At 44.3% G+C, this 139,331-nt stretch overlaps 9 protein-coding genes and 1 pseudogene across 10 annotated transcripts; 4 read left to right on the top strand and 6 right to left on the bottom strand.

Annotated features, from left to right (window-relative positions):
- Positions 1-7,609: 7,609 nt before the first annotated feature.
- Positions 7,610-8,554, bottom strand: LOC121169988 (olfactory receptor 1E5-like). Its single transcript, XM_041000839.1, has one exon. The coding sequence runs from the start codon at positions 8,552-8,554 to the stop codon at positions 7,610-7,612; it is 945 nt and encodes a 314-aa protein (XP_040856773.1).
- A 10,052-nt stretch (positions 8,555-18,606) lies between these two features.
- LOC121169987 (olfactory receptor 1468-like) lies at positions 18,607-19,560 on the top strand. The gene has a single exon (XM_041000838.1). The coding sequence runs from the start codon at positions 18,607-18,609 to the stop codon at positions 19,558-19,560; it is 954 nt and encodes a 317-aa protein (XP_040856772.1).
- A 6,940-nt stretch (positions 19,561-26,500) lies between these two features.
- LOC121169986 (olfactory receptor 1-like) lies at positions 26,501-27,448 on the top strand. Its single transcript, XM_041000837.1, has one exon. It carries the CDS (start codon positions 26,501-26,503, stop codon positions 27,446-27,448), a length of 948 nt encoding a protein of 315 aa, XP_040856771.1.
- Positions 27,449-34,767: 7,319 nt separating this feature from the next.
- On the bottom strand, positions 34,768-35,727 carry LOC121169983 (olfactory receptor 1E2-like). The gene has a single exon (XM_041000835.1). The coding sequence runs from the start codon at positions 35,725-35,727 to the stop codon at positions 34,768-34,770; it is 960 nt and encodes a 319-aa protein (XP_040856769.1).
- A 12,625-nt stretch (positions 35,728-48,352) lies between these two features.
- On the top strand, positions 48,353-55,830 carry LOC121169982 (olfactory receptor 1-like). Its single transcript, XM_041000834.1, has 2 exons — positions 48,353-49,268; positions 55,760-55,830. The coding sequence occupies exons 1-2, from the start codon at positions 48,353-48,355 to the stop codon at positions 55,828-55,830; spliced, it is 987 nt and encodes a 328-aa protein (XP_040856768.1).
- A 1,502-nt stretch (positions 55,831-57,332) lies between these two features.
- LOC121169819 (olfactory receptor 1468-like) lies at positions 57,333-58,274 on the bottom strand. Its single transcript, XM_041000572.1, has one exon. It carries the CDS (start codon positions 58,272-58,274, stop codon positions 57,333-57,335), a length of 942 nt encoding a protein of 313 aa, XP_040856506.1.
- A 4,517-nt stretch (positions 58,275-62,791) lies between these two features.
- SPATA22 (spermatogenesis associated 22) lies at positions 62,792-77,494 on the bottom strand. The gene is made up of 8 exons (XM_041001300.1): positions 77,452-77,494; positions 74,763-74,891; positions 73,410-73,470; positions 73,197-73,292; positions 68,515-68,857; positions 66,841-66,967; positions 65,716-65,813; positions 62,792-62,983 (listed from the first exon to the last, which is right to left on the bottom strand). The coding sequence occupies exons 1-8, from the start codon at positions 77,492-77,494 to the stop codon at positions 62,792-62,794; spliced, it is 1,089 nt and encodes a 362-aa protein (XP_040857234.1).
- Positions 65,335-65,489, bottom strand: LOC121170621 (annotated as a pseudogene).
- Positions 77,495-82,396: 4,902 nt separating the features above from the next.
- Positions 82,397-97,821, top strand: ASPA (aspartoacylase). Its single transcript, XM_041000655.1, has 6 exons — positions 82,397-82,832; positions 88,462-88,657; positions 90,081-90,174; positions 93,544-93,651; positions 94,085-94,194; positions 96,944-97,821. The coding sequence occupies exons 1-6, from the start codon at positions 82,597-82,599 to the stop codon at positions 97,139-97,141; spliced, it is 942 nt and encodes a 313-aa protein (XP_040856589.1). The 5' UTR covers positions 82,397-82,596; the 3' UTR covers positions 97,142-97,821.
- Positions 97,822-105,642: 7,821 nt separating this feature from the next.
- On the bottom strand, positions 105,643-128,710 carry TRPV3 (transient receptor potential cation channel subfamily V member 3). 2 transcript variants are annotated; one of them, XM_041000612.1, is made up of 17 exons: positions 128,585-128,710; positions 123,464-123,568; positions 123,260-123,346; positions 121,827-121,981; positions 121,029-121,205; positions 120,335-120,475; positions 118,655-118,935; positions 117,353-117,529; positions 116,365-116,523; positions 115,532-115,633; positions 114,586-114,659; positions 110,785-110,950; positions 110,591-110,657; positions 109,058-109,332; positions 107,399-107,511; positions 106,000-106,079; positions 105,643-105,744 (listed from the first exon to the last, which is right to left on the bottom strand). In XM_041000612.1, exons 1-17 carry the CDS (start codon positions 128,701-128,703, stop codon positions 105,647-105,649), a joined length of 2,376 nt encoding a protein of 791 aa, XP_040856546.1. In that variant the 5' UTR covers positions 128,704-128,710; the 3' UTR covers positions 105,643-105,646. The 2 variants fall into 2 exon arrangements, with proteins under 2 accessions (XP_040856546.1, XP_040856547.1); XM_041000613.1 differs by having other exon boundaries at positions 105,643-105,741.
- Between the last annotated feature and the right edge of the window lie 10,621 nt (positions 128,711-139,331).

Below are 139,331 nucleotides of genomic sequence, written 5' to 3'. Positions count from 1 at the left end.
CAATATCCACCAGCTCATACAAAGGCTGAGATGGATGGGGCAGGCTGTGCCAGGCGGGACCCTAGTACCCACTGGCATGCATGAGATCTGGGTCTGGGAGTGAACCAAGTGAGGGAACCTGGGAAACTCCCCCACTAGGTCATAGCTCCTGCTGGTAATGGTCCAGGCTTGGGTGTTGGGTAGTCTGGGAAAGGTAGGTCTATCTGTTGGCAACTGTGTAGGTTAGTTTTGGGAGGGGGTGGACTGGCAGGGCTGAGCAGACCTTAACTCACTGGCAAATGCAGAAACCAGGATGGAGTGCAGGTTATTACTAGCTAGGTTATAATACCTGCCTGTGCATGAGCCAGGAATGGGAACAGACAGTAACTCCAGGTTGTAGCACCCGCCAGTGGGACTGGGAACCAACCAGCCCAGACCAGGCTGCAGCATCCAAAGGCAAAGGACAAACAGGTGAGGGGCTATGCCAAGTTTGGTCAGAGAAACCACTGCCACATGTGAGATCTGTGGCTGGGAACAGGCCTGGTTGGAGAACTAACAGGATGCCCTGGCTGGGTTGTGGGTCCCACTGGTGAGCGCGAAGGCCGGAGTGGGAACTGCAGTCTAGTCTGGGCACAGCTGGCATATCCCTCGGCACAGGTGTGGACTAGGTCTGGGAAGTGTTAGACTGGGCTAGACTCCAGCACCAGCTGGTGCTCATGAGAAACAGGGTGGATATAGAATGGGCTGGACTAGGTCTTTGCCCCTGCTAAGCTATGCATGAGTTCTGTCTGGGGTGGACCAGGTTTGACTGGGCTGCAGCTCCCAACAGTAAGAACCGGTATGGGTGAGGGCTGGTCAGGAAAGGCAACTGTTCCTGTTAGAACAAGAGGTGGACTAAGCAGGGCTGGCCCATAGACCTACCCAAGTGTGCTAGATAGGGCATTGGGAGAGGTTCTAATGGAGGAGCTTGGTAATTCCTCTGCTGGAATTCCTCTACAGTCCCTGCAGGTGAGTGTAAGAACCAAGACAGGGAGCAGCCTGGACCAGGACAGGTAATGGTACCCACCAGTATACATTCGGCTCAGGTCTAGGGCGATCCAGGCTAAGATATTTCATATCACCTGCGGGCAAAATAGAGAACCAGAATGGTGTGTGGGTACAAGTCAGACCAGGGAGTAGGGAGTGAACACAGTAGGGGGCCTGGGAGGTGTTCCTGCTGGACCACTACTCCTACTGTTGAGTGTGAGAACTGGGATTTAGGGCAGACCAGGTTGGGCAGGTCTACAACACCTGTTGGCCTGAATGTGAGCTGGATCAGGGACAAGCCAGGCTGGGCTGATTGTTCCTACTGGTGCATGCATAAGCCAGAGTGAGTGTGGGTTGGTTGGGCTCTGCGGCAGCATCAGCTAGCAGATTCTGGCACTGGAACTAATTCTGTTAAGCTAAACTGCAGTACCACCTGGAGAGTGCAAGATGTGGGAGTGGACCCCATGGGGAAACAGTGGGCACTTCCCTCTTGGGTTGCCACTACAACTGATGAGCACAATAACCAGGATTGGGGGCAGGCATGGCTAGTCAGAGAATGGCACCTGCCAGCAACTGTGTGGATTGGATAGTGAGGCTGGTTGGATTGAATTAGGTTTCAATGCCCATTGACATGCATGAGAGCTGAATGGAAAGTGGGACAGACTGGACCAGTCTGCTGTATGTATTGACAAGTATGGAAACCAGGGCAGGAGCACGTCCGGTGGGCATTATTGTTGGTCACTCCAACTAGGCTACACTTCCCATTGGTGTACATGAAGGCCCAGTGTGTGGTGGGCAGGATTGGGCTGGGCTACAACACCCATTGGTTTGCATAGAAGACAGGGCTGGAAACAGTACTGACCCAGCAATTGCGGCCACCAGCATGTGCGTAGGCTGAGTTGAGTGACAGACTGTGCCAGACCCTGTATTGACAAGCACACGCAAGAATCAGGTCTGGAACCACCTCAGATGAGGTTTCTTTAGGAATCCCCCCACTGGACTCAAAACTCCAACCATGAAGAGACCGCAGGTTCCATGGTCTGACCATGGAGTGCATGTGTCAAAATTGGGCCTCCTCAGTGGCTTAGACAGAGTCGTGGACAGCATATGCAGTTGCACATGGAGGATACGACAATACATTAGAACCTGCAGAGGATGTTTGGGAGGCTGGGTGTGGTTTCTCTCTTTATCTCCCCTCCCAGAAACAGGAAGGAAAAAAGAGAATGTGGAAGCAATGGTCTTACTACTTTCCTCTAGTCCTTGACTCTTCATCCTAATCAACTATGTAAAAATCACCAAAAATAATATTTTTAAATAAAATAAAAGACAATGAAAAATTTCAATACTGAAAAAGTCTGACATTTTTGAAACTTATCTGGGAAAAATAACATAAAAGAATTTGAAAGAGACATAATAGAGTGTAGTCTAATATGCACAAGATTAATGTTAAGAACATACTAAAAAGCCCCTACCAATTCGTAATTAAAGTTCTAGATCTACAATGCAGTGGTATGAACTATAATTCATAATAATTTGCCCTGTAATATATAAAAAACTGAAGAAGAGGAGCTGGGAGACTCCAAACACAAGAGGTAAGGGAAAGAAAAGTCCAGTTTTCTGGTCCCATCACTTACGGACAGTATATGCACTGAAAGATTGCACTGTATCTCATAAAAAGGTACTCAATCTGCATGTTAATCAAAATGGTTTAAGGAGAAAATAAATAAAACAAACAAAACAAGCAGTAGAAAAAGAATATTAGCAGAGAATTCATAAAGAATAAATTATGTGGGGGCCCGGCGTGGTGGCATAGCGGTTAAGGTCCTCACCTTGAACACGCTGGGATCCCATATGGGTGCCGGTTCTAATCCCGGCAGCTCCACTTCCCATCCAGCTGCCTGCTTGTGGCCTGGGAAAGCAGTTAAGGTGGCCCAAAGCCTTGAGACCCTGCACCCGTGTGGAAGACCTGGAGGAAGAGCTCCTGGCTCCTGGCTTCGGATTGTGCAGTACCAGCCGTTGTGCTCACTTGGGGAGTGAATCATCGGATGGAAGATCTTTCTCTCTGTCTCTCCTTCTCTCTGTATTTTCTGACTTTGCAACAAAAATAAATGAATCTTTAAAAAAAAAAGAATTAACGTGAAACAGTGATTAACTTCGTGATCAATCAGGAGCAGCAAACTGAAAAACTGGAAGTGAGGCTGGTGGCATACCATATGAGTGCCGGTTCTAGTGCCAGCTGCTCCACTCTGATCCAGTTCCCTGATTATGACCTGAGAAAAAGATGAAGCTTTTCATCAAAAGATGTTGGCTCAAGCCTTTGGGCCCAGTGCCCAGATGGGAGATCTAGAAGAAGCTCTTGGCTCCTGGCTTAGGATCAGCTCAGCTTTGGCTGTTAAGGCCATCTGGGGATTGACCCAGTGAATGGAATCAATCTCTTCTCTCTTTCTCTCTTCCTCTCTCTAGCCCTGCCTTTCACATAAAAATAAATCTTTGAAGAAGCAAAAAAAAAAAAAAAGCGTAAGTGATAAGTGAAAAAATCATTTAATTGACAAATTGTTGACCTTCTCTGGTAATAGCAAGGATTAGAGTCCACACAAACTCTGACACACTCATTTTATAAGTTTCTTGAAACATATTTTACATAATAATAAATGCAGCCATTTTAAAGGTCAGCTCACGAATGTGAAAATAAAATCATCCCTGTGACTTCCGTGCAATCAAAATCTCTAATAATTCTATCACTTCACAATTCAGTATGAAAACTTGTACACAAAAATCCAACTCCTACCACTAATCTGATTTCTATCTGTGCTGCACGTTTGTGGGCTGGAACGGATACATAATGACATGTAGTCATGACTACAGCATAAAAAAGAACAGTTTTACTCCCCCAAAATCCTCCATGGCTCTTAATATAACTTTCTGTAGGGATAAAATGCACACCCCTCTATGCTCCAACTCTGCAGGAATTGAGATCCCATCTGTTTAAAATTTAACTTGCTAATGATGTCCTTTTAAGTGGTCCAACATCCAGGTCTTACAATTTTAAATATGATTAACTCATTTATACTCATTTTACTAATATCCCGGTTAGAAATGCAAAATAAATAAATAAATAAATAAATAACCCACAGCAAACATTTGTGAGCTTAAGAGTTCAAACAGGCAGCAAGCTAACATTCAGTCTTTAACATGGTGATAAAATTGCCTTACCCTCATGAAATTGTCACAATAACGAAGTAACACAAAATGTTGTAAAGCTTATTGATACACTGCAAAGAGTCAGAGCAGTAATTGGTATACAATTATAGATACACCTTCACTGAACCGGGCCATAGTAATGAAAATGCATCACTCTTTCCCACCTGTGAAGATCACTATCTTCAATCCTTATTCCTATCATATTAATGTATTTGTTTTTAACAAAAAATGAAACTAATGACTCTGGCTCCCTCCCCAGGCTTGTGGAAGCAGCATTAAGTGCACCAGGTATGACTTATTTCTCAAGTAAACACAAGCCAAACTTTGTTTTTTTAAATTATTTTTATTATTATCATATTTACAGCAGCACAATCTACAATAGCAAAGACATGGAAACAAACCAGATGTGCGTCCAAGGAAGAGTGGTTAAAGAAACTGTGGTACATCTACTCCACTATTCAGCTATTAAGAAGAATGAAATTGTTCTATTGACAACCAGGTTGTCCCAAATAGAAACCATTATGCTGAGTGAAATGAGTCAATCACAAAAGAACAAATACCATATATTCTCTCTCATATAAGGAAGCCAATATGGAAAGTGTAACTCCAACAGTCCAATCTATCCGTTTTTGTTTGATTGTCTGTTTGTTTTTTGGCTGTATCCCATGTGTTTTGATGTTTTTATTTCAGTTTGGTTGCTTCCAAATAATCTCTATTCTCTAATAGAATTCCTCATGTGCTCATGAAGTATATGATGGCATCATTTTTCCCAAGAGACTTCTGTGTTTCCTTTTTGTCATGCATGTGTTGGTTATTCAGTGGCGCGTTATATTTTTCAGGGTGATACAATTTGCTGTTGATGTTGTTGTTGTTGATGTGGCTGTTATGAAATGATGTCAATCCGAAACAGTAATATTATTTCAACCCCAAACAGCCTGTATCTCATGCAATAAGATATTGTGAAGTAACCAATGAACCAACAATCGATATGAATCAATCAGACTGCTTCTGATCTACATCAAAGAATTGTAAAACCTAATATACTTGTAAGACCCTATGCTACTCGGAAATGGGGAAGAAGAGCAGAGAAATCTTACATCACCCCAGAAGGTGTAAGGAAGATGGGAAGTATAACCTATCAGGATCATAACTAGTAACTCATAGACAACAGACTCAAATCAGCATTAGACAATAGCAAAACTACAAAGGCATACGGGGGGAATCAGGAACAATCCCAACAACATCTTACCAGGAGGTCATATGCACAGAGCTGGGGGGACCCCAGAGTGGAGCAGGCAGACAGGAGGAGGCTTGTATCCCAACCATGAAGACTCCTAGATCCTCACCAAGGACTATCAGTATAAGCTCTGAGGACTACATCCCAACTGCCAAGGAAACCATGGGGAATGGGAGTACCTTCAGAGGCCGAGAACTCTGAGGTCACCCACCTCCATTTGGATCTCCCACATGGGATGGAAGAAGCCCAAATCCTGCCTTGCAGGATCCAAGGTCATCGGAACGACAGCCAGGAGCACTGAGTGGTCTGCAGAAACAGAACAGTAAACTTCCTTCAGGACTAGGGAGAGGAGCTTTCTCTGGTCCTTGCCTGGTTCCAACTTTGGGTTCCCACCCTCTCTCATAATGACCATCAGGATCACTCCAGAAACTCCTCAAAACAAACTAACAAACAAACAAATAAACCAAAAAAAAAAAAAACTAGAATAGATAGACAGAGAACAGCAAGGAAAGCTTAGAAAAAGACAGGAAACGGGCAGTGGGGATGCACTTATAACTCACCTGGTAGGACACAAAGATTAGTTACTCCTCACTGGGGTATTGAAGATTTACCTGCACACCCCTCCTAAAACTGTTTCACCTAAACTGTTGACATATGTCTTGTTAGAGTTATAGCATTAGACTACCCGAAAAATAGCCAGGTTCTGCAAAATCATGCTTCAACGCTATAAACTGCTAAATGCTAAAATTAAAATAGACATGAGACAGCTGAATAGCAATCTATAGTCATTTTAAGGTGTATAGAACCCAGTTGTATATAAACTAATAATTGAAATGTCAATGTAGAAGTCATAGGATGTGGTTCAGAACTTGCACTCTTTTTTTTCTCTCTTTTAACATGTTGGTTACTCAATACCATGTCAAATAATTCCATTACGTTATAAATTGTTACTGATGTAATGTCAGGGCTTTTAATTGATTGGGATGATACTCTGTCAGCTCTGCCTTCAGACCAGAGATGGTCTCCCCAAGAAACCATTGACTTATCTGGACAATAAGATGCTGGATTCTATGCTTTGTAGATGCTTGCAATGAAACAATCTCAACTGAATTTGAACTGTGGTAATGCAACAAGGTGGAGGAATCCATCACGGGGTAGGGGGGATCGGTTTTGTGGAGGGGAGGGGGGAATCCCAATGCCTATAAAACTGTTTCACACAATGCAATGTAATCAATAAAAAAAGGAAAAAAATAAAATGATTCTGTGTCCAGAAAAAAAAAAGATTTAATTGTTTTTATTGGAAAGGCAGATGTACAGAGAGGAAGATCTTACAAACATCCGATGATTCACTCCCCAAGTGAGCACAACAGCGGGTGCTGCACCGATCCGAAACCAGGAGCCAGGAACTTTTTCCGGGTCTCCCACGCGAGTGCAGGGTCCCAATGCTCTGGGCCGTGCTCGACTGCTTTCCCAGGCCACAGGCAGGGAGCTGGATGGGAAGTGGAGCTGCTGGGATTAGAACCAGTGCCTATATGGGATCCCAGCGCATTCAAGGATAGGACCTTAACTGCTACGCTATCGCGCTGGGCCCAAGCCAAATAATTATAATGACACACAACACAAAGATAACTCTAAATTCAGATCCATTAAAGGTGATAATGAGAGAGAGAGAGAGAGAGAGAGAGAGAGAGAGAGAGAGAGAGAGAAAAGAAGTATAAAAGGTGAATGACAGACTAATGTGAATACTCTACAGAGAGACAAGCAAAGATAATAACTGAGCAACAACAAATCCAGCCTAGAAGCAGCAGGAGACTGGACTGATGGCTCTCAGTCCATTTGTCATGGGAGGAGAGAGTCTCATTTAAACTGCAGTTTTACTTTAAAAAGAATACATAGTAAGTTAGTGGATTTCATAACAAGTGGCAGAAATTCAGTTAACAGATTGTAAGGTATGGCTTCTCAATGGGACCTGAAATTCACAGAGAGAAAAGCTTTCCTAGCTTGTCATGGAACACCCCGTCCCAGTCCAAGGACACAGTCACTTCGCCTTCCTCCCCTTTATTAACAGACTACAACACAGTGCCCAACTGCAACAGAAAATCCCATGGCAGTGAAGCATAAGCCAGTAACAATATTTAAGTATGTTTATCGATGGAATCCACCAGGCTACCAACATAGACAGAAGATTTTCTTTTTACAAACTCTTCCCAGGGCTCCCTTGATGTCTCGGTTCCTCAGGCTGTAGATGAAGGGGTTCAGCATGGGAGTCACCACAGTGTACATCATGGCTGTGACAGTCTCATTTGCAGGAGAATTGTCAGTTGATGGGACTAGGTAGAGACCAATAATTGTGCCATAGAACAGAGATACCACAGACAGGTGTGAGCCACAAGTGGAGAAGGCCTTACGGATGCCCTGTGCAGAAGGGACCTTGAGGATGGAGGACACAATCCCTGCATAGGACAAGGTGATGAGCAGGAATGGGATAACAAGAAAGATATATCCTATGAAAACTACCCAAAATTCATTAACACTAGTATCAGAGCAAGATAGTTTCAGCAGAGCAGATATATCACAGAAAAAGTGGTGGATCACGTTGTCTGCACAAAAAGAAAGTCTGGCCATGAGCAGGGTGTGCAACAGGGGAGGGAACATGCTCAGCACCCAACACAGCACCACGAGGGTGAGACAGAGCATGGGGCTCATGATGCTGGTGTAGTGCAGGGGGAAACAGATGGCCACATAGCGGTCATAGGCCATGGCCACAAGGAGGAAATTTTCCAGACTTCCGAATAACAGGAAGAAGTACATCTGGGTGAGGCATGCTGCATAGGAGATGGATGGGACTTCACAGTTCATGATCTGTAGCAACTTGGGCATTGTGATAGAGGAGAAGCAGAGGTCAGAGAAGGACAAGTTGCTGAGAAACAAATACATGGGAGTGTGGAGATGGGAGTCCAGTATAATGAGGACGATGATGATGAGGTTTCCCAAGACAGTGATCAAGTACATGGCCAGGAAGAGGACATAGCACAGGTTTTGGTACTCTGGCTGGATGGGGAGGCCCAGGAGGAGGAACTCTGAAATGACACTTTGGTTACTTCCTGACATGATGTGTGGACAATGCCTTTGGGAAGAAATAATAGTGTTCTTTAAAACTTGAATTTGAAAAGCAATCAATTTAGGGTACAAACTCAGCTACTCTGCTAAAAGATGTTCTTCTTTCATCCACATTGCAATCATAATAATCTCTCTACTCCTCTTGCACACAATTATAATCCCTAACCTACATCTTTTCTTCACTTCTTTTTCACATGCTACATTGTTCCGTTCTTTCAAAACCAATCCAATCTATTCAGTCTGAGGTATCACATCTATTTGTATTCCTCCTAACCAGTCATACTCAAAGATACGGTTAGCTCCACCTCTGTCAGTCTCTTACATGTTAATCTCCCTCAGGGTTTATTTTCATAAACACTATTCTCTTATCACCATGCACATCCACAAATAACCCTATCTCCTCCACTGTTCAGATGACCATTTAAATATCCACATGGACATCTTTCTTCCCACAGAACTCTGGATCCCACTGTTCAACGATCATCTTGCTAGGTATGGGATCACAGGCATCGTGAGCTCAGCAAGTCCCAAATGAAACTCAAGGTCTCACCTGTTCCTTCTCCCAGGCTCCTCCTCCTTTGCTCTCATATTTCAGGAGAAGCTATCCAGAATCAAATCAAAAGCTACTGATTTTAATTTCATTTGTTCCTTCTCTCACCACCACCTCCAATCCAGCACATCCTACAGATGTGACCCTGAATTCTTATTGTGGTTCGTACACTGTATGCAACTACCACAATCCCAGACCAAGCTGACAACTTACCAGGACACTTTAACAGCTTCTCAATTCATATCTTTGTTTTAGGACAATCCTCTTCCAAAAAACCATGTTTTCAAACTGTGTAGTTCCTGGTGCAGCAGTCCCATTATCTCTGTCCTCTTAATTAAATAGCAGAGAGTTTTAAATGCACTTGTTAAAGGCAATTTTAAAAATTAGTACATTTTTATTGCAAAATCAGTTATACAAAGAGGAGGATAGACAGAGAGGAAGATCTTCTGTCTGATGATTCACTTCCCCAGGGACTGCAATGGTCAAAGTTGCGCCAATCTGAACACAGGAACCAGGAGCTCTTCCAGGTCTCCCACGCAGGCGCAGGATGCCAAGGCTTTGGGCCATCCTCCACTGCTTTCCCAGGCCACAAGCAGGGAGCTGGATGGGAAGTGGAGCCACTGGGATTAGAACTGGCACCCATATGGAATCAGAGCTTGTTCAAGGCAATGACTTAAGGCGTTAGGCCATTATGCAGTGCCCCCAAAAATTGAGAGTTTTTTTTTTTTTTGGAATGACAGAGTCGCATAGTGAGACAGAATGAGAGACAGAGTTCTTCCATCTGCTGATTGAATCCCCAAAAGGCTATAGTAGCCAACCTGAGGTGATCCGAAGCCCGGAGCCAGGAGCTTTTCCAGGTTTCCCAAGTGAATGAAGGGTCCCAAGGACTTGGGTCAATCTTTGTTGCTGCTTTCAAGGTCATAAGTAGGGAACTGGATCAGAAGTGGTACAGCCAGGGCTCAAACTGGTGCGCAGACAAGATGCTGGCACTGCAGCGGTTTAGCTTACAGATCCATAAGATGACGATTCCATAATAAAAGCCCCTCTCATTCCTGTTTCAACAAAATTCTCTTTCCAGGGTAGGAACTGTAACTAACTACATTACCCTTGCATGGTAACTATACAACATGTTGGGCATGCAGAAAGAAGTATAATTTCTGACCTGCTAAATTCTACCTTGAATGTCTACATTCCACATAATGGTTACTTCTGTGGATCATATGCATATTCCCTGTTACAATATTTTAGTCAAATAAAGTCTAGTTGTTCATTTTACCTTTTCTTTAAAAAAAAACAATAAAATTTATAAGATCAAATTTGAACTTAGTAAAGTACATTACCATAGATAATATGAGGAGCCTTGCAGAACAGTTGAAAGCCTTAAGACACTGAGGGCCTTTGAAGAAGTGACTCCAGTCCTGGGCTGCCTGTGCACTCACAATTGAAGCCATAACCTAACTTCTCCCTCAGTTTCTCCCTACTGGCCTAGACTGCACGTTTTGGACTTCCCAGGACCCACAACTGCAGAAGCCTAAAATCCTTAGTGTCAACCTCACCTACTCCCTCATGTTCTAGCTCTCATCAATTGCCAACATCTGTTCTCTATCATCTATTTGTCTATGATCTATCATCTTTCTTCATCTATTATATCTGATGTGGTCCTGCCTTTCAGACAACCCTGACTCAAGTACATTCCATGTTGTCTGAAAGCTGACTGAGGAAGCAGAGGAAGGACACTAAGAGGTGTCAGAAGCTCCTTCCTGAAAACACCTCAGTGGGGTCAAGTGCCAGCATGTCCACTCGGCCCATGGTGGTCTTTAATTGAGGTCACTGACACTTTACACTTGGACATTAGGTTCTGGCATTACACTGTAGGAAATATCTGGAGGAACCATTCAGTGGTTCCTTCAGAAGTAAACAGGTCCTTTACTCCAAGGAGTGGGACCCACACTGGTGCCAAGAGGCTAGCTGGCAATCACAAAGCAGAGACATCCCTGGCAGCCACTGCCACTGATGATGCCATTAGTTTCATCATCTTCCTCACTCATTGGCTTAGTAGATCTCAAGCCAGACTGGGCAAAAGAATCACCTAGGATAGAGCTTACAAAGTGTGATGGCCATCCATTCACCAGGCAATCTGTTACAACACTGAATCTATTCTATTCTCTAGTTCAGATTGTGCATTTTAAGATGACACCTGATGATGACAATGCTGTGGTTCGCAGACAAGGCTTGGGTAACACGGACACACGCTGTCATTAAGCAACATACTGGTTTCCTCAGAATGACTTTATTACCATTTCTGTTTAGCTTTTTTAAAAACAGGACATTTCTGTTAAACAAACATGGAATATTAAACTGCTGTTTTAAAGCCTACCTCACATACTAGTTACTATACTGCTTTAGTACAATACTGAGAAGCAAGTATTGCATAGGAAAACGTACTTAATCATTAAAAACAGTACAACTGGCAGATTTCATTCAAACCACTAGTATAATTTCTCAAAAAGTCTTGGTGTCAGAGCAATGCAGAAGAGCACAGTTAATCATAGCCCAAGAACTACCCAGCAGAACACCAATGACTCATTAAAGGAAAACCCACTGGTTGGATATGCACAGGGGCAACCGTTCATTCCCTCTCCTGCCTAACTTACCCAGGCTGCTCAGTAGGGCCCTGACTCATGGTCCTGTGCCTTTAGTTATTGCAGTTATGTGAGATGACAGCCTATGTAAACACCACCTATGTCTGTGCCACTCCTCTCACATCGCTCATTTCACCCATCCCTGGGCCTACTGGGACCTGCAACCTGGGGGAATCCAGATCCAGGAGGAATTCATTACAGACAAAATAATTGTCCAGGACTCTCAGGGATGGAGTCTCTGAGTCCTGCTGGAGAGAGTGCTCACACTCACGGATCACACCTGACTACTGGGAAGAGCAGGGTGACGAGAGCAATGATGGTCATTTCATCATCTCTTCACACTTGTAGAGTAATCCTGTGAGGAGGGTGCTTATACTGCCATGATGAAGCATAATGGCTGGAGAACCCATAAATTAATCAGGCAACAGCATGGTTATCTTCTGAGAATTATATCTGAAATACTTAATTTTTTTTTTGCATTTTTATGAGTAAAACAAACTTTAAAGGCCCACAAGAAGCCCTCATGGGCTTTAAGCCAAACTGAAAGGTACATTTTGAAAGATTCCCAAGAGACAGTGTCTTGCAAAAGAAACAAAATTCTCTATAAATGTAATCTAAGAGAGCTAAATCTGCCTCTGGCAATGCTCAAACTTCTGTGACACCACCATATACAGAAACAGAGAAAGCACAGATGACAGAGAAAAAGTGAACTCTCTAAGATCATGTCCAATTCTACATTGAGTCAAAATAGGAAAAAAACTCAGATTCTTATCCCATTGAGTATTACCTCTTTTTCTCTCAGCGACAACTTTAGTAGCAGCCATCAGCACCACCTCAACCACTCTCCACATGTCAGATTACCTCCTGGGGTCACGTTGCCTGTTGCAACAACTAATCACAGGGCTCTAGTGGGCACTTGTAATTCCTTCCTCCACCTTCCAGTGTATGTGGCCCTTTCCTTAGGAACCTCAGCTGCATGAGGTTGTGTGTGCAGTGATATCATCCAGTCTTCATTCCCAGGGTGCTGCATCCTCACTGTTTTGGCCTTTAAGTGCTGTTATGTGTTGATGAACAGTTATTTGGGGTATGGAAGAATAAACTGTGTCAAAATGGTTCTCTGGAATTACAGATACAGTTGTGGGTATTTCCTGTCCCTCTGGTGATCAGTTTCAGCCACCCCATGTGTGAAGCAGCATGTGGTCTCATGTTGTTCTAACTAAGGACCACAAAATGACTGATTGGTAAGCTCAACTTCCAATTTATTTTGTGAACACATGGTTACCCCTTGTCAGAAGAACACTTCACTGGAAGCACACCTCTCGTGCACCATTGTAGCTTTCTCAGTCTCATCCTTTGTTTTAGCCATGGCTTCATGAGTCCTATCCAGTTCTGCCTCACTTGCTGTAATAAGATGTAAATTGACAGTATGTCCTTTATCCTTTCCCATCTGCTTCTTGTTCTCACCCTGGGGCTTCTCTGCCTCCACCAATAAGGATGTCATGGAGAATCTTCTTAGCTCCCTTTAACTATGAGGATCTGTGATTTAATTGTAGCGTCAGAGGTATGAACTGATGTGGAGTTTTGCATAAATAAATCTAGTTTGCCAAGTCCCACTAGTTTTCAACTACTTGTCTTTAAGTTTAAGACTCTTTTCTATGAATTTCCTTTGCACTTTTCTTAAAAATCAATGGATGAGGAGTGACTGGATCTATTTCTGGACTTTGTGTTCCATACTCTCAATTAGGTCTGTATTGCCATTCTTCCTCTAATACCACATTTTCCTGACCACTTTAACTTCATAATGAGTCTGAAAACGAGACAGTACGATCCTAACTGCATTCTGTTCATAAGTTATTTCTTATTTCTAGTTACTTTTCTTTCATTTCTAAATTTTATAGTCAGGTTAGCCCTCTATACACAACCTATTCAATTAGACTTTTTATTGTAATTCCATTGAACCTTTAGATCAGTTTTTGAGTATTACATATCCTACAAAATACTGAGTCTTCCAACCCAAAATAATTCCTGAAATCTTCCTAAGTTTTATTATCTCAATTTTCTTTAATATGTTTATTAGTTTTCAAGATAATGATCATACATATAAGGAGCCACCCCTTCCCCATCCAATGTTTCCCTTTCTGCAATTCCAGTCACTCCTTGTGTCGTCCTAATATTAAAATTTGAAATCATATGGTTTGGATTATGCCTCATTCTGAGGAGCATAATGAGATCTACTGCTGTCTTACTGTCCCCTACGTAGAAGTGAAACCTGTTTACCTAGTTACATTATTATATGATATGTATTATATGTAATATGAATTATATATTATATTATTCAATATTACTTTATATTTTCTATTTAAGTACTAATTCATTCTATATATTTTCATACAAATATGTATTTATTTACATGTAATTTTAAAAGATTAAAGTTGTATCCTATGACTTTTCTAAACTCATTTATTGGTTCTACCATACTTTTAGATCCATGGGATCTTACATAGTTATCGTGTTGCCTATGAGTCGAAATGAATTAATTTCATTCAGGAAAATTGCTTACATTTTAGTTCCTCTTGCCACCTCTTACTATCTGGATTTTCAATTCAAATTTGCAAACAACAGTTGAACAAATACGTTTACGTTTTGTCCTGATTTCAAGGATGAAGCATTCTATCTTACACCATTAAATATGATATTAACATCTAGATTTTTAGAAGATATTTGACAAGTTGTGGAAGTTTCTCCTAGTTCCAGTGGTCTGACAATTAGATGTAAGTTGGATAAATTGACGTAGCAGTTTTTGTCCAAGGTTTTTTCTGTCCCTGTTGAGCTGATCTTTTCTTTTTCAGAAAATGTTTACTCTGTGGTACTATGACAGCACACACACACACACACACTCACACACACACAATTACACTTTGGAATACTGCTTTCATTAATGGTCTCTGAAATTTCACACATTTTGACTATGACTATGATTTCATTTTTAGCTTACTGATACATGTAATCATTAACTTCTGTGGTTTTTTGTCAAAAATCTTTATTTGTCAGCTCCCAGGCCATGAAAGTTGGATTGTAGAGATCCAGATATCTAGGAACCCTAACAACACCTGTATCCAAGGGTCACTAAGGCCTCTTGCTGCCCATGCAGCAAAATCTGCATTGTTATAGGGCCAGAATGTCCTAAATCATTCACAGCCTGGTCCTTCCTAACTCTATAGCTTCTCCAAAACTTCATTGGCATCTCATAAAACATATGCTCCAGCTCTATAGGACTACTCTGCACTTTCTAACAGGAAACAGTAAAGTGTCCACTCATGATCTTCTCTTTACACCCCACTTTCCCCAGAGCAGAATCAGGCGACTGTAATCAGTCATCACTGCCAGACTCTAAGAGCATTTGTCCCAGAGAGGCCATGGGCAATTACTTTAACAAGTTACTCCAGGCTCTGGACTCCTCTGGGTACAGCATCCCTCAGACCAAAGCTAAGGGTTGAATGAGAGATGTCAGAGAGCTGATGTAAATGTAAGTGTCCAGAGAGACACTGGTCTATAGAAGCTGTCTCTTTCCATGCCTGGAATGAATATAGGGGAGCAGGATCTTGGGTCAGCACCCTGGAGTCCTCCTCAGAAATGCTGGGTGAGTTGGGCAGAGGGTGGATGCGCTGAGGCCTTTGGGTTTTTCCAATTGAGGATCTTAGTTTCCCAGGCTCTTGCATGTTCTCTGGGGGATAGTTCTTCACTTTCCTTCTCTACATCTCTACCTCCCAAGACTGTGCTACTATATGATATGTGTTTATTAACATTTACCAGTTGCAATCTTTATATTTGGGAAAAGTATTCAGTAATAATTACTGAGCTGCTGTAATAATGTATATTATTCCATATTCACTAGAGTTCTCTAGAAATATAAAACTAATAAATAACGTGTCTGGGCATGTGTATGGAAAAAAGAAAAAGAGAGAGACAGTGAGATAGAGACATAGATTGAGTTTTGTGAAAGGAAATAGCCCACATACCGTTTACCAACAGGTTGAATACACTGTGAGGAGGCAGTGATACACTCCTACAATCTTGAATCCAAAGGCAAGCAAGAAGCTGAATATTCTTCTTCAGGGATCCTCAAATTCTCATTCGAGGTCTGCCACTGATTCAATGACACACAGCACAGTAAGGACTATCTTGACTTTCAATTAAGATCCTTGTTTGCCTGACACAGCGCCCCTCTCTTTGAACATGTGTCACTCACACAGTGAGTAGCATTCTAAGATGAATGCCTGGTCATCTCTTTTCTAGCTTATATTGGACAAAGATTTCACCTCTGTGAAAGGTAAGGCTGCTTTAAAGGCAAAGAGAGATTATGCCTTGTTACACCCCCTGTGCCTCCCTCCACACGCTCAGCTGGTCCCACATTGACTCTTGCCTCCAGCGCTAGAGCAATATGCTGACTTAAAAATCATCATTTCTTACTCCCAAGCCTTTGAGCTTACTTGTCCTTCTACCTACACTTTCTTTCCTCTGCTCCTGTTTAACCTAGCATAGCACTCTTTGTTCTTTGTCTATATTACAAGTCACTTGCTCAGTGAAAACTTTCCTGTATCACAGACCTACTAATACAAACATTAATAACATCACAAAATGGGATCACATAATTTAGAATTGAAATTTGACCAAATTTCATACCACAGTCTATCCAAGTAAGCATATAAGATTAATCACCACATAGGCCGTGAATATCTGAGGATGAATACCAATGAATACTCAAGAAGGAAATTTTTTGTGTTTCTCTCCTCATTTATAAAATTTCAATATTTCTTTTTCCATATCAATATGAATCCCATAATAGTAATTTCAACCTCTTAATATGTAGTTTGAGTCTGTATTGTTGAAAAGAGTACAATTGTTGGGAAACTCTTGTAATTATTAGGGGTACAAAATTAGATCTGTTAACTCAGTAACAACGACAAAATTTGGCACTGAATAGTGAAGGCTGCTGAGGTCTCACTCCAGGGAGATTTTGTGGCAGTGATGATTCTAGATCCATAGAGCTGCTTTTCTGTCTAAGCTGGAAAATGCATCTCAGCTTGCAGGCAGACAGCAAACAGTAATGACACCTGAGCCCCCGGTTAGGCACCTCCCTGGTCTGGTGCACACTCTGCTACATTCACGAGGATCCTCACCTGTGTGTGGTTCACTAGATCATGAGGACATTGGATGCAAACTAATTATTCATGGTATTTGATGTTGTGACATGAGTAAAGGTTGGGGTGAAAGTATAACATCAGGTCTCCCCATGTCTGGAAACACAAGAGGGTTTAACTGAGCAAGTGGCAGGTGATATACAGGAAGAATTATTAGGATGCATTTCTCAGGGCTTTGGGCCATCCACTACTCCTCCACTGGCCAAAAGTAAGGAGTTGGGTGTGAAAAATAGAGCAGCTTGGACATGAGTTGGCAACCATATGGGATTCTGGCACATTTAAGGCAAAGATTTAGTCGTTGAACCATCCTGCCAAGCCCAAAATAATTTTTGAACGTCTGTACTGCTCCAGAAGTAGAGGAAAGAGTTAATGTGGAAACTGATAAGGGCATGAAGGGAAGCACAGGTATCATAACAAAGCATAAATTGGGCACTTGAAAGGAACCTCAACTTTAAGAGAAGTGAGAATTCCCTGAAGTACTGACCCGAAAAGCGACTGATTATCACCTCTCCCTCTTAGAATGTCACCCACTGTGTTAAGGAAGCATTCAAGCAGAAGGGTGTTCAGGCAAGAAGACAATGATATAAATTGAGAGACTTTTCCAGACATCCAGGGACAAAGAGATAACTTTCTTGTCTAGAAGTATGTGTGATATAAGAAGTGGATGAATTAGAATGAGAATGAAGAGTAGATCGAGGGCATATTAAGTTGGAGTTGACTGTGAGACAAGAACAAAGCGAAATGAACACATGTTAGTTTAGAATCTGCATTTCTTTCTCTGGAATTTGACACTGTGGAATAGGAATGATTTGAAGAGTGAAGAGGAAAGATCATGAGTTTCACTGGGAATTGATTAAGTTTCACATACCTGTGATGCACCCACAAGGCAATAATTTTGAGCAATAAGAAACAAAATTCTCTGCATTAGAGATATTTGAGTCTGATAGTCAAATGATAACCTAAGACATGGGCTAGATAAACTTGTCTTTCGGTACAAAATTACTTGGGCTATATAATTCGTATAACATTAGAGGAGGAGGATGCTTTGAAAGAGCTCACAGGAAAACCAACATAGAAGAAACAGACGGTAAGGCCAGAACAGTTACGTAACTGATAAAAACAATTCCTGCAAACAGAGTGTCCAGCATGGGGTATGGGTTTGTGTTCCTGCTTCTCCACTTCTAAGCCAGGTCCCAATTAATGGCATGGGAAGAGCAACAGAAATTGACCTGAGGGTTTTGGAACCCTACTAACCACATAAGAGAGTGGGATGAAGCTCCTGGCCCTGGGCTTTGGCCTGGGAAAACTGTATCCATTACAGCCATTGGGAATTGAATCGATACAATGAATGCCCTCTCTCTATCACTTGTTTAATGTAACTCTGATGTCCAAACAAAAATCTCCTATGAAAAAGGTACTGGCAGACCAGGTGTGCATTACATTTACTGAGGATGACCACGAAGTAGGTAAAGAGAAAAGGCATATTTTTGCATCACAAAAAAAAAAAACTTCTTGTTTTAAAAATGGTGGGATAGTGAGATGTTAAAGATATGTGAAGGAATAAGTCATCCATAATTAGCCATAGTCTAAATATAGAAATTATCAAGTTTTGATGGCATCTTTGCTCTTTCAAGGTACTAACAATAGAGCATGACAGGAAAGAACCAAACCACTGTCTCAGAGTTCCTCCTCCTGGGCCTGCCCATTCATCCACAGCAGAAATACCTATTCTACATCTTGTTCCTGGCCATGTACCTGACAACCGTCCTGGGGAACCTCATCATCATCATCCTCATCCGAATGGACTCCCATCTCCACACGCCCATGTATTTGTTTCTCAGCAACTTGTCCTTCTCTGACCTCTGCTTCTCCTCTGTCACAGTGCCCAAGTTGCTACAGATCATGAACAGCCAAGTAACATCCATCCCCTATGCAGGATGCCTTGCTCAAATTTACTTCTTCTTCCTTTTTGGAGATCTGGAAAACTTCCTCCTTGTGGCCATGGCCTATGACCGCTATGTGGCCATCTGTTTCCCCCTACACTATACCAGCATCATGAGCCCCAAGCTCTACCTCTCCCTGGTGGCACTGTCCTGGGTGCTGACCACATTCCATGCCCTGCTGCATACCCTGCTGGTGGCCAGACTGTCCTTCTGTGCAGATAATGTGATCCCCCACTTTTTCTGTGACATGTCTACTCTGCTGAAACTGTCTTGCTCTGACACTCATGTTAATGAGTTGGTGATATTTGTCATGGGTGGGCTTGTTATTGTCGTTCCATTCCTGCTCATCACCTTGTCCTATGCAGGGATTGTGTCCTCCATCCTCAAGGTCCCTTCTGCACGAGGCATCCGTAAGGCCTTCTCCACTTGTGGCTCACACCTGTCTGTGGTGTCTCTGTTCTATGGCACAATTATTGGTCTCTACCTAGTTCCATCAACTGACAATGCTCCTGCAAATGAGACTGTCACAGCCATGATGTACACTGTGGTGACTCCCATGCTGAACCCCTTCATCTACAGCCTGAGGAACCGAGACATCAAGGACTCCATGAGAATTAATTGTAAAAAAAAAATTACATTTGCCTATGGTGGTAGCTCTTAAATTTTTTAATGATTTTATCTCATACATATATTGATACAATATCGGAATATTTTTCCAGACTCTTTACTTCATCATGCAGTTATGTTAAAATGGCATACCATGTAATCATTTATTATATGAAATAAATAAATTTGGGTGGGCAATTTAACTAAGCAATTGGATCTTAGTGACATGGCAATGCCTTCTTTGTTTGCTCCCACTCCAGCCCTCCAGGAAAAGCAGAATGTAAGAATGTAAGAACTGTTTGAAATCATCTGCATGTATTGCACTCTGAAATCATTATAGGACTTCCATTATTCTATCCAGAACACTTTCTACGGCATCATTCCTGAAGGGTTCTCTGGAATCTTTGCTCAATATTAAATTATGTCAAGTGTGCCAATCTCCAAGCCAAATACTGACTGTGTCCTGTAAATATTCCACAAGTATGAATATGATCCACCCATGTTTCTTCCATTGATTTGCAGCTACCAAATGACACAATGGATTCTGGAAAGATTGAATTACCATATAAAAAACCATAACTTTGCTACATATATCATACTCTACAACTAATCCAAAGATGCCCTAGGTCCTAACATCTGGATGAGTGATGAGAAGGTATCTCAACACATCCTGTCTTTAGAGTCAGAGAAAACCTAGAGCAGAAAGCAAGGAGCATGTGGAGAAGCATGGAAGTGAGGTGCTGCCAAGCTACATCCACTAGAGCCAGTGGGACTTGGCACACAGTTGGTTCCAAAATGTGTGGCTGAAACACAAGATGAATCTGGAAGGATCTAAAACACTGCCTCACAAATATGTGGTCTGCAGTTTTTCCACCAGGGATTATAATGGCCACCTCACACAACTGGAACTTTAAGTACATCATCAATTTTCATTGATATGTAAAAGTGTGTATACACTTGGAGGAGGGGTTGTCATTCTGACTGGGGTAAAGTATATTGACTATCAAGGGAAAGCTGGGCTCCTCCACACAAGGGCAGCAGGGACAACTGTGTCTGAAATTCTTTAAATACCACACAGTATTTTCATTTCTATCAATAAGCCAAGTGAAACCTAAAAAAATCAATACGGGTGAAGATGCAGCATCTGTGGGAATTAAAACTAGCCATGTGTTATTATGGAAAGATCATCAATGGCCAGGCATGGCCAATGGGAAGATGAACAGCAACTGGGTCTTGGGATTAGAAATGCCACATGTGACTTCATGGAGAACGTGGATTTAGCAAGCAACAGGACATTCAGGGAGAGCAGTAGGAAGAATAGTGGTGGTGGGGAGTGGAGCAAGATAAATGGAATAAGAATCACGGCTTCTCTTGTAATCATTCCTGAGGTAGAATGTACATGATAGGGGAGAGCTCATCATCTCTCTTAGTCCTGTCCTGCTTGTATTTCCACATGTGATTGGATCACAGAAGGCTGGTCTTTGTTCATTACTGCTTTCCTCTCTCCTGGGACCTGTCTATAGAGATATGGATGCAGTGACAGATCCTGACACTTGGACATCTTTCCAAGCATCAATGTGTCCTTCAAGGTCATGCTGTATGCAAGACAAAGCCTAAATTCTTGCATGCCCGTGATATTTTAAAACAGTCACAGTCCAGTCCCTCTTCATGCTATACTTCCTCCAATCATTCTTCTTCACCACACAAGATGACATCCTCTGACAGGCTGCTTAAACATCCATCATGAACTTCTCCTCAACCCACCTTCCCCTAAAGCACAGCTTGCGGTGACCAGTGACTACAATGAGTTCCTGCCCCAGAGGACTAGAGAGCCCTGTCGCAGTGCAGCCATGGGCAATTGCTTGGTTTCTAATGAGTTATTCCAGGCTCTGGACTCCTTTGGGATGCAGGGTCCCATAGGTCCAGGGATGAGGAGAGCAAGACATGTAAGAATGAACAACACAGATACAGACCTGTGACTACAGAGGCTGTTGCTTCCGAAGTCTGCAGTGAATAGAGAAGGAAGTAGCAACTTGAGTCCAGGCTCCAACTCACCATCAGTAACCCTGGGTAAGTGGGGTAGCATGGTGAATGAGCTGGTAATAACTTGGAAGTCTCCCAGCCTGAGGGTTGTGGCTTGCAGGTGGTGTGGAGATCTGCTGGATAGATCTTCAGAAGCAATAACTCTTTCCATCTCCCTGCCTCCCACAACTGTGCCACACTGCAGAAATACTTTAAGTAATGTCCACTATTACTACTTTTGTTAAATGATAGTAAGCAGTATTCTCATTTACTGTAAAATGTATTGTCATATGAGTATACATTTCAACATAACAGTAGAAGTGTAAAGCTGTATTTTTAGAAAAACATTAATTAGTTCATTTGTTTTTTTATTTGAAAGGCATAGTAACAGAGGTAGAAGGAGTGACAGAGACACAGAGAGATTTTCCATCCACTGCTTCACTTCCCAATTGGCTGCGATGGCCAGGGCTGAGCCACCAAAGCCAGGAGCCAGGAGTTTCATCTGAGTCTCCCATGTATGTGGCAGGCACCCTACTACTTGGGCCATCTCTCACTATCCAGGCACATTAGCAGGGAGCCAGCTGGATTGGAAGTGCCATAGCCAGGCCTTGAGCTGATATCCATATGGAATGTTAGCATTGCAAGCAAAGGCTTAACTGGAAAAACTATGATGCTGGCCCCATAAGCCAGTCTTTAATGCAGCAGCACTTAGCCTCATCTTAGTTTAGAATCACCTCTGTGGTGATTCTAAAAGCATTTAAAAACTCTACATTCCTCAAATGTGGTGATGTTCTTGTTACATTTATCTGAAGGCATCCAATAACCTGCATTTCAAAATCAACATACATCCTCAACGCTAACGTGATGAAGGTGGTGGTGCCCTCACATCCACAGCATTCACACCATCAGGGTGTACATTTAACATGCATTAGAAGATCTACTGAGTCAGTGCTCTTAACTGAATACCAAGTGGATTTTTCAGAAACTTGACATTTTGTTAGCAGTGCCTTTGCTAAGTCCTCTTGCAGTCCAAGTTGAAAACTACTGATGTGATAGCTACAGAAACTCATTGCACAATGGTGGAGGTATCTAGAAGCAATGTGTCTGGCTTTGATCCCTGATCATACTCCTCATACCAGAGATGGGTCCCACTCATTCACTAGGGAAGCTGAGCCATAGGAGCCTTCATGTCATGTTCCTTAGCTGTTTCTCACAGTGTAGTCCTAGCACATGATATCCACATGTACCACCTATTAAGGTGGCTGTTATTAAAGACCAACCACAGGGTACAGATATCAGCATTTGGACCCAGTTATGTCTCATTTAGGAAAGGCTCTTAGCATAACAGTTTAATCCAATGCCTATCATATCAGCATCTCAAAAAGGGAATCTGTTCAATCCTGGCTGCTAACTTCAGATCCAGATCCATGCTAATGAGCCTTAGAAAGCAGTGGGGAAAGCTCAGATGCTTAGGCCTCTGTGTGCACATGGAAGACAGGGTTGACTCCTGCAGCCCCTGACTCCTGGCTTCAGTCTGTCACAGCCCCAACCTTTGCTTGCATTTGGATAGAAAATGGATGGAAAATCTCTGGCTTCTTGATATTTCCATCTCTTTCTGTAATTCTTTCAAATAAATACATAAAAGTATGTTCTGTGGGAAAGTACATGTTATTCAAAACACTTTACACCAAAGTAAATTTATCCTTTCAATTCCAAATCCCCATGAACTTTTTAAAGTCTCTCTCTCTCTCTCACCCCCCCGCCACACACAATTCATTTGCAAGACCTACTTCATAAGATTACAGGGACTAATTAAACTGAAATCACCACAGAATGTCTGCAGGTGAAGACCCTGGAAGTACCCTGATGTTAAACCCTGATTGAAAAGGAATATGGAAACACAAACTGTCTTCTTATAGGACATCAGGGACTTCAGAACTTCTGCTAAGATCTATGGAATCTATGGCACTCAGCACATTGTGGAGGACAAACTACCCAAACTCTAATTATTTAAATGTTAAACACTATAGAAAATACCTTCAAAATAACATCTATAAAAAATATTTTAGCAAAACTTGCCACTGAATCTTATCCACACTGATATACAAAAACATTACAAATCAGGTGCCAAACTCTGAAGATCTCCAGGAAGCAGTTCAGGATAGAAACCATGTTTCCTTTTATTTGTTCTGTAATTTGTTAAATTATCATATTTTTTCCTACATGAAAACCCATGCTGTTGTGTTCATTTCAGCATAAAGGTATTTAGACTGAGTCAACTCTCTTGCTGGAAATAGTAATATAACTGAAGAACCCTAATGGTTTATAAGTACAAAATTATATTTTTAGCTTGAATATGTTGTCAGAAATTGGCAACCAGTAGCTAAGGCTAGAGACTGTGTTTATAGATAATTTAATAGATGCATATTTTAAGATTTTCTTATTTTTATTGGAATGTCAGATGTGATTTACAGTGAGAAGGAGAGACAGAAAGACATTCCATCTCCTTGCTTCCTCACCAAATAGATGCCACGGCTAGAGCTGAATTGATCCAAGGCCAGGATCCAGGAGCTTCTTCTGGGTCACCCCATAGGTGCATTGTGCCAAGGATATGTGTCATCCTCTACCGCATTCCCAGGCCAGAACTGGATGGGAAGTGGAGCAGCTGAGACAGGAACCACCACCCTCATGGCATCCCATGGCTTGCAAGGTAAGGATACAGGCATTGAACAATAAAACCCTGCACAACAGAAGTATATATATTTTTTAACAAGTGGGATTTTTTCCCCCTTAAACTTCAAGGAATTCATAAGAAAAGTGAATGAATGTTTATGAGTCACCAGCAGCATCCGGGTTCCAAGTTCTGGCCTTGCTGCAGTTGAGACGAAGCTAGACATCAAGGGCATTTGATGTTAGGGAATGAGATCAGGATGAAGTGGAAGCACATTAACAGACCTCACTACCTGTGGAGACACACAGAAGGGTTAGCTGAACAGGTGACGGGTAGAACGCTGGAAGGATAAGTAGGGTCAAGGCAGCTGAAGGAGGCAAGAGAGGGAATGAAGGCAGGAGGGACATGGCAATCAAAGTCTGGAAAGAGAAATGAACGTCAACTAAACCATTCATTAGAAAGGAGATGCTGGTGGGGCTGACTGTGTGGTGCAGTGAGTTAGCTCCCCCGCCACACTGGCATGCCATATCTGAATGTTCAAGTCTCTGTTGTTGCACTTGCAGTCCTGTTTCCTGCTGCTGGAGAGACCCAGCTGGAGTTCCTGACTCAATTTCAGCCACTGAGCCATGTGGGGAGTAAACCAGCAGATGAAAGAACTCTCTCCCACCTCTCTTACTGTCATTGCCTCCCAAATAAAACTCATCTAAATAAGAGATAAGTGTTAAACCTCATGTTAAGGGAAGCTTTTGGACACTAGCTCCTTCACTGTTTTCCAGAAACTTTTTGGGAAAAGCTATTAAACCACCCTGAAAACTGCTCTTTTCATCTTTAGCAACTTGATAAGATTAGCAATGGAAATGAAGAAATTACTTTTTCAGTTGAAAGAGCTACAGAAGAGAGGGACAGATCTTCCAGCTGAGCTGGCCCAAAGCTGGGAGCCAGGAGCTTCTTTCAGGTCTCCCACATGGGTGCAGCAAGCCCTTGGGCCACCCTCTGCTGCTTTTCCACACCAGTGGCAGGAACCCGGCTGGAAGTAAAACAGCTGGAACTAGAACCAGTGCCCACAAGGATGCTGGCACCATAGGGGGGGAAATTAGCTTGTTCTACCGCAGTGCCAACCTCAAGATATCAGACTTTTTAATCACTATTCAAATACTGCACACTTATCCTTACATGCAGGAAGCAAAATTTTTTTAATAAATAAATAAATACATAATGAGGGTTGGCATGATAGCTCAATGACTAAATCCTCACCTAGCAAGCAAAGCAATTCATATAGCACCAATTCATATCCTGGCTGCAATACTTTCCATCCAGCTCTCTGCTTATGTCCTAGGAAATCAGTGGGTGTGGCTCAAAGCCTTAGGACCCTGCATTCGTGAGGGAGACCCAGAACAAGATCCTGGCTCCTGGCTTTGGATCGGTGCAACTCTGGCCCTTGCAGTCATTTGGGGAGTGGAGCAGCAGATGAAGAATCATTCTTTCTGACTTTGCTTTTCTCCATAAATATGATCTACCTTTCCAATAAAAGTAAATATTTTTTTAAAAAATTTAAAAATAGGAAGAAGTGCCTGTGTTGCCAATATTACTTAGAAAGGAATTGAGGCAGAAAGACAGATTAGTAAAAGAATGTTTATATAGACCAGATACAATAAGATGTCAACTTAGTCTTAGATTGTGATGGTGGGATGAGGTGTAGATGAATCAGAGATGAAAAGAGAAATCAATAAGAAAGCTAGATGGGCACTAAGGGTGAGAGAACAAATGAATTAAATGAAACTAAGATTTCTGCTATGATCCTAGATTCTTCTCAATTAAATATGAGAAAATGATAGAGGCACAAGCTGTTAGGAGTGGGAGCAGATAAGACTATGAATTTCCTTTGGGATCTCTTGAAAACTTACAACGTCCATGGACCATCCATCTAACGGTAACTCCTGAGCAATGAGATGTAGGGTTCTCAGTGCAGGAAAGAAGAAAGAACAGAATGTTACAGCATGTGAAAGTGAAGAAAGTCATTTATGATTAGACAGCTTCTTATTAATATGAAGAGAGAGTAATGTTAATTTAGCAGAGATGTAATAGACAATCTGCTGTTCGTTATGAGCTATAACAACAAGGACTTAATTTCTACTCCACAACAAACAAGCCATGCAGTCATTGATTGATGAAAAGCATTGTATCAGTGCTGCCAATGGATGTGAACAAAAGCAGAGTGGATACTTAGTCAATGCATTAAAAGAAACATAATCAACCACTGATAGACATTACTGTTTCCTTCTAAGGCAACTAGCAACAGAACATGACAGGAAAGAACCATACCACTGTCTCAGAGTTCCTCCTCCTGGGCCTGCCCATTCATCCACAGCACAAACACCTGTTCTATGTCCTCTTCCTGGCCATGTACCTGACCACTGTCCTGGGAAACCTCATCATCATCGTCCTCATCATACTGGACTCCCATCTCCACACGCCCATGTATTTGTTTCTCAGCAACTTGTCCTTCTCTGACCTCTGCTTCTCCTCTGTCACAGTGCCCAAGTTGCTACAGATCATGAACAGCCAAGTCCCATCCATCCCCTATGCAGGATGCCTTGCTCAAATATATTTCTTCCTGTTTTTTGGGGATCTGGAAAACTTCCTGCTTGTGGCCATGGCCTATGACCGCTATGTGGCCATCTGTTTCCCCCTGCACTATACCAGCATCATGAGCCCCAAGCTCTGCCTCACCCTGGTAGCGCTGTGCTGGGTGTTGACTACATTCTATGCCCTGCTGCACACCCTGCTCATGGCCAGACTGTCTTTCTGTGCAGACAACGTGATCCACCACTTTTTCTGTGATATATCTGCTCTGCTGAAACTGTCTTGCTCTGACACTAGTGTTAATGAGTTGATGATATTTGTCTCAGGAAGCATCTTTCTTGTCATCCCATTCCTATTAATAATCATGTCCTATGCAGGGATTGTGTCTTCCATTCTCAAGGTCCCTTCTGCACGAGGCATCCGTAAGGCCTTCTCCACCTGTGGCTCACACCTGTCCGTGGTGTCTCTGTTCTATGGGACAGTTATTGGTCTCTACCTGATCCCATCAGCTGATAATTCTCCAGTGAAGGAGACTGTCATGTCCATGATGTACACTGTGGTGACTCCCATGCTGAACCCCTTCATCTACAGCCTGAGGAACCGAGACATCAAGGGAGCCCTGAGAAGAGTTGATTGTAAAAGGATTTCCTTCCCTCTAAAAGGGTAACATTTAGGATTTATATATAATTACGACCTGCACCTATTTCGAATAAATTCTCAAGTACTAATCCAAATTCTCATCTTACCCAAGAAACCTCTCTTGAATTAATGCACTGTGTGTCTGTCCAACATGCAATAGAAATGGAATGTATTTGAGTGGTTTTAAAGAGAAGCAATCTGGAGGACTGCACTTCCTCTGTCTTTCCAAGAAGACCTGGAGACATAGCCTAAGAAATGCTACTTTGAATAATCCCTAAGTTGTGATTACTCTTCTATTATACAGATTGAGGATTTTCTTTACAACTTCCACAGAGGTTTCAAATCAGTAAGAAGGAAAAAGTTTGATGTGATACATAGCACAGAGATTGACTACAGTTCACAATAACCTTTTTATGCTTTCTAAGCAAATACTAGATAAGAGTTCCAAGGCTCTAATCACAAAGTGATCCATTATTTTCTTGATTCAACTACTACACATTGATACACATATTTAAATATCACATTATACCCTATACATGTGTCTGATTGTTGTTTATCAAATTTTTTAAATGTATTTAAAGTATGACTAAACATAAAATACCAGGAAAATAGTCTTTTGTTATTTTATCTGGAATTATGTTTTGAATATTGTACCATTTGAATTAGTTTTCTGTAATGGTAGAGTGCTTATATTCAATACTAACAAAACTCAAACATCTCAACCTTCAGTGTATTCTATGTACATCCTCCTGCAAAAGTGCTCGCATCCTTTTTTCTCCTCATTTCCAATTTGATTTACTTTTACAGTTACAAGGTCTTGTATGACCCAGCCCAAACCTTAGGGATGTAATCCTTTCACTATGAAGTAACCTGTTTCCACCTAGCAATAACTGGTGCTCACAGTCCCTGGAATTTTTTTTTCTAGCCTTGGCCTTTTTCTGCCATGTGGGGAGAAATATTTTTTTGTATGCCTATTTCTGTATGTAACTCTTTCCAAAACACACATTAAAGTACATAATATGGAAAAGTGCATGTGTTCAAAAAAATTTATACCAAAGTAAATTTATCCTTTTACTTCCAAATCTCCATGAATTTTTTAAAGTACGATATATGTCAGTCTCTCAACACACACACACACAATTCATTATAAGGACCTGCTTCTTAAAATTATATGAATTAATTAAACTGAAATCACCAGGGCATGTCAGCATGTGAAGATCCTGAGAGGTACCCTGATGTTAAAACCCTCATTGAAAAGGAATCTGGAGACAGAAATTATCTTCATATGGGACATCTGGGACCTCATGACTTCTGCTAAGATCTATGGAATCCATAGCATTCAGCACATTGTGGAGGACAAACCACCCAAAATCTAATTGTTTAAATGTTAAACACTTTAGAAAATACCTTCACAACAACAATAGCTATAAAAGACAGTGTAACAAAATTTGCCACTAAATCTTATCCACTCTGATAAATAAAAGCATTACAAATTATGTACATAACCCTAAAGAAGATCTCCAGGGAGCACTTCAAGGTAGAAACCACAGGCCTGGTGCATAGCCTAGAGGCTAAAGTCCTCGCCTTGAACGCGTCCCAATAGTATATGGGTACCAGTTCTAATTCTGGCAGCCTCGCTTCCCCTCCAGCTCCCTGCTTGTGGCCTGGGAAAGCAATGGAGTATGGCCCAAAGCCTTGGGACCCTGCATCCACGTGGGAGACCCAAAAAAGCTCCTAGCTCCTGACTTCAGAATGGCACAGCTCTAGCTGTTGTGGCCTCTTGGGGAGTGAATCAACAGACAGAAGAAATTCCTCTCCATCTTCTCCTCCTCTCTGTATATCTTTTGTTCTAACAAAAATAAACCTTTAAAAAAAGATAGAAACCACGTTTCTTTCTTACTCATTCCATAATTCATTAAATTATCATCCTATTTATTTTTCCATGAAAAATCATGACCTCGTGCTCATTTCAACATCAAGGCATTTGGACTGAGTAAACTGTATAGCTGAAAAAAGTAATATAACTGAGGAACCCTAATGATTTAGGGGCACAAAATTATACCTTAAATTTGATTATATTGTCAAAAATTGTTTCAAATATCTAAGGCTAAAAACTGAATCTGTAGATATTTTAGTAGATGTATTTTTTAAATTATTAATTATTTTTATTTTTGATGATTTTTACATAGTTGATTAGGATGTGAAGGGCCAAGGGCTAGAGGAAAGTGGGTGAGACCACCATTTTCACATTCTCTTTTTTCACTTCCTGTATCTCTGAGTAGGGGGGAGACAAGGAGAGAAGACACACCCCACCTCCCAAATGCCTCTGCACCCTGGGATGGAAGGCAGCCATCTGACATGACCCCAAGGTACCCGATGTGAAACATTCTCTGAGGGTTCTGCCCATGAGGTTTAGATAGTTCAACAGATCTGAATTACTGTTAGTCTTGCCACTCCAAGCATGGTAAATCTCTCCAGAATCCACTGGTTGACATAGTCCACCTTAAAGTCTACGTTCGTCCAGGTACTCACTGCCAACATTTTCTGGGGTAGTTGATCGATTTGTTCCGTCCTCCATCCTCTGTTGTGGCACCAGATGTCCTCTACAGACTACAATGCACTGCCATACCCTCCACGTGTACCTTGATATGCTGTCCACTGCTCTAAGCCACTGAGGAGGCTCAGCTCTGACACATGCACTCCACGGTCAGACCATTGAACCTGCAATTCTCTCCATGGTTGTGGCTCTGAATCCAGCGGTTCAGTTGAGGGAGGTTCCCCATAAAAACTCATCTGAGGTGATCCCAGACCTGATTTTCGTGTGTGTTTGCCAATACAGGGTCTGGCACAGTCCGTCACCCCAATCAGCTTATGCACATGCTGGTGGCTGCAATTACTGGGTCAGTTCTGTTTCCAGCCCTGTCTTCTATGCAAACCAATGGGTGTTGCAGCCCAGCCCAATCCTGCCCACCACACACTGGGCCTTCATGTACACTAGTGGGAGCTGCAGCCTAGTCAGAGGGACCCACAATAACCTCCACCAGGCCTGCCTCTGCCCTGGTTCCCATGCTTGCCAATACCTACAGCAGACTGGTCCAGTCTGTCCCACTTTCCATTCAGCTCTCATGCATGTCAATGGGCATTGAAACCTAATTCAATCCAACCAGCCCCACTATCCAGTCCACACAGTTGCTGGCAGGTGCCATTCTCTGACTAGCCATGCCTGCCCCAATCCTGGTTATTGTACTCATCAGCTGGAGTGGCAACCCAAGAGGGAAGTGCCCACTGTTTCCCCTTGGGGCCCACTCCAACCCCCCACATCTTGCACTCTCCAGGTGGTTCTGCAGTTTGACTTGACAGAATCAGCACACAGTGCCTGCATCTGCCAGCTGATGCTGAGGCAGAACCCAACCAACCCACACTCACTCTGACTTGTACATGCACCAGTAGTAACAGTCAACCCAGGTTGACTTTTCCCTGATCCAGCTCAAATACAGGCCTACAAGTATTGTAACCCTTTCCGGCTGGGTTTGCCCCCATCCAAACTCACACTCTCCAGTGGGAGTGGTGGTCCAGCAGGAGCGCTTCACATCCCCTACTATAGGCTTTGCCCCTCCCCTCAGGGTCTGGTTGGGTGCTGCACCACAGTCTGGCATGGCCTGCCTTTCCTCGACATTTGTCAGTGGGTGTAGTAGCCCTGGCTGGACCAAGCCCACCCTCGATTCCAACTCATGCTTGTGGGGGCTATAACCTTGTCTAGCCCCCTAGTCTTAGCCCTCCTGTGAATTGGCTTGTATTGTGACCCAACCCTGCCCAACCCACACTCCATTCTCGTATTCAGATTCACCAGCGGGTGATATGAACTGGCCCAGCCTGGTTCACCCCAGACCCAGGCCAAATGTATGCCAGTGGGTACTGTTCCTTTGCCTGATCCAGGCTGCTCCCTATCATAGCTGTTGCACTTACCTGCAGGGACACTGTGTCTTGAAAGAGGAGTTACCAAGCTCCTCCATTAGAACCTCTCCCAATGCCAGATCTCGTGCACACTGGTCAATAAATGGCCAGCACTACTTAGTCCACCTCCTATCCTAGCAGGAACAATGGCCTTCAACCCCATTCTGGTTTTAACTGTTGGATTATACAGCCCAGCCAAGCCTGGTCCACCCCCCGCACAACTCACGCATGGCTCAACAGGGGCAGAGACCTTGCCTAGCCCATCCTATACCAACCTACATCCACCCTGGTTCTCATGAGCACCAGTTGGTGCTTGAGTCTAGCCCAGTCTGGCGCAACCCAAACCCAGCCCACACCTTGCTGAGGGACACTACAGCCATGCCCAGACTAGACAGCAGCCCCCACTCTGGACTTCACACTCACCAGTGGGAATCACAACCCAGCCAGGGCATCCCCTTAGTTCCCCAACCATGCCTGTTCCCAGCCACAGATCTTGTGCATGCCATTAGTTGTTCGGACCCAGTTTGGCATAGCCCCTCTCCTGTCTTGGCCTTTGCCTTAGCCCTAATATCCCTTCCTCCCTTCCCCTGCCCTCATCAGGTTTTTCAAAGACATCATCTCAATCCACTCTATAGTTTCACTTTTGATTTGTACTAGTCATATTCAACAAGTAGAAAGCAAGATCACAGTTCTACTGGAGGATAAATGTGGGCTAAAAAACAACAATCACATCCAAAAGTGACCACCATTCCTACACAGTGTTAGTATTCTGCATTAGCTGCCAAACATGACAAAAAACATTTATTTGTGTTTTTGAGACTGACTTAATTCACTAATAATAATGTTATCCATTTTACTGCAAACTATATTATTTAATTGTTTATTACTAAGTAGCATTTCATAGTGTGTGTATCCATCAGTTGATGGACATTTGGACTAATTACTTATCTTAGTTATTGTGAAATGGCCCCAGAAAGAAGTCTCCTTTTAAACAGATTTTCAAAGATTGCCTCTGCTATAATAAAATCAATCATTTTAAATTTGTAATTTGATGAGAGTTGAAGCTATAGTATTTCAGCAATAACTTACCTCAAATATATGCAATAAAAAAACTCAACTTTAACATAGAATTATTTTTGTACAAACTGACAAGTTCATTCTTAATTTAAAAGAAAAGTGTAGAAAGTTTTCAAGAATCATTTGAAAAATAAAAGTAAAGCTCATTTGTGGTCAACAAAATAACCACATAATTTTTAAAAAGATTTATTTATTTATTGGAAAGTCAGATAGAGAGAAGGAGAGACAGAGAGGAAGATCTTCCGTTCGATGATTCACTCCCTAAGTGAGTGCAATGGCCGATGCTATGCCGATCCGAAGCCAGGATCCAGGAACCTCTCCCTGGTATCCCACATGGGTGCAGGGTCCCAAAGCTTTGGGCTGTTCTCCACTGCTTTCCCAGGCCACAAGCAGGGAGCTGGACGGGAAGCGGAGCTGCTGGGATTAGAACCAGCACCCATATGGGATCCCAGCGCGTTGAAGGCGAGGACTTTAGCCGCCAGGACATGCCGCTGGGCCCAATAACCACATAATTTTTAAAATTTATTTTAGCATATATTCATTCAGGAATTGACAAAAAGATAAATCAAGTGAGATAATGTAAATAGTCCTATGTTAGGCTTTCTTTTCTGATGAATATGGTATTTCAAACAATGGAGGGAAAAATATACTACTCAAAATGATACCACAACAAAATGGATATGGAACAATAGTAAATTAATTACTTATACTACATGTGAACATACTTTTCAAAGGCTTCAAACACTAAACAAAGCTACAATTGTAAACATATTTCTACAATAAAAATGTATGAGGAAGCTTCAACAGTTTCAGGAAAAATAAAATAAAAGGACAATGAAAATTTCAGTATGTTGAAAAAACCTAACATTTTTGAAACTTCTTGGGAAAAAAAAATCACAAATGAAGAATTTGAAAGAGACGTGACAGAGTATAGTTTAATATACACAAGATTAATATTCAAAACGTATTAAAAAGCCCATACCAAAGCACATTTGGAGTAAGTTCTAAAGTTCTACAATACAGTGGTATGACTCTAACTCATTATAATGCACCCTGAAGAATTGGAGAGGAGGAGCTGGTAGACACCAAACACAAGAGTTGAAGGAAAGAAAAGTCTAGTTGTCTAGTACCATTAGATACAGTTGGTATATGCGTTGAAAGATATACACTATGCATGTTAATCAAAACTGTTTAAGAAGAGAATAAATAAAAAGATGAAAACAAACTGAAAGAGTGTAGAAAAAGATGCTAAAATATAGCTCTTTAATTACACCTCCTTAAATTGTACGGTAACCAGGTCTTACAGACTTAAATATAATTAACTCACCTATACTCATTTAATTACAATCCAAGTTGAAAAAAAAAAAAGGTGTTTGTGAGCTAGAGTTTCATTTAGCAGTAAGCTAATGTTCAGTCTTTAAAATGGTGATAAAATTTCCATTCCCTCATGGCAATATCACAATAACAGAGTCACACAAAACAATGGAATGCTTATTGACAACTTGCAAAATAGTCAAAAGAATGAGATCATATGGTATCCACTTATAGATATTGCTTTACTACAACAGGATATGGTAATGACAATACACCACTCTTCCCCATGTTACAATCATTGTCATGAATCCTTCACCCAGTGGTACTAAAGTCTCTATCTTTAACAAAGAATGAAATAATGACTCTGGCTCCTTCCCCAGGCTTAAGCAAGCAGCATTTAGAGCACCAGGTATGACTTACTTCTCAAGTAAATACAAACCAAACTAGTGTAATGACACAAGACCTGAAGTTCATACTAAAATCAGGCCATTAAAAATGACAACACACAGAAGAAAATGAAAGAGAAGTATAAAAAGTGAATGACAGAGTATAGTGAATACTCTACAGAGAGACAAGCAAAGATAATAACTGAGAAACAACAAATCCAGCCTAGAAGCAGCAGGAGACTGGGCTGATGGCTCTCGGTCCATTTATCATGGGAAGAGAGAGTCTCATTTAAACTGCAGTTGTACTTTAAAAAGAATACATGACAAGTTAGTGGATTTTATAACAAGAGACAGAAACTTTAATGAACACACTGGAAATCAAGCCTCCTCAAGAGGACCTGAAATTCAGAGACAAAAACCTACCTAGCTGGTAGATGAGCAACGCCTTCACAATCCAAGGACAAAGTCGCTTCCCATTTACTACCAGACTATCATGCGGTTCCTCACTGCAACAAAAAGTTCTATAGTGGTTAAACACAAGTCTATGACAATGTGTGTGTGTGTGTGTGTGTGTGTGTGTGTGTGTGTGTGTGTGTCTATGTGTGTGTATGTGTCTTTAAATCCCATGGGCTGCCATTAGGCTGAAGAATGTCTTTTTACAAACAACTCTTCTCAGGGCTCCCTTGATGTCTCGGTTCCTCAGGCTGTAGATGAAGGGGTTCAGCATGGGAGTCACCACAGTGTACATCATGGACATGACAGTCTCCTTCACTGGAGAATTATCAGCTGATGGGATCAGGTAGAGACCAATAATTGTGCCATAGAACAGAGACACCACAGACAGGTGTGAGCCACAGGTGGAGAAGGCCTTATGGATGCCTCGTGCAGAAGGGACCTTGAGGATGGAGGACACAATCCCTGCATAGGACATGATGATGAGCAGGAATGGGATGACAACAAAGATACTTCCTACAACAAATACCAACAACTCATTAACACTAGTATCAGAGCAAGACAGTTTCAGCAGAGTAGATATATCACAGAAAAAGTGGTGGATCACGTTGTCTGCACAGAAGGAGAGTTTGGCCATGAGCAGGGTGTGCAACAGGGAAGGGAACGTGGTCAGTGCCAAGCACAGTGCTACCAGGGAGAGGCAGAGCATGGGGCTCATGATGCTGGTATAGTGCAGGGGGAAACAGATGGCCACATAGCGGTCATAGGCCAAGGCCACAAGCAAGAAGCTTCCTAGGTCTCCAAAAAACAGGAAGAAGTACATCTGGGTGAGGCATCCTGCATAGGAGATGGATGGGACTTGGCTGTTCATGATCTGTAGCAACTTGGGCATTGTGACAGAGGAGAGGCAAAGGTCAGAGAAGGACAAATTGCTGAGAAACAAATACATGGGCATGTGGAGATGGGAGTCCATTCGGATGAGGACAACGATGAGGAGGTTCCCCAGGACAGTGGTCAAGTACATGGCCAGGAAGAGGACATAGCACAGGTTTTGGTACTCTGGCTGGATGGGGAGGCCCAGGAGGAGGAACTCTGAAATGACACTTTGGTTACTTCCTGACATGATGTGTGGACAATGCCTTTGGGAAGAAATAATAGTGTTCTTTAAAACCTGAATTTGAAAAGCAATCAATTTAGGGTACAATCTCAGCTACTCTGCTAAAAGATGTTCTTCTTTCATCCACATTGCAATCATAATAATCTCTCTACTCCTCTTGCACACAATTATAATCCCTAACCTACATCTTTTCTTCACTTCTTTTTCACATGCTACATTGTTCTGTTCTTTCAAAACCAATCCAATCTATTCAGTCTGAGGCATCACATCTATTTGTATTCCTCCTAACCAGTCATACTCAAAGATACGGTTAGCTCCACCTCTGTCAGTCTCTTACATGTTAATCTCCCTCAGGGTTTATTTTCATAAACACTATTCTCTTATCACCATGCACATCCACAAGAAACCCTATCTCCTCCACTGTTCAGATGACCATTTAAATATCCACATGGACATCTTTCTTCCCACAGAACTCTGGATCCCACTGTTCAATGATTGTCTTGCTAGGTATGGGATCACAGGCATCGTGTGCTCAGCAAGTCCCAAATGAAACTCAAGGTCTCACCTCTTCCCTCTCCCAGTCTCCTCCTGTTTCATTCTTATATTTTGGGGAAAGGAATCCAGAATCAAATCAAAAGTTACTGAATTTTATTTCATTCATCCCTTCTCTCACCATGAACTCCAATCCAGTACATCCTACAGATGTGATCCCGAATTCTCACTGTATTTCGTACTTGTATGCAACTACCACAATCCCAGAACAAGTTGACAACTTACCAGGACACTTTAACAGCTTCTCAATCCATGTCTCTGCTTTAGGACAACCTCCCTCCAATAAAGCTGTTCTCAAACTGTGGAGTTCCTAGAGTGGAAATCCCACTGTCACTGTTCTCCTAATATCAGAGAGTTTTTACAGTTATTTAAAAAACAATCATTTTCTTGGAAAAACACAGTTACAGAGAAAGAGAATGAGCACTATCAATTCACTGGGCTATCATTTACAACCCTATTCAATTCCCTAGTTTAGACTACATATTTATGATAACACCTGATGATAGCAATGCTGTGGTTCACAGACAGGGCTTGGGTAGCAAGGACACACATTGTCATTAAGCAACATACTGGTTTCCTTAAATAGACTTAAAAAATACTGTTTCTATTCTGTTTTTAATAGTACATATTATTTTTAAAATAAACAAGGAATGGGCTCAGTAGCCTAGTGGCTAAAGTCCTCACCTTGCATGTGCTGGGATCGCATATGGGTGCCGATTCTAATCTTGGCGGCCCTACTTCCCATTCAGTATCCTGCTAGTGGCCTGAGAAGGTAGTCGAAGATGGCCCAAAGCTTTGGGATCCTGCACCCATGTGGGATACCCCAAAAAGGCTATAGACTCCTGGCTTTGGACTGGCTCAACTCCATCAGTTGTGGCAACTTGGGGAGTGAATGACCAGACCAAAGATCTTCCTCTGTCTATCCTCCTCTCTGCATATCTCACTACACAATAAAAAAAATTTTTTTAAAGAAATAATAAACTGCTACTTTAAAGCCTGCCTCACATACTAGTCACTATGCTGATATGAGATCATGTCTTGCATAAGAAATTGTACTTAATCATTAAAAACAGTACAACTGGCAGCTTTCATTTAAAACACTTATAGATTCTCAGAAAATCTTGGCATCAGAGCAATGCAGAAGAGCACAGTTAATCATAGCCCAAGAACTACCCAGCAGAACACCAATGACTCATTAAAGGAAAACCCACAGGTTGGATATGCACAGGGGCACCAGTTCATTCCCTCTCCTGCCTAACTTACCCAGGCTGCTCGGTAGGGCCCTGACTCATGGTCCTGCGCCCTTTAGTTATTGCAGGTATGTGAGATGACAGCCTATGTAAACACTACCTATATCTGTGCCACTCCTCTCACATCGCTCATTTCACCCATCCCTGGGCCTACTGGGACCTGCAACCTGGGGGAATCCAGATCCAGGAGGAATTCATTACAGACAAAGTAATTGTCCAGGACTCTCAGGGATGGAGTCTCTGAGTCCTGCTGGAGAGTGCTCACACTCACGGATCACACCTGACTACTGGGAAGAACGGGGTGACAAGAAGCAGTGATGGTGCTTGATCATCTCCTGTTTACACTTGGAGAGCAGTCCTGTGAGAAGGGTGCTGACACTGGCAGGATAAAGCACAATGGCTGGAGAAGCCATAAAAATAATCAGATTGTAAACGTTCTCAAACTCCTTAAGAGCATGGTTATCTTCTGAGGATTGCATCTATGAAACACTTGAAATTTGTAGCTGTTTTATAAGTAAAACAAAACTTCAAGTTACACAAGAAGCCCTCATGGGCTTCAAGCCAAACAAACTGAAAGATACACACCTTGAAAGATTCCCAAGAGACCTTGTCTTGTGAAAGAAACACAATTCTCTAAAAATGTAACCTAAGAGAGCTAAATCTGCCTCTGGCAATGCTCAAAATTCTGTGACACCACCATATACAGAAACAGAGAAAGCACAGATGACAGAGAAAAGGTGAACTCTCCAAGATCATGTCCAATTCTACATTGAGTCAAAATAGGAAAAAAACTCAGATTCTTATCCCATTGAGTATTACCTCTTTCTCTCTCAGCGACAACTTTAGTAGCAGCCATCAGCACCACCTCAACCACTCTCCACATGTCAGATTACCTCCTGGGGTCACATTGCCTGTTGCAACAACTAATCACAGGGCTCTAGTGGGCACTTGTAATTCCTTCCTCCACCTTCCAATGTATGTGGCCCTTCCCTTAGGAACCTCAGCTGCATGAGGTTGTGTGTGCAGTGATATCATCCAGTCTTCATTCCCAGGGTGCTGCATCCTCACTGGTTTAGCCTTTAAGTGCTGCTATGTGTTGATGAACAGCTATTTGGGATATGGAACATCTATTTGGGGTATGGAAACTGTGTCAAAATTGTTCTCTGGAATTTCAGACACAGTCGTTGGTATTCCCTGTCCTCCAGGTGATCAGTTTCAGCCCCGTGTGTGAGGCAGCATGTGGTCTCATGTTGTTCTACGTAAGGACCACAAAATGACTGATTGGTAGGCTCAACTTCCAATTTGGTGAAACCCTGGTTACCCCTTGTCAGAAGAACACTTCACTGAGAAAGATATTCTAATGTCTTAGCCACGGCTTCATGAGTCCTATCCAGTTCTGCATCACTTGCTGTATAGATGTGAATTTACAGCATGTCCTTTATTCTGTCCCATTTGCTCCTTGTTGCTACCCTGGGGCTTCTCTGCCTCCACTAATAAGAATGTCATGGAGAACCTTCTCAGCTCCCTTTAACTATAAGGATCTGTGGTTTAATTGTAGAGTCAGAGGTATGAACTGACATGGGGTTTTGCATATGTAAACCTAATTTACCCAGGCCACTAATTTTATACTGCTTATCTTTTCCAGACTCTTTTGAATGAATTTCCTTTGCATCTTTATTAAAAAATCAATGGATGATGTATGACTAAATCTATTTCTGGACTTTCTTATCCATATTCTCAATTCTGTTCTGTATTGCAATCTAAGAAATACTAAGTCTTCCAACCCAAAATAATTCCTAATTTCTTCTTCAATTTCTTCATCTCTATTTTCTTTAATATATTTCGCAGTTTTCAGGATAATGATCATACACATACAGCAGTCCCTCCCTGTCTCCATCCATGGTTTTCCTTCCTGCAATACCAGTTACTCATTGTTTTGTTCTAATATTTAAATACTTAATTCATAAGGTTTGGATTATGCTTCATTCTGAGTACCACAATGAGATCTCCTGCTGTCCTGCTGCACCCCAGGTAAGAGTGAATCCTCTTTGTCCATCACATCCACTCTGTATACACTACCGAGCCCTTAGTTACCCGGCAGCCATCTCAGTTATCAAACTCTCATGGCATCGTAGTGATGTGTTCAAGTAACCCTTCAGTGATCTCCTAAGTCTCGGTCACAATGTCTATGTCATGTGTCTTACTTCACCTCATCATATAGACTTCCCATCACCTCACATCACACCAGAAAGGTGAGCACAATACACTGTTGTATTTTTCATGAGAGTCAGAGTATATGTGCATAAATTATGCACAATGCATTACTCTAATTGTTCTCTTCTTAATAGCTATTTAAATCGTTTACTGTTCCTAATTCATACATTAAATTTTATCATATATAGTCTATATATTCCAAGGAAAACAACACCTAAATAGGGTTTGCATCTATTATGGTTTCAAACATCCACAAGAGTCTTCATATGTACCTCCATGGACAAAAGAGGATACCATATTTTAGGATTCATTAAAGGTTAACTGACATAGGAGTATTTTAGAGGCTACTTTACTTTTTCAGTTTTACATGTCATTTCCATATATTGCTAATAAGTGAACATATAATTATATCTATTATATTACATATAGTATATAATACAATATTAAGCTTTACATAGTACTATATATTATATAGTAATGTTTTATATATTAATAATATATTATGTATCAAAACTTATGCTATTATGTTTGTATCATATATTATTAAATAACATACATACTGTTTTATATTAATATAGTAAATGTTACAGTATAAATTATATATTTATCTTATACAGTATAGTATTTATTACATATTATAAGCCAATATATTAAATATCTTTATGTGCAGTTATACTATTATATATTATAGATGGTACATATTATACCATATGCATAGAATATATATTATATAATTATTATGTTTTCTATTATGAGTATTATATATTATAGACTACATGTACAAAATATTATCTATATAATACAGTTTATGTACTCTATAAATATATATTCCATGAGTATATACTATATAACATATAACATGATATATCATGTTGTATTCTATATAACTATAAAGTGCTAATATATAGCATATAATACCTTATATATAATATATACTTCATAAGATTTATTGCTTAATGTTATCTATAATGTAATAGATAATAAAATATTAATGTTATATTAATACACCATTAGTATATCACATATATAATTACAGAATTATATTATTATTATATGATATGTATTATATGTTATATGAATTATATTATATGTTAGTAAATACTACATTACTTTACATTTTTATTTAGGTACTAATTCATGCCATATTATTGTAGTTTCAAATAAACATATACTTATTTACAAATAATTTTAATAGGTTGAAGTTGTACCCTGTGTCCTTTCTAAACTCATTTATTGGTTCCAGAATACTTTTTAAAAATTGTTTTTCGATACAGCTATTTGAAACTGGGGTCTCCCTTTACCCTCCCCAAGTTCCCTCTCCTCCCTTTTGTTCTCTCCTTCAGTTTCACAATGTGTGGTCTTTCGTGAATTTTCCCAAGTTGACATGCTGCTGCTGTAGTGTCGCTCAACCACATAGGAGACTGTCATTTAATTGTGGATTCATCTTGTATCCCAGGGCTCTAATGTAGGTACAATGAGGATTAGATCTTCATTATTTATGGGCAATACCAATAACAGTGATAAAAGATACATTGACCACCAGGGATGATTATAAACTATCAGCCTCTTATGCATGGTTGATTAATGAATTGCATCACAAGATCTTGTTACAGAAAGTACGGATAAGTTTCTACAGCCATATCACCCTGAATGAGCCCGATCTCGTCTGATCTTGGAAGCTAAGCAGGGTCGGGCATGGTTAGTACTTGGATGGGAGACAGTACGGATAAGTAACATAGAGTAAGATTCATATGTAATATCCCTAGATTTGACATCATGTTATTCTCTATTAAAGCAAGCATGGTATCTGGCTCATTTCCCTTAGTATAGTGGTCTCTAGTTTGGCCCATTTGGCCAGAAAGCATTGTATTTCACTTATTTTAATAGCAAAGCAGTATTGCCTAGTATAGATGAACTACAGTTTTTTTATCCAATCATATATTAATGGGCATTTAGGTTATTTCCATGTTATTATGATTGTTGATTGTGCTACAATGAACACTGGAGTGCATTTTGCTTGCTTGGGTAACAGATCTTTCGGGTATTTTTCTAGGAGTGGTATTGCTGGGTCATGTGGTAGGCAGATTTTTAGTTGCCTACATATTCTCCACACTGAATTTCATAGTAATTGCACCAGCCTGCATTCCCACAGCAGTAGAGTAGGGTTCCCATTTCTCTGTGACCTCACCAGCAGGTGTTGTTTATAGTTTTATGTATATGGCTCCGGAAAAATTTTAGATCCAAGGGATCCTACATAGCTGTCATGTGTTAAGATTAATTAATTTCCTACAGGAAAACTGTTTACAATTTTAGTACGTCTTGCTACCTCGAACTGTCTAGACTATAAATGAAAAGTTCAAAACAACACTGTGAGCATATATTTACATTTTTCCAGATCTCAGAAATCAAGCATTCTATCTTCCACCGTTAAACATGATGTTAACGTCAAGGTTTTTGGAAGATTTTTTACAATAACTGTGGAAATTTTGTGTTACTCTAACTTTACTGGCAATTATAGTCCCAAGTTAGATAAATTGACGTAGCAGCTTTTGTCAAAGGCTTTTTCTGTGCCTGTTGAGCTGATCTGTTCCTGTTCAGGAAATGGTCACTCTATGGCACTGTGACAGCACACACACACACACACACACAGACACACACACAGCTACAACTTGGAATACAGCTTTCATTAGTTGGTCTCTGAAATCTCACATGTTTTGACTCCTATGATTTTACTTTTAGCTTATTGATACAAATGATCATTAACTTCTGTTTTTTATTTGGTCAAACAATTTATCTGGCAGCTTGCAGCTCATGGTGCCTCCTGTCCTTTGACATATTGCATTTATTGGGTCACAGGTGGGAGTTGGGTTGTAGAGATCCAGATAGCTAAGAATCCTCCCAACACAGGCATCCAATGGACACTAAGGCTTCTTGCTACCCATGCAGCAAAGTTCACATGCTCTAAACATTCACAGCCTGTTCCTTCTTAACTCTATACCTTCTACAATAATTCACTGGCACCTCCAAGAACATATGCTCCAGCTACATAGGACTACTCTCCATTCTTAACAGGAAACGGTAAAGCATACACTCATGAGCTTCTCATTACACCCCACTTTCCCCCAGAGCAGAATCAGGCTACTAAAATTCAGTCATCACTGCAGGACTTTGAAAACATTTGTCCTAAAGAGGCCCTGGGCAATTACTTTAACAAGTTACTCCAGGTCCTGAGCTCCTCTGGGTACAGCATCCCTCAGACCAAAGGGATGTGTAGAATGAGATGTCAGAAGGTGTCTACAGAGACTATAGAGACTATAGAGGCTGTCTCTTTCCAAGCCTGGAATGAATATAGAGGAGCAGGATCTTGGGTCAGCACCCTGGAGTCCTCCTCAGAAATGCTGGGTGAGTTGGGCAGAGGGTGGATGCGCTGAGGCCTTTGGATTCTTCCAAATTGAGGATCTTAGTTTCCTAGCCTGTTGCCTCTTCTCTAGGGGATAGTTCTTCACTTTCCTTCTCTACATCTCTACCTCCCAAGACTGTGCTACTATATGATATGTGTTTATTAATGTTTACCAGTTGCAATCTTTTTATTGGGAAAAGTGTTCAGTAATAATTACCGTGCAGCTATAATAATGTACATTATTTTACATTTACTAAGTGTTATCCAGAAATATAAAACTAAGCAAATGTGTGTGTGTGTGTGTGTGTGTGTGTGTATAGGTGTGTGTGAGAAAGAAGAGAGACAGATTGAGATTTGTGTATGGAAATAGTCCACATGCTGTGGGGGATAAGTCCACATCTGCCAACAGCTGAAAACCCTGTGAGGAGGCAGTGATACATTCTTACAATCTTGAGTCCAAAGGCAATCAAGAGGCTGAATGTTGTTTCCTTGGGAAACCTCAGTCTTCTCTTCTGAGGTCTGCCACTGATTCAATGACACACAGCACAGTAAGGATTATCTTGACTTTCAATTATGATCCTTGTTTTCCTGACACAACACCCCTCTCTTTGAACATGTGTCACTCACACAGTGAGTGGCATTCAAAGATGAATGGTCATCTGTTTTCTGGTGAAGACTGGAGGAGGTTCTCACCTCTCTGAAAGGCAAGGCTGTTTTCAAGGACACGACTGGCATCATTACACCCCCTGTGCCTCTCTCCACACCCTCAACAGGTCCCACGATGGCTCTTGCCTCCAGTACTAGAGCAATATGCTGACTTAAAAATCATCATTCCTTATTCCCAAACCTTTGAGCTTACTTGTCCTTCTACCTTGCACTTTCTTTCCTCTGCTCCTGTTTAACCTGGCATAGCACTCCTTGTTCTTTGCCTATATTACAAGTCACTTGCTCAGTGAAAACTTTCCTGTATCAAAGGTCTACTAATACAAACACTAATAGCATCACAAAATGGGATCACATCATCATTTAGAATTGAAATTTGACCAAAACCTCATACCAATCTAATCAAGCAGACATATAAAATTAACCACCACACAGGCCGTGGATATCCCAGAAAGAATTCCAGTGAATCCTCAGGGAGCAAATTATTCTTTTTGTTTCTCTACTCACTGATAAAATGTCCATATTTCTTTGTACTATGTCAGTACGAATCCCATAATGGTGATTTCACCCTAAGCAGTTTTAGTTTGAGTCTGTATTGTTGAAAAGAGTACAACTGTTGGGAAACTCTTGTAATTATTAGGGGTACAAAATTAGATTTGTTAACTCAGTAACAACGACAAAATTTGGCACTGAATAGTGAAGGCTACTGAGGTCTCATTCCACGGAGATTTTTATGGCAGTGATGATTCTAGATTCATAGAGCTGCTTTTCTGTCTAAACTAGAAAATGCATCTCAGCTTGCAGGCAGACAGCAAACAGTAATGACACCTGAGCCCCCGGTTAGGCACCTCCCAGGTCTGGTGCAGATTCTGCTACATTCACGAGGATCCTCACCTGTGTGTGGTTCACTAGATCATGAGGACATTGGATGCAAACTAATTATTCATGGTATTTGATGTTGTGACATGAGTAAAGGTTGGGGTGAAAGTATAGCATCAGGTCTCGGTAGAGCTGGAAATACAGAAAGGTTTAACTGAGCAAGGTTTAACAAGCGATATACATGAAAAATTATTAAGGGTAAGCCAGTTTAGAAGGCTCAAAGGAAAAAAGTAATATGTGGAAGGAAAGGTAAATTTATAAGTTTGCAAGTAATAAGTTGTGTTTAAAAACAGATTTTTTAATTGAAAGGGCAGATTTACAGAGAGATTATGAGACAAAAAGACCGTCTGTCCATTGGTACACTCCGCAAATGGCTGCAATGTCCTGAGCTGAACTGATCCAAAGCCAGAAGTCAGCAGCCAGGAGTTTCCTTTGGGTTTCCCAAGCGGGTCAGCATCTCAAGGCTGTGTGCAGTCCTCTACTGTTTTCCCATGCCACAAGCAGAGAACTGGGTAGGAAGTGGAGCAGTTGCAACAAGAACTGACATCCCTATGGGATCTTGGTGCATGCTTGGCAAGGATTTAGCCACTGAGTCTTGGTGCTGGGTCCTGTAATTATTATTTTTTTTTTAAGTAAGCACTAATCTAGAGTTGGAGGCAGGAGACATTGTGGGAGCTGATCAGGCTATGGACGGAGGCATAGGTATCATAGCAAAGTATAATTCAGGCCCTTGAAAGGAACTTCAACTTTAACAGAAGTAAGAATACCCTGCTGGTTGCGACAAAAGCAATGCACAACTTGGAATGCCAAGGTGAGGTAGCCTGAGCCGGATGCAGCCACAGCGCCCAACCAGCACATGCGAGAATCAGGAAGGCAGTAGGCAGAGCTTGCAGGGGAAAAAGAGGTGGTTCCCTAGCTGAACAGCTACTTCCACTGGGGAGTGTGAGCTGGGTAGGAGGTAGACCAGACCAGGCAGGGCCACAGCACCTGTGCACCTCATGTGGACCAGATCGGGTGAAAACCAGGCTGGGCTGACTATTCCCACTGGTGCAATCTACAATCAGAGTGGGTGAGGGTTGTTGGGACTTGGTCATAGCATCAGCTGGCGGAGGCTGGTACAGGGGGCTAGTCATGTCGAGTTGAACCACAGGGCCACCTGGAGAGGGCACAACCTGGGAGTGGGAGCGACCTGGGAGGGAAATAGTGGGTTCTTCCCTCTTGGGTCATCATCTTCCATGGGAGGGCACGGGAACTAGGACAGGGGCTGGGGTGGCTAGACAGACACCCAACAACACCCGTGAGGGCTGGTTGGATGAGATGGTTGGATGGAATTAGGTCGCAATACCCGTTGACAAGTATGTGAGCAGAAGGGAATGTGGGACAGACCGGACTAGTCTGCCATACATACTGGCCAGCCAGGGTAGGGGGTGGGCCCGGTTGGGGTTACTGTGGGCCGCCCTGACTGGGCTGCAGCTCCTGCTGGTTTGTGTGAGGGGCGAGTGTGTCCTGGGCAGAACCAGGCCAGACTAACACCCATTGGTTCCAGTGGAGGACATGGATGGAGACAAAACCGACCCAGCAACTGCAACCACCAGCTGATCAGGGCGATGGACTGTGCCGGGTCCTATGCTTGCTAGAACATGCAGGAATCTAGACTGGGAATACTTCAAAATTTCTTTGAGGATCTCCCCAGTTTTGATACCTGACTCAGAGTCCTAACCTAGAAAAGACAGAACAAGTCAATCAACAACCTCAGCTATCTGTTGGCAGCAAAATACTGGGCAAATGGAGACTCTAGAAGGGACTGTGTTAATCAGTGGATTCTTCAACGACCACACTGTGCTTGGAGTGGCAAGACTGGTAGCGATCCATGAATGGTGAACTATTGAAACTACTTGATCGAGTATCTCAGAGCATGCCCCACAACCGGGACTTAGGGTGGGTGGGAAACTGGGTGGGGCTTCTTCCTCTATATCCCCCTTTACCTCAGATACATGAAGGAAGTGGTATATGATGGTCTTATCCACTTCCCTGTAGCCCTTGAACATTTTTTACCCTAATTAACTATGTAAAGATTGTCAAAATATAATAAAAACATATATATATTTAAAAAAAGAAAAAAAGAATACCCTGAAGCATTAATCAGAAAAGCAATGATCAGATTTTCATCTTAGAATGTCACCCACTGTGTGAAGAAAACATTCAAGGAGAAAAAAGTTGGGACAGGAAGACAAGGACATAAATTCAGAGGCTGTTTCAGCATTCTGGAGATGAAAAGATACCTTCCTGGTCTAGGAGTATGTGTGCTGTAAGAGTGGACAAATTAGAGTGAGAATGTAGTGTGAGACAGAAGGCACACTAAATTGGAGTACTGGGCCAGATTTTAATCTGGATTTTTGGTTTTCCTCTGGACTATGACACAATGCAAAAGGAACTGTTTTAAAGAGTGGAGAGGTGAGATCATGAGTTTCATTGGGGATCCATTAAGTTTCAATGCCTGTGATGCACCCACGGGAAGATAATTATGTAGAAAGAGGATTCAAAAATCTCTGGATTGGAGATATGTAAGTCTTATAGTTAAATGACAACCTAAGACATGGAGTAGATGAACTTGTCTTGTGCTATATAACTATAACATTATAAGAGAATGATGATTAGAAAACAACCTGCAGGAAAACCAACATAAAAGACACTGGCCGCAGAACTGTTGTATAATTGATAAAATTCCTACAACATCAGCATCCTGTATGGGCACTGACTTGTGTTCCTGAAGCTCCACTTTATTTATTTATTTATTTTTAAAGGTTTATTTATTTATTTTTATTACAAAGTCAGCTATACAGAGAGGAGAAGAGACAGTGAAGATCTTTCGTCCGATGTTTCACTCCCCAAGTGACCGCAACGGCAGGTGCTGCGCCAAACCGAAGAAAGGGAACCAGGAACCTCCTCCAGGTCTCCCATGTGGGTGTAGGGTCCCAAAGCTTTGGGCCGTCCTCCACTGCTTTCCCAGACCACAAGCAGGGAGCTGGATGGGAAGTGGGGCTGCCAAGGATAGAACCAGCGCCCATATGAGATCCCGGCACACTCAAGGCGAGGACTTTAGCCACTAGGCAATGCCACTGGGCCCTGCTCCACTTTCAATTTAGCTCCTTAATAACAGCATGCAAAAGCAACAGAAGATGCCCTTATTGCTTGGCAACCTGCAACCCACATAAGAGGATTGGCTAAAGCTCCTGGCCTTGGATTTACTCTGGATCAGCTCCATCCATTGCAATTATCAAGCAGTGAATTAGTGCATGGAAGATCTCTCTTTATTTCTTTCTCAGGTTGTAACACTTTCAAACAAACAAATCTTTTATGAAAAAGTTACTGAGCAGGAAAGCATTACATTTATTGAGGAGGTAAGAGATTTGCATGGTTTTTTTTTTTTTTTTGCATCCCAGAAGGAAATTGTGGTTTTAGAAATGATGTGATACCTTACATTTTAAGAAATGCAAATAAAGCAATTCATTCATGATAACCCAGATTTTAATTACAGAAATTTGAAATTTAGAAATTACCGTCATTGTAATGTAATTAGATTGAGACAAAAAAAATTTATCATTGTAGTTTAAAGCATATAATCTCAGGTTTTGATACACCTTTTCTCTTCAAAAGCAACTAGCAACAGAACATGACAGGAAAGAACCATACCACTGTCTCAGAGTTCCTCCTCCTGGGCCTGCCCATTCATCCACAGCACAAACACCTGTTCTATGACCTCTTCTTGGCCATGTACCTGACAACTGTCCTGGGGAACCTCATCATCATCATCCTCATTATATTGGACTCCCATCTCCACACGCCCATGTATTTGTTTCTCAGCAACTTGTCCTTCTCTGACCTCTGCTTCTCCTCTGTCACAGTGCCCAAGTTGCTACAGATCATGAACAGCCATGTCCCATCCATCCCCTATGCAGGATGTCTTGCTCAAATTTACTTCTTCTTCCTTTTTGGAGACCTGGAAAACTTCCTGCTTGTGGCCATGGCCTATGACCGCTATGTGGCCATCTGTTTCCCCCTGCACTATACCAGCATCATGAGCCCCAAGCTCTGCCTCACCCTGGTAGCGCTGTGCTGGGTGCTGACCACGTTCCATGCCTTGTTGCACACCCTGCTCATGACCAGACTGTCCTTCTATGCAGACAATGTGATCCCCCACTTTTTCTGTGATATATCTACTCTGCTGAAACTGTCTTGCTCTGACACTCATGTTAATGAGGTGGTGATATTTGTCACGGCAAGTGTTTTTCTTGTCATCCCATTCCTATTAATAATCATGTCCTACACAGGGATTGTGTCTTCCATCCTCAAGGTCCCTTCTGCACGAGGCATCCGTAAGGCCTTCTCCACTTGTGGCTCACACCTGTCTGTGGTGTCTCTGTTCTATGGGACAGTTATTGGTCTCTACCTGATCCCATCAGCTGATAATTCTCCAGTGAAGGAGACTGTCATGTCCATGATGTACACTGTGGTGACTCCCATGCTGAACCCCTTCATTTACAGCCTGAGGAACCGAGACATCAAGGGAGCCCTGAGAAGAGTTGTTTGTAAAAAGAAAACTTTCTCTTGCCTAGGATTGTAGTACTTCAAAATTTTTATTTTAATTTATACACATACTGATACAATATTAGAATATTTTTCCAGAGTCATTACACTTTATGTAAATTTATATTAAAATTGCATGCCATGTAATCACTTAATATGTAAACTAAATAAAGTGTGGCTTAGCAATTTTACTAAGGAGAAATATTTTAATGATGTGGCAATGCCTTCTTTGTTTTCCGCATCCTGGAAATACAGAGTGGAAGAACTATTTGAAATCACACACATATATTACATTCTGAAATTGTAATAGGACATTAATTATTCTATGCAGAACACTACCTATGGTATAATTCCTGAAGAGTTCTCTGTAATTTTTGCTAATACTAAATTACATCAACTGTATCGGTCTCCTAATCAATCACGGTCTCCTGTAAATACGCGCCAAAACATTTTTTCATTTTTCACATCATTACATCACTCAAGTACCCCCTATTCCTCCAGATTTCTTTTCACATTCTTAAAGTCTTTTTGGACCTGTCCCATTACAAAGGCTCCCTGATGCAACCATACATTGAACAGATTTTTCTGACTCTTTGCTAGTATTAGAATTTGGCTTAATCAAGAATTAACTAACATCGCACAGAGATTTTAAATTTTTAGAAAAAAATATTGAGTTCCTAAGAGCAAGTTCACTTTAAATATATATATATATATACACACACATTAATAGAAATGGAATTAATTGTATACATGCCATAGTCTCAGTTCTGGGAACACAATGATTCCTCCCTCCCTCCCCTACATTTCCTAATATCCCTTCCTCCCTTCAACTGCCCTCATCAGGTTTTTCAAAGAAATCATTTCAATGCACTCTATAGTCACACTTGATATTCCACTAATCAAACACAACAAATAAAAGCTGTAAAACCAGTTCCACTATTGGGTAAATGTGGGCTACAACAGCAGTCATATGCAAAACTGGCTATTTCATTTCTCCACATTTTTAACTGCCAGTCGTCACAGAAAACATTTGTTTTTTAGACTAACTTATTTCATTAATACTAATGATCATCAGTTGCTTTTGTTTGGTTGCAAAAAAGTGGATTTCATTTTTTATGACTGAGAAGTATTCCATACTAGAGAGAGAGAGAGAGAGAGAGAGAGAGAGAGAGAGAGAGAGAGATCACATTTTCTTTATTCAGTCATTAGTTGATGGACATTTAGGCTGATATTTTAGCTATTGGAGTTTCAATAAACACAGAGAAACAGAAACCTCCTGAGAATTTACCAACTTGAAACCAGCATGCAAGTTTACTTTTTATGGATGTCTTTCTTCCATTTGGTAGTTTGGCCAGCACAAAATAACCTTATTCCACCTTCATGACAATTTCAAGGAAGTCATGAGGATGCTTACATTGTAAACTATACAAACTATGGAGGAATTCAATGACTTCTCAACCAGAAAGTGTGTCAATGGCTGAGCCTACGTAAGGTCAGACTCTCTGACTCCAGTTTCTTTTCATTCTTTCCCAGTTGAGAAAAACAGGCACAACCACTCTTTTTCCAAACCTTCAGCACCACACAAGGCAAGGATTCCAGCCTCGCTGGATCGTTCCCTTTGTCCCCACTGAGTGATGGCCTCCAGAGCCATCACCTGCATCACCTTGTGCATCCTTATGTTCTCCTGACCTCCTCGTCTCAGTCTGAAGCCCACATCTTGCTCCTGAACTCCCAACTGGCATCTCATCTGCTCAGGGGACAGCTCCATGTGTGGTGCCATTGAGCACCTCCCTCTCACACCCTCCACATGGAACTCTAACTTTAATCCTCGTGTCCTGTATTCCACATCTTGACTTTTGATATCACCTTTGTATAATTCCTGAACCAATCACTTCTATACATTTGATTTCATGTTTCTTGAAATAATTTATCATATTTTATGTATCTGTTAAGGCAGCATAAGTCCTTACAATGAATAAACTCTTAAATCTCAGTAGCATAAATACAAAGAATTATCAGCGAGAGGACAAAATATTAATTATCTGTTTTCTATATCAGATAATTAAATTTTAAAATCTGTTAAAATTATTTCATTTTCAATGCCAGCTAAATTAGGTTCATAAACCATAGGAAGGGAATACTCAAGAACATCACAATGAGAGGAGATATACAAGGTCCCAGGAAAGATGACTCCTTTGACACACATTTTCAAAGATAGGTTTTGCTATAATAAAATTGATCAGTTTAAAATTCTAACTTGATGACATTTGAAGCTGCAACAGTTCAGCATTAATTCACCTCAAATTATTCAATAAAATCCAACTCAAATTTTTCATAAAATTGTTTTTACAAACTGACAAGCTCATTCTTAATTAAAAAGAAAAATGTGTAAAATTTTCAAGATTTGAAAAACAGATACAATGTTCACTTGTGATCAATTAAATAACAATATATATTTTAAAAATATATCTCAAGAATCAGTACATATTCTAAACTAGTATATATTTATATTTGAATTGACAAAAAGATTAATAAAATGAACCACTGTAAATAGTCCTGTTTCTGAAGATTTATTTTATGGTTAATATGGTACTTCAAACAATGGAGCAAAGAATATATTACTCAAAAATGATACCACAGGACCTGGCGCAATAGTGTAGTGGTTAAAGTCCTTGCCTTGCACACTCCAGGATCCTATATGAGTGCCAGTTCTAATCCCAGCAGCCCTGCTGTGGCCTGGGAAGGAAGTCAAAGACGGCCCAAAGCCTTGGGACCCTGCACCCATGTGAGAGACCCAGAAGTAGCTCCTGGCTTCGGATTGGCTCAGCTCCGGCCATTGCAGCCGCTTGGGCAGTGAATCAGCAGACGGAAGATCTTCCTCTCTGTCTCTCCTCCTCTCTGTATATCTGACTTTCCAATAAAAACAAATAAATCTTTTAAAAAATGATACCACAACAAGTCTGACATGGAAAACAGTGCATTCATTTCTTATACCATACACAATTTTCAATGGCTTCAAATGCTAATCAAAAGCTATAATTACTAAAAAGGAATTAACTATAGGAAATACATGAGGGAGTCTCAAAAATATTAAGACAATACAAATCTTCAAAGAGCTTTTTGAAACCTCCTCATATTCACACTACACTCAGAAGCTATGTTGATAAAGTCTGACATATTTGAAAGTTACCTGGGGGAAAACATAACAGAAGTGAATTTGAAAGAGAAATGACACAGTGTAGTCTAAGACACACAAGATTAATGGTCAGAGTGTACTAAAGAGCCCCTACCAAAACACAGAATAATTTCTAGAGTTCTATAATGCAATACTATGACTGTAATGTCAAGATATATAAAGAATTGAAGAGGAGCTGGTAAACTCCAAAAACAAGAGTTAAGGGAAAGAAAAGTTCAGTTGTTTTTTCCCATCACTTAGCTTCAAGGTCAACCAGGAAAAGCAATTTGGTAAAACAGCAAGTGAATCTGGTGGCATCCCATTTTAAGTGTCAGTTCTAGTCCCAGCTGCTCCAGTTCTGACCCAGCTCCCTGGTTATGGCCTGAGAAAGTGATGGAGGATGGTTCAAGCTCTTAGACCCTGCACCCGCATGGGAGATCCAGCAGAATATCCTGGCTCCTGGTTTAGGATAAGCTCAGCTCTGGCCATTAAGGTCATCTGGGGATTGAACTAATGGATAGAAATCTCTCTCTCTTTCTCTCTCTCACTCCCTCTTTTTCACACATTCTGCCTTTCCAATAAAAATAAATATTTAAAAAAGAAAAGTGTAAGCAATAGTAATGATAATATCTGAATATCTATTTATTTTTATTAGAAAGCCAGGTTTACAGAGACAAGGAGAGACAGAGAGAAAGATCTTACATTCACTGGTTCACTCCCAAGTGGCCACGAAGGCCAAAGCTGAGCTGATCTGAAGCCAGGAGCCAGAACTTCCTCTGGGTCTTCCAAACAGGTACAAGGTCCCAAGGCTTTCGGAACATCCTCCACTGCTTTCTGAGGCAATAAGCAGGAAGCTGGATGAAGAGTGGAGCAGTTGGGACATGAATCAGAACCCAAATTGTATCCTGGCATTTGCAAGGGGAGGATTAGCCAACTAAGCCATCGTGCCAGACCCTTGAACAATCATTTGACAACTTCACAAACTGTAAACCTTCTCTGGTAATAGCAAGGATTAGAGTCCACAGATTCTCACATACACACTTTATAATTTTCTTGAAATATAATTTACATACAATTAAATGCACCCATATTAAAGGTCAGCTCATCAATGTGAAAATAAAATCATCCTTGTAACTTCTAATCTGCTCAAAATCTCTAACCATTCTATCACTTCAAACTTCAGTATGAAAACTTATAATCAAGATTCCACCTCCTACACTACCCACAGACATAGGTGGGTCGTCTGCAAGTAGGCCGGACTGGGACAGGTCATAGTTCTCATTGGCAGATATGTGAACCAGAATTGGGCACAGGACAGAAGTTGAGCCACAACACAAGCCAGTTCACATTAGGACCAGGAATGGGGACAGTCCAGGTCAAGCCAGTCTGCAGCACCTGCTAGCTAATACCAAGATGAAACTGACCATACCACCTACCAGCACGTGAAAGACCTTGGGAAGGGTCAGCCTGGTAGTGGACTGTTGAAGCTCCCCTGATGGACAACTGCTCCTGCTGGTGAGCCTAAGAGCTGTGACTGGAGACAGACCAACCTAGGCATAGCCTGCATATGAGCTGGGTTAGGGAAGAGCCTGCATGTGAACTAGGGTAGGGGGAAAGCCAGATTGGGCTAACCAACCATATCCATATCTGCATAGGCTGGTTGGGCTTTGCCAAGATCAGCTGACAAATGCCAGAACTGTAGGCAGGTCCTGTCAGGCTGGACCACAATACCAACTGGAAAGTGCAAGACCTCGGCATGGAAGTATGCCTAATAGGGAAACTGTGGTTAACCCTCTGATGAACTGTAGCTCCCGCTGGTGAGCATGAGAACCAAAGCTGGAGGCAGGCCTGGCCCAACAGATGGCAGTACCCACCAGCATGCTTGATACTGCAGTTGGTCAGGCTGAACTAGGTTGCATCACCAAATGCCTTGTATCAGAGCTGAATGTGATGTGCAACACCCTGGATCAGTCTCCTGCACATACCAGCATGTGCAGGAACCAGAGAACCAGGGAACCAGGGCTGGGGACAGGCCATGTGGGAGTTATTAGGAGTCTCTCCAACTAGACAGCAATTGTCACTAATGTGCATGAAGCCCAAGTATGTAGTGGGCAGGGTTAGGCTGGGTCACAACACCCTTTGTTCTATACATGAAATGGAGTTGAAGAGAGAACTGATCAGGCAACTGCAACCACCAGCATGAGTGTAGGCTGATGTGGGTGATGAACTGAGTTGGACACAGTTGTGGGGAAATACATAAGATCTGTGGTCTGACCATGGAGTGCACCTGTCAGAACTGGGCCTCCTCTTCAGTTTAAGCTGCTGAAGCCTGTACATTGGGTGGCATGCCCAGGTACACAGCGGACATGAAAGCTCATAGAGGCCTGCAAAAGACATCTGGTACCATAGCAGAGGACAGAGGGCAGAACAAATTGAACAACTCTCCCAGCCAAGCTTTGAGAGCAAGTATCTGGGCCAGTGACGACTCTAAGGTAAATTCTTTCAATCAGTGAACCCTGAAAAGACTTCCTCAATTGTGCAGCAATGAAATCAACAGCATCTCAGAACTATCAAAACCACTTAAGCAGTGCCCGTGGAACATGCACAACACTTGGGACCCTAGAATGAAATTGAGTGGCTGTGCCCCAAACCTGGGTACTCTTGCATTTGGGCTGTTGGAAGTGGCCGTCTCCCGTTCTCTGCACCTTTCCCCAGGTACAGAAAGAAAAAGAAATTGAAAGCAATTATCTCATCCACTTTCCCCATTGGTTTACCCTTCCTACCCTAATCAGTGATCCACATGGGCATGCATTCATCTTAATTACTTAAACATCAAAAAATAAAATATTTTACTTTTTAAAAAAGTAAAAATAAAAAGAAACAGTAGATAGAACATGCAAACAAAAGGATTCCACCTCATACCACTAATTTCTAATTATCTGGATTCTATCACTACAGACTAGACATGTCTACATTTCTTATATGTTTAAAATCTTTTTACTTCTGAGTAGTTCTTAGGTTTACAAAGGTTTACCAACAAAATGGACAGTCACACACCATTCCCTTCCATTAGTCCTTGAAATTAACACCTTGCTTGAGGGTGGCATATACATACAACTCACGACCCAATGTGGACACATTATTATTAATTAATATCTATAGCTTCCAGTAAAGATATCTGTTTGTGGTATAGCTTTTCTGGGTTTAGACAGATGTATAATGACATGTAGTCACCATTACAACATAAGAAAAAAAAAACAGATTTTCTCCCTAAAGTCATCCATGGCTTCTAAACAGCTTAGTATGATTCTGCTAAAGGGATAAAACGCACTCATTCCCCACATGCTGCAATTCTCCAGGAATTCAGATCACATCTATTTAAAATATAACTTGTTAGTGACATCCTTTTAAATTGTATAATATCCAGGTTTTATAGTTTTAAATATAATTAACTCATCTACACTCATTTACTTATAATCCAACTTGATGTGTATAGAATTCGGTTGTATATAAACTAAAATTGAAATGTCAATGAAGTAATCACAGGATGTGGTTAAGAACTTGCATTTTTTTAACATATTGGTTATTCAATGCCATGTCAAATAATTCCATAATGTTGTAAATTGTTTTTGATGTTATGTTATGGCTTTTAATTGATCGGGATGATACTCTGCCAGCTCTGCCTTCAGACCAGAGATGTCTCCTCAAGAAACCATTTAAGTTATCTAGACAATAAGATGCTGAACTCTATGCTTGGTATATGCTTGCAATGAAAGAATCTTGACTGAATTTGAACTGTAATATTGCAACAAGGTGGAGGAATCTATCATGGGGAGAAGGTACAGGGAGGGGTGGGAGGAATCCCAGAGCCTATTGAAACTGTGTCACATAATGCAATGTAATTAATGTTTTAAAAAATAAATAAATCTAAAAAAAGAAAATGCAAAAACAAAAATCACAGCAGGCGCTTATGAGCTTACGAGTTTTATTAGGCAACAGGATAATGTTGATGTTTTAAAATGATGATAATATTTCCTTCCCTTCATGAAACTGACACAATAACAAAGTAAAATAAAACATTGCAAAGATTAGTGATGTTAAAAATAGTCAAAAGAGTGAGATATCATTTAGTATAAACTTATATATACGCCTTCACTGAACCATGCCATGTTAGTGAGAATACACCACTCTTGCCCCAATGTTATGATCATTGTCATGAATCCTTCACCCTGTGGTATTAACATCTCTGTCTTTAACAAAAATGAAAATAATGACTCTGGCTACTTCCCCAGACTTGGGAGGCCGCACTTAGAGCACCAGGTATGACTGACTTCTCAAGTAAATACAAACTGAATTATTATAATGACACAATATGTGAAGACCATACTAAATTCAGACCATTAAAAATGTGACAATGCAGAGAGGAAAATAAAAGAAAAATGTAAAAGGTAAATAACAGAATAGTGTGAACTCTTGATAGAGAGACAAGTAAAGATAATAACTGAGCAACAACAAATCCAGCCTAGAAGCAGCAGGAGACTGGACTGATGGCTCTCAGTCCATTGTCATGGGAGAAGAGAGTATCATTTAAACTGCAGTTGTAGTTTTAAAACAATACAGGATAAGTTAGTGGGTTTCATAACAAGTGGCAGAAATTCAGTTAACAAATTGTAAGGTGTGGCTTCTCAATGGGACCTGAAATTCACAGAGAGAAAAGCTTTCCTAGCTTGTCATGGAGCACCCCGTCCCAGTCCAAGGACACAGCCACTTCCCCTTTACTAGCAGACTACAATGCAGTGCCCAACTGCAACAGAAAATACCATGGTAGTGAAGCATAAGCCAGTAACAATATTTAACTATAAATTTATCTATTGAATCCCATGGGCTACCATCAAAGGCAGAAGATTTTCTTTTTACAAATGACTCTTCCCAGGGCTCCCTTGATGTCTCGGTTCCTCAGGCTGTAGATGAAGGGGTTCAGCATGGGAGTCACCACAGTGTACATCATGGACATGACAGTCTCCTTCACTGGAGAATTATCAGCTGATGGGATCAGGTAGAGACCAATAACTGTCCCATAGAACAGAGACACCACAGACAGGTGTGAGCCACAGGTGGAGAAGGCCTTACGGATGCCTCGTGCAGAAGGGACCTTGAGGATGGAAGACACAATCCCTGCATAGGACATGGTGATGAGCAGGAATGGGATGACAAGAATGATGCCTCCCATGACAAATATCACCACCTCATTAACATGAGTGTCAGAGCAAGACAGTTTCAGCAGAGTAGATATGTCACAGAAAAAGTGGTGGATCACATTGTCTGCACAGAAAGACAGTCTGGCCATGAGCAGGGTGTGCAACAAGGCATGGAACGTGGTCAGTACCCAGGACAGTGCCACCAGGGTAAGGCAGAGCTTGGGGCTCATGATGCTGGTATAGTGCAGGGGGAAACAGATGGCCACATAGCGGTCATAGGCCATGACCACAAGCAGGAAACTCTCCAGGTCTCCAAAAAACAGGTAAAAGTACATTTGACTCAGACATCCTGCATAGGAGATGGATGGGACTTGACTGTTCATGATCTGTAGCAACTTGGGCATTGTGACAGAGGAGAAGCAGAGGTCAGAGAAGGACAAGTTGCTGAGAAACAAATACATGGGTGTGTGGAGATGGGAGTCCAGTAGGATGAGGACGACGATGATGAGGTTCCCCAGGACAGTGGTCAGGTACATGGCCAGGAAAAGAACGTAGAACAGGTGTTTGTGCTCTGGCTGAATGGGTAGACCCAAAAGGAGAAACTCAGCAATCACCGTTTGGTTCCCTCTTGTCATGTTCTGTCTCCAATTTCTTTAAGATGAAATACTAAAGATCCCTTTAAAACATGAGTAAGAACAAAAATGCAGCTATGATATATGATCTGTTAGACATCATTCAATGGTTGGTTTCATCTTCAATAATCATATCTATATAATCATAAATATTATATATAGCTACATTAAAGATGCTTTTAAAGTTTATTTCTTTACTTCTCAATAGGTCCAACAATATTAACTCCTTCTTTATAAAATATGATCATATTTTAGTTTCTGTGTGATCACACTGCAACACACTTTCTTTTAATATTTCCCTGCACATTCATCCTCAATGACTGTAATTGGTTTCTTCTCTGATCATTATGTTTACATTTCTTTTTCTTAGGGTATTTTTCCTAAACACTGTTCTCTGATACTTCTACAGAAAGAGACCTTAAAGACCTTGCCTATTCCTATAACCTCATTTACCATCTAAAGCTCATGAGAATGCCATTCTATCCCCTTCAGTACCATTATCAACAACTGCTTACTGATTGTCCCCCCATGGATCACCAGGACCCTCTTTAGCTCAACAGCTTTCAAATAAAACTCACGGCTCACTGTCCTCCCTCTCCCAATCTGCTCTCCAGTCTCTTACATCTTTGTAAAATTAAGCCAGGGTCAAGCTTCAAACATGAGAGTTTTCTTTCATTCATTCATTCCTTTCACTTTAAATACCTAGTCTAGAAAGTCCTATAAATGGTGCCATTTCAGTCTAACTTAATAGTTTATCCCAACTGTCACTCTCTCGACCAAGTTTACATGTCTTTTCTGGATTCTGGAGTCGATTACTTCATCTCTTGTTCCATGCTTTCACTCCTTTCACAGGATGGCATTCTAAGATTTTTAAAAAATGGTCATCATCCCTCTGTTTACAGTTTCATGGATTCCTGTTGTTTGTAAGATAAAGGCAAAGGTCCTGTTAAGAACCACCCGAAGGTGTTTCATGACCTGACCCTGCAGTTTCACACACTCATCTATTTCAAGAATAATCACTGCTGTGTCTCACACCTCAGCATTTTGGCTTTCTAAGTCATAGTTTTCATTGTCCAGAAGTTCACACTTGCTGTCCTCCTGCCCCGCACCTTCTTCCCTCTGCACTGTGTTCACATAGTATATTAATGGTCACTCGCTCAGAAAAGCATTCCCTGCTTCCCTAGCCCTTGTGTAACCTGCTCTGTGTTTTCATGGCATCCTGTACTCTTCCCATAGCACTCAATGCCCTAATCATTACATTCTAGCTGACTTTGGTATCAAATGCTCAACTCCAGACAACAAACACCATGTGTAGCTTCACGACTGCTACAGAGCCAGGACCTGGCATGGTGCCTAGTTGTAGCAAATAATTCATTCATATTTGATGATTTTTCCTTCAGGAAAAGGCATACTGTTATATTCATCAAACTTTAAAGGCATCAAATTCCCCATTTGAATTAGAATAAGCACTCCTACTAAATCCTTCCAGAATAAAGACACATGAATTTTAACCATCTAGCACTAGCTTTTGACACCCATTACACAATTACTAGCTTTAACTTTGGAAATGCTTAGAAAATGCTTGATTACCCAACCACACTGTTCCTTAGACTTAGCAGACAACCGACACGCATGACCACGTCACACTTTGTTCCCTGTGTTCATATACATGTGATTCAATATTAAATATCTCTGAGAAGCTTAGCAATTTGAAGAAAATAATTTCTACCTTTAAAGCTTTAGTTTTGATACCTGTATCTCAAAGTGCCTCAGAGGTGACTAAAGAAGCTGGAGAGGGACATGAAACACATGGAAAGTTCCTCCACTGATGTTATATAGCTAAGACCAGTTGCTGGGATCTTCATCCTGCTATTTACTATGGCAAAAAAATAATAACAGTTATTTACACTTGGCTATAATGTGCCTGTGTTTCAGTTTAAAAGAACCAAGCGAAATTTCTCAGAATGCTGCTTTCCTGGAAGATGACATCATATCTAGCATTAGAAGTCTTGTTTAGGAATCACAGACCAGCTCAATATAATTTGGAAATACAGCCACCAGTAAGTCACATGAGTTTCAGCTGCTCCCCTCACAGTGCCCTCTCATCTTTACCTGGTAAATCCAGAGTTTTCAGACTGCACTGCACACAGAATCACATGAAAGTGCTTCTAAAATTATGCTTTACATACCAACCACTTGTTGACCCTGTTAAATACTGATTTTTGTTCAGTACACCCAATGTGGGGCCAAAATTCTACATTTCAAAAGTTCTGATTTACAGTTGGTAATGCCTTTATCTACGGATCATATTTTAAATTGCAAGATCATACACTTTTTAAAATAGAATGTCTCCATCAATAAATGTAATTGGAATCTCTAGGAGGTAGCCTGAGTAATTTAAATATATAGTCAAAGTTAAAAGGCCTCTGCATTAAATGTCTACCTCACTAAGATGTTACTATGTGATAGTCTCTTGTGAGACTGCATGCACACTCAATGATCATCATGAATACTATAATTTTTAAAGACTGTAACTAGTGAATATTAATATGAATCTACAGTGTGGCACATTATTGGGATAGCAGGGAAACAGAGAAGAGAAATGTTACTATACCTGAAGAACTGCCCAACAGAGCATTACACAGTTTGGGAAACCAGGTTGTCCTAGTTTGAAAGACACAAGGGCACCAGCTTTTCACCCTCCCATTCAGCGGTCCAGGATGTCTGAGAGTGACACCAGGGTCTTGAACCAACATCCCACTGCCCTTTATTCAGCCCCCGTAGTCCTCACTTGTGTCTGACACCCACCTCTTCTAAATGTCTCATTCTACCAACCCCTGGGCCTAGGGGGCCTGCACCCCAAAGGAGCCAGATCCAGAAGGAATTCATTAAAGAAAAAGTAATTTCCCATGACTTTTTCAGGACCAATTTTCTGAGAGTCCTAAATTAGTGACTGATTACAGTCTCTGATCACACCTGACTGTGTGTGGAAACATTGATAGAAAGCAGTTCACCATCAATGTTTAGTCATTGTCCATCTAGGGAATGAAGAATAGATCTGTGTGGCTGGACCACATATTGGGAGGTGCAGAATGGTTAGAGAAGACATAAAATAAATATTAAAGAAGAGTTTCAATCTCTACATAGAAATACAAAAATGTAGGCATTATCCTATGGCCCACAAAAATTTTTCAGAGGTCTTTAATTTCCTAGAGTACCACTAGGAAAGATATTTTGGATACATTGTAAGGGAGATAATATCTCACTATAAACCAAGTCCCCACAAACATACACCAGGAGAGAGATAAATCTGTCACTAACAAAGATGAAATTTTTATGACCCAGCTACAAGCAGATACATGTTGTTAAATAGAATAAAAGATGAACTATCCCAGACCACATTTAATTTCTCCTGATATCAAAACAGAAATAAAAAATAGCTTCTCATGGCTCTTGAAAAAAACTTAATAATAGCCTAAACCTACCAACATCCTGCCATTTTCCATTTATTCCTGATTGCCTTTTGGTGCCACTCTTTTCTCACCCTGAAGCTGATCATGAGACTAACATTAACATTTATATATTCTACAAGCAGAGAGAGAGAAAAAAAAAAGAGAGAGAGAGAGGCAGATATAGACAGACAGACACACAGAGTGTACATCCATCAGTTCACTTCTCAAATGCCCTCAATGGCCAGGCCTGAACTAGGCTAAAGGCAAGAACCAGAAACTCAATCCAGGTTTCTCACATGGAGGAGGGCAGAGACCCAACTACCTGCACTGTGTCTACTGCTTCCTAGAAGACATATTAACAGAAACCTGTAATCAACAGCATATCTGGGCCCCAACCCAGGCACTCTGAAATGAAATCCTGGCATCACCCTGGGGTCTTAACTACTAGGTCAAATTAATATTGAATATTAGCAAATATGCCATTTTAATATAAGCAATAAGTTATTTTTCAGAAATGCTTTTCACATATATAAAGCTTTAAATATTTTATTTTATTTTATTTTATCTTTAATAAACACAGAGCAATAGCTCTGGCCCATAGTGTACAATGCTACATTCCAATACCTGTGTGAACATACAATGAGTATAAATCAGGGCTATCTAAAGCTTCACCTCCCATCATCACTCCTCCCATGTTCACAGCATTTGAGCTCCTCATTATAGTCACAAAATTATAGTCATTATAGTCACTGTGAACCACAGACCCTTAGTTGTACCATACAGCACCAGAATATATTCCTTCCATATCATTGTATTTTAGTATCCATTATCCAACCTGCCCATATCCTCACTACTTCTACTAAACACCTTGTATATACCCAAGTTTGATCTCAGAAGCCATGTAGGGTCAGGCCCACTTAATATTTGCATGAGGAGATTTAAATATTTTAATTCAACAAGTAATACGTATAAATGTAGTAATGATAAAACCATGGAGATAATAAATTAAATAATAACAGAAAATGCTTCAGTTTAGTATTCAGTATTTTAAAGTCCCCTTATCCCTATCTAAACTTCATTCATTACTTTAGTATAATATCTCATCTCAGCATCAGCAATTTTAACAAATGTTTGGAAAGTTTTTTGTTCAGAAACAGATGCTGGTCTGACAGAAACACATTTGAAAATGTTCTTCTTCTGGTCATAGTTTCCAACACACCTATGAACTCGGCCTCTAATCAGTCTTGGAAGTTCACGATCCTGTATGTATGATATAAAAAAATTTCATCAGTATTTCAAATGTCTGAGCTAGGCCCCCATTGCTGACAAAACTATGATAGGCAGATGCATATATGGGTATCTATGGGTGCCCTATCAAGAGGACAAACCCTCAGTTGGAAGGGGCATGGCTTCCAAGACAAAATGGCACACTCTTTTACCAAACTGCCAGAGTTCTACTTTCAGTAACTGCCAAAAGAGGTGAGTTTATCCAGGTGAAAACAAGAAGCTGGATTAAATATGCTGCTAAAAATCTCCTTGTATCAGTTTCGTATGTGTGCTGCCAAAATAAGCACCCTTGTATGCATCAAAGCCATAACAAGACAGTGAGGAAACACAGACCACATCTGAAAGAGTATGAAAATAAAGAAACCATGAATAAAATTAAAACATTCTAAAACGACTTTCACTCAATGGCTACAGAAAGCACTAAATATAAGAAATAATATTGATAAAATTACATTAAAATAAAAAATTAAGCAAAAGCTACTATTAAGAATGAAAATCACAGTATAATTTTTAAAATTTACAATACACAAAATGGACAAAAAAAATCTGTGCCTAGAATAACTTTATTAAAGCTCTGATCAATAAGAAAAAGGCAAATAACACCACAACTAAATGGTATCTAAATGGTCAGTAAGCATGAAGCAGTCAGTGTTGCGGTGAAGTAGGAAAAGCCGCTGCTTACAACAGCTCATGCACCTCACAAGGATACTGGTTGAAGTCAGGGCTGCTCCACTTCTGATTCACCTCCCTGCTAAGGGCCTAGGGGAAAGTACTGGATGATGGCCTAAGTGTTTGAGTCCCTACTATCCATGTGGGAGACCGGATGAAGCTCCTGGCTTTGGTCCCACCCTCATGGTCATTTCAGAAATAAATAAGTGTATGAAAAAGCTCCCTCTCCCTCTCTGTAATTCTGACTTTCAAATCAGCGAAATCTTGAAAAATCAAACATGAAATGATGATAATTTCCTTAGTAACAGGAAATCATGAAAAACTGAAAGAACACTAAACTGAGAGAACCACCAGATGGCTAAAATACTGACACTGCCACTTGTTGGCAAGAGCACACAGAAAATATACACTGCTTGAAAGTACCTAAATTGACACAATCTCTTAGAAAAAATCTGTGGCAGTAACTACTATATCAGAACATACACATGATCTATGATCCAGCTAACTCACCTTCTAGGTACATCCCAAACACAAATGCATGCCTATAGCGTTATGAATAACCAAAAGTCTGAAAACAACCCAAATGCTCGCCAAAAATAAATTGAAACATGAAATTGTGATACATTTATATAACAGAAAAAAATACATATCAATAGAAATGCATGAACTACAGCTACATACATAAATACAGACAGATCTTACAAATATGCTGAGTGAAAGAAATCAGACATTTTAAAATGCCCTGGGATACTATCTATATAAATTTCAAAAGCAGGAAGAGGATTTCTGACATTAAGTCACAACAATGGTTACTTCTAGGCAGAAGACAGCAGACAGTGGATGGAGGAGGCAAAACAGTTTCAGAGATGATGGTAAGGCTCTGTTTCTTAATCTGGTCAGCATTAATTTTGTGAGACTTCATAGAGCTATGCAGCAATGTGTGTTTTTCTAAACACATTATACTTCAATAACAGAGTTTTTTTAATTAAAGAAAAATAATAAACATTCAAGATGTAGAAATAAATATAATATTTATGTGTTGCTTCTGATTTGTATGTGTTGGATCCTGAACATTTATGTTTTATCATGTAATTTCTTTTATTATTTCTCAAAGTAGGTTAATCCCTCTTCTACATATTTTTTTTAAAAATTTGAAGCTCAGATAGTTTAAGCAGCATAGATCATACAGTTAAGCAAATACTAGAATCCAAGTATGATTTCAGAATTGAGACAAATTTCAGAATTAATGTAATACCATTTACAAAGTATACAAAGGTCACAAAAGGCCCCAGTCCTTTGTCATTTACAGTCTTGTCTGTCACCAAGCCTCTTACTGATATCCAAGCCTACTCCTTTCACCAATTCTCAGAAACAGTACCCTACTCCTACAAATTCCACACTTTGGCAATCATAAAGTAACTTTTGGTTCCCCGAGCATGTCAGGCTTCCTCTTAATTTCGTGCCTCTGCATCTGCTGCTCCTTTGCTTTAGAATTCATTGCAATCCACTTCACTTTATCCAATACTTTAACTAGAAATACTAAAGTTAACCCTAAAAAGTCCTTACTTAAAGACCTAAGTTGCTATCATCTTTGAAAATCCTTCTGATTCACTTCAAGAGTACTCCGAATAAACAGCACTATCATGAATATATACCACAGTGTAACATTTACACATCTTTCTACTTGAAATTATAAACTCTGAAAGAGCCATTTATCACTCTCATTCCATTTTAGGGAAAGGTTTTCAATTAGCAATAATCAGCCCGCGCATAAACCTCATTGGCTATGATACTGCCACTGCACAAAGCTACTCTCACATTCCATTTATTCCCCTTGCATCCAGCAGTGTCTGACACACAGCAGAAACTTCATATTAGTTAACCAAATACATAGCTTTAATATCAGAACTAAAACCAAAAGAAAACTTAAAGCACAACTAAAATGTTAATGGAACTTCTATTGCAATGGAATTATAGCCTGTATTTTTATATTTTGCTGGTATAGATTCTATAAATAATACTTTAAAAGTACTCACAATCTCGTAAAATACACATTGCACAGTATGCTTCCCATCTCTCAAAAGAAAAGTCTTTGAATAATGTGGACCAGGTGTAACAGCTGAATCTAGAACAGCTTAAGCAACATTGAAATAAGGAAAAAATCAATATGGGTAAAATGCAAACAAAATGTAACACATATTTAAATCATTGTTCCCCCACATTCATTTGAAAAGTGTTTTGCCAAGGAATGCTACTGACCAACTGCTATTGAAAAAACTTCTTTTGCAAACATATAGGCAGAAAAAACATAAGGTACTTAAGCACCCAAAAGCTAAAATAAGATTAAGACACTCTTACTACTCTACTCCTATGATGAAAAGACTAGAAGAAAACACAAAATTACAAAACTCAAGAAAGCTGGACTAATGATCAAGATAGCTCTATCACAGAGCAATAAGAATGTTTTAAGAAGCAGATTTTCCTGACACAATTTTATACTAAAAAAAAAATTCCTGACCCTCTCAAACTTAGAAACAAACTATTAGAGGGACTTCACTTAAGAATTTAGAAAAATTAAATTAAAAGTATGAGTTTAATTACTGGCCATAAATTTTGTAATTCATTTATAGTTTTTTATAGTATGCATTGTCTACATTTTAAGATAACAAATTAACTATAGGGTGTTTATTCTTAGCAGTAAAAAAAAGTTCCCTAAATATTCTTTCAGATTAATTAAAATATGACTTAATATTCAGCACATAAAATTCTAGATTAGTGGAATATAGAAGAAATAACACTAGATTGTGATAAGAAGGCCTCATTATTAGGTCTATTTTTGCTGTTATCTTACTTTGTGATTTCAGTCAGGTCTTCTCATACTTTATTTGTTTCATTTTTTCCAATTCCTCACCTAACTTCATGGACTAATATAGACTGCTTGAAGCAGTCTTTCCAACTGTAACATTATGAATCAGAAGTCTACTACACAAATAACCACTTAATTCATATAAATCAATGACTAACCAAAAAAAAAAGTGACAACAAATTACAATCTCCTCTTACATGACTTCATTTTCCAAGATCCCCTTGACATTGCTACTGATATTAAAAACTGTTTTCCAAACAGCGTTACTGAAATATTTTTGAAGTACAATACATACCTAATACTTCAAAAAGAAGTACAGTTTTCTGTACATGTTCACGCCAATACTTCATGCTCTCAATAACCGCAGAAACAATTCTTAAAGTATTAGTTTTTTCTTTAAAATGTAACTGAAATGAGGCTTCCTTTTGAAAAAAAAAACATTAGAAAATTATTTTGTATTTCATCTTTCACCTCCTTATAATAGACAAATGAATAAAGTGTGCACAAAGAACTTTGCAGAATGTCAATACAATCACTTCCTTAAGTTAAAGCAATCATTGCCATATTGTAAGAGAAGAAACTAAGATGCATTTGAAAACACTAGAGAATTATTTATTACAGGAATCCATTCATTTTTCATTTGTTGAATATTTCTGAAGCACCAAGAGGCAGATCCTGTACAAACTCATACTAGCAAAACAATTACTTTCCTTAATGTACTCATTCTCTAACAGGGAAACAGACACAGTCATTCATTTGAAAAATGCTTTGCTATGAAAAGCTATTCACCAAAAGTTCATTGCAAAGACTTTTTTTTTTTTTTTTGCAAACATACAGGCAGAACAAACATAAGATACTTAAGCACCCAAGGACTAAAAACAGTAAGATACTCCCATGATGAAAAGACTAGAAGAAAAAATAAAATTTCAAAACTCAATAAAACTGGACTAATGAATGGGTTATGCCATGCAGGAACACAACCACAGTTAGCCATACATTTTAAAATAAGGAAAAAAAGGGAGAAATCTAACCAACCCTTCCCACCCTTTGATGTCCTCCTAGTGACTCCTCCTGGCTGTTAAGTAATGGATCCCAGGATTATGCCTTTGCAGGATGTTTCATTTTGCCAGAACCCAGAAAACAACGGGTACAGAATCTGTTAGGTCAAGCAGTGGAAGGCGATTATTCACCTATTCCTCCCTAACTATGTTATATAGAAAATGTTTACAAAGAATAACCAAAGTGTGTGTACAGTGAGGAAGTAAAGCTAGAGACAAGACACAAACCAAAGCAGAGATGTTATCAAACTACATGCCATGTTTACAGAACCATGAAGAGTATGAAATGGATAAAACATTAAAGAATTAGTAAAATACGAAATAGAAAGCAAGGAACTTAGGACAAGACTCTAATGCAGAGGTTAAAAAACAATGCAGTCCCCTCCAAATCTAACCCACCCACTTTTGGGGATCTTTGTAAACTTCACTGGAACACAGCACATCCACTTACGTATGTCTGTGGCTGCTTCAAGCTACAGGCCAAGAGTTGCGTGATAGAGCTGAGCAGGCACAACAAAAAGGTTACAGCCCAAAAAGTCAAAGATATTTACTGTCTGTCTTTTTGCAGAAAACATTTTCTACTCTATTGTTTAAAAAAAAAACTTAGAATTATATTTTAAAAGTCATCTGCAAAAAAATAAGCAATTTTCCATCATATGCATAAATAAAAGGTTAATATCAAATATGATAGGAAAAGTCTAAAGGAATTATGCAAAGGAGCAGTCACCACCCCTCAAAGAAAATATTTTGCAAGCTAAAATCTAACTGACTCCAACGGAACTGGGTATTTGTGCTATTCGAGTCATGTATGTCATGGGATCAATTTCAAATCTTACTTCCTTTGCAGCTTTCCAAAAACTTATTTACCTCATATTCTCAAAAAATTAATAAGCAAGCCATTAAATTTTTACCTTTGGAGTGCTCTTTTCTGGAATATCATCCAGCATTTTGTTCTTAAATTGATTTTGCTGTAAATTTGGCTTAAATGCCTGTGATGCACTATTTTCACCTAGGCCTTTTACTGTGGAACCAGATAACTTTGGTGAATGTGTCTGTCTGAGTTCCTGAGTTTCTCCGTGATGAGATAAGTTAAGACGTTCAGACATTTTGAATTGTTTCTGGCGCTGAGCTCCCAAATTCACTGGACAAAAGTTATTTCCATCATTTGCCATTGGGTTTGTTCTTTTACACTGAGATGTAGTATCATTTTTATCCCAAATCTGTAAACTGGCAGTTTTGTTGCCACCTCTGTAACTGTAATAGCAAAAACAAAAGTTAGTTATTTCTCTATGCTTTTTTAATTAAAAAGCAATTTATGCAAACATTTCATTTTCATGGCAATGTTTATAAAGTGATTTTTAATTAACTAGTTAGAAATCCCAAACACATCATCATCCTACAATTACTATTTCTCTTCGGATAAGGATACTGACCCCTTGTAGATATAACATACCCAAAGTAATACAGCAAGTTACTTACCAGTCCAGAATCTGGAGAACGTTGGGGCTATAAAAGATTTTTAAACTATACTAGCCTTTGTACTGAGGTGGGTATCTTAAAGCAGTAAGACTTTAAGCACATGTTTGTTAACACTTTTTCTTAAAATTATCCACAAAGTGGGGCCCGGTGCAACAGCCTAGAGTAAGTCCTCACCTTACATGCACCTGGGTCCCACATGAGCACCAGTTCAAGTCCTGGCTGCTCCACTTTCTGTCCAGCTCCATGCCTGATGTCTGGGAAAGCAGTAAAGGATGACCTAAAGCCTTGGAACTCTGAATCCATGTGGGAGACCCAGAAGAAGCTTCCGGTTCCTGGCTTCAGATTGGCTCAGCTCCAGCCATTGCACTATTTGGGGAGCAAACTACCAGATGGAAGATCTTTCTCTATGTCTCTCCTCTCTGTAGTTCTGCCTTTCCATAAAAAATAAATAAATCTTTAAAAAATCTTTAAAGCGAAACTATAGTTTGTCAATGATTTTAAATCAAAAGAAAACAAAGACAATGTAAACATTTCTTTTATCAGATATTTTGTACTTTTACTGTGTAGTTTAAAAGCCCTACTCATGAACCTGTGGTAGAATGTATAAACTACACTAATCTGAGTAGTTGTCAGCTGATTAGAACATTTAATGAAGCGAAAATCAAAGTATAATTTCTGAGATTAATAATTTAACAAGACTAGTCCAAGTTATAAATTCCTAATTCTGAATAATGTTCCTAAAGATATCACAAGCATTACAAGAAGGCAATCAATATAACCCATAACTTGTTTAAGAAAACTGTCCAGGGCCAGCATTGTGGCATAAATGGTTAAAGCTGCTGCATTACAACGCCAGCATCCTATACAGGCACCAGTTCAAGTTCCAGCTGTTTTGCTTCTGATCCAGTTCCCTCCTAATGCACTTGTCCTCTAGGAAAGCCCAAGTATTAAAGGCCCTGCACCCATGTGGAAGTTCCAAAAGAAGCTCCTGGTGCCTAGTTTTGTTTGGCCTACCTCCAGCCATTGCAGCCATTTGGAGAGTGAGTCAGCACGTGCATGATTGATCTTTCTCTCTCTCTGGCAAATAAATAATTAAGTCTTAAAAAAAATAGTCCAGGGCCCAGCGGCATGGCCTAGCGGCTAAGGTCCTCGCCTTGAACGTGCCAGGATCCCATATGGCCACCGGTTCTAATCCCGGCAGCTCCACTTCCATCCAGCTCCCTGCCTGTGGCCCAGGAAAGCAGTTAAGGACAGCCCAAAGCTTTGGGACCCTGCACCCATGTGGGAGACCCGGAAGAAGTTCCTGGATGATGGCTTCGGATCGGCATAGCATCGGCCGTTGCGGTCACTTGGGGAGTGAATCATCAGACAGAAGATCTTCCTCTCTGTCTCTCCTGCTCTCTGTATATCTGACTTTCCAATAAATAAATAAATCTTTAAAAAAAATAGTCCAAAATGGTCTAGGCTCATTAGCGTTCAGGTACAAACCTGGATTTTATGGGATCTAAAGTTTATACAATTTGGGAAGTATTAAGTAAATTAGGTATAAAATTAAGGATGGAAATAATAATCCAAGATGAAATTTTAAGTTATAAACATCATAAATATCACAATATCCAGATAAACATTGATGTTACTATTAACTGCTTGACATACTACTATAAGACATCTTTCCTCTACTGTTCATCTATCTCTGCATATAATCACATCTTTAATTTTACAGTTTTATTTTCATCAGAGAGATAGAACTACAGCTTTGTCTTTCCTCTCTCATGGCTGTGGAAATCATTATTTACAGTACAGAAAGTCTCAGCTTCACAACTACTTACATTACAGTACACCTGAAATTCCCCCCAACATTTCAGAAGGTGCCCCTAGCTTGGGAAACAGTCCTGGGATAACTAAGGTCTTATTCACCTTAATGAACATGTCCCTCACACAGATGCTTCCTTGGAAGCCAATCCAGCTTAGACAGGTCCCCTACACCCCAAACAGACCTTGAGCCCCATGTTGTACTGCTTCCTGAGCAGGATAAAGGACAGCATGTCCCTCAGATTGTTCTCTCTGGAGAAAAGCTAGTCTCAGAGGTTCACTGTGGACTCTAAGCCCAGGACGTTGAGAGGACTAAATGTATGCAAAGGTAAAGCTGGCCACCCAACAACTGGACCAGTGGCCCCAAGAGCATCACTAGAATAAAATAGGCAACCCAAGGGGATACAACACATTACAGAGACCAAACACTTCACATCACTGGTTTCTTCTCTGGCCCATGGATGAAGCCATGACTTTGAAGGGAATAATACAAATAAAAACCCAATGCTTTTATGCATCACTAATTTTACAGTAAAGTCTCCTTTACGAATTTTGGATCTTTTGACAGTGCTTTACTCAATTATTCACAATTCAGAGTAATAGGATGGAAAATAACAGCTCTGTTAGTTCCCATACAGTCTTAATTTAAAATATATATATATATATGTAAGAACCATTTTATCAGAACAACAGAACTTACACTGCAACTTTTTATATATATATATAAAGGCATGTGTCATCTTCCCTTCTCCTACTCTTTTTGTCTGCCATCCCTATCCCTCAAATAAAATTTTCAATTGTAAAATTTTATATTAGTAAATTAGTAAAACAAGTATTGCTTTATTTGGTTTTAGACTGTAATACAAAATCAGCAGTGGGAAGAGCAATACTCGAAAGGTCCTGGAGAGAGGTTCAAAAAACTACAACTTCCAGGCCTGGCGCGATAGCGTAGCAGTTAAGGTGCTTGCTTTGAATATGCTGGGATCCCATATGGGCACCAGTTCTAATCCCGGCAGCTCCACTTCCATCCAGCTCCCTGCTTGTGGCCTGGGAATGCAGTCGAGGATGGTCTAAAGCCTTGGGACCCTAAATCCATGTGGGAGACCTGGAGGAGGCTCCTGGCTTTGGATTGGCTCAGCTCCAGCCATTGTGGCCACTTGGGGAGTGAACCATTGGACAGAAGATCTTCCTCTCTGTCTCTCCTCTCTGTATATCTGCCTTTCCAATAAAAAATAAACAAATCTTTAAAAAAAAAAAAACTAATATTTCCAATTTTTTTTCTCATTTTGGAAAAGCCAGAACCATCTAAAAGAAGGGAAGCTGTTGGCGTGGAAAAGCACAGCAGCACAAAAGATATTACTGTACTGAAAAGAAAATAAATTCCCTTCTGTCTCATCAAAATGCCTGGGAGATAATGGAAAGCTGAGGTTTATGAGTATTTAAAATAAGGCTCTCCAACAATCACCAAGGGTTTTAAAGATCTTACTATTACACATTATAAGAAATATGAAGGAGAATTATTTAAAATGACAAAGACATGTTAAATGGCAACATAACAGAGAAGTATGAAACTCAATGATAAAGACAAATATATAGGACCGGGGCAATAGCCTGGTAGCTAAATCCTCGCCTTGCATGCACCACCTGGGATCCCATATGGATGCTGGTTTGAGTCCCAGCTGCTCCATTTCCCATCCAGCACCCTACTTGTGGTCTGAGGAAACAGTAGAGGGACAGCCCAAAGCCTTGGGACCCTGAATCCACGTGGGAGACCTAGAAGAAGCTCCTGGCTCCCGGCTTTGGATTGGCTCAGCTCTGGCCGTTATGGCTACCTGGGGAATGAATCAACAGACAGAAGATCTTTCTCTCAGTCTCTCCTTCTCTCTGATCTGACTTTCTAATAAAAATAAATCAATCTTTTTTTAAAAAGACAAATAAACTATACCATAGGAAGTCCATATCTGTAGATACTATATCTAGGAATTCAGATGCACATAACATATTTGAAAAAATGTTTATTCTGATAATACATCCTTTTTGTCATCATTCTCTGAACAATATAGTGGTAACTATTTACACAGCACTTACATTGCATTAGGTGTTTTTAAGTCACCTCTAGATGATTTAAAATACACAGGAAGATGTACACAAGTTAAATGCAAATACTATAGTTAACTAGCTTTGGAAATTTCTTAAATGTCATTCTCCCTAAGAAAAGAAGAGACGAAAGCCAAGGAAAGAAACAAAAGGTATAAAAGGAAAAGGAGACAAGGGAATAAAAGAGAAAACTAAGTAGACTTACCTCCATCCACTCTGGCCTCTGTCAGTATCGGGTTGGACAAGTTTAGACACAGACTCCTGACTTCTCGGGGGATGAGAAACTGAATGTGGTGTTTGACTTCCAAGAAAAAATATTTTTGTTAAATATTAATAGCCTATTTTCAAATTAATAAATATGAAATATATACAGAGGAGCAAAAATAGGTAACACACACATACATATTTTTTAACATACCTTGTGCTCCTTGTTTTCATTAGAGGAGCCAACTCTGGATTTGCAGCTTCCCAGGCCCAGTCTCAAAAGTAACAGAGATCAAAGTAAGACACGCAGTATTTTTAAGAATAGTTACTTCATACTTGTTTACTTCCACAAATGCAGATGTCAATAAAATAATTCCAATTCAGAAGTATGATAAAAGTCTATAGGATAATGCTGGATGAAAGTAGTAAAACAAGTATTGCTTTATTTGATATTTGAAATTTTTAAGTGTATAATAAGATCCTATTCAGAATTTTTGAGTTTGCCCTAAAATGTAAACGTATATAACAAGTATATTTCAGAATTTTCTGCCTGCCCATACCTTCTACCAAGAGAAAAACAACCAGCAAACATTTAGCACTCCCAACAATTAAAAAGTGAAGCCATTTAAAAGATTAGGTATGCCAGAGGCTCTCTGTCTCTAGGATTCAAAATATCAAGAGACACAGAAGGCAGCTAACCAATGGCCTCTGTAAACTACAAGTATGGACACTTCCAGAAATGACAATTGAATTCATGTTGCGCTAGCTGGATCTTTAAGGCAGCAGACTGGATGAGTGAGTTATCAGACCATTTGAGATGCTATAACAAAACACCTAAGATTGAATAATTGATAATAAAATTTACTTGTAGTAGTTCTGGAGGCTGAGAAGTCCTAATCAAGGCACCAATACACTCAATATCTGGTGAAGGCTGACTCAGTTTCACAAATGGTGCCTTTACTGTGTCCTCATACAACCAGAGGAGAAAAACATTTCCCTTGTACCTCTTTTATAAATTGCCTAATCCTATAATCATCTTCCACAGGGCCCATCGCTTAACAACACCACTCTGGCGATTAAGGTTCAATATAGGAATTTTCAGATCATAGCAGAGTGCGGAGTCAACAAATGAAGAAAAGCAAAATGTTTTAAGAAAAAGAAAATGATCAAGGCCAGGCATCAGAAATTCTTGGGCTTCTTCTCTTCCAAAAGTCTTTTATTATTTTTCTCCTGCTTCTATGCACACTTCCCATTCCTGAGGCAACCTGAATTTTTCTATTCTTTACCAATGAGTGTATAAGTCAGAATATCTATGTGTTTTGAGAAAGAAAAAGAACTTCACAATGCAAGTTTTTTAGAATAAAACCTTGAACTCTAAGATACTCTGTGGAAGTGCTAAGCTGCCCTTGTAGATACACGAACTATTAACCTGGAATTCTCAGAAATAGCAAAATAATATCCATTTTCAGGTAGGGGAAAGAAGAAAATCATAACTTTCTGTTTCATTATAATGAGAGAGAATTGGTCATTTTGTTTCCTGGAAATCATCAGTGACTCATTGTGTTACCTGCTGGTAGAGGAGGGAAATCGTAACTGTCGGCAGCAGAGCTGATCCCTGAGTCACTCTGAAGCGGATTCGAAGTTAATGGCTGCCTGGTCCTTTTTCTCTGATTGAACAATGGTACAGGCAAACAACCTAAATAGAATATGCCAACAAATGACTACAAAACAGGCAAATAATTATGCCTGGCTGTAGAATAATTATTAGTATGCAATACACATTTTGAATTTTTCTACTTCTACATGTTATTATGCTTATTATATAGTTCCATGCCCATGAATTGATTTTACATTCATTTTTTTTAAAATATATTTATTCTCATTTTACTTGAAGGCAGAGAGAGATAGAAACTTTATCTACTGATTTACTGATTCACTTTCAAATGCCTACAACAGCCAAGGTTAGGCCAGGCCAAAGCAAGGTGCCTGGGATTCCACTCCCAGTCTCTCACATGGCTGACAGTGACTCACGTGCTGCTTCCCAGGGTGCGCATCAGCAAGAAGCTGGATGACAGTGGAATACCCTGACTCTGCATCAACCACTGGTGACCTAACTGCTGAGCCAAACGCTGCAGTGCACTTGCCCAAAAATTCTACATTCTTTTTAAAGTTACATTTGACTATAAAGAATCCTTTCTTATTCTACATTAATATTGCTTTAATTACTCCTGCTTGAAAGTAATTTCCACCTCCTTACTCATTGCTAACCCTTTCCAAATCCACTTTTTGTTTTAATTTTCCTCATATACCAATCCAAGGGAACCCTGCAGTGCAACAGAGGTAAAGAACCAAAACCAAGTTTTTCAAAACTCTAAATATTCTTTGCACCTTTTAGAGCCATGATTCTCAAAGTTTTGGTTAGCTAAAAGTTATCCAAAATTTTGCTTAACAAGCAGGTAACAATATCTCACTTATTACACTTTATTACAATAGTTTTGTCCTGGCTCTAATTTTTGAGGACTTCAAGCAAAGCACTTCAAGTGTTTGTAATGATCTTTTCTATGGATTATTTTAAGAATGTCTTAGGCAGAAATAATACTTAGCCTAAATGAAAATAATTCTAAAAGATGGCAGAACTGAAGTACCAAGTCAGGCCAAAAGTCAGAGACATAAACCAAAATCTAGAAGAAAACTCAAAGGAAAAAGAGGTCCAAAATTTTCATAAATTCCTACATAATAAGTCCTTGAAACAACCTGGGTAGGATATAAGCGTCCCAAATTTCAGTTCATATGTCTTGCCACTATAGCATTTTCAGGCTAATTCATTATCACTCTACTACAGAATACTGGCTCCAAACACTCTGATAAAAAGCAAGAATTATGTGAGCTCTTCAGTCAGACTGCCTGATTCTTAATTATGACTTCAAAGCATGTTGGAATTATAACCCCAAAGTAAAAACTTGCACAATTTCCTTAAACTCTTTTGTGCTAAATAACTGATACCGGGAAGCAAGACACCATAATGACTAAGAGCACAGAAAGGGCCTGATCATAAAATTTAAAATTTTGGTTCTGAGCATTAATATATTATTTAACTTCTCTGTGCTCTGGTTGCTCTTCTGGATAACAGAATGGTGATATTAACAGCCTATCTTAGAAAGTATTGTAAGGATTAATTTAAATGTCTATCATGCAGTACATACACCACAAATAGAAGCCAACATAGTGATGTGGTTGGTAAAGCTGTCTTCCGCCAATATCAACATTCTAAGTGCGCATCAGTTCATGCCCCAGCTGCTCCTCTTCCTATACAAATAACTGCTAATGGCCTGGAAAAGGCAGCCCCTGCACCCACGGAGGAGGCCAAGAAGCTCCTGGTCCCTGGCGTCAGCCTGGCCCAGTCCCAGCCACTGCATAGCTCTTTTTATGAATGAACCAGCAAATAGAAGATTACTCTCTCCCACGTCTGTGCCTCTATCTCCATAATTACGACTTCCAAATAAATAATATTCTTAAAAGCATAAATAATAATAAGCTTTAATTATCTTTATTGTGTTATCATTTTTGCACTCTGTGATTACAGTGCGCCAATCTATTGGGAACACAGAAATAGTAGGAAAAGCTAATGGGAAGACAAAAATTTTCTGGAACTATTTTGAACACATCACAAATACAAATACATTTGCTTTCAGTTTAAAAACATAGAGGATGTGTAGGAAGGACAACAGATTAACTCTAGGTACATCTGATCTTACTCCCACCTTTGCTGTCAAGACTTTCCTTCAGTAACTTATTTTACTTCTTTAGGTCAAAAAGTAAGACATCTAAACTAAATGTCTTTTTCAAACTCCATTCTAGGGCCAGGCATGGTATCCTAATTGCTAACGTCCTTGCATGTACCAGAATCCTGTATGGGTGCCAGTTCGTGTCCTGGCTACTCCATTTCCCTTCCAGCTCCCTGCTTGTGGCCTGGGAAAGCAGTCAAGGATGGTCCAAGGCCTTGGAACCCTGCACCCATGTGGGAGACCCAGAAGAAGCTCCTGGCTTCCGGCTTCAGATTGGCTCAACTCAGGCCATTGCAGTTGTGAAGATATTTCTCTCTTTCTGTGTCTCTTCTCTGACTTCCCAATGAAAACAAATCAATCTTTAAAAAAAAAAAAATCTTTCTTCTAAAATGTTCCATCTATAAACCATGTATGTAAGCATTCTATGGTATTTACTAAATACAGAATACATTAAAATAAGTTATGCAATACCTGCTGTACTTCGAGTTGAATTTTCATTTAGGTTTCTCTTCATTTCCTCCAATATCAAAGTCTATTTGATATTCAAATTTAGTATACAAAGTTGTTTGATAAACCTTTGAAGAAATGTGAAACTCACTGTGTCAACACAATCAAAAGCTCAGCTTAACAATCACAGAAACTATTATTTTAAACTGGTTTCAAACATAACACTTAAGGGAATCCGCTGCTTCCTGTATAAGAACTGACAACACAGAGATGGGCATTGTGGTACAAAGGCTTCAGCCCCACTCGGGACACCTGCAACCCTTATCTGAGTGCCTGACTCAAGTCCTGGCCACTCTGCTTGAAATTCAGCTCCCAAATTAAAATCCTAAAAGTCAGCAGATGAGGAATCCAGCCCCTGAGTCCCCACTATCCAATTTGGAGATCTAATGGGAGTCCTGACTCAAGGCTTCTGCCTGACCCAGTCCTGTCATTTGAGGAATGAAACAGCTGGAGGATCACTCCCTTGCTCCCTCGCTCCCTCTCCCTTTATAACTCTTTCAAATATTTTTTTAATCTTTTGTTTAAAAAAATATGATCGAATCAATTTCCAAGTGCTGTTCAAAATCAGTTAGGAGCAGGGCAACTACAGCGTTGCTTCCTAAACACTGTTCTAAGGCCGTGCCTGTAAGGATCAAAAACACACAATGGGAAGAGCTCTTGGGCAGCACTTTGAAGAGGCAAATGGAGGAAGAACTGGCATACAAGTGCTTGCCAGCAAGTGAGGGGACACCCACTGCTGAAGCATCCAGGACAAGGCAGCTCTGGGGCCCACTTTAAAGCACTGGACCCATCGTCTGCTTTGAACACTTGTTAGCTGGAGCCGCCTGGGTGATACAACACAAAGTTGTCTCTGAACGACCAAAAATAATTACAATGTAGTATAGGGAAAATAGTTGGGCGGGGGGAGGGGCACATGGGAAGGGTGAAAGAGGAAATCCTTGAGCCTATGGAACTATGTCATGAAAAATAAAAACTTAAAAAATTTAAATGGCTAAAAAAACGACAATGACAAATTTCCAGTTTCTACAAATCCAACAAGTAAAACGGGCTTTTTTTTTTTTTCTTTCACAACAGAATTTGATTTTTCTCTGTGTGTTTGGCATGTTAAGCCTCAGAATATATTTCAGTCCTTTGCCAGCCAGGCAGGTGACACACCTACACGGAACCATCTCTGCTCCAACCGAGTTCATTACTCTGCGAGACAGCCAAACCTGAGACCAACCAGTAACAACACACAAATCCGAATGAGGCGAATATTAATTTCCCAATATCGCTCGGCAACATAAAACCCTCGGCCACAAGAGGCTGGGGACTGTCGCCGCTTGGTTTCCACACTTGGGACTTGGAACCTGTTACAGCAGCCCTTTAAAACTGGTGTCGTTCTAGAAGCCCAATCAGAGGCTGCCGCTTTTCCTGAAAGACACTGAAAGACCAAAGCGACGCCCACCCTGTATCTAAGGCTGTCCTGTCCGAGTAAGTAAGCAAACGATATTTTAAAAACCTTAAAGACGAATCCTCAGCCCCTGACTGGGGGGCTGCTATCGTTGGGACCTGAGTGACGTTGATACCCCCACAAGTTCACTTCATTCCCAAACCCACCCCCAAGCCCCCTCGCCCCAAAACAACCGTCGCCTCAGGCGGGGCTGAAGGCCCCTCGAAGGCAGCCGGGACAAATTCTCACAGGATTCATGTTCTCGCCCAACTTCTGGGACCCAGCCAGGGATTGGGGACAGTTTGGTATTTAGATTCAACACAAGAGCTCCGCCTTCTCGGCTCTTTACCAACACAACTCACACCTTCCACCCGCACCTCTCTCAACCGTCGTCCGGCCCACCTTCCCACCTCAGGAAAGGCGCGGCAGAAAGGCGCTTGTGCGCAGGCGCGCCCAGAGCTCACGCAGGCGCAGTTCACCGCTGTTGCCGAGGTGGCGAAGCTGCGAGTTCTAGAAAGGTCTTTGCTGAACTCGAACTAACATTCGGGTTCCTTCCTTGGTGTTCTTACGCTGTGAGGGTCACGGCAGGAGGGTGGCTTTTGCTGTTTTTCCCATAAACGGTAGGCCCCTGGCTTGGTCACCAGGGAGGCTGGCGGTGGCAGAGCCCCTGCCCCACTGGCTTCTGCCCGTGCATGGACAAAAAATGATGGTCCTCCCTTCTTCCAACTCCTCGGGCGTTTCTTAGCTCCTAGACTATCAGTTTCTAAGATTCTGATGACAACTTATGATGTGCCTGGACGCCACTGACTGGAAGGCTAAGGGCATCATAGCCAAGTCGGACGTGCCTTGCTTCTTCAGGTTCAACGAACTGTGAGTTAGATGATCTGGGAGTTCAAATCCCCCAGGAGGGAGTGGGGAGAGAAGAGGCCTAGAACTCTAGAACTGTAACTGTTTTAAGTAACTAACAGTATCCTTAGCTTGTTCTGATTATGACTTATTTATTTCCACCCGGAAGGATGGTCATGGTAGGCAACAATTACAAGGCAACAGAGAAAATAAAAGTAGTAGAGTGAACAATGGCGTTATACATGAGACACCTGATGTTATATTAGAGAAAAGACCTTCTCTGTCCCCATTCTGTTTTGGAAACAACTCTACCTTAAATTTACCCCCTCCAAAACGTATGGCACTGCAAGCTGTTGCATTTACTTTTGAGTGCTTCAGAACAATATGTATTCCACTTAATAAAGAGATAGTGACAACTAGAGTGGGTTTCACTTCTGTGCTGCCAGTTCTCTGAATTCTCAGTGAAGAACTAGGCTAATTTTAAAATGTATGGTTTGTAGGGGGCCCAAAAATCAAGGGCTCTCCTGGGAAACAGGGAGTTAAAAATCTTTTGGAAGTTAACTTGGTGTAAGAGTCCCAAAAGCCTCCGTTGCTCCAGTTCTAAGGAATTACTCTCCTCTTTTCTACTAAAACTCTCCACAGATGCCAAAATCTGAATGCCATGAACGAGGTAAGCATAGAGAAAGAATGTGGCTTGTTTTTTGACAGGTCAGGGAAACTTTGTGAATGTGCAGTATGCTTCAGAGTGCTAATCTGTTAAAATTCCACAGAACAGGGGTTCGACATTCAGTAAATAACTGAAGCAGTATTTCCAGAGAGTCTGGGGCAAAGGGCAGAGCAACAAACAGCAGAAAAGAAACAAGGCGTAGTCGAGGGTTAAGGATTCACCCTCATCATTGCTCTACAAACCAAAGGAACTAACTGGTACAACTCTATTGACTTTCACGTGTGTTTGCATCATCGCTGCACTGTTTGAAATGTTTTTGCGGAAATGGATATGGGGGGAAAATAGAGGCTGTGAGGGCTTTAACTAGAACAAAAAACATAACATGTATATTTATATATTCTTTTTGCTTTCTCTCTCTCTCTCCCTCTTTCCTCCCCCGCACTCTCTCTCTGCATTCTAATCTCCTTAAATACACTTAAATTTAATAAATGGAAGCATTCATATTTGATGTGTTCGTGACGTGTTTTGTGTGTGTGCTTCTTTGTTTCAAGCCCAGAACAATCGCTGTTTATGTGAATTCTGAAAGAGCAAACTCAGGACTACAGAGAAGACCAAAAATAACAGAGAGGCCCCCTATTGTCTTACAGAAAATACTGGGCTTAGAATCAAAAATATGGATTTTAGGCCTAGTTTTCTCCTAGGTAGCTGTGGAAATTTAGTCAGGTTATTTTGCCTCTCTTTCCTTCAGTGAAGACGTCAATCCTTCACCCAATACTATCTTTGATGTATGAATAAACTGCGCTGTGTGTATGGAAGAGCACTATAAATCAAGCTACAGTGTAATACGTTACTCTTGTGTACCCATATTAAATAGCCAGGCATTATTTAGAACATAGTGTTTCTAGTATTGGAACGTGTTTGACTTTCTGGGTGATTGAGCATGAAATCAAATCAGATTTGCCTCCATTGTTTATATTCTGAGTAATTGTGCCTAATAGGATCCCATTTGAGGGACCTGCCACCATGGCTCAACAGACTAATCCTCCCATTTCAACAGCCATGATCCCACATGGGGACCAGTTCCTGTCCCAGTTGCTCCACTTCCCATCCAGATCCCTGCTTGTGGCCTGGAAAAGTAGGAGAGGATAACCTAAAGCCTTGGGGCGTTCTCCTGTGTGTGGGAATCCTGGAAGAAGCTCCTGACTTCAGATTGGCTCAGTTCCAGCCTTTGTGGCCAATTGGGGAGCAAATTAGCACATGGAAGATCTTTCTGTTTCTCCTCTCTGTAAATCTGCCTTTCCAATAAAATAAATATATCTTTTAAAATCCCACTTTGAATAACACCTTTCAGTGAGTTTGGCCACATTCGTATAAACTCCTAGTCAGTATATAGAATGTGTCCCAAGATACATACAGGCATTAGAAAGAGTTGAAAAATATTAAATTTCTTTTCATTTGGTATTTGGGGAAAGAGGAGAGTGAGGAACATCCCTAAGGGAGTTGACAAATAATTTATTTTAATAAAAGAAAACTGTCCTGGTAAAGGAATTATCGGATGCTTCCTAGTAGTGCTGTGAGCCCCAGTGTTGACTAATGTGGTTCTTTCTCTGAGGAGCTGCCTTTGGTTGTTGATACCTATGAGAGTCAAATGTCCTCTGATTTAAAAAAAAAAAAATGCCTGAATGGACTGCAGAAAAGAAATGCTGATGAAAACATAAATGTTGAATGAGCCACTTTTTCATTTTTTATGCTTTTGGGGGATTAGAAATGTCCAAACTATTTGTGTTATACCAAGTAATCCTGAAAGTCCATATTAAGTGACATTCTAACTGAAGGGAAAACAGAGCTTTAGCAGGGGTGTGGGATACTAATGGATTATTGTACTTAGATCTTCTGACCATCTGAGGGAGTTAGAAGTTAAACAACTGTCTCTCTAGTTGATCTTTGCATATCTTAACCCAAATATGGTAAAGGGCAGGGCTAGAGAGGGAAGTGTCTGGAAACAGAGCTTCCTACGCAGTTGGCAAATTAAAACTTAACTTCACCCAAGGGAACTTTGCACTTTGGTTAAGGTCCCATATAAGTTTACTTGGCGAGACAATTGAGTTTCCTTTGATATCCCTGTCTTCTGAATTGCAGAACTCAGTAAAAACTACTTGGTGAAATGACTTCTTGTCAGGTCACTGGAGAGCCTTTAAGAAAGGTTGCTATCTTTGGAGGAACTCATGGCAATGAGCTGACGGGAGTGTTCCTGGTGAAGCACTGGCTGGAGAATGCTGCTGAGATCCAGAGAACAGGACTGGAGGTACAGCCCTTCATCGCCAACCCAAGAGCAGTGGAGAAATGCACCAGATACATCGACTGTGACCTGAATCGAATTTTTGACTTTGAAAATCTTAGGTAAAAGAATGTATGTGTGCACATGTGTTGTGTATAAAAAGTGAAAGTTGTATGAAAGAGAGCTCGTGTGTGTGTGTCTGTGATAAATGCTTCTGTTTATACAGATAAGTAGCTACAGGAAATCAGACCACTTTTGCTACTAAATACCCTGTGATGTAAATTATACAACTAATTCAGCTGGGCATTCATTGCTCACTTTTTAAGTCCCAGCCTATTCTCAACTGAATTTTGTTTTTTAATGTATTCTGTATATACTAAAAAGAGAGGTAGTTATTTTTAGATCAGATCTTTAAAGAAATAGACTCAATAATCCTCTGCTTCACCTTGGTGTTTGATCACCATGCTTGTGCACAAATCTGTTAGTAAATAGAATGATTCCTAGGAAGCTATGTTTTCATGGAGCAGTGTTAATGGTAGTGCATACAGTTATAATTTAAATAAGGTGATGTTGCAGTCAATGAAAGAGTGAATAAATAGCCATTGCCAGAAAACTTCTGATGACTCCAAATCTGGTGAGTAGACGTACTTATCTTCCAAGGCAGATTGCCATAGATGAGAATAGAGGTGAAGGCATTTCACCAGAATTTTCTGATTTTAATCACAGCTGGTTTATGTTGAGCATGAGGTGATGATAGTCCAGATGGGCCCTTTTTAATGACTTTTGCCTTTGTTTCTGTCATAATAACTACCCCCTTTGTATGCCTCTAAATCTTTACCTTTTATTACTTCTTTAATTTTCGTAAAAGTATCGTTGAACATATGTTCTTCCCAGGGCAGTGCCATATACTGGGAGAGTACAAAGTAAAGTTGAAGTTGATAGACTACTAGCCAAAACGTGAGACATGCTCAGGAACAGCTAACTACCCTGTATTGTGTACTTGCATTGTGTAGGCTGAGTTCAGACCACAGGAGGCATAACACTTTTAGTACAGCTGTGCCTCCATTTATGGAGCAGATGCTTTTCAGGACACAGTAGTCACATTTTGTGTGTCAAATCATTTCTTGGCTAACATAAATTTAAGCTTCATAAATGCTTTCCCTTTATGATTGAGATGATGCTCACATGATAACATTTATCTGTTAACCTAAGATAGTTATTAACTAACTCATAATGCAAGTATGAATTTGTTGAAGAGTAATTCTTCCATCAGCACATTAACTTCCCAGATCGGTTAGGTTTTCTTATTTTGCACACCCGATAGTGTGCCCTTCAGTGAGAGCAGTCTTCTAAGTGAAATTTGCTGTCAGGTGTACTCTAGCCATTAAGCCATGTAACCTTGCTGACCACTGTTCTCTGTCTCTTTTCTGGCCACTTCCTCGCTTGTACCTTGAATGTGGTCAGAGCTGCTGTCTGCCCTGACCAGGAACCTTCCACTGTTCCGAGCTGGAGATTTATCTCAGGGCCATCTGCTTGGTCCTTGGGGCCTGGCTTAGACCCACCCATTATTTTCATTCCTGGGCCTGTTTTATCTTGAGTTTCTTCACTGACCTGGCTGTTCTATAGCCTCTTGTGTTTTTCAGGCTCCTCTGGGAAGGGACCCCCAAGGGCCTGGGCCCACCAGCCTCTGTCTCACTGGATATCTATGTTCCAATCAGTCTGGCCTCCAGGGTGGAGGGGGCCTTTGGAGCTTCTGTTTCCCCTAGCTTCTGTCTTTTACTGGGCTCTCCTGAGCTCAGCTATCTTCCAGTGGCAGGTTTCTCACCCCACAGACTCCTATGAAGCCCTGTGAAATTTTCTAACAGCGTGGGCTTAATGGGAGAATTACTCATTCTTGTGTCCCTCCCATGGTCAGAGATGCAAGACCGAAGGAGAGGTTCCTCCCCCAGGAGACCAGTCAGATGTCCATCCAGCTGTGCCCCTCTCCAGAGTTTCAGTGCTTGTTACTGTGCAGGGTCACAAAAGTGATTTCAGTCACCTGACTGCCATGGGAGGGTCACCACAGAACCACGGCTGCAGGCCCACTCATAACCCACAGCTTGCGTGGTGGATTAGCAGACTCAAACTGCTAATGAAGCCAGAGCAGCTGCACATCCACACAGCTTCCACACGGAGTTTAAGACATTCGCTCTCTCCAAGGGTCAGTCTAACTTTGCAATCCCAACATGGGATTTCACCGTGGGGAATGCTTAGTTCCCCCTTCTGCTCAGTGAGATTAGCCTTTTGTAGACTCCCTTCTTCTGAGGCAGTACAGGGGCCACCTGTACCTTCAGGTTGTGACTGGAGGACCCTCTTCTGCCCACTGCATCAGTTCTGGCTCAGATTCTGGTCCTGAGGAATTCCAACCTTGTCTGATGTTTCTAGGTCTGATCATCCCGAGTCTCCTTGAGTCCAGCTACATGCCAATGATGGTGGCTGAGGTAGTTGGCAATCCCCATGTTCTGGGGGGCTGCCCCTGATGTCTTCTTGGCAGTGGCACATAGTCATACGCCCAATAGTAGTCACCATTGCTCTGGCCAGCCAAAGAACCAAATGTTGCAGATAGGAGGCTAAAGAAACCGAGTGGCCCTCGAGACGCTTGAGAGAAATGACACTTGGATTTACACATGCAGACTTGATTGGACTCTCATCCTAAGATCTCATGCAACTAGGTCTGTAGCAGTAGTATCCTAAAGATCTTGCCCCTGCCATCCCTTGGGTTTCTTCCGATGGGGCCTGGACTCTGGACTTGAGAACTCAACACATTCATTATCTCTGAATGGTAGTGGCAACGTTGATGGAAGCAAATAGGTAAGGGGCAACATTATAGGATTAGTTCATGAATTTACTTTAAAATACCGTGCGTGTGTGTGTGTGTGTGTGTGTGTGTGTGTGTGTGTGTGTGTATTCATTAGGAATTTTTGTTTGGTTGCATAGAGTAGAAATTGGATCAGGGTGTCTTAACCAAATAAAATTTCTTGTTCACAAATAGTAAGACCAGAAGTAAGTCCAGGCCTGGTACAGTGGTGCCATGGTACCATCCGCACCACCAGCTCCTTCTGTCTTCCTGTTGCACTGTGCTCAATGCAGCTTTTGTCCTCGTGCATTTTTCCCATTTATTTGAATGACAGAGAGACAGGTGGAGAGATCTTCAATCTGTTGGTCACTTCCCAAATGCTTGCAACAATCCAGAAACAATGGGAGTGCAGGGACCCAGGAAATCAAGTTTGTCTTCTCCCTCCCTGTGGGAATAGAGCCAGGATTTGAACCCAAGTACACTAGTGTGAGCTGTGAAAGCCCCAAGCTGTCTTAACCACAGCACCAGATGACCACTGCAGACCTCACAGGTTTCTGCTTCATACTAGCAAGATGGCTGTTATTGCATTCCAGGCAGGAATTATGCAGATGCAAACTACAGATCCCTTGACAACACCAGCAAAAATGACCAAAGAATAGAAAGTGGGAACTTTAGGAAGATGCAGTTAAGTGGCTTAATGGAGAAAAATAAATTCAAATCATTACCATGTATAACAAGAGAAAAAAGTATATACCAGCCATTTCAGAAGTGAGGAGAGGGTGGGAAAAAACTCACTTTAGAATTCCTTTAGGGGCCCGGTGCAATAGCGTAGTGGTTAAGGTCCTTGCCTTGAATGCACCAGGATCTCATATGGTCACCAGTTCTAGTCCCAGCAGCTCCACTTCCCATCCAGCTCCCTGCTTGTGGCCTGGGAAAGCAATCAAGGACGGTCCAGAGCCTTGGGATCCTGCTCCCGTGTGGGAGACCCGGGAGAAGTTCCTGGCTCCTGGCTTTGGATCAGTACAGCACCAGCCGTTGCAGCCACTTGGGGAGTGGATCATCGGATGGAAGATCTTCCTCTCCTCCTCCTGTATATCTGCCTTTCCAATAAAAATAAATAAATCTTAAAATTAAAAAAAAAAAGAATTCCTTTAGAACTCTGAACCCTTTGCCCAGGAAAAATATATATTTTTTATATATTTATATATATACATATATATATAAACCTGCAAACCTTTCTATGCGGTGAGGGCTGACAGATTCTTTTTTTTTTAATTATTTTATTTTGATAATCTTTACATAGTTGATTAGGACACAAAGGGCCAAGGGCTACAGGCTACAGGAAATTAGGTAAGACCATTGTTTCCACATTTTTTTTCTATATCCGGGGTCAAGGGAGAGATAAAGGGAGAAGCCCCACCCAGTCTCCCACCCATCCCAGGGCCCCGATGTGGGGCATGCTCCAAGGGTCCTGCTCAAGTGGTTTTGATAGTTCAGCAGTTCTGAATTGCTGCCAATCGCACCATTCCAAGTGAGATGACATCTCTCTTGAATCCACAGGCTGACATAGTCCACTGTAGAGTCTCCATTTGTCCAGATTTTCACTGCCAACACATGGCTGGGGTAGATGATCAATTTGTTCTGTTCTCCGTCCTCTGTCATGGTACTGGGTGTCCTCTGCATGTTCCTGTGGTCTGCCATATCCTCCATGTGCACCTGGATATGTTGTCACTGCTCCATCTGAGCCTCTGAGGTGGCTCAGCTTTGACACATGCACTCCATGGGCAGACCATGGAACCTGCACTTCTCTTCATGGTTGAGGCTCTGAGATCGGCAGTTCAGTTGGAGGGATCCCCAAGGAAACTTCTGGGATCTGCGGTGATCCCAAACCTAATTCTTGTGTGTGCATTCCAGTAAAGGGTCTGGCACAGCCCATCGCCCCAATAAGCTTTTGCACATGCTGGTGATTGCAGTTGTCGGATCAATTCTGTTTCCAGCCCTGTCTTCCACATCAACCAATGGGTGTGGCAGTCCAGCCTAATTCAGGGCTTGAAGATTCTTGTCTATGCACTTGGCTGTTGGACAAAGAGTGATTCCTGGACCTCAATTATGCATACCTGATTAGATGCCGTGAGCACCTGTGCTTAATTATTTATATGTGCTAAAATTACGTAAATTTTTTTTGAAGATTTATTTTTATTATTTTTTCATTGGAAAGGCGGATATACAGAGAGGAGAGACAGAGAGGAAGATATTCCGTCCGATGATTCACTCCCCAAGTGAGCGCGACGGCCAATACTATGCCGATCCAAAGCCAGGAGCCTCTTCCGGGTCTCCCACGTGGGTGCAGGGTGTCAAAGCCTTGGGCCGTCCTCAACTGCCTTCCCGGGCCACAGGCAGGGAGCTGGAAGGAAAGCGGGGCCACCGGGATAGAACCGGCGCCCATATGGGATCCTGGGCGTGCAAGGCGAGGACCTTAACCACTGCGCCACCGCGCCGGGCCCTAAGTAAATTTTTTTTTTAAAGGTTCATTGAGTAGTCTAGCCCCATAATTAATAGCCCAGTGCTTCATGGTTACTAAGAAACTGCTTTTATACTTCATGGGTAATTTTTGTTGTAAATTGAAATCAGATGGTAAATTCTGTGTAAAATGTCCTGTCTGCCATCATCCATATAAATGAATTAGTATTATTTGACAAGCTTTCCAATGCAACATCAGTTATGTGAGATCACATAAAAAGGGGAAAGCATAATCTTTCATTGACAAAGGTTTCAGATGAGCTCTGCACTGCTCTCACAGGTTTTTTTATACTAAAGATTTCACCATTGGTTCTCTGTATACTGTGTTTTATTACATATTTAGGTTATCCTAGCCAGGGCCAATCTGTTAATCTTTTTCTTTCTGCTACTAACAGCAAGAAGATGTCAGAAGATTTGCCATATGAAGTGAGAAGGGCTCAAGAAATAAATCAACTATTTGGCCCAAAAGGCAGTGAAGATTCCTATGACGTTATTTTTGACCTTCATAATACTACTTCTAACATGGGGTGCACTCTGATTCTTGAAGATTCCACAAATGACTTTTTAATTCAAATGTTTCATTATATTAAGGTAATATAAATTTTATTAACTTCTATGTTAGCATAGAACCTGTACTTTAACTGTGAAAGTTTTGCTGTTCCAACTGTGAAAGGTCCAGGTGGTAGGTTCTGAGAGCAATGGAATCTGTTCCGCGGCTAGGCTTGGGGGTTGGGAGTGAAAAATATGGGACAATGGTGCTAGATAGCACATACTTATACAGCAATAAGATATTTATAAATTCTTGTATCTGTGAAAAGATAAATTGTATCCAGACACACAAAACTGAGTAAATATCATGTCAGGAAGTTTAATGATATAGCTGAAGTATCTCAATTAGAGAATTTTTTTAAAGAATTATTTATTTTTATTGGAAAGACCAATATATAGAGAAGAGGAGAGACAGAGAGGAAGATCTTCCATCCAGTGATTCACTCCCCAAGTGACTGCAATGGCCGGAGCTGAGCCAATCCAAAGCCAGGAGTCAGAATCTCCTCCAGGTCTCCCACACGGGTGCAGGGTCCCAAGACCTTGGGCCGTCCTCAACTGCCTTCCCAGGCCACAAGTAGGAAGCTGGATAGGAAGTAGAGCCACCGGAATTAGAATCGGCGACCATATGGGATCCTGGCGCATGCAAGACAAGGACCTTAAGCACTACGCTATTGTGCCAGGCCCTTAATTAGAGAATTTTAGAAAGTTCAAGAAATAGTCCTTTAATGCTAATGTCCAATGAAAAAAAATATTGGTTTTCTCATCTTACAGTTGTCCTTGTGTGTTTCAGAAACCCTGATACACGTTTTTTCATTCAATATTTCATGTAACTTCAAGGTGAAAATGCAACAATCCAATGCTTACAGCTAGAGAAGAGTTAGGAGCAAATGAGAACCAAGCAAAAACAACATAATTTATATGTGTGTGTATAAATATAATATAAATTTTTATAATATAAATAATATAATGTAAAGATAAATAAATTATGTGCCTATATAAATAATATAAATATTGTGTTATATATTTATTGTATTTCTATGTAATAAATAACCTTCCTTCTGGAGAGTTACTCTGATTTAGTGCGAAGAGTTTGACCCACGTAGCCAGGATAACCTGGTCCCAGGGTTAGACACAGGATTTTACAAGAGACCAACAGTAAACAGTAAGTGTAAGCAGAGATAATAATAAAAACAACAAAACCCATTTAAAAGGAAAACATTCTTTGATCATAGTTCCAGAGAATTGTGTAATGTATCTTCTCCACAAATGTCTCCAACAAAAGCTGTTGCATGTTTGCAAAACTATAAAAATGTTGGATTTTTCAGTATGTTTCATCAAGTCCTCTCATGAACCTTACCTGATTAAATAAAAAAATATTCCGAGGGCATGAGTGACTGTGTAACAGAAAGGAGAATGAAGGGCATGGGCGTGACATACTGAGAGGAGTGTTCTCAATTGTCTGCAGGCTTCTCTGGCTCCGTTACCCTGCCACATTTATCTTACTGAGCACCCTTCTCTCAAATATGCAACCACTCGTTCCATAGCCAAGTATCCTGTGGGTAAGTCTCATTTCCCAGTGTCACAGCTAAAGAAGGTATGTCCTAGCTGACACTCTGAGAAAAAGGTTTTGAAAGAGCCTTTGTAGCTGTTTTGCATATCATTGTCAAGTAACAAGCAAGTTAACATCAGGCTGACTTTAATTAACTGTACCAAATGTCCTCAGTCCCAGTGAGCCGCCTTCTGGTTTCATTTATATAATTTCATTGGTGCTTCAAATTACTCTGGCCAGATTCTAAGACTCAATCCAGATGCCCCCTCCTAGAGAAATTTCCCCAAACCCATTCCAAAAAAAAGTGTTACTTTCTTTTTTTGTTTTTAAGATTTATTTTCTTTTTATTGGAAAGTCAGATATATAGAGAGGAGAGACAAAGAGGAATATTTTCCGTTCAATGATTCACTCCCCAGGCAGCCACAACAGCCGAAACCGTGTCAATCCAAAGCCAGGAGCCAGGAGCTTCTCCTGGGTCTCCCACATGGGTGCAGGGTCCCAGGCTTTGGGCCGTCCTTGACTGCTTTTCCAGGCCACAAGCAGGGAGCTGGATGGGAAGCGGGGTCACCAGGATTAGAACCGGCGCCCATATGGGATCCTGCCACATGCAAGTCGAGGACGTTAGTCACTAGGCACCGTGCCAGGCCCAAAATGTTACTTTCAACAGATATTGGGATGTGCCTACTGACTAGAAATTAGGTTCCAGAGATAAAAATCATAAACAAGGCACACAATTTGACCTTAAAGAGCTCTGCATATGATGAAAAGACAAGTGAATAAGCAAGCAATAACCACAGCCCGATGTGTACCACAGTAGGAATCGTTTTTAAGAAAAAAAAAAAACTGGGCTTTTTTGCTAAATGGTATGTACTTATTTGAAAAGCATAATTACAAAGAGAAAGACAGAGAGATCTTCCATCCACTCTCAAATGGCTGCAACAAGCCAAAGCCGAAGCAGTCTGTTGCCAGGAACCAGAGCTTCATTCAGGTTTCCCACGTGGCTGCAGGGTCCCAAGGACTTGAGCCAACCTCTGCTCTTTCCCAGGCCATAAGCGGGGAGCTGGATAGGAAATGGGAACAGCTGAAACTGGAGCCAGTAATGATGGCTACATATAGAGTATTATCCATCTAACCATGCTAATACATACTTTCAGGAGATTGTCCAGAGGGGTCAAGTTTGACTGGATCGGGAAAACAATGGGTCTCTTTATCCCATTGACCTACTCCAGGCTATTTTCTGGTCTTCCCCTTAGAAGAACTGGAAAGGGCCTGATGTATTGCCCTCATTGCAGGCATCAGCCTGCAGGTTAACGTGCCACTGCTGGGTAAATGCTGGTGGGAGACAGGAAAAGTCCTGAGAGACAGACAACTAGATGTTAACAATAGTAATAGCAGAGAGTCAGCATCTCTACACCACGCTCCAAGCCCCGGTTCTCACGAAGTGATGTGGAGAGTCAGACGACACCTACACCAGTGATTTGTCTCCCAGAAGAGAAACACTGAGCTGAGGACTGGAGTTCTTTTTACTATGAGCTGTAAGCACACCTGCCCTATGCAAACCAGAAAACATCATCCATATCTCCCAAGGCTGTTCTCCGCCCCCAGCCCCCGCACAAACATCCTGGGGCCTGGACAGATAATCTGGAGTAAAGGTGGTCAGTGTCTGGCCCACAAGACCTTCAAGAAATGCAAAACAAAATCCCATAGAAATCTATTTCTCAGCCTCTCTCTTGGCACCTGCTTTCTGTTTCTTGTCCATTCTTGTTTTCCCAGCTATAAGGCTGTGGAATCACTTTCTGACATGTGGCCCACACTCTTGTACACTCTCAGACACATGCTTTTTTTTGTTATTTTCTATTTTCTTTTCTGAGTAGTCTATTCACGTAATTATCTTCAGACTACAATTAAAATCACTATTATAATTATATTTTTCTCAAATTTCAAATGTTTCAACTCAGAGTAATCTAATTTAAAAGTAAGTTAACAATAAAAGCAAACTAAATTCAAAACTTAACCTGCTTGCTCAAGTATTGGTACTTCTATTGCATAATTAAGGGATCAACCAATGCCAACTAAATATGCAAATACAGGTAACTAGTAGAGACATATCAAAAATTTAACAATAAGGGATAGAGATCCTGCTTGAGGCACCAAACAAATGCATAAGAGTTCCAAACTTAGAAAAATTAAGGTTGGCCCTGGCTCTTAGCCAGGAAAAATATCTGCTGATATGTGTGCCCTTGCAAACAGAACCAAATATTCAAAACATTTCAATATGAGTAAGTATTAAGTTCATTCTAAATCATACAGAAGAAGTACATGTTCTTCTGCCGACTTTGCTCTTTTATTTGGAAGACTTTCATATTATCCACTCATAGAAAACAAAACCACATTTAGTGTCAGAGGCCCTTTCTGGGTCCACATTTTATACTATCCTAGACTACTGCCCCAAATTTGCCTTCATTTCTGATAGCTGTCTGCAAGCTACTAGCGTACTGTTGCCAAGTCAGCTGATACACGATAGTATCATCTTGGTAAAGTTTGCTACAGCTGAATCCTTTCTGGTATCTCTCTTTCTCCGTCTCTGTCACACACGCACGCAACAGAACACAGAAGAAGGACCACAATCTTCTTTGCTTTCCCACATTGACCATGATCTTATTTGAGACACAAAAGCAGCTGTTTTTTTGATTTTTTGTTTAGTTAGTTCTCAACTTTGCAAAGGACTTGAACAGGAGGACAGGGACCGTATAAACGGTTTGGGGAAAGAGTAGTGTATACAAGTGAGGACTGATGGCTGGCAGTCATGGAGAGCAGACTGATGATGCAATCACTGCCTTTTGGGCATCAGAAACTTTTCCTATGACAAATTCAAACCATTTTGTGATTGAGTTGTTACGTTGAGGGCAAAAGTGTTGTTCCATAGTCACATTAGATTGTCCTATTGACTTAAATCTGTATTCATCCAGATTAAATTTCTGCAACTACATAGATGGCCTTCCTCCTGTCAAAAGCTAAATGTTAAACCTGTGACAACATTTCTGTTAATGTCACTTAAATTGGTCTACTTCTAATATCCTATTGTTTTTAAATGCAAAGGAAAGTTAAAGAAAAAAAAACTCAAGATCTTACTACTTTAACATCACTCTGATTCCCCCCAATATTGTCTCCTCGTCTTTATTCACTGTGTACGTATCACTCGAACATACAGCTGTTCTGCTTTATTTTTGTCTGACATTAGATTTCATGTATTTTCCACCATGCTACATAGTCTACCTTTATAATAAATTTGATGATGGGATTCTAGCTCTCACTACATTTGAAGTGCTCCATTTTATAGTATGTTCTAATTCTTATATAAATGTGACTCTGTACCTAGGGATAGAAGTTGGTCCTCAGCCTCAAGGGGTTCTGAGAGCTGATATTTTGGATCAAATGAGAAAAATTATTAAGCATGCCCTAGATTTCATACATCTTTTCAATCAAGGTAAGTAGTAGATAAGAGCTGTTTCCTATGTGTATGTTTACATGTGTGTGTGCTCATGCTTTAAAAAGCTCACTAAATTGAATGATAAATTTGCTTTTGTGTAGGTTGGAAATTATACACAAGTTTTTTAGAAATGTGTTTTCCATGGATACTTTGGAGATTCTTTCATATATAGATATATAGTTATAAAACGTAGCCCTTGAGTGTTGAAATAGCTATTGGAACCTAGATTCATTTGCTGTGTTCATAACCTAGCTCATGTGTTTATTAAAATGTTTTACTTACTTCAGCTATTCCTCAATGACCAGATTGATAGAATCAAGAAAACGAGCACCAAATAAAGGCCTCTCATCAAATCCTTATTTTCCCATTAACTTTTTTCCTTTATGGAATGTTCTGTAGTTGTGATTTATCTGTACTGATTTTCCCACAGGAAAAGAATATCCTCCCTGTGCTGTTGAGGTCTACAAAGTCATGGAGAAAGTTGATTACCCCAGGAATAGAAGTGGAGAGATTGCTGCTGTCATACATCCTAACCTACAGGTAACATTTGCTGCTTTAAACCACTGGGAAAAAAAATGCAAATAGCACTTTAGCGCTGATAGCCCATTTGATGTTCTCCAAAGCTCTGTAGCACACAGAAGATGCTCAGACCCTCACTCAACACTGAGTAGACTTTTGCTGGCTCAGGGACCACATCAGCAAGCAGGACCTCACTCCCCTGGAGTTTATAGTTGAGATACAATAAAGTCTACGTGATGGTCTAGAGAGAGAGATGGGTGTTGTGATGGAACAGTGAGGTGGGAGAGGAGAAAGCAGACGAGACCTGCCAGAGAAAGTGTTTCCTACCCAAGTGCCATCTCCAAATGACAAAAGGTCAGAAGTTCACTCCTTCCCATAGCCACGTAACTATCAATGACAGCCCCAATAGCAGGGCTTTTTGCAGTTGACCACATAGCTGCTGCTTCCCTGTGTCCACCACTGAGTAAGTGAGAGCTAAGCCATCAGAACCTCTTTCTCTGGGATGCTCTCTGCCACCACACCTTGACTCTCCTTGCATGATTGGTGCTATCAGAGCATCGTGAAGTTGGAGGACTATAAGAGACTTAAATTGGGAAAGGCAAGAAGGAGTGAAGAATCTCAAAAGCTCCATCTCTATACACTCAGAGGCCCAGAGGTGGTACAGACCTGCTGGGTGAGGCTTTGGTCCCTGGCTAAGCACTTGCTGAAGAGCTTTCTTAACACACACAGTGCCAAGACTGTGACATAAGCCAGTCTTACTGATTTGGATAATCAGTTTTGAAAAATCACTGTCCCAGTTCAATTGCCTGTGTAATAACTCTAGACCAGATAACCAGACTTGCAGGTTATAGACCTATTTGAATTGCTTGTACAAATGACTGGGACAAATCTGCTCTGAGGTAAGGCCGGCCTTCTGCTGCTGAAGAAGTTCCCACAATAATCCTGGGCCACATCTGCCTGAAAAGCACTGGTTCCCGAGCTGTGATACCACTCTGGTCTTAAACAAAAACAAAACAAAATGAAACCCCAATGAACTCTAAAGGGTAGCATGAGTGGTCAGAGGGATAGGGATGGAATCATGTACATGTCAAAACTCCTAAAACTATCAGCAAACAATAAATACTGCATATTTTAAGTCTAAAATCTTATTACACTTTTTTAAGATCTTACCTATTTATTTGAGTGACAAAGTTAGAGAGAGAGGTCTATTCTTTGCTTCACTCCCAGATGTCACAACTGGACCTGTCAAGCCAGGAGTTTCTTCTAGGTCTCCCACGGGGGTGCAGGGACCCAAGGACTTGAGCTATCTTTAACTGCTTTCCCAGGCCATTAGCAGGGAGCTGGATCAGACACGGAGCAGCTAGGATTTGAACTGGCATCACTATGGGATGGCAGTACTGCAGGTTGTGGCTGTATAACATGATGCCAGCCCCTTAAGTTTTTTTTAATAAAATAGAACCATGGAGTTACACAGGTGGATGTAATGTGCAGCCAGGTCTGAGACAATCACTGTGATGCTGTTTCTGCAGCCCCAGTGTTGTGCCTAACGCTCCCATTTGTTACCATAGACATTGAGATTGGGGAGAGCCACAGGAGGAATGACGCTGCTGGGAGATGCTAACATGCGCAATTTGGGGCTCACCCTTTACTCACAGAACCAGAATCTGTATTTCAGCAAAGTCTCCTGGCTGATTTGCCAGCACGTTGGAGTTGGAGAAGAACTGCCCTTGGATTGCTGTGGTGTAACAGGGGTGGAACTCTGCCAGTCAGTCAGTCATTATGACAAGGGGACACATTTTGGGATACATCCACCTGTCCTAGACTTTTCTCCAGCCCCACCCCCCCATGCCTCTTCTGGCCAGTCTCCATCAGAACAAAACCTCTTGGAGAAACACGCGGCTGATGTCTATATCTCCAGCAGAATATCTTGTACCTGCAAGGCTCCCAATGGATAGTCCCCAAATTTGATTGAACAAAACTTAACTTGAGCTGGCAAGAAGCAGAATATGGGTTTAGGCACATACATATTTCATCTAGCTCTTCAGCAACATTCAAGATAAGCCAAGAATGGAGCAAACTTTCCAGGTGTGAATGATAAGGATTAAATGGAGAACTTTTAAAACTGCTGCCCAGATTCACTGCACAGTTTCAGATTAGCCAGATCACCCACCTGTCCCTTGGTGCCTCTCTCAAGTGTCTGTTTTAAAATAACACAAGACTATGATTTGCTCCTAAGACAGCACTGTGTGTGTGTGTGTGTGTGTGTGTGTGTGTGTATGTTTTAATTTTGAATTTTATGGTACAATTCCACAGGCTCTGGGGTTTCCCTACCCCCTCCCCAAATTGCCCCCCCAAACTGATTTTTCCAAGATTATTACAATAGTATAGTTCTTCATAAGCAGTCATAAGTCCATCACTCTGTTATTTAAGTGTTTCCTGACATTGCTGGTACAGACAATGCCAGACAGTCCAGCATCCTATTGTCAAATATATCCAACAGTTTCTCTGGGAGTCCATCTTTGATTTGGAAGTAGAGATGCATACTGTATTGTATCTTCACACCTGGATATGATAGTCTCTATTACGCCATCATTATACATTTCCTTAAATGAGAAACCATGAAACAAAGTCAACAATAGGAATGAAATTACAACAAAAAATTTACAGCACCATGGAGTTAACATGCTACTGAATAAACAATGCTGAGACAGCATTTTTAAAGTGGGAGAAGATAGAAGAATGACTTACCTATTTCTGTTGTTTCCTAAAGGATCAAGATTGGAAACCATTACACCCTGAAGACCCGGTATTTCTGACCCTCGATGGAAAGATTGTTGCCCTGGGTGGAGACTGCACTGTGTATCCAGTGTTTGTTAATGAAGCTGCCTATTACGAGAAGAAGGAAGCCTTTGCCAAGACAACCACACTGACGCTGAACGCAAAAGGCATTCGCTGCTCTTCACCCTAGGCAGCCTTCCTAGCTCACTTATTGTGCAACATCTTGAAAACACCTGCTAGTTCGTAAGCTTTGGGAGAGTAAAATTGTGCCTTAGCTTCATCACAGCACTTCCCTCAGTGCCTGGCCCAGCAGGCATCCAGGCAAAATTTTCAAAGAGAACAGTGCATTAAGGAAAATATTTAAAGGTATTGTATTTTATGTAGATATCTTATTCAAAAAATACATTTTCCATTTATGTATCACTTTTTTTTACCTTATGATTGAATAATTTAACTTTCTTAATAAATAGCTTTTAACTTGTAAATGTAAACTTGAAGAAGATGCTACTTACATAGAATGAAATGTTGCCTGTTGGGGTGTGCATGATGCTTACCACCCACAACCCAGCATCTGATATGAGTGCCAGCAGCTGCACTTCCCATCCAGTTCCCTGCTAATGGCCTGGGAAAGCAGTGAAGGATGGAGCATGGGCTCCTTGAGATCCAGTTGGAATTCCAGACTACTGGTTTTGCTTCAGCCTATCCCTGACCATTTGGGTAATGAACCAGCAGATGGAAGAATCTCTCTTTCTCTCTCTTTTTCCCTCTCTCTCAGTAACTCTGCTTTTAAATAAATAAATATTTAAGTGTTGCATGTCATCGAGTAACATATGAAAACTGCCAGAAATTCATGATGCAGGTTGTATTTCTCAGTTTTCATGTTTGAATTGAAGGTAGCACACTATGCATCCCGTCTGTAAGCCTCAGCAGTGACTGTGATATACATGGGAGGGCTTCAGATGCACTTGTGCAGAGGGAATACAGAGGAGGACTCAGGGATGATGGTGAAGGTGACATCCTGCTTGCATGGAGGGGCTCTGATGGCCCCTCGTGCACAGACAGGGAGCCCAGTGCTCCGGCCCCTCCCGCCCTCCCAGCTGCAGGGAGCACAGGCCTCTATCTTCCCCAGGATATACCCTCCCTCCCCTCAGGCTGTAACTGCCAAGAAAAGAGGGATTTTAATCCCATGATGTGGACCCAGGCCCATGTTTTTGGCTTCAGATATACTTATCAAAAACGCTGAGGTTACCTGGAAGAAATACACAGACACACACCCAGATGGCCTTATTCTTCCAGAAGAAACCCCACCAAAGCCCATTTCATGCCATACTTAATGTTCTGTAGAATACAACGAAACATTTCACAGTTATGAACATCTGTTCTTATACTTTACCAAAATTTTCATTGAAACAAAAAACTCCTTTCTGAATTCTGTAGCAAAAATTTAATCATCTTTTGTACCTCACAAGTTTTACCAGCTTTCTGCCTCCCACTGTAGACATTCCTTTTTGTCTTACTTCACAGTCCAATTTTTCTAGGTCAGTTTCTTCCAGATGTAAATTTTGGCTTCTCCCGCTAAATTTCAATTATTTATAAAGCTGACGATGTGCAACTTAGGCCACTATTTCAATTTCTGGATCATTTACTGTTATGAGGTCTAATTTTCTCTGACTCAATTAAAAAAAATTTATTTTTTATTTAAGAGGCATATTTACAAGGGAAAAGGAGAGACAGAAAGAGAATTCTTCCATCCACGTTCACTCCCCAAAGGGCCACGATGGCCTAAGCTGAGTTTGTCTGAAATCAGGAGCCAGGAGCTGCTTTGGGTCTCCCACATGAATTCAGATTCCCAAGAACTTGAGCCATCCACTGCTGCCTTCCCAAGCCATAGGTAGGGAACTAGATCAGATGCAATCGGAACTCGAACCAGCACCCAGATGCTGGTGCTGCCGTGCTGGACCCATTAAAGCCAATCTTCCATCTGCTGATTCACTCCCCCAGGTGGCTGCAACAGCCAGTGCAGGGCCAGGTCAATGCCAAGAGCTTCAGCCATGTTTCCCATTTGGGTAGCAGAGGCCCAAGCGTTTGTACCATCTTCCACTGCTTTCCCAAGCCATCAGCAGGGAGCTGGATTGGAAGTGAATCAACTTGTACATATGGGGTACTGGAGTTGTAGGCGGCAGCTTTCCCCAGCAGCCACGCCAAAATGCCAGCCCCTCCCTGCCTCAATGTCTACAATCTCCTAATCGGATGTGACTGTCTAAGAACTATAAGGCATTCATCAGTGGTATTATCTGCTTTGTTTTATGTTTCTTTGCTTATTTCTAAAAATCTAATGACTCATTTTTCTAGAATTGAAGATGATCCTCAGAGCTCCCCTCTGGTATTGGAATGATTAAGTGGATTAATTCTTGTAAGCACTTGGCTTAGTGCTTAGCGCAGAGTAAGTCCTAACAGAGGATCCAAGTTCATATTCCTAGCACAGAAGCCTTTCATGATCTGCCTCTGTCTTCCCCACAGCCTCTCTGAACTCATCTTCCCTCTGGTTCTGTCTGTTCCGGAGCCCTCCGTGTTATTGTATCCCTGTGTGCCTTCACGCAGATGGCTGCCTCCACCTAGAATTTCCCCCTACATTCCCCAGTCTACCAGCTCCATCTGAGCTTGTCCTAGAAAATTCCTGGGTTTACTTCCACCTGCAACTCAGCTCTCATTCTTTATGAATGTATGATGCTGTCTTGATCTCGTATCTAGCTTTAGCTATCCCTTGGCCCCCTCCACCTTCTTTCCATCCCACCTTGAGGCCGTTAACGAAGTCTTTTCCAGTGTCTACAATTTCATACAGTCCAATAAAGGTCAGGAGCATAAGAATATGCACACAAGCATCCCTTCTCTCTGAAACATCTCCATAACCTACCACATCAATGCCTTTCCCCCCATCTTCTTTCCTGCTCACTTCCTGAATATGCCCCATCATTCCAAGTAAAACTCACCTTATTCTACATCCTTCAGACTGTTACTGTCAAAATTAAATAGGGGCCAAGTGCGGTGGCACAACAGGCTTATCCTCTGCCTATAAGCGCTGACATCCCACCTGAGCACCAGTTCTAGTCCTGGCTGTTCCACTTCCAATCCAGTTCCCTATTAATTGAAGATGTGTGTCTCTCCTTCTCCCTGTAAATCTTCCTTTCAAATGAAATAAATATTTCTTTAAAAGATTAAATAGGATAGTTTTAAAAAAAATAGCATGATACATAGTAAGCACTCAGTAAATCTTAACTTCCTTCTCCTCGCCTTTCACCACCTTCCTAGACATTCAATGTCTGCCACACTGACTACATACCCCCAGTGGAGTAGGTGAGATACATTCTTGAAGAACGGGACTGAATTGCTTCCTTTTGCTGTCACTGTCAGAGTGGGAACCTGGTATGATGGGAAATTAGGGTGTCCTTCAATGGTGGACTAAGTAAACTTGAGGGAACCTGAATCCCCAGGTTAGGACAATGCTTTGTGACACAGATATGTCATTTCGTCTGTCTCCAAGTCCCCTTCCTCCTTACCTAGTAAACTGGGATAATATTCTCATCAAAACTACAGAACTAATTTTTTTTAAGATCACAAACATGTATGAGGGCACTTTACAGTGTGACATATATAATCACATTCTGAAAAAAAAATTATATTGGACCTAGCACGATGACTCAGTGGCCAAATTCTCACCTTGTAAACGCTAATATCAGCGCCAATTCATGTCCTGGCTACTATACTTCCCATCCAGCTCCCTGCTTATAACATGGAAAAGCAGCGTAGGATGGTTCAAAACCCTGAGACCCTGTACCCATATGCAAGGCCTGCAAGAGGCTCCTGGCACCTGGCTTTGGATCAGCTCAGCTCCAGCCATTTGGGGAGTGAACCAGCAAATAGAAGATCTGTCTCTCCTCTCCATAATCTGATCTACCTTTCTAATAAAAATAAATAAATCTTTTTTAATTATAGAATCCTCTTTACAAGGCAATTTTTTCAACATACTAAAATCCATGAAAATGTTCACACCCTTCAGCCTCAAGTTCCATTGCCAGAAGAAATACACCCTATGACGGGAGCTTCCATGCTCTCTTATCAGTCCACCTAGAATGTTCCCTGGCATGCCAGGTGCCTGAATTACAAACCGAAGTCTATTTAAGCTGGAAATGTAGACTACATACAATTTACATCTCTTTGCCACTTAATAAGACACATCCTGCTGCAGAAGATTATTCAAGGAATCATTGGAACTTAGCAAATAATTCACCAAATATAGTATTCTGTTGAATTGATCTCAAGTTCTACAACCCCGCCAGACAAAGCAGTGCCCTGTCACTAACTTTGAGGTTGCACCCTTTGAAAGTAACCCAAAAGAATGAAGTAATGCCCATCTTGAGAACTGGGCTGACAGGCATGATGACAGTATTGGCATTAGCTCTTTCATATCCATTCTGGTACACAAGGGGAATTTCACCTTTCTGGTCTCTGGATGGAGCCATGGGCTTAGATCCATGCAACATAAATGGTGAGCCAGCAGGGCATGGTGGACAGAGCACTGTCTGGGGGTCATCCATCCTGAGTGGGTATCCTTTTCTGGCTGAGAAGCCTCGGGCACACTGATCCCACTCTCTGAACCTCCTTCATAAACTACTTCCAATGTTGCTGATGGGTTCATGTGGAGTCTTGGACATAACTGCAGTTTGAGACACAAACACTGTTTGAAGGTGACATGGCTTAGTACTTGCTGGCTCCGTCTCTGAACCAGGACCATGGAGCAGGCTTCCCATGCGAAAGCTGGCCTTCCCATTACTCCTGCTCTGCAATACCCTACGATTGCTAATGGGGCTTCCCCTTGGCACATCCCAGGCAAGGATAAAACATGACCATAACAAGGCAAAATAAATATTTATTACAAATCAAAAAATAGCATTTCTTCCATGGGAGTAAAATGCGATTGCTCTTATGATTTCCTTCTTGATCATAGAGTTTCCCACACATGTGGCACTAAGAACAAACATGCAGTTCACTACTGACAAAGAGCAGGTACATTCAGTGAGAAGGGGGTGACAATTCTGTGTTTGGAAGCAAGATCACAGTTTACAAAACAACGTGTAAATCGATGCAGAAGTCAAGTATGGCTTACTGGCTCAGGTGACGGCCTCGCCCACCTGGGCCCTGCCCAGAGCAACAGGGCGCAGCGCATCAGGCCTTGCAGAAGGAAAGGAACATCAATATCACTGGGCTGTCTCGGGCAGGAGCCTCCCAAGAGCTTAGTGACTTCACAGTACAACCTTGCACATCTTCCATATCCCAGGGAGGAAGAGAAGCATCCTTTTTGTTACAGACACCTCACATCATGTCCAAAATAATGAATTCTTTCTGAGCAAAGTTCCATGGAAAGAACATTCGCAGCCAACACCATCATCTGAGCATGAGAGATCCCATCCCTGGAAAACACCTTCTCTTTAAATTACTGAAATGTAAATCACAGAATTTCAACATGTCCTGATAGGCCCATGAGTTCCAATGGGTTCCAATGGGTGTGTGTGTGCGTGTGTGTGTGTGTGTATGTGCATACACTTGACTTTTAGACCAGTCACAAGGATGATGGAGACAATGTTGACTGCCAGATGAACTATTTGAAACCAAAGCCCTAGGCCCTGACATTTGCCAACCACAAAACAAGACTCAAGTATACTGAACATGTATGTGTGCTTTATAAAAGAATTAAAAAAAAAAAAAAAAACTGGGCTCTCTCTAGACCAGAAATAACTTCCCACACAACTTTGAACAATCCCATGTTCTGTTCAATTTGGTCTCCAGGGGTAAAATGGGAGGTTTCTTTTCGCTTGGGTACTAACTCACTGTTTCCCTTTGCCTTGGAAAATCTACCTAGGCTCAGAGCTTCTAGACTGTAGGCCTTTTGGAAGAACACCCAGTACAGACAATTGTCTTACCAACACCTTCCACACAGATCCACAGGAGAACATGCAGGGGAAGGTGGAGACCCAGTTACTGATTTCCATTTGCTCAACCTCCCACTTCTGTCCAAGTGGGAAATAGGGAGCCACGTGCATGTATCTTAGCAGCACCTGCAAAGCAGCGCAGGAATCCCCAGCTCCATGGTGTAGGGCTCATGGCACACAGGTCCAAATGGCTGCCCTTCCCACGCAGACCATAAAGCAAGGAGGTGACTACGAACCGAAGACATGGCCACAGAATCTTCACACTGGACAGAATCCTAATGTTCCCCCAATTATCATTTCACTAGTGTCCCTAATAACTGTTCAAACTGCTTCAGCTTGAAAAGCTCCAATGCCTGGAGTAGTCGCTGGACTGAATGAAACATTCTTTTTCTGGTTCTTTTGCCAGTTCTGCCCATCTGCCCAAGGGAGCTGCTTCTGCTCCCTTGACAACCCCTCACATCTTCTCTCCTTCACAAATTCCCACCTAAGCGCCCCACTCCCACCCCTCACCCTATGACCTAGCACACCTGTGGACTCCCTGGCTTGGCTGGAAGTGTGGGGACTGCCAGGAGTCATAGAGATCTCAGTGCTGTGTCTTCTACCTTTCCCCCCCTCTCCCCAGCCCAGCCCCATCAGGGGCAGAGAGGCTGAGTTTCTGCCCATCTAGCTAAACTGCCAGCCCAAAGCAGCCAGGAAAGAAACACTGGCCCAGAAGGAACATGGTGGTTGGCCAGGACTCAGTTTGCTTCAAGTCAGGTTAACCATCAAATTGTCAAGTTGTCTGAAAGCCAAATAGAGTTTTGTGTCATTTAAAATTCAGGGACAGGTGCCTGGCCTAGCAGTTAAGAAACCCTCATCCTTCACTGAGTCTCTGAGTTTAGCTGATTCCTCGCTCCACTCCTGGTTCCAGCTACCTGATCCTGCAGACCCCAAGAAGCAGTGGTATTGGCACAAGTAATTAAATTTCAGCCAGCCATGCAATAGATCTGGCCTGAGTTCCTGGATCCTGGTGTCAGCTCCAGCCTGGAGCCACTATTCAAGCATTTGAAGTGAGAACCAGGGCCCAGCACAATGGCTAGCAGCTAAAGTCCTCACCTTGAACGCAGTGAGATCCCATATGGGCGCCGATTCTAATCCTGGCAGCCCCACTTCCCATCCAGCTTCCTACTTGTGGCCTGGGAAAGCAGTTGAGGATGGCCCAAAGGACCCTGCACCCATGTGGGAGACCCAGAAGAAGCTCCTGGCTCCTGGCTTCGGATTAGCTCAGCTCCAATTATTGTGGCCACTTGAGGAATAAATCATCAGACAGAAGATCTTCCTCTCTGTCTCTCCTCCTCTCTGTATATCTGCCTTTCCAACAAAAATAAATAAGTCTTAAAAAAAAAAAAAAAAAAGAGCAAACCAGCAGATAGGAGTCCTCTATCTCAACCTCTCAAATAAATAAATTTTAAAATGTGAAATTAAAAATTAACTCATGGTGACCATCTTGATCATTTCCCTTCTAAACCACCCCCCCCACCCCCGCCCCGGCCCCTCAGAGAAACAGAGGTAGAGTGGATTTGTGCTTGTCTAGGCTCTGGTCACCAGAAAAAAAAAAAATTTCCCCATTCCATTTCACCTCTGCCCCAAACTGAGTAATCATAGCGACAGCACACCAGAGGAAGAAGATCTAAAAATAAGCCCCGAGTCTTGGCCAATGTTCCTCTCTCACGAGCCTTCCCCTTCCGCTTCGAATTCACAGTTCACAAAAGCACTTACTACCAGTGCCATTTCAAGTATTTTGTTAGGCATCCCCTCAAAAGAAGTACTGACAGCCACCAGTAATCTCTGAGATTCGAGGGCATATATAGAGTAGCTGCTGTTTTTGTTTCAGAGGAAGCCATGATCCCTGCAAGGCACCACAGGGAGATGGGGACACGGAGCCAAGCCCTTTCACCCAGATCCCAGCCTGCAGGCAGGTCCCACCCACGGGTCTCCTGTGAACTTTTGTGTGTGTGAAGAAAAGCCTTTTGTCCTTGCCCAACCACCCTGAGGCCAGGCTTCTAACACTTCTATCCAGCCCCCAAGCCCAAAACCCTGTATCTCAGTTTTTTTAAAGTCACATTCTTCATCTGAAGTAATTTTCATTCAAAACTGAAATGTCTTTTCTCTACTGAACATAAACTCCTGTGTTAATCATGCTACTTGAAAAAAAAAGAATCTCCCTTGGTCTAAGACATCCGGAGCCCCAAGTTTCTTTCCAAGGGTGGCTTCCTGTTTCCTGAAGTTTCTAGAAGGTTGTTTCCAGAACTCACTCCCCTCCTCCCGCAGGACATCCAGCTCTACTCAGTTCAAGCACCCTGCACGTCCTGAGACAGAATCAAAAGTTTCCCATGAATTCAAGCAACCCAAGCACAGTGGGTGGGTGTCCGTGGAGTACCTGGGCTGGGGTCATGATTAGGAGAGACAGAGTCGCTGGCAGCAGGAAGATTCCGACCCTGGCCTCCAGGCCCCGCCTCTTCCCGCCCCCACTCCCCACCCCCCACTTACTGACCTACGATGGTAAAACCAGGGACTTCACCCAGAACTTCAGGACACTCCCACAGCCAGGACCAGTGGCCATGGGTGTACTTTGCCAATTAACAAAACTCCAGGGTGTTGCCCACTCAGACCAACTGACAAGGGCCTCTCAGTCCAGCCCTAGCTCACACCAGCTCAGGGCTCCGCTTCTATACCGAGGTTTCTGGAAATTCCTCTATTTCATCAAACGCATTCAGAGTGGTTTTGCTATTGCTCCTGGAAGAATCTTGAATCTTGTTGAGGTCTGCTGTAAAAAATAATAATCCAAGTATTTCAGAATCTTGACTATTTATGCATGCTGTGTCTGATGTGTTATGGCACCACCCACTTTTTAGAAGTTTTCCAACTAAGCTTGTGAAATTGTCCCAGCTGGGAAAGACTTGAGAACCAACAGAGGGCAACCCTCTTGTGTCACAGAGGGAGAGAAGCCAGGACCCTCAAACTTGATTGGCCCAAGGTCACACCAACCAGACTAGACCCCATAATGCTTTGCAGCAGTTACCTGTCCGTTTGATAGGCCCCGGATCCTCGTTCAGGAAGGAGACATGTGTTTTCCATTCAGTCCACTTCACCTCATTAATCCTGCAAGAGTAACTATTATTCTCACTTCTTGGCAACCGCATCTCATTAAACACAAGTAAATGGAGCAACATTTGGATTTTCTGGCTTCTTTTTTTTAAATATTTATTTTGTTTATTTGAAAGGCAGAGTTGCAGAGAGAGTCTTCCAGGCTGGTTCACTCCCCAAATGGCTGCAATGGCTGGGGCTGAACTAGGCTGAAGCCAGGAACCAGGAGCTTCCAGTGGGTTTCCCACATGAGGGCAAGGGGCCTAAGCATTTGGGTTACCTTCCACTGCTTTCCCGGGCTGGATTGGAAGTGGAACAGCTGGGACTCCAACTAGCACCCACGTGGGACCCCAGGCTTGCAGGCAGCAGCTTAACCTATTACACCACAATGCTGGGCTGGATAATCTTTCTAAGTAGTTCTCCTTCTGTCCACTCCAGGGATCAAGATCCTGACTGTCAGTGTTTGAAATTTGCCTAGATGCCCATTTTCCTAAGCCTCGTGGATCTTTTTAGCTCTCAGTGACTCCGAAATCCTAGAAGTTGCTCCTACAGGCATAAAGTGTCTATCTTTAGACATCACACTTGCCATGCTCAGAGAGAACCACGTTAGAGGAAGATGTGAAGGCTAAAAGTATGGAAGTTCGGGGCTGGTATTGTGGCATAGTAGGTAAAGCCTCCTACTGTAACATTGATATCCCATATGGGTACAGTTCAAGTCTCAGCTGCTACACTCCCAATCCAGCTCCCAGCTCATGTGCCTGGGAAGGCAGCAGAAGATAGTCCAAGTATTTAGGCCCCTGAACCCATGTTCAAAAAAAGTTCCTGACTCCTGGGTTCAGCCTGGCCCAGTCTTGGTCTTTGAGGCCATTTGGGGAGTAAGCCAGAGGGTACAAGATCTCTCTCACACACACACTCTCTCTCTCCCCTCCTTCTCAGTCACTATGCCTTTCAAATGAAGAAAATAAATCATGCAAAAGAAAACCAGCTATCTCACTTCCACTTGCCAATGGTAAAGGCTCCACATCCACAGCTGTTAAAACCCACGCAGGACAGACAGAACAGAGAGGGTCAGGTTGGTCAATGCTTGCAAAGCCAGACCCTGGATAGGGAGAAGCTGCTAAGGCACCCCCACAGGGACAGAAGGGGAGAGCAGAGTGGGCCATTCCCCTTTCCCTCTCAGGAAGCTCCAGCACCCTTGCCTTAGAGCCTGTGACCCATAACAGTCAATTCCACCTTCTACGAAGACCCAAGTCAGAGGCTGTGTTTACAGCAAGCGAGTGGTGATACCTTCTTGACTGCCTCTACTCACCCCCAAGACCCATGTCCTCAGTTACCTCAGACACAGCCGGAAATCGTCCTCGGCCACTTTACACAATTCCCCCATGCGGAATCTGCTCCTCAGCCATTCTGGCAGCATCTTCTCAAACTCCAAGATTGTCCTGGCTCTCTGGGGATATTAAACAAGCCTTGGCAGGTTGCTCAGAGTCATAGAGCACAGCTCTATGTCAGGTGCATGCTTAATGCATACAGCCTGAGGGTTCAGTGAATCCGAAGAAGGCAAAATTGAAAAACAAAATGTTTGGAGAAGACATACAAAATGCTTTAGGAACCACATAAGGTCTCCAGAAGCTCAGGGCCCTTGTAATACTGAGATTCTGTAATCCCACAGAGGAAGATTCAGACATGGTGGAGTCCCACCCAGACTTGGAAACCCCTGACAGCTTTCCTGGACATAACCTGTCCTGTCTCTCCTGAGCAGTATGCACAAACTAATGAAGTTACCTTCATAACTAGACACTTCCTTGTGCCCATCAAAGATTTTCTCAGAGCCAGTGCTGTGTCTCAAACAGGTTAAGCTGCCACCTGTGACACTGGCATCCCATATGAGTGCTGGTTCAAGTCCCAGCTGCTCCACTTCTGATCCAGCTCCCTGCTAAGACTGTAGAAAAGCAGCAGATGGACCAAGAACCTGAACCTTTGCCACTCCTGTGGGAGACCCACAGGAATCGAAGTATCTGATTTCAGCTAGCCTAGCAGTTGTGGCCATTTGAAAAGTGGATCAGTGGATCTCTCTCTCTCTCTCTCTTTCTGTGTGTGTGTGTGTGTGTATAAATCTGCTTTTCAAATAATATTTTTCTGTTTTATTTTCTAATTTTTATTTAAAGGAGTTACAGAGAAAGACAGAGAGATTTTCCCACGGGTTCACTCCCCAAATGGCTACAATGGCCTGAGCTGAGCCAATCCAAAGCCAGGAGCCAGGAGCATTTTCAAGGCCACATGGATGCAAGGTCCCAAGGACTTGGACCATCCTCTGCTATTTTCCCATGCCATAAGCAGAAAGCTGGATCAGAAGTGGGAGCAGCCAGGACTTGAACTAGTGTGCATATGGGATGCTAGCAGCATAGGTGAAAGCTTAGCCTACTGTGCCATGGTGCCAGTCCCTAAACAATTTTCCTACCTGCATTGCTCTCCATGTATCTTCACTCTGCCCTGTGGGGCCCCTGAAGGGAGATGCTCCCTCCTTCATAGGCAACTAAGCAATTATCTGCCAAAGCTCTCACCTTCTTCCAGCCCCAGTTCCAACAACCTGTGAGGCGCAGCCTCCAGTCCTCCCTATAGACCCACCAGACGGACTGGCAGCCGCAGCAGGTGAGCAGTGTGAAGGCAGGACTGAGTAGTGTTGAACCATCACCTTCATTGTCCCAGATCCTATACTCCTGTTAACATAGCCTAAGGTCACCCCTCCACACCCCCCAATCACCAAAGTCACGTCTGAGCGGAGCTCCTCCATTAGCTAGGGTCTCTCTCACACACAGGCTGTTGAACCATGCTTCCTAGCCCCTCACTCAAAGACCCCAAAGAGGTCTGGTCAATCACAAGGGGGCATAATACGCAGCTTCCCAAGCCCTGCCCCAGCCCCACCAGTGCAGCGGTTGTCAGTGACTGGGTGCTGAGCTGAGTCCCCAGGGTGGGAGGGGGAGAGCTTTACTCACCTGAAGGCGCCAGATGCGCTCACTCTCCTTGGAGACGTTCTCCACCGTCTCCCCCATGAGGGCGATGAGCATGTTGAGGAGGAGGACAAAAGTGAGGATGACATAGGTGATGAGCAGGAATAGAAAGAGAATGGGGTACTTGGAGTTCTGCCGGATGTTCAGGTCACCCAGGCCTATGGTGAGTTTGAAGAGCTCCAGCACCGCGTCCCCAAAGCTGCCATAGGAGCTGCAGTCCTTGTCGTCCTGGGAGCACTTCTCAATCAGAGATGCCAGGGCTGGGGGGACAGGACAGGATGGGTTCCCATGAGCCTCTCCGCCTGGCTCACTGTCCCCACAGACTCATGCACACTCGGACATGCACCCACACAAACCCACAATGCAAGCCTGTGGCCTCTTGCTCTCTGGCAACTCACACCCATCTCCAGCCTCAGGTCCCACAGAGCCTGTCCCAGGTGGGGTTCCCTGCCCTGACTTCCTGCAGAGCCATTCTCACCCAGTAAAGCTCCCTCCCTCCTCCACCTCACAATTTGGTCCTTGGTCACTCACAGCCCAGCAGAGTTGCTCATTATAATCTGTGTGTGTGAGTGTGTGTTGAGTGTATGTGTATGCATGCATGTGCACTTGCCCTGGCCCCCACGTTCATCTTGAAGCTCCTGTATGCCTGACAATTTAAGACCCTGAGTTTCCTCCCAATGCTATGTTGTGAGTTCTACTTTAGCGAGATTTCACTTTTCTCTCCTTTCCCATATACCACCGTAACAGTCCATTGCTGAATGTCTGAGTGGGAGGTGGGTGGATGGATGGATGGATGGACGGGTGGAAGGATGGATGGACAAATTATTGAGTAATAAAATGAATGGATGAATAAATGATCTGACAGAGGAGAAAATAAATAAGCAAATTTTCCACTCCATAAAAGCTTCAGACTGCTTGCTTTTGAAGGCCAACATTCACAGGGAAAGAAAAGGGAAGAGGAGACAACTGGTTTGGGAGCAACATCTGCTCTGCACACACAGTTAGGAATAAAACTGGCCTGTGCTGTTCTCTGTTATAAATGGGGTGATTTGAAAGGGGTGGGCTCCAGCGGCCAGGTCCTCGGCAGGTCAGAGGCGCTCACAAAGTTCTCTGAGGTAAAGTACAACCTGAAGGGCAAAGGAAGGTATTGCAACGCATTTCCTTGTCCCTACTTTGCAAAGACCATCAGTCAGCATTAGTCCCCCCAACTGCAAAAAAGAGGGTCCAAAGCACCTGCCAAGGCTTTCTCAGGCTTCTTGGGATTATAAAAGTCAGGGAGGCATGTGGGAGTGGACTGAACGGGGAAGAGCGACAGGCTCAAGTCTTCGAGCCTCAGTTACTTTGTAGTGGCGGAAGAGGGGGAGAAGGTCATTGAGAGAAATCAATAAACAACACCTGGAAAACACCCCATGGGCAGGTGACAGAGTCTTTGTGAAGGCTGCTGTGTGCTTTTGTCATTTCAACTTTGGAAAAGTGCTTTCACATGTACGGGAGTCAAGACAATCACACATCAATTACCTACTCCAAATCCAAGTAAGAACACGATATAGACAAACAAGAACTTCAGGACATCATGCAAAATGACCTGTGAGAAACAAGGCACAATGGAAGCGTAAGCCTTGAGCACATGCCTGCGGCCTGCCAGTCCCACGTCTCCCTGCCCTCACTCGGCCTTCATCAGGCCGTCCTCCCTGGCCCTTCACCCAACGCACCTTCTGGATCATGACACTGTACATGCCCATGGACTGGAACCCCCGCGTGTAGTAGAGCATGTTCGCCCAGCCCAGGGCCATGGCCAGCACGAGGCAGGCGAGGTACTCTTTGTAGGCAAACAAGTACAAGAAGACAGAGAGTATCACAAGCACAGCTTGGACAAAACTGTTCAGGAGACACAGGAGACAAGGGCCTTACTTAATTCTGCTCCACATCAGGGCAGAGACATCCAAACCCCAGGCCTCCCTTGAACCTCTGAACCGTCACCCCAGAGGCTAATGTTGAAAAGACAGGGACAGCAGCCTCAGACTCACTTGACTGGGTTTCAACTTCAGCCCTACCAACTGCACGAAAGATGGGAATCGGGGTCCATGGTGGGAAGGTAGCAGCTGACATGGATGCTTTGAAAAATAAATCAAGAAACCCAGCTTCCCAGGAGATTCTTCCCAGGAAGCCACAGTTTTAAATCACTCACATGATTTCTGAATCCCAAATCGATTTGAGGGCCTCCCAGGTAGACCAAGGAGATAGAGAAAGACTGCATTTTTAACCAAAATGACAAGAGCTACCAACATCTATACTTGAAGGTCAATAATAGCAGTCTCCCAAAGCATACCCTCTTTTATTCAAGAAAAATTAATTTTCATTTGAAAGGCAGAGAGAGTGCAAGAGAGAGAGAAAGAGAGAGAGAGAGAGAGAGAGGTTTTCCACCTGCTAGTTCACCCTCCAAACACGTACAGCAGCGGGGACTGGGTCAGGTCAAAGCTAGAAACATCAACAACTAGGTCTCCCACATGGGTGGCAGGGACCCAAGCACTTGAATCAACACCTATGGCCTCCCAGGGTGTGCCCTCACAGGACGCTGGAAGTGGAACTGGGGTTCAAACCCAAGTATTCTGACATGAGACATGGAGTTCCGAGGGACAGCATAACCACTGTACCAAATATCGGCCTCTCTTAATCTTTTCAACAAAATAGGATACGTGCTAAGTGAAAAAAACACAATCATAATAAGACAAACACTATAGGACTCCCCTTATGGGAGATACCAGATTAGGCAAACTCATAGAGAAAGAAGCAGAAGGGAAAGGGGCGTGGAGGCTGCTGGTTCCCAGGTGTAGGCCATCAGGTTTGCATGACACAAAGAGTTATTGCACACATGTGCTTTAAAATGGCAGTGTTCCAGACCCTGTAGGAGAGCATAAGAAGCAAGGCAAGGAGCAGCCTAAGCCGTGACAGGTTACAGTACCCGCTGGCATATATGTGGGTCAGGTCTGGGGACAGACCAGTCTGGGCTAACATATAACACCCACTGGCAGATTTGAGAGCCAGCAAAGGGGGCAGGAGAAGCCAGATCAGGCCGCAACACCAGCCAGTCCACATTAGGACTGGGATAGCAATCAGATTGGGCTGGGACAGGCTGCAGTACCCACCAACAGGAGCTGGAACAGGGTGCAAACTAGACTGGGCCAGGTGACACAAAAAGATAGCAGAAGCTCGGGTGAGGCGAGACATGTCAAACTTGGCCAAGCGGGGGCCAGGCACATAAATCCCATGGATAAGTGATCCGACAGGGGTAGGGTAGATTTGGCTCCAGTCATGAGGCCCACATGTGTGGTGGGGGATGGATTTCTGAGCCTCTAGGACAGGGAAAGAGGTGGAGTGTGGGTCACTTGGTCCGGATCCCAGAGCCCCCTTTTAGGGGGACATTGGTTCCATGAAGCCCGGAGTTGGGAATCTGGCAGGGCTTAGATCTCCTAATCTGGGTCTCAGGGCCCACGTAATAGATGGGTATCAAATTTGTGAGCCCCAGAGGTGGAGAAGCTGGTGATGCTTGGGATATCTGTTCCAGCTTCTTGGACTCGCCAGCAGGAACATGCCCTACGCTATGAAATAGGTGGAGCAGCAGACAGGCCCTGCTGTAAAATGGAGAATAAGGCAGCACATTTGGTGCTGTGGCAGCAAAACAGAACTAACTGGACAACAACCCCAAACAAACAATGACAACAAATAATTTTGGTGAATGGAACTAATGGACATTGGAAGGGCGACATCATCCTCGGATCAGTGAAATTGGCAGCATTCCAGAACTATCCAAACCACTTGGACGGAACCCTTGGAATATGTACACATTGAGACTCTGGGTTGATATGAAGTGGTGGTTCCTCATTCCTGGGTACTGGGACGTGTGGAAAGTCATGAGCAGTTTTCCCCTTTTTTTCTCCCTTTCCTCCAGTAACAACAAGAAGAAATAGCAAATTTGGAAGCAACAAATTCACCCAATTTTCCCTAAACCTTGATCCTTTCCACCCTGATCAACCATGTGATCATTATTTTTTTTAAATAATAAATTATTTAAGAGGAAAAAAATGGCAGCGTTCATGCAGTATGCATTTCACCACTGAAAATTTTTGAAGCAGCAGATGAACGGGATGGGTTCCAAGACCCTCCTTGCTCAAGATCTTCTGGGAAAGGGTGTGGGCTTTGCATAGAAACTACACACATCCACCCTCGCCCTTGAAATCACCTCTAGATTACTTCTGATGCTTAATACAAGGTGAATACAAGCTAGCAAGCCATGCTATGTGGTTCTAGGAATAAGGACAAAGACAAAATGTCCATGCATGCTCAGCACAGAAATAATTTTTTTTCAAATATTTTCCATCTTTAGTTGATCAAACCCATGGATACAGAATGCCTGCCCCAAACATTCAAGAACAAAATGCGTTCCTACACACATCTAAAAACCTCCCTCTTGCCTGTCACATCTGGCAGTTTCCACCATTAAAGACCTAGCTTAAGCAGGGACACAGCTGAGATAAATATATATGTATATAGACATGGAACAGAATTTCATCTTCTTCCATGCCCACAAGAGAAGATTACACATGGGGGGTTCTCTGGATGAAAAGCAGGGACTGTTTCTCTCGGTAGTAGAACCCTCAAACTTCCTCAAAGAAAATACTGCACCTTCCCTAACCATTTCCTGCCGTGCCTGGGTGCCTCACCTGCTCACAAGGACAAAGAACTGTGTCCATGTGCAAGGCAGGATCATACTTAATAAACACGGGCATGTGTAAGCATCAGGGTGAGACTCGGACTCTTACACACTACTCAGGGCTCACAGGAGACACCTGGGCAACGCTACAGTCTCCATCCCAAGCTCCCAGACCCATTCCGGCCCCACCCTTCCCCATGGCAGCAGTGTCAGGTCAGCCCCTGCTCATCTCCAGATGGTTCATGTGAGCCTTGGACATCTGCTGACCATGACCTCATGCAGACAGCTGCTGAGCTGGGCTTTCCGCCCAGCACTCATGGCACGATCCTGCACCAGCTTGCAAAGCCAATGACAAGGAGGCTAGAGACTGGGCACCACTGAAGTCACTGTGACTGTGAATGACTCACACCCTTGTTCCCAGGAGCTTGAGTGCAGTCTAAACTGGAAACTCAAAAAGATTTCCCAAGCACATGCCAGTCTCCATCTACCCTGGCAGCCTCTGCCCAGCCAGGCCACAGAAGACGCTGCCCTGCAACGTGCCTTTATGAAACAGTCGACTGCTAAGGCTCCTCATGCTTCCACGTGGGGCACATGGGGTCAGCCACCCATCTGCCACCAGCCAATAGACACAGCCCTCAGGCTCTCTGACCCTCTCTACAGTCATCTCTTCCTAGCAGGCAAGGAGGAAAGGCCTGGAACAAGGACTGGGACACAGTGACGTGCTGTAGAGGAACGTGGCAGCCACCACACAGGACCCTCGCCCTACCTGTGAGCTGGTGACCAAGCAGACAGACCTACTTACAAGACAAAGTGAAACCAGGCATCCGACAGGATGGACTGCAGGTCCGAAGGTCTCAGAAGGAAGATGGCAATGCCCTATAGCCAGGGAGGAAGGAAAAGCAACTGTGCTCTCTGTGCCCCCTCCCACTTAGGGGTCCAGGAAGGGGTGTCTCCCCAGGACCATGACACAGGGAGGCCCAGGCAGGACCCAGGGTAAGGGTACATGGCAGGGAACCTGTGCCAGAATCTGCATGGCCACACTACCACTACAGCCACCTGCCATCCCCTAAACACAGCCATTTGCCAACCTCAGAGCCTTTGTGCATACTCTTCACCACACCCACTCTGTGACCTCTGCATCCCTGGATAATTCATACCCAATCCCACCCTAACCCCTGCCTCCAAGCCTTGCCTATCTTCCCCTATTCCCAGACAAAAAGCTATCTCCCTTACTTTACAAATCCAACTTTGGGCCCTTTTCAGAGTCTGCCTTAAATCTGTATGTTTGTGTCTAGGCTGTGTCCCCACCCAATTATAAGCTCCAGGTTGGCAGAGTCCCTTCATTCCTATCACTTCTGCCTGCCCCCACATAAAGAAGATGCTCAGAAGGTACCTTTTGGTTGACCGGTTGGATGGATGTGTGCACAGATTAAAAGAGAGACATGTGGAGAGTTGTTTGGACCGAGGTGGGAAGGATGGTGAGAATGAACGGGGAAGGGGCGCTAGAATGGATGAGTGACAGCTGAGTGCGCTGCTGGGTTGATGAGAATAGGCAGGTGATTGGTGGCAAGAGTATGGGCACTGAGAAGCTGGTGGGTGGTGGGCAGATGGGCAAAGGGGTAGATGGGGGAAGAAGGTAGGACAGGCCATCCTGTTCATTTATTTCCATATTCTAATGAGAAACCCATATTCAAAAGAAGCCTGCCTGGAGCCCTGTGTCAGCCTGATCGGCTGAGTGGCCCCCTCACCTCTTTCACAGAGATGCACGTGGCCCAGATAAGCACGAACATCCTCCCCAACAGCTGCAGCCACCCCATCTTGTGTGTCAAGGCCAAGGGGTGCGGGAGAGCCTGGGGAAGAAGGAAAGCGGATGGTGAAGAGAGGGCTCAGTACCAGCTCTGGAGGGCCAGTGACTCCTGCCGAATGCTCAAGCTACACCGAGGCTGGCATGTAAGCTGATCTCTGGAGTAAGTGACAAGAGGAGTAGCAGCCCCTTCCCTGCCCCTGTCTTCTCCAGCCACGAAAGGAACCAGAATTCCCCAGTAAGGAGTGCAATCCCACAACCCAGACATTTAGCACTGCCACCTGGCACAGCTGAACAAGGTGCACACTTGAGCTGGCCCAGGGGACTGGCAGGCGAGCTGGTCCATGCCACCACCCTTACCTCCCACTTCCTATGGTCCCCACCCCACAAACACGCACTCCGTCCTGGATTGACAGAGGGCCTGCGGGGAGCCCAGGGCTCCTAATTCTACAATTCACTGCAGACTCCGCATTCAGTTCCTACAGACTTCAAGGCAAGGGCAGCCAAACCCTTCCCCCACCCAGTCCCATTTAGATGTTTATAACCTCCTTCACAGGCCACACAATTCAATGTAGTACATTGAATTTTGTCTGGGCAGGGCCAGATCAAACAAGCAGGCAGGCTGGATGTTCTCCCAGCACCACCCTGCAGGCCTAAGGGATGAGACCCCCAGAGGGTCCCTCTCTGGACCTCAGCTTCCTTCATGTACACAGAGGGCAGCTCCAAGATCCTCAGGCTCTGAGCCCAGGGCCCCTCCCACCGTGAGCCCACACGCACCTCCTCCTCCCTGGGGCGGTAGTAGGAGACGAGCGTCAGGGTGATGTTGTAGAAGAAATAGAAACAGAAAGACAGAAAGAACATGTACTTGGCGAACTTCTTCCACTTCATGTGCAGCAGCGTGTGCAGCGGCTCCAGGGTCAGCATCTCGTGCCGGTTCTGGGGGCAAGAAGGGCAAGAAGGGCACAGCGACTGGCACGGTGGGCATGGGCTTACAGGGAGACAGGAAGACAACACCCGGGAGGGTGGAGGGAGCTCCGTGGAGGAGGCACCAGCAGGAACTGGTTTGGCTGGAAAGGCTGGGGGTGGGGGGTGACCCCTAGATCCTGAGACTCCCTTCTGGAACACGTGGACCAGGGAGCCTGTGGCCTATGACAGGTGCAGGTGATGCAGCAGGGACCCAGCTAGCAGGGGGGATGGCCGAGGGGGCAGCCCCTGTAACAGCCTCCCAGTGAGGCCACCATGAGCAACCAGGGAGAGCCTGGACAAAGCAGGCTCTCGGCAGCCTGATTCTTGGGGAAACACAGAGGATATAGGCTGAGCCGGCCACTTTACTGCCCCTCCTCCTTCCTCATCTCCAGCTGTGCTCACCTCCCCTCTCTGGCCTCCTCCAAGAAGGCCCTCCTGATGGCTCCACCTGTGTACTCGCTGGCCCCATTCAGGACGACAGTTGAAGAAAGGATTCTGAGCCCAGGCACACAGACAGGACTAACAGGAATAACCTCCTTACCCACACATGCCTACACCCAAAGGGCTCAGGAAAACCCCAGCTTGGGGGTCCACAGTCTGAGGTCAAGCAGGGACAGCTGAGCCCAGCAGCTCCCCTCAGCCCCACCCTTCCCGTGCCCAGCTATGCCCACTAAGACTAGGAGTGGGAGACAAGCGGTGCCATACGGCCAGCAGCCCCAGGCATGCTCCCCCGCCCCAGCCCCAGCACCCTCTGACCCCTGGCCTGGGGGCCTGCCCTCGCTCCACCCAGGAGACCCACGTCAATGTTGGTGTTGTAGACAATGATTTCCAGCACGGAGTTGTCAGTTGTGGTGTCCACATTGGTGAGGTCATAGAGCGAGGAGGACACGGGCCCATAAGCCCAGTCGGTGAACTTCCTGGACAGGCCCCGCAGCGGCTTCTCTTTGATCTCACGGCCAAGGATGGACTTCAGGATCTGGGATTGGGACAGGAAATGACATCAACGCTGTGTTGGCCTGCCAGGGAAGCAGACCAGTGGAGGAGCTTTCCAAATGGCCTGTGTAGAAGACAGCGGACCCCAGAACGAGGCAGGTGTCTCCCACCAGGCGTGGTGGCCACCCTGTCATCTAGAACACACGAACGTGCTGGGCCATGCTTGGTGTAGGACACCAGGGACAGCAGCATGCAGGGGAGGGGCCTTTGGAGGAGGCATGACCTGCATCACACACTGAGTCTCCTGTGAACCTGCGGGAGGCCCGCACTGGGGGAGACGGGCACGTAATTCTCTGTGGCAGCCATGCTCCACCCCTTCTCCCTACAAGAGCTACAAAAGGCCTTTTGTGCAGCCCTGGCCTGACCTCAAGGACAGCAGCCAAGGGCTTCAGGACAGCTGATCACGGAGCTGGAGGTTGGGGAGCACGGTGGGGAATGATTGAAGTTGGCATAACTGCTCAGTAGCCGCCACCTACCCCCTCCTGCTGCCTCCCAGGAGCCATAGCATAGCCCACTGCAAGAGCTAAGAAATAAAGGCGGCCACAGAGTAGACTTAGAGGCCCAATCTTCCCCCAGGAAGAAGAACCTGGGTCTTGATCTTGACTTCTGACCAAGTCATGACTGCAGTCACTGACAGGCAGCTGAGCCCAGGATGGCCCAAGGCTCCCTCGAGGTCCTCCAGCCCTGCACACCAGGCACCCTGGGTCCCATGCAGCTGCTCTCTGCCAAGGACATGGCTCCAAACATTTGCTTGGCTGGGGAAGGACAGCCCATTGGCTCTGGACTCCCATCCTTCTAAGAAAATCCAAGGCCCGAGGGCTTGACACTAAGCCTCCACGTAAGTGCCTCATCCCCCAAGAATGTGCAGTCACAATGCACTTGGAACATAACATCACCTGGGCCCCTAAGCTCCCTTAGGCTGATGCCAACCAGAGGCTCCCAGGGTAAGAGACAGAAGCAAAGAGAATCAGGGGGAAGGGCTGAGCAGGTCCTCAGCCCTTATTCCACTGTGCTGTGCTGTGAGCTGTCACTCAGAGCAAACCCACCCCGCCCACCGCTGCCCAGAGTAAGAATAGTTCATCACCCCCACCCCGCCCCCGGGGCCCACCTCGGCCTTGCCCATCTTGGCGGCCAGCTGCAGCGGCGTGAGGCCGTCGTGGTTGCGCATGGTCTCCAGCTCCCAGCTGCCACTCCGCAGCAGGATCCTGTCATACATGTGCTTCACGAAGTCGTTCTGCGTCTTGAAGTCCTCGGCCACCGTCACCAGCGCGTGCAGAATGTTGTTCCCGCGGGAGTCCTGAGAGGTGATGTCCGTCTGCTCGTTCTCCATCAGCAGCTGCACGATCTCGGGCTGGTTGGTGCAGGCTGCCAGGGCCAGCGGCGTCTCGCCTGAGGGAGGGGCTTGGTTCTCTCACAGGCCACAGGCAGCAGCCCCGAGCCCCAGGAGCAGGGCCCACAGCCTATTTCCTGCCTGTCTCCCCACTATGCAGGGGGAAGCCTGAAGCTAGCTCACTAGCCTCCTGGCTGATCCATCTCCTCCCAGCTTCCACCCTGGCTCACCAACACTGCCCAGCTCAGCCACAGACAAAATGCCCACCCTAGTCAAAATCCCCGACTCCCTTTCCTTTGACTTGGTATCTTTTCAACAGCACCTGTCATTTTCAACAAATTTGCCCATAATACCTAATAGCACTTAGGGCCTCTCTCTTCCCAGCCTAGGAATGGAAGTGCCATGAGGGCAGGGAGCTTTGTACCTGCACAATGCAGACTGCACATGTGCCTGTTAGGAAAAGAGAAGGAGCTGGCCTGGGGAGCGGCGGCTTCAGCCAACATTTGCACTGTCGGATTCCCATATCGGAGCGGCTGCTCTGCTTGCAATCCAGCCCTCTTCTTTGGGAAAGCAGCAGACTATGGCCCAAGTACTAGAGCCTCTGTCACCCACGTGGGAGACCTGGACGGAGTTACTGGGTTCCGTCTTCAGCATGGTGCAGACCTGCCTGTTGCAGCCATTTGGGGAGAGAACCGACAGACTAAAGATTCGCTCTCTCTCACTCTCTCTTTCTTTTTTAAAAAAGATTTATTTGTTTTTATCGGAAAGGCAGATACACAAAGAGGAGGAGAGACAGAGAGGAAAATCTTCTGTCCTGAGCCAATCTGAAGCCAGGAGCCAGGAGCTGTTCCGGGTCTCCCATGCGGGTGCAGGGTCCCAAGGCTTTGGGCCGTCCTGGATTGCTTTCCCAGGCCACAAGCAGGGAGCTGGATGGGAAGCGGGGCCACCAGGATTAGAACTGGCGCCCATATGGGTTCCCAGCGCATGCAAGGAAAGGACTTTAAACACTAGGCTATCACACCCGGCCCATCTCTCTTCTTTCTCTCTCTTCCTCTCTCTCCTTCCCTGTCTCCCTCTCCAGGTTAGTTTTAGAATTGACCACATTTTACTCAGGCATTACTATTTTCTGTCAGGAGCATCCTAACCATAACATTTGGAGCCCAGAACTTGTCTGTCAGTTTTTTGCTCCTGACTCCCTGAGAGGCCCGACACACAGGCCATAGCGGGGGAACCCAGCCACCCCACTGCCTCACCTGGGAAGAGGGACTCTCTCTTTGTCCCCCTGTTACTCAACACCAGAGACAGCTCCTTCCCCAGCAACCCTGCCTCTCTCTGGCTGGTCTCCCACCGTGGCCCTCCCCTGCCGCCCGGGCTCTGCCCGCTGCGACCTCGGGCCACCCTGCAAGGGCGTCTCCCCGCTCGGGGTCCCCACGCCGGCGTGCCAGCGGCGGCACCCACCGAAATAGAAGCCTTCGTGCTGGTACTTGGGGTTGAAAAAGACCCCCTTGGCGTGCGCGTTGACGTCGGCGCCGGCCTCGATGAGCACGGCGGTGATGTCTCTCTGCCGCCGCTCGATGGCGATGTTCAGCGCCGTCTGGCCTGCGGGGAGGCGGAGAGGCTCTCAGCACAGGGCAAGGACCCACATCGCCTAGTGGGTGGGCCCCAGGACTGCCTGGGAGCCCTAAGGAGGGTAGGGGATGGCTGGGGTGGCAATGATTCCATGGGGCTGCCTGAGAAGAGCCAATATAAATGGCCCTACCCACAGGGAGAGTGGACCAGGCACACCCAAGCTAGCCCAGCAACAAGAGGTAGCTTGGAGTAAAAAGGAAAAGACAGGGAGAAACTGAGAAAGGAAAGAGTAAGGACTGATAGCCAAGGCAACAGAGGCTACGTACGGTAGCCACCAGTTGACAGTCATATATTCACTCAATCAGAATATGCAAAATCAATGTCTTTCGGTAAAACCCTAAGAATGCCAGGGCATTGGCTGTAGCCACCAGACTCCAGCAATCCCCAAAGGAACCCTGTGGCTGCAAATACTGTAGAGAAGACAGGAGGGATCAGACAGGGCCTGAGAAGGGAGAAGGATCAGGACAGGCAAGCTGGAGACCCTGGGCTGAACCTCCCTGCCAGGCCCTGCGACCCCCACTACCTTCGTACGCCTCCTCCGTGTACTCGGCGTTGATGAACCTGTCCAGGATGTCATTCTCCTGGGCGAAGGTGAGCAGGATGCGCACGATCTCCTTGGTGTTGGCGTTGATGTTGAGCAGGGCCTTCATCAGGCAGGTCTTGCCCGTGTCCGAGGCTGTCAGCTTGTGCATGAGGAAGTCTGTGGGCAGCCGAGCAGCGTGCAGCTACAGCAGGGCCCGGCTGCCCTCACCCTCCCAGTCTCACCTCTGGGTGCTGCGCCCATGCTGCACCCCTCACCGAGCCCCACTCTCCAGCCCTCCTGCCCTGTCTGCAGCCTTCTAGCTGGACTGTGGGACTTGTCCTTCAGAAGAGATGTGTCCCTCTGTACCTTCTCACCATGCCCTGGTGCTGCCAGCCCCTTCCTCCCAAGCCTACCAACACAGCCCAGCTGTTTCCCCTCCACCAGCCACTGCCTCCTCCAGGGCAGCTAAAGCTCCAGCCATCCTCCAAGTTACCCCAGGGCAAATAGCACCACCAGCCGCCTCCCTCTGCCTCTCCTCCCTGTCACCCCTCTCCCCACATCTCACTGCCTAAAGAACTCTCCAGAATGGCTCCCCTCCCCCAGCTCTACTGGTCCAGCAGCCTTCCCCAGCTTAACCCTACCTTCCTGTGGCCACATTAGCCAATGATCCTCCTCTGTCTAGACCCTTCCATAGCTCTCCACGGCCCTCAGAATCTAGTTCAAAGTCCCTGCACAAGCCAGCAGAATGAGGCACGGGCAGGAGGAGCCAAGCAAGGCCCTCAGCCCCCAGGAACTGACCAGGCACATCCAGGCCACGGCGCCGCCTACAGAGCTCCTGCAACTCTGCCAGCAGCTCCAGCAGCTCCTCCACGCAGCCCTCTGACACGGCCGTGAAGATGCGCTTTTTCAGCCGCTTCTTTTTCCGCCTCTGCTCCTCCTTGGCCAGGTTTGCACTAAGGCCAGAAAAGATTTCCGTCACACCAAGAGTGTGCCCCCAACTCTGTTCTCTCCCCATCTCCTACCAGAGCCATAGGGTCAACTGCAGCAGCCCCCCAGCATCTTCTGCAATGGCAATGCATCCCATGCCCACCCAGGTCCCTGTACTGTCCCAGGCTTCCCCCACCCTACCCCCTAAGCCATCCCGTTTGATTAAAATACAGATATTTGGATACACATAGTAACCATCTAGGCCCAAGCATAGGGAAATCAGAACAGAAATTTCTCTGGTATGTTTGGCATGGTTCAAATTCCATTCATGCAGTAGGTTAATCTGACCACACATCAATGTCTTTGGTCCGCACACATTCTGGCAATGTCACATTGCTGGTGTGGACACAAGCACTTTCAATTTACACAATTGTGCTTAGGCTGAAGTGCTCATGGTTGCTGTATAAATGTTTTAAAAGGAATGGAGATTTGGGTTGTACCTTTTTCTATTTTTCTGCATTTAATTTGAAAAGTGGAGAGACAGGCATCTCCCATCTGCTAGTTCATACCCACCCACCCACGCACCCACCCCACAATTCCTGAAGCAGCCAGTTTGCGGGCCAGATCAATGCTGGCGCCAGACACAAAATCTAGATCTCCTTAAAATCCAGAACTCCTCTGTGGTGCCTGCTGCCTCCTGGGGTGCGCATGAGCAGGACGCCAGAATCAAAAGCAGGACCAGGACTCCCAGATGGGAAGTGAGCGTCCCCAGGGACATGTTAGCCACTACACCAAATGCCCAGCGCATATTTTCTTCATTCCTCACAAACACATAATTGGACGTATTTATGGGGTACAACGTGATGTTGGCATGCAGGGATAAAAGTATGTAATAACCAAATGAGAGCAATTAGTGCAGCCGTCACCCCAACCGTTTATCATTTCTCTGTGATGAGAACATTGAAACCCTCTCCTGGAGCTGTCCTGGCACCCAAGATGCATGATCACCACGTGGCCATGCAGAGGGCTCCGGAACGTGTTCCCCTCGCCTGTCCAACTCCGCACCCATGAGCTAGCTTCTCCCCCAGCCCCTAGCTGCCCCCTGCCCACTCCCCATGGCTGCTAGTTCTGTCTCCACTTATGTGAGATGGACTTTTCCTGTTCTATCTGTGACAGCCTGACTTATTGCATGCCTGTCTCCACCCTCTAAGGATGGTGGTGTCTTCCTCTTTCCCACAGGGCCCTGCAGCATGACCCTGCCCCCTCAGCGGGCACAGTGGGAGGAGGGAGACAGCCAAACTCACCTGGGACTGTTGGGATTGGACGGGGTCTCTGTCACATCGTCCTGCGGGGACTGGGGGGAGTCCATGTCGTCACAGTTGCCAGAGAGGCTGCAGGCGTGGAGGGCAGAGAGAAGAGCAGGGTCGTAAAGGGATGGGGGCAGCACTCCATAGGGAGCTGGAGCTGCTGCTTGCTGGAGCCAAGGCTGCACAGGGGCTGGCACTCACCAAGGCCGGATGTTGGAGTCCATGGGCTTGGAGAAGACTGGGGGAGAGGTCTTGGCCACAGTGGGGTTGGGCTCGAAGCCTTCTATCTCCAGGAAGAAGTGTGCACTGGGGGGACAGCAAGGAAGGCTGTGAGAGCCAGGCAGGGCCTTTAGCCCTGCCAGGGAGAATGTCCACAACTCCGGGACACAGGGCCTTGCCCAGGCACTGGGAGGCTGGAGGCTGAAGCAACTTGTCCCAGGGAGGGAGGTGGCAGTGCTGGAGTCTAGACTGGATCTGGGTGACTCCTGTCATTTGAACCCAAGGATCTCTCTAGGAAGTGGTCTGGTACCAAAAGAGGGTTACCCCTGTGGTGGAGAACAGGGACCTGGAGGCAAGTTACCCCCAGGGATGCCCCACTGCCTCTTGGGAGTCAGCTCTGAAGGCAGGCCCTCCCAGGGGAGGCGGCAGGTCTGGGAGCTGTACTAGGTCCCTTTGGCTCTTGAGCGGGAGGGTAGAGGCCAGAGTAGCATCTCTGCCACCCTCTGCCCCCTCTGATCAGCACAACAAAAATGGCCAAGAACAGTTGAACTAGACCGGAAGGACTTGTGGGGCCAAAGGCAATGCCAACAACTCCTTGTCAGCAGGACAACCACTCCAGGAAGTCCAGGGGTTTGGGGCAGTCTGGAGCAGGAGGGACAAGGGTCTACTTTTTACCTGGACTGGGAGATGAAGGAGAGGAGTCCAGGGCCCCCAGAGAAAAGCAAACACTCACTGTCCAGGGACACATGGACTCCCAGAACGTAACTCCAGCCATGCAGTTGTCCCGCCCCTCCAGATGCACCCATCAACACAGAGGCGTGTACACTGGGAAACCACAATCACATACTCAGAAGGGAGCCTCCTGGTAGGGCCTGGGGTGAGGGTGCCCTTGGCTGCATACACACACACACACACACACACACACACACACACACTGCACCTGCTGCAGCACCACTCCAGGGACCACCAGGAAAGTGGACTCCAGGTGGGCAGGGTCCCAGGCACCTTTGCTAACTGCTTCCTTCCCGAGCCCCAGAGGGCTTGCCTGCCCCGCCTCCACTTCACAAGACCCCAGAAAATCTCCTGAAGGGAAGTCAGCCCCATCAAGTTCAAAAACTCGGCCAATCAGAGAAGGCATGATAGCCCCATCCTGGGAGCTGAGAGCCCTGGGGTGCAGTGTGTAGGAGGACTTGGCCTCTAGACTCCTCCCACAGTTGCTTCAGTTTTGCAGTCTGAAAGCCAAGGGACCTGATCCAACAGTGATGTCCCAGGGGTGGTCCTGGCAGGCTCTCTTGGCCCCTAGGGGCGTGTCCTCAGAAGGTGACTCTTACTAGAAGGGTGGTTATTTTAGCCAAGTCCAGCCTGACTTCAGTCCCTGCCTCCTGGCTCATTCTTCCTCTTCACCTGCTGCACCCCCACCGGCTTCCACCAGTCACCAGCCCAATGGGGCCTCTTGAACCTCCAGACTACGAGCCAAATCTGCACCTGCCCAGGAAGCTTCCTATCGCCCTTGAATTAAAGGCACCAAAACCTAACTAATGCACAGCTCCAAGGGTTGGAAGCCAGGCTGATGCAAGAATCCGATTCCTGGTGCCCTGGCTTGCAGCCTACACACCGCAATCCTCACTGCTGTACTTTTCCCTCGGGGCCAATAGGCAGCCAAACCTACTCCAGGAGTTGGCCTGCATGGGAGCTGCCGGGTTGAACCACGTTCCAGGGCAGGGTGAGCAGGAGAGACCACTGGGGCAGCCTGGGAATCTCTTGGCTCTCCTTCAGGCACACACAAGCCCGAGGCCTCGGAGCTTACCCCAGAAGGGAGAAAGCAGTCCTAGCTGACATGTGTGCCTGTCTCCTGCCTGCCAAGAAGAACCTCCTGATTTGAGCTGATCTGACCAGAAGAGAAGACAGAAGGAGAAAGCCTGGGATGAGAACCTGAAGCCTGGCTGCTCCAACCCTGCCTCCTGTGTGACACCAGGTGGTCCCGCTACCTCTCTGAGCCAGGTGTCCTCACCCACATGGATGATGGTTGGGCCACACCAGGTCACCTGCTCATCGCCTCACCCACTCCTACACCCACCTTCCCTCCTACTCCTTCACTCTGTTGGGAAGTCGGGGAGAGATGGATGGAGGAAATGTTCTTCTGGGGGCCCCATCCCCAGGGACATCAGCCGGAGCTAAGCTGTCCCAATGGCCATGTCAACATCCTTGGAGAGGACGGGAACTGGGGAGGGCTCTGAGCTCTCTGGAGTGCCAGGTACTGCGGGTCTCATGGCCTGGAGAGCAGCAGAAGAGACACCTCCCACCTAGCTGCCCCAACTCCCTGCTCCCCAGGGAAGGAAGCGGAGGGCAGAGCCTGCGGGAGAGGGTCCTGCATGGCCGGAGCATGGGATGAGAGGAGGAAGCTGGTGAGTAGTGGGCTGCACAAAACTCAGTTCCTGGCCGGGAACTTCATCCCAGGGCTAGACCAGGAGGCCCAGTCCCCTGCCTGCCCTACCTGCCCCCGCACCCAGCCATCATAAGCACGTGACAAGACCTTGGACACAGATATCCCCACGCCTGTCTGCTGCAGGTGCTGTTTATTCCTGCTCTGGCCCAGATCGAAGGGCCCCACGTGTGTGTATTGTTGCCTCCAGCAGGCGGGCAGCTCCATGCCATTTCTCTTGGCTCCCTAGCCCTCTCCTTCAGCAACCCCAAGTCTGGCCAGCAGCCTCTCTGGCCACTTGCTTTGTTCCAAGAAGTACTCACGTCCTCTGAGCCCTGCCAGTCAGCTCTACTACAGCTCCATACCCTGGGCATCCCCTTGCCCAGGGCCCAGTAAGGATACTGTGATAACAGCTACGCATAATGGGCTGAGTGCGGGGCAGGGAGTAGTGACAGCTTGGACTTCCGGCTCTCTCCCCATGCCACACACCTGGGACCTTCAACACCATCCTTTGTCTATGTTTCTTCCCTGGTCCACATGGCCCTCTTTCTTTACATATGATCTGCTCTGTCTCTACACCCAGTGCTCCACTCAGTGCAGGGAAAGAGGTCCCAATTCCAGGATCGGGGAGACTCGGGCACATGGGGACCCTCTGAGAGCCCTGGCAGGGGAGTGACCATTTCCAGAAACAAAACCGTGGGCCAAGGTTGAGCCTGCCCCAGGAGCTAAGTTTCTGAGCAAGTGCGGATGTGCTCAGCGAAAGCAGCCGGACCAGTCCTGCTGGGCAGACCCGCAGGTTTTCCTGTCCTCCATCCCAGGAGAGTGGTCCTTGCTGGCTGTGCTCCTCTCCTACCCGAAGGAGTCCAGCCTCACCCAGCCTGCACCCTCCCACCCCAGGCAATGTCTCATCTTCCTCCTTGGCCCAGTTTTCCCCAGGCACTCTGGGTTGGAGCATCCATTGGATGTCCCTGCGGCACCTGTTTCCCAACATCTCACACCTGAGCTTGGCTCGTTTCTCCTGATCTTGCCCCTTCTCCTCAGATGGGCACATATCAGAGGTGGCACTGGTGGCCGTCCAGGGGCCCTCACCAGAAGATTAAGCTGCTTGGCTCCTCCTCCTCATTCTGCCCCTCTTCCATCCGCATGGTGTGAAAACCTCTCTCTGTTCTGTCCCCTCCTCTGCCTCTCAGACTACCAGCCTCACCAGTCACCTGGGGAGTGATATTTAAGCCTAATCTCCATCCTGGGCCCAACCCCAGGCCTGGCACATGGAGCTACATGGCGTGGTAACTCAAAGCCACAGCCTAAAGGACAGCACCAAGCTAGTGTCTGGCCCAAGGGGAGGCTTGGGTTGGGACAGAGGCAGCAGGACCTCACAGACCAGCCTGTCACAGGGGTCACCCCTTGCCCCAAGACTCCGCTCCACAAAGAACAACCTCTCATGCAAATCTCCCCAAGTCACTCCCCATAAGAAAATCCACACCACCCCGGGGGTTGCCTGGGTTCTAAACCTGACCCCTGAGAGCCCTCTCCAGCAGGACTTACCTCCCCACACCAAGACTCCTCCACTCAGCCAGCCAGTGCTGCCACTGCACCAGGCTCTTTGCTGTTCCCTGCAGCACGTCTCTCTCCACATGCTGCTGCCTGGCATGCCCTTTCCCTTCCCTGCCACCTACCCAAGTCCTCTTTAGCAACACCTCCTCCTCCGTGAAACACCTGAGACTGCCCACAGGGTCAGAATGACCAGTCACTCGCGGGGCCCCACCCACTCCTTCACCCTCTCTCTTCCTCTTTCCCACTCTCTTTCTCTGGGCCTGCTCACAGTGGGTGGGTCATCTTCCTGCCTGAATCCCAGTCTTTCCATCCCAACCTGGTCCCAAGTCTGGTGCACAGGACCCTTTGGCAATGATGATTCAGAACCAACAGACAGAAGGACAACATCACACTCACCTCTGGCCGAAGAGGAGGGCTGGGATGGGGCAGAGGCGGCAGGGCAAATGGGCCAACCTATCCCAAGGGAAGCATAGCTGTGGGGGGAGGCAGCTCAGGGGCAGTGAGGGTGACCCTAGAGAAGTTCCTTCTCAGCTCCTAACACATGTCCCCAGGGGGAAACAGAATGGGCCCTGCCAACCTTGTCCAATCCCCAGGTACCCTGTGGAGTGCTAATGGCAATGACCATGGAGAAGGTTAAAAAAAAAAAACCAGGCACTGAGATGGGCAGTTGGGTGCCTCATTGATGATCCCTGTAAGCCGGTGCCATGGCTGGCAACCCCTTGGCACACAGCTGGGGTTACAGAGCTTGAGCAACCTGGCCAGGTGCCCTGTGGATGGAAGCCATGGGTGCATGCAAAAAACATATCCCATTGCAGGTCCATGCTACATGGAATGTCCGCTCACTTTTTGTCCTTGATGTCCAGCAGTCCCACTCTTCCTTCAAGAGCCTTCCTGAGTGTTCTCACCTCAATGCCCCGCTTCCTCCTCCAAAGAGACCTCCCTGATGTATTAATCATATTGATCCCTTCACCCCAAGGATGCAATGCTGCCCCCGCCCCCACTATGGCCCAGTCACACCTGGCCGCTACCACCCTTGATAAGACAGAGTCTAGGGTCCATCCAGGGTCAGGGCTCTCTGGAACAAGCACCCAGCCCCCTCCTGGCAGGCCCCAGCCTGACAGTCCTACCTCTTCTTGGTGGGGGTGACCTCAGCTGGCCTCTTGTCCGTCAGGATGGCAGGGTTCCCACTGGCAATGGTGGCTCTCCTGCCCATGAGCGGCACCATCTCCTTGGGGTGGGCATTCATGACTGGAACACAGTTGACAGGCAGCAATTCAGGGATAAGGCAAAAAGGAATGGCAGAGGGCAGCTGAGCCCTACATATCAACATTTACCCTACGTTCACAACCGCCTCCCAAAGTGGGGCACCCTCTTCCCCTTCTCAGGTCGCCAACCCTTCTCAAGAACAGGGATGCTGTCCCCACAGCTTCCCCATATGAGCCTGAGAGAGGGATCAGTTAGAAACCACCACTCCCGGGCCCTGCGCAGTGGCCTAGCAACTAAAGTCCTCGCCTTGAACGCAGCGGGATCCCATACGGGTGCCCGTTCTAAACCCGGCTGATCCACTTCCCATCCAGCTCCCTGCTTGTGGCCTGGGAAAGCAGTCCAGGATGGCCCAAAGCCTTGGGACCCTGCACCCGTGTGGGAGACCCGGAAGAGGTTCCTGGTTCCCAGCTTTGGATCGGCGCAGCACCAGCCGTTGCGGTCACTTGGGGAGTGAATCATCGGACAGAAGATCTTCCTCTCTGTCTCTCCTCCTCTCTGTATATCTGACTTTGTAATAAAATAAATAAATAAAATCTTAAAAAAAAACAAAACAACAAAAAAAGAAACCACCACTCCCCTGACCCCCATTAGGACCTCTGGCCAGCGCCACCCACCTCCAAGCACCTGCTGAGCAGTCCTGCCTTCTCAGCACCCTCCGCAGACTGGGTGTTCATGGTGACTGTCAAAGGGGCTTGGCCTCAACAGAGCAAGATGCCACTTCCCTGTGTTTGGATACTACTCCTCGTAAAACAACCCTGGGTTCCCCTGGTCTTGGGGACTCCACAGCCCCAACTGATGCTGATGGAGGTTGGGGGAACCAGCTTGTGGCTGGCTGGCTATCGGACCCCTCTCTCCCAGCCCCGCTTCCCCAAAGCAGGGCAGACTGAGGTCTTGGAAGGGACAAGGCTCCTTGCAGAGCTGGGGAGGGCAGTGACTTGGGGAACAGAAACTCATACATCTTGCAAGGAGAGTGGGGAGGCTTGGTGGAGGGGGACCCTAGAGGCTGCTATGTAGACAGAGGGCAATCTGGACAAAGGGGTCATCCCGGACCAAGACTGGGGGGCCATGAAAGACCAGCAGGAGCTGGGGTAGCTATGACTCTGGCAAGTACATGGGCAACCCTGGTAGAATAAGCTTGTGGACAGACGGGCTGCCCAGACTCCACTTAGGAGCTGTGGCTGACCCCAAGAGGTGACCAGCAGCCAGGGGTCATCAAGTTAGGGAAGGGGACAGGTCGGCCATAGAGGATGAGATGGACAGGGAAAGCACCGTGTGGACCGGAAATGACTCTGAAAGGCCAATCTCAACTTCAGCCTTCCTCAGGTACTGAGAGCCACAGAGGGAGGGGACAGAAGAGGGGATTTCTAGAGAAAGGCAGGGGAATCCCAAGGGAGGAAGGCTTCCTGGAGGAAGTGTCCGGAGCAGGCTGTTGTCAGGCTGGAGTGGAGTTGGGAAATGGGAACCTCCCACCCAAAGTCAGCAGGCTTAGGAGAACACAAATTGGCCTCGGGGCTGGGAGGTTTGGCCCTGGATGTGGGCAACTCGGAGAAGTAAGCTTTCCAGAGGGGCCAGACAGATTGAGAGCACCCATTGGGAGTGCCTCAGGGTGCGCAGAGGACTGCCCATAGCCATCCCAGGCCTGAGGACAGAACGACCTTTGCTGCCTCCTCAACTCCCCTGAAGTGACCTGTGGGCAGATGGGCTGGGCCAAGAGGCAGGGCGAGAGATGGAGGCTCTTACACCAGCCCAGACCTCTGGGGGTGACACAGGAGTCCCAAGACCCTGACAGCCAGCGCTGGCCAGCCCATAGTCGCTGCTGGCTGCATCCTCCCATGCCGGACCCATGAGTGTGGACTGTCTGGGAGACCAGGGCAGCCGGGGAGCGGGCTGCAGCAGCAGTCATTAGCATGGTGAGTCACACACAAACTCTGCCTTCTCTCCTACGGGGCTCCTTCTCCGCCCTCCTCATTCTCTGGGATTGAGCTGCCTCTCTTGGAAAGTTGGATGTCATCCCTCCTTCCCCCTACCCAGCCCTGATTGAATGACTTCCTTGTGGGAACACAGGCCAGGCAACCAGGGGACCACAGGGCTACACAGCAGCAGCAGCTGTTGGCTCAGCACCCATGTGATGATGCCCTAGGCCCAACCCACTCCAGCTATGGGGCCACCTTGTCCCATCCTATTTCAACTCCCATCAATCACATTCTTGCCCGGAAGCACCTCTGGCCGGCTGGGAGAGACAGGAACCTCAGCTGTGGGGCACAGCAGTTGTGAGACCTTCTCCCTCTTCTAGGATCCCAAACCCACATCCCCTACACGGACCCTACAGTCAAGAGTTCCCAGCTTCGTTGCCCCAGCTAGAGACCCTGCTGGATGTGGCCCAGAGAACCCGAGAGGTCCATGCTCTGGACTCCCCAGGGAGAGCAGCAGTTGCTGTCAGTGGTGAGGACTCACCTAGAGCAGGTCAGGTGGCAGTGGGAGCCCTGACAATGAGATCAACGCATGTCTGGGGCCCAAAGCCCCTCAGCGGGACAGCGACGGAGGCGGCAGGAGGCTCTCATCGCAGGCAGAGGGATGGCTGGAATGAGGCGTCAGAGGCAGAACAGGCTGGGCCACCTGCCCTTGGCGCCAGGCGGGCCACGCCCACAGCCACGCTAGAGCACCTCCCGCTGGTGTCCTGTGTGAGTCACCCTCCCTCCCACACGAGCTGCCTCACCCCAGGCAGAGAGAAGGCGAGACCAGCAGCAGGTGCCAAGGCCCAGATTTCTGGTCCCTGGTCTTCTGTCTTCAAGCTAATGTTCAGCAGGGATGTCTTATCATAGGCCTTGGTGTCCCCAGCTGGGAAATGGGCATTATCATATCCACTTCCCCAAAAGGTCATAGAGGTAGGATTTGGCCCTGGCATCAGGTCCCACTGAGACAGAAGAAGTCCCCAACCAATGCTTCCCCCCAGGATTGTACGTCATGCACCCATGTGCCCCACAGCCTCACTCCTTCCTGGCTAGCTCTGCCTGTGGACAAGTCATTGCCCTAACCTGAGTTTTCTCAATGGTGAGACATGCCTAGTAGAGGCCAACGGTGTGGTGTGGCAAGTAAAGCAACTGCCTGCAGTGCCAGCATCCCATAAGGGTGCTGCTTCAAATTCCAGCTGCCACTTCTGATTCAACTCTCTGCTAACAAAGGCAGGTTCACTGTCCCTCATTCCCTCCCTACAGCTCTGGGCAAGCAGTGGAGGATGATCAAGTCTTTGGGCCACTTCTACCCATGAGGGAGAACAGGAAGATGCTGCTGGCTCCTGGCCTTGGTCTGGCACAGCCCCGACCATTTGAGGAGCTCTCTCTGTCTTTCTATCTCTCTGTATATATAACTCTATCTTTCTTTTTTAAAATATTTTATTTATTTTTATTGGAAAGTCAGGTATACAGAGAAGAGGAGAGACAAAGATCTTCCATCCACTGATTCACTCCCCAAATGGCCACAATGGCTGGAGCTAAGCTGATCCGAAGCCAGGAGCTGCTTTTGGGTGCCAAGACTTTGAGCCGTCCTCGGCTGCTTTCCCAGGCCACAAGCAGGGAGCTGGATGGGAAACAGGGATGCTGAGATTAGAACCAGTACCCATATGGGGACACCAATGCATGCAAGGCAAAGACTTTAGCCACTAGGCTATTGTGCCAGGCCTTTCAAATAACTTAAATTAATTAAATAAATAAATAAATAAAATAACCCTCTAAAAAAAGAAATACATCAAATAAATCCACCTTATATGGTTACTACAAGGCTTAAATAGAAGAGCAAATAGAAAGGGCTAGCACAAAGGCCAGGGCACAGAACAAACTGGAGCAGTAATAGCCATTCCTAAGTATGGCTTTTGTTTTTTAAATATTTATTTATTTTTATTGGAAAGTCAGATATATAGAGAGGAGGAGAGACAAGAGAGGAAGATCTTCTGTCTGATGATCCACTCCCCAAGCGAACGCAACAGCCGGAGCTGAGCTGATCCGAAGCCAGGAACCAGGAGTTCTTCCAGGTCTCCCACGCGGATGCAGGGTCCCAAGGCTTTGGGCCATCCGCGACTGCTTTCCCAGGCCTCAAGCAGGGAGCTGGATGGGAAGTGGAGATGCCGGGATTAGAACTGGTGCCCATATGAGATCCTGGTGCATTCAAGGTGAGGACTTCAGTTGCTAGGCCGCTGCGCAGGGCCCCCAAGTATGGCTTTTGTCAGATCCATCTAATCTCCGAGCAACTGCCAGGGCCACCATTTCCCAAGACAGAGCTTTGGACAAAGATTCCAGATCTCCCTGCAGGCTAGGCTGCTTGCTGCAAAGGGGGTGGTATAAGATGGGCCGCCCTCCCTGCCTTCACGTCTCTCAGGAACTGCACGCCTGCTCCTACCTGCAAGATGCGGACAAAACCGAACAGGGCCAAAGCAGGAAGTCTGTGCTGGTGGATGTTGACACAGGGCCAGGAGCTTCCTGTGGGAGGTGGGCCCCCTCCATCCCTGTGCCTGCAGCCTGCAAGGCCTGGAAATGGGGCAGGAGGCAGGGGCAGGCTTGCAAGCCAGGGGAGAGCAGGCTTTGGGACCAGTCAGAGACAGCACATGCTTTTCAGTGTGGGTGAATGAGGAGGTCGCTTTGCCGTGTGAGTCAGGGGCTCCTGAGGCTCCTGTTCATGGTTTGAAATGTCAGGGCGGCTAGGCATGGTACACGGGGTGAAGGACCGCCTAGGCCCGCCACACTCAGCGTCAGAGGGCCCGGTAAAAATCTCAGTCTCTGCTTCTGATCCAGCTTCCTGCTATGACACACCCTGTGGGGTGGCAGGTGACGGCTCAAGCACCCAGGTGCAGACCCTGATGGAGTTCTAGGTTCCTGGAACTTAGGTCAGCCCAGCCCCAGGCTTTTGTGTATCGTGGGAGTTAACCAATGAGTGGAAGACCAATCTCTCTCTCTATCTCTCCCTCTCTCCCCTCAAATAAAACAAAATGTCAGTATCTTGTCATTATGGCCAACCACCCTATTGGTCAACTGCCCCCTGCTGACCCCTCTCCTCTCCCGCCCCGCTATCCTCTGGCAGCCTCAGAACCCCAGGGAGGAGGCCAGGGCCCCAGTGCCAGTGATGAGAAGTTCTTTGGGCCTTCCCTTTTTCTTAGAGGCCCCACAAAGATCCCTTGTCTCCCACCCAAAGACACGCACCATGCCCAGCAAGAAGGGTAGGAAGTCCTGGCTGCTGTAAAGGACAGCAGGAACCAGGTCACCTAACAGAGGCAGGTATACTGTCCCTCGCTCCCTCCCCACAGTTCCAGCTGCCCCCACTATGGGACCCCACACGTGGGACTCCTGAGAGCCCGTGCTGAGAGGTCCCATTCCAAGGGACAGCACAGGAGCATCCAGAGCTGAACGATGCCGTCTCCATTTGCAAGGAACTTGGAGGGGAAGAGGGCTTAGCAGGTGCCTCTGCCCACCAGGGAGAAGGGACTCAGCTGACCCCGTGGTGGGAGTGGGGTGAAGTTGTCTTACGGGAGGTGGAAGGTGGGCTCAGAGAAAAGAAAACACTTGAGCTGGCCTTGGGGGCAAGGGGAAGAGACTCAGCGGCAAGAAGTTGTGGCGTGGCCAAGGAGTGGTGACAAGCCTGAGGCCACACAGGAACTCACTGGGGTGGTCAGCCTACGTCATGGCCAAGTCAGCTTCCAGGTGCCCCGGGCCGCTGGCTCGGCCCGGCTCCTTAGTCACCCGGGGCTGGGTGGACCCAACCTCCAAGGACAAAGTAGCCATAGCCCAGTGGGATACAGGCTGAGCTGAGCCAGCAACCAAAACCCCAGGTAGCCTGCTCCTGCCTCAGCTTGCTCCTGCGGTGGTGTGGGGAAGCATCCTGTCCTGTGTTGTGGAGCTCTATAATCCAGTCGCAGGAGTGTGGAGCCAAGAATCTCGCCTCTTTCCGCCAAGCCTGTCACCTCACACTGTCCACCCAGCTCTGCCCACTTAGTGTTCACTGTGGGCACCCATTTGTAGCCCCATTTGCTGCCCCCTGCCACTGCCAACAACTCGTTCTAAACAGCAGCCATGAACCGTGCTGTGCCAGCCCTTCATTAATGAGCCCCGATTCTTCCCTGACACTAAATGGAACACCCACAGTTCCAGGAAAGGGGCAGTTCAGACAGAGTGGATGTGCAGAGGGTAACACAGAGAGCTTGCACTGGGCTGGGGGTAGGACACAGGCAGGGCAAGGGCAGCCTTGGGTTCTCCTGCCCAACCATGCTTCCCATACCCCTGCAGGGCAGGTAGCCCCCTGACACCTGCCAAGATGCCCCAGAGGCATTCCTGTCCCCGCCACCCCCCCTCCAGGGTACATACTTGAGTCAGCAGTGTCTACGAGGCGCGGGGAGGAGCAGGACTGGGGTCTGTCCTCCACCTGCTGCAAATGCCCCAGAGGACACACAGGGCAGGCATGCAGCCCCTTCCCCATCCTGTAGACTCCAGCCCACATGTCCCGCTTCCTGCCAGTGCACACCCTAGCAGGCAGCAGATGCCAGTTCAAGTTCTTGGGCTCCTGCCACTCATGTAGGAGACCCATCTGAGTTCCAAACTCCCAGCTTTGACCTGTCATGGTCATTTGGAAGTGAACCAGCAGATGAGAGATCTTTTTCTCCTCCTCCTCCTTTGCTCTGCTTTTCAAATAAATAAACAAATCTCTAAATATATATGAGATGATGCAGATCTTAAGTAGCTTGACTAAGCCATTCCACAGTGAATGAACATATCAAAACATCACATTGTATACCTTATGTATATACGATTTCTACTTGTCAATTAGAAATAAGTAAAATTTTAAACTGTGAGCATAAAATCAGCAATAAGGGGCCTAGCACAGCAGCCTAGCAACTAAAGTCCTCGCCTTGAACGAGCCAGGATTCCATATGGCCCCGCTTTCCATCCAGCTCCCTGTTTGTGGCCTGGGAAGGCAGTCGCGGATGGACCAAAGCCTTGGGACCCTGCACTCACGTGGGAAACCTGAAAGAGGCTCCAAGCTCCTGAGTTCAGATCAGCTCAGCTCCAGTCGTTGCGGTCACTTGGGGAGTGAATCATCGGACAGAAGCTCTTCCTCTCTGTCTCTCCTCCTCTCTGTATATCTGACTTTCCAATAAAAAATAAATAAACCTTCTTAAAAATGTAATCAGTAATAGGACAGTATACTGTGAATATTTTGGCTTGCTTTGTTTTGTTCCCTTTTTCCTCATTTTGCTTTGAGAACCCCAATAAAAAATATAGAAAAGTAAAAAAGATGATTTGAGCAAAAATATCACATGCTCAGGTGCCACTGATCAATGCTCTGAAAAGATTTCAACAAAAAGATGAGGAAGTCACTGGGATGGGATAAGGGAAATAGGCAACAGGCCATCACACATTTCTCAAAATGACCCAAATCCAAACCCAGACGCTGACAGCAATGTAGGACAGATGAAATTCTCAGTCATTCCCACTCTGTAAGACAACCAGTGGCTTTCTCTCTTTCCTTCTTTTTTTTTTTTTTAAGATTTATTTATTAACCTGAAAAGTGGAATGACAGAGAAAGAGGTAAAGAAAGAGTTCTTCTATTCCCTGGTTCACTCCCCGAAGGGCCACACAGCCGGGGTTGGTTAAGGTCAAAGCCAGGCACTCCATCCAGGTCTCTCAAGCACCTGTGCCACCTTCTGCCCCTTCCTAGGTCCATTAGCAGAGAGCTGCTTTGGAAGCAGGGCAGCCGGGAATGCAAACCAGCTCTCATATGACATGCCGGTGTCACAGGCAGTGGCTCAAGCCACCATTCCCCAATGCCGACCTCTTGATGGCATTGTACAAAACCAAGCCTACTCCCACTGAAAGATCTTGCAGCCGTGCTCTGTGTCCGTAGAAAAACCTGTACGCTGACATTCCTAGTAATTCACTCACACATGTTACAACTCACAAGTACAACTCAAAATCACATCCAGCCAATATATGAATCAAAAAGCAGAGATTTATCTAGACAAGGCAATATTGCTCAATATTGTTCAGTGCCAAAAAGCAGTGAACTAACAGGGTCCACATTGTGGTGTAGCGAATTAAGCACCGCTGATGGCACCAGCATCCCCTATAGGAACCCAGACTCAATTCCTGCCTTTTCCACTTCTGATCCAGCTTCCTACCAGTAGGCCTGGAAAAAGTAGCAAAACATGGTACCAGTGTTTGGGTCCCTGCTCCTCAGTGTGGGAGACCCGGATGAAAGTCCTGCCTCCTGGTTTCAGCCTGGCTATCGCAGACATTTAGGGAATGAACCAGCAGATAGATTTCTCTCTGTCTGTCTGTCTGTCTCTCTCTCTGTAGATATGACTCTGCCTCTCTGCCTTTCAAATAAATAGAGAAATCTTAAAAGGAAATTAACTGTCAAGCTCAAGGAAGCTTGAGTACCTACTACTAAGTGAAAGGAGCCTGTCCCTAAAGGCCACATTTTGTGTGATTCCAGTGCCTCGCATTTTGGGAAAGGCAAAACTAAGGAAACAGTAAGAAGATCAGCATTGACAGAGGCTTAGGGGAAAGGTGGGATGAGCTGGCGGAGCGTGGAGGACTCCTCAACTGTGCAAATCCCCCATGGGATGCTGTAACGGAGGACATGCATTGTCACTCACGTGCCAAATGCCCAATTCCGTGAGTGACCCCTCACATAAACTACGCACTGTGGGAAAGGATGACGTGCCAGGAGAAGGCTCCAGCTGTTAGCCACGGCTGCATGTGGATGCAGGCAGGCTGCCCACAGCAAGAGAACCCTCAATTCCATTCTGTTCAATTCAGCTACAAACCACAGACTACTTTACCAATACAGTCAATGGAAATATAAAGGCAAACTATGCACCCATCATGGCTATGTCCTTCTTTAAACATCAGCAAGTATACAACAAAGTGTTTGCAGGATCTGGCACAGCCCCACCAAAGCTCAAAAGCTGATGCGTTTGCAGAAATCTGCATGGAGCTGACAGCCACACAACCTTTATGAGGGAGGTATGTGGGTAAAGCAGGAAGCCTGGGGCCCACAACCGCGATGAGGAGCCCTCCTGTCTCCCTCCTGACTAGGGACATTTGGGCACACCCTGGGGCAGCCTGACGCAGCAGCTGAGAACCAGCTCTCGGAGTTTGGAGTCGCACTGCCCGGGGTCAGATCCAGGTCATGCATTTTATGGGCTGTGTCACCTTACTGACTGCAAGCGCTTTGATGCTCTCATCTACAAACGGGAGCTAATAATAGCCTCCTGATGAGCCGCAGGAGCTTTGAGAATACTGCACACCCAGCACTTTCAGAAACCTGGCGTCTGTCCTCGCCACCAGGACTGGTCTCCACGCTCACCTGCCATGGTCCAGGCACAGCTCACTCACACACAGGCACCTCGTGTGTGTATGCTGGTGAGCATGTATGCCCCTCTGGGATGCTGAGCCCCAGTTTCAGCTCAAAGCCATCTGTTCTTCTGTGAACCAGCATCCAACAGGTGCGTGACAAGGCACCGTGTGCCACATTCCATGGACACACACACAGCCCTCTGTGTCCTGGACAGACCTCTCCTCTGCACTGTTTAAGTTCTATCCTGTAAAGGAAGTTTCCACGCACTCTTCTGTTAGGGCCAAGATAGTAAAAAATTTGTGAGTCTTTCAGTTTCTTGCAAGTATTCAGGTATGCAGTGTAGCATGAAAGCATCCAGAGGCAGGCTATGAGTGAGTGGGTGTGGCTGTGCTCCCCATCAAAGTGAATTTAGAAACCAGGCAGGACCCAACTTGTGGCCAAGACATTGCTGTCCCAGTAAGCGCGTCTGTGAGGGAGTGGCCCCAGCCCAGGGGAATAGCCAAGAGTGACCACAGTGGTTCAGGTGCCAACTGGGACGCCCGCACATTCTGGACCAGGATGCTTGGGCTCAAGTCCCAGTTTGCTCCCCATTGCAACTTCCTGCTAACGCACTCTGGGAGGCAGCAGGATAACAGGGTACATGCGTTCCTGCAACCTACATAGGAGACCTGGGTTGAGTTCCCAGATCCCCCTTCAGCCTTGGCCCAGAACTGGCCAACTGCTGGTATTTAGGGAATGACCAGTAGATGGTAGTATCCTCTATGTCAAATAAATAAATACACAGATCTTTTTTAAAAACAGTGACAAAGGCTCCTGGCCCCATGGAGAAATGTACACACACACACACACACACACACACACACACGCGCGTGTGTGCACGCGCACGCGCACACACATTCCGTAAGTACAGAGCCAGCTAGCTGTTTTGACCCAATAACCAGCACCAAGGCCACACTCGATGTGGCATGCACCTGTATGTGTGTTTATTGGATGAATGACAAGATGGAGGGGGTGGAAACAGGTAGCACTGCAGTAGGCAGGGCAATCGAAGATTACGGGGAAATTCTTGCCACATGGCCCTGGAAAGTGGTCCTGTTCTTTTTCTGAGCCGCTACAGTGCTAACGCCTGGGGGAGTCGAAGGCGTCTCACACACAAGGACAAAGCCACATTCTAATCTGCCAGAGCTGGGAGCAGGGCCAGCCTCCACCACCTTCGCTGGCAAGAAGATGCCATCCTCTGCCCAGCCCACCCTAGGCAGGGCCGAC

The sequence above is a fragment of the Ochotona curzoniae genome, unplaced genomic scaffold, assembly GCF_017591425.1.
Source record: "Ochotona curzoniae isolate NIBS_2020 unplaced genomic scaffold, NIBS_Ocur_1.0 scaffold_2453, whole genome shotgun sequence".
Lineage (NCBI taxonomy): Eukaryota > Metazoa > Chordata > Mammalia > Lagomorpha > Ochotonidae > Ochotona > Ochotona curzoniae.
Note: the sequence above shows the minus strand (reverse complement) of the source record. Positions and strands in the feature narration are given on the sequence as shown.

Coding starts and splice junctions, on each gene's coding strand:
- LOC121169988 (XM_041000839.1), bottom strand. CDS start 8,554: ATGTCAGGAAGTAACCAAAGTGTCATTTCAGAGTTCCTCCTCCTGGGC.
- LOC121169987 (XM_041000838.1), top strand. CDS start 18,607: ATGACAGGAAAGAACCAAACCACTGTCTCAGAGTTCCTCCTCCTGGGC.
- LOC121169986 (XM_041000837.1), top strand. CDS start 26,501: ATGACAGGAAAGAACCATACCACTGTCTCAGAGTTCCTCCTCCTGGGC.
- LOC121169983 (XM_041000835.1), bottom strand. CDS start 35,727: ATGTCAGGAAGTAACCAAAGTGTCATTTCAGAGTTCCTCCTCCTGGGC.
- LOC121169982 (XM_041000834.1), top strand. CDS start 48,353: ATGACAGGAAAGAACCATACCACTGTCTCAGAGTTCCTCCTCCTGGGC. Junction 49,269..55,759: donor AGCCCTGAGAAGAGTTGTTT/GTAAAAAGAAAA, acceptor ATTCTGCTAAAG/GGATAAAACGCACTCATTCC.
- LOC121169819 (XM_041000572.1), bottom strand. CDS start 58,274: ATGACAAGAGGGAACCAAACGGTGATTGCTGAGTTTCTCCTTTTGGGT.
- SPATA22 (XM_041001300.1), bottom strand. CDS start 77,494: ATGAAGAGAAACCTAAATGAAAATTCAACTCGAAGTACAGCAG. Junction 73,293..73,409: donor ATGAAAACAAGGAGCACAAG/GTATGTTAAAAA, acceptor TTTTCTTGGAAG/TCAAACACCACATTCAGTTT. Junction 66,968..68,514: donor CAGAAAAGAGCACTCCAAAG/GTAAAAATTTAA, acceptor TTTTTTCAAAAG/GAAGCCTCATTTCAGTTACA.
- ASPA (XM_041000655.1), top strand. CDS start 82,597: ATGACTTCTTGTCAGGTCACTGGAGAGCCTTTAAGAAAGGTTGCTATC. Junction 88,658..90,080: donor AAATGTTTCATTATATTAAG/GTAATATAAATT, acceptor AATTGTCTGCAG/GCTTCTCTGGCTCCGTTACC. Junction 94,195..96,943: donor TCATACATCCTAACCTACAG/GTAACATTTGCT, acceptor TGTTTCCTAAAG/GATCAAGATTGGAAACCATT.
- TRPV3 (XM_041000612.1), bottom strand. CDS start 128,703: ATGAATGCCCACCCCAAGGAGATGGTGCCGCTCATGGGCAGGAGAGCC. Junction 110,658..110,784: donor ACAGTGTCATGATCCAGAAG/GTGCGTTGGGTG, acceptor TGTTTCTCACAG/GTCATTTTGCATGATGTCCT. Junction 106,080..107,398: donor GATTTCCGGCTGTGTCTGAG/GTAACTGAGGAC, acceptor TTACTCTTGCAG/GATTAATGAGGTGAAGTGGA.